We start from the raw sequence: 121,896 nt of genomic DNA, 5'->3' as shown, positions 1-121,896 counted from the left end.
AATGTTTAAGCCGCAGTCATACACGGTAAGAGAGAGAGAGCACACAACCGCTATTAGATATTATCTTGTCTGCGAGACAAACATGATCGTTGTAGAACATCTTTGATGAAATTATGTTATCTCTTTATAAATCTGAATCTGCATGTACACAAAGAAGGATAATTTCACTGCATCAGGATTAAATGGTTTCGAAATTACCTTTCTCAGGCTGTGCTAAAGGTTTGTGGTTCTAATGATTAAGTAAAAAGACACAGATTTCATGTTTGGTGTTTTATTTTGTGCCTTTAACTCTGAAGCATAACAAGGAAGTAAAAACCCATACAAACACATCATAGTGTGGTTTATATTCCCTATAAAGTTTCAAACAAGCAACACGATGGCACAGAAACATGAAGATATGCTGCTGGTGTTACGATCTCTAAACACAACAAGCTTCAATGATCGATCGTGTTATTCATGTATGGAGAATAAAAAGTCTCTCCACAGGTCACAGTCTGTGTTTCAGTTCAGTGTGGAAATATTAAAATACAAAACAGAGTCATGAACATTTCATTAACATATCATGAGAATAACCTCAGAGGCTTGAGTCCGTTTCTCGGAGTCTGATAGATACTCTATCAAATCAACTGAAATCCATTTACTCAACATTTAACTAGTCTCACCTGACTTAAAGAACCTCTCTGAAGTCCATGCTGCATTCAGGATCTCTAATGGCTTCTTGTGGTACATTTTAAAGTGTGATTGTCCATTTGATTGACAGGTGTGCAAACCAACAGGTCAGCAGTGGCAGCTTGCCCCTCCTCTCACGTGTCCTGATTTGAATAAATTTGACTTTTGATCCTTTAAAGGCACGATCACATCAGTCTGTTCAACAAAGTGATCCTGAACTCCTCCTGTAACATGTTGGTGAGGGTGATCACTGAATATCAAACTGTGAACAGGATGATATTCAAATTAGAATCCACACATTCAGTCCCAAACTTAGAACTCAGTAGGATTTAGTATGCTATAAAAACATGTATGTCGCAACACTTTTTCAAAATGCAGCCTGAAAAAAAAGAAATCTAGGATTTCTCAAACATGTGTTGTTTTCAGTTTGCAACAAACGTTCTCTTCATCAACAGAAACAGATTATAAACCTGTGGTATCACATATTCCCTCCTGGCCTACTTAGTGGGTTTGGCCTATCTTTTCTCTTTAATAACAAAAAATAGGAGAAAAGATAGGAGACCAAATTGTGTAGCACAAAAAACTCAGACTGGTTCATTTTCTCCTGATTTGTCTGAGAAATGCAAGCTGAGTGTAAGATTATTCTAAAGGGATGTACCTTGAATATACAGGGTCTGATATTTACTTTTGGTGACTTTGGGATGAAGTAATGTTTTAGCTTGTAGGCTGAGTGAGTGATTATACAGAATTAAGTGATGAAATAGTCTGAGAATAACGGTTTCATTCCCAACTGGCTGGATCAACAAAATGATTACTTTTTACTTTAGGTTCAATCCTGACAGCCCAACGAGGTCCTTTCATTTTGTTTCTGCTGCTGTGTGAGGTCACATGTCTGACCCTCACCCTCTGTACTAAGTTGATAACGACTTAAATACAGGGGTTTGAGGACAACTCCCAGTTCTACAGTAGCCAATTTACATAAAGCCAAACATGTTAAAAGTCAGAATGCACATGACAGAAAGTGCTGTACTCTCCTCTGTCAATGATAAACTGTTCCACTGAGTGCCTCCTGCAGGCCGGGGGCATTTCTGTTGTGATGATTGATGTTTGTGCAGTGTTTTTCTTCTGCTGTTTTCTGGATTTATGTTTTTGATTTTGCATAATTTATGTATTTGCAGCACATTTGCTGTGGATGCAGTGGTTTCAATTTCTGCAGGGCATGTCAGTGGTTGCATTTGTTCTGGACTCTAGCATTTTTTATTAAGTCTGCATTGTTGTATGTGCAGCACGTCTCTCCTTATGTTACTCACGTGGGCAGCTGCAGCTTTATTAACCCTGCTGTCTACTTCCCCTTTTTGCGTTATCTGTTTTATTTCGGCTGCATTAAGTATTAGTGGGGATTGTGGGGAATCTCATCCTCCTAAACTAAGCTTTAAAGATGCAAATTGCAAACAAAGTGGAGTGTGCTAAGGCTGCTTTACATTCTGTTGCTGCGAAACATGGATCATGTGCAGCTGGTGCAGGGAGAAAACAATCTTTGCAAACATTGCAAACTGTTAAACAAAAGGAGTCATTTTAGTGTTATATGAACGCAAAGGTGTGTTTGACCAGATGTTTGTAACATGCTTTTCAGAACCCCTTTTAAAGACAACATTACAACTTCCTGTATACAATGATTTCAGAGTGATTGTACAGTTTTTACCGCCTTGCATTAATTAACTAGATTTCAATAGTTTGTCCTTTCACCTTATCTCTTTTCCGCATGGCCAATACCTACACCAGGCCAATTTACAGGCAGTAAACATGCAATGGTCCTGCTCTGTCTGACATAGTTTGGAGTAGAGGAAGTGTGCATGGATTCATCTTCGATACAGGTGACTATTTAAAAGAGAGAGAGCGCTCAGACTTAATCTTCAAACAGTCCGCACAGTCTGACTAAAGCTGCAGGAGCTCCTGCTTCTAAATTCACTTTAGGATTAAATAACTTCAAACAGAACAAACATCAGGGGTAACTCTTAAATACATAAGTCTGTGTGGGAACAGTTCCCCGCTTACTGTAGTGTTTAAACAGGGTACTATGCAGAAACTATACCTCTGTAGAAGGCGCTCACACTACACTTCTTTTAATACCCTTTAACCTAACATTTAATGCACAGGGGGTTTATTTTGATAAAGCAGGGGTATACATTTTCAATATTTTACTCCTCTGTTGGTGATTCTACATATTATCATTTTAGCTGTTTATCTCATTGTTTGGAGTTGAATTTTGTTATTTCCTCTCCCTCAGACTGAACCAAAGGCAACAGGTGACTGACTGACTGACTCAGAGAGAAAAAGTCCAACAGAACAAGAAATACTAAACAAAACAGATCAAATCCTTAAATACTGCATAACATTGTCCTTGTCGAACATTCAGAACCCCTCGCCTGATTGCATCTGAAATAAACTCTCTAAAGTCCACATTCAGGTGACAACACGGATATAAACTGCAGATCAATAGTGTTGAACATAAAGTGACACAAGTACAACGTCAACCAGTCTGTAAGAAGTGTGCAATAAAACAGGAGAGTCCAGCTGCAGGACACCGTCTCTGGTGTGTGATGTCACACACCTGCAGCTCTCATACAGGTGTGACCCCCTGGACAGACAGCAGAGCCTCGGCATCTGTAGGAAGACACAAATATGTTACTGAAGGAGGGAAAAAAAAATAGTTTTCAGTGAGAAAGGGCATGAGTGGATTGAAAGTTAAGTTAGCATTAAGCTAATACTTGTTGAAAGATATCGGCCTATCTGAAAATAATTAGTCATTGACTGATCTCAGCAGGGGATTTAAAGGTCCCCTATAATGGTCTTTCTATTTTTTTTTTTTTGGGGGGGGGGGGACTTTTTTCCTTTATTGTATAGGACAGCTGAAGAGAGACAGGAAATGTGGGGAGCAGAGAGCAGGGGAACACATGCAGGAAATGGTCATGGCTGGGAGTCGAGCTGGCGTCCTTTGGGACGAGGACTATAGCCTCTGTATATGGGGCGCTTAGTCCGCTAGACCACCAGCGCCTCTATAATGGTATCTCTAATTGTGTACAACAAGTCATAGTTGTCTATTTAACAAGGTTTTGAATTCATGTGATGTCCTTTTGATTGATAATGAAGTTTAAAACTCTAATGGAAAATCATGCTTCATAATTTGGTCACAGGATCACAGTTCTTCCTCTCTGTGCTCCACAGATCATCATAATATTAAAGGCTAATGAGGGTGAACGAGGCACCATGATAATGTGCAGATGAAGCCTGACATTAAAATACAGTCAGGGTTCCCACTCTTTTCCAGAGATCATTTTCCGGGACATTTTCATTGATGATCAAGCTGGTATGACAGTCTAAATTTAGTTCCTAAATAGTCTAATATGCTCCTCTCAGTGGAAGTCTACATTGAAAGACATGTAGTCTATGGCTATCAATGAAATCATCTCTTACATACTTAAAAATTATGGCAAATTGATAATAGATTAATGCAACCACAGATGTACAGCACTTCACATTATTAGTGCAACCAAGTAACAATGATGGGCAACATCTCAGCTTTCTCTTTTCTAAAAAAATATGAAATGAGCTAAATAAAAAACAAAAGAGCCAGCAAAAGAATCAGGAAGCTGCCTTACTGAAATAATTAAATAATAATAATGATCAGAGGATCAGTGCATTAATGACCTAAATAGATCTGAATGACAAAAATGGCCACAAATGTTTCTCAACTCAACTCAAAATATACCTGCTTAATCATGATATTCATCCTGCTAAGTGGTCGATATAAAACAAAGCAAATGTCACGTTTTTTTTATTTGCGTTACCGGAAACTCTGAAAAAATCTCACCGCTGTAAAGACACACTCTGTATTTGAAGATCTCTCAGAGATTTAAAAAAAGTAAACTGTCTTCCTGCATGGCGATGTCTATTATGATCAGTGATGTCTACAACGTGGAGTTTCTGTGCAGCTGTGTCGCTCTTTTTGTTCCGTTTGTTTTCACTATCAGGAGTTTGCACTCCTGCTAACTAAAGCAGGGGTTCTGAAACTTTTTGGAGCCAGGGACCCCTTACAGGTGAGAAAATTGTCCATGGCCCCCTTATAATTGTAACACAGATTAAGCACATTAGTGATGTGTCATGATCAAAAGCTGCGGCTCTGAGAGACGATGCTTTATAGTGAATCAAAAGAGCCGGCTCGCATCGAGAGAGAGCCGACTCCCAGTTTTTTCCTTTCGCTGCTTAGCTCTCACAGTGCTCAGCCCCAGCTCTGCTCACAGCAGAACTTTGTTTTGATTGGTCAGCATGGTGGCCATGCGGCCAATCACGTGAGGATATAGGATGCAGGTGATGGAGGGGAGGCTGTGTATCGTGGCTACATCTGTTCCATCTGAGTCTTCTTGAAGACCGGGCAAATACTCACTGAGAGGAGAAATCTGATCAGCCCATCCAAGCTGAGGCATCAGATTTTTCTCAATGCCAACCTGAGGACATTAATAATGTTTGCTCGAGTTTGGTTCTGGTTCGGTTTGCTCGAGTTTGGTTCTGGTTAAGTTTACCTGAGTTGGTTCTGGTTCTGTTTGGTTGAGTTTGGTTCTGGTTTTGGTTCAGTTTGCTTGAGTTCGGTTCTGGTTCTGTTCTGGTTCTGTTCTGGTTCTGTTCTGGTATAGTTCTGTTCTGGTTCGATTCTGGTTCAAGTCTGGTTCGGTTCTGGTACTGTTCTGGTACGGTTCTGGTTCGGTTCTGGTTCGTTTCAGGTTCAAGTCTGGTTCGGTTCTGGTTAGGTTCTGGTTCATTTCTGGTATGGTTCGGTTCGGTTCTGGTTCGGTTCTGGTTCGTTTCAGGTTCAAGTCTGGTTCGGTTCTGGTTCGGTTCTGGTTTGTTTCTGGTATGGTTCTGGTTCAGTTCTGTTCTGGTTCGATTCTGGTTCAAGTCTGGTTCGGTTCTGGTACTGTTCTGGTACGGTTCTGGTACGGTTCGGTTCGGTTCTGGTTCGTTTCAGGTTCAAGTCTGGTTCGGTTCTGGTTAGTATATGGTATGGTTCTGGTGCGGTTTCGGTTCGGTTCTGGTTCAAGTCTGGTTCGGTTCTGGTACGGTTCGGTTGGGTTCTGGTTTGGTTACGGTTGGGTTCTGGTTCAAGTCTGGAACGGTTCGGATTGGTTCTGGTTTGGTTCTGGTTTGGTTCTGGTAGGGTTCTGGTTTGGTTCTGGTTTGGTTCTGGTTCGGTTCTGGTTCGGTTCTGGTTTAGTTTGATTCTGTTTCTGTTTGCATGAGTTTTGTTCTGGTTCTGTATGCTTAAGTTTAGTTCTGGTTCTAAACCTAACCCTAACCCTAATCATAACCCTATCCCAAATCACAACCCTAACCCTAACCCCAACCCTAACCCTAACCCCAACCCTAACCCTAACCCTAATCACAACCTTAACCCTAATCACAACCCTAACCCTAATCACAACCCTAACCCTAACCACAACCCTAACCCTAATCACAACCCTAACCCTAACCCCAACCCTAACCCTAATCACAACCCTAACCCTAACCCTAATCACAACCCTAACCCTAATCACAACCCTAACCCTAATCACAACCCTAAGCCTAACCACAACCCTAACCCTAACCACAACCCTAACCCTAATCACAACCCTAACCCTAACCCCAACCCTAACCCTAATCACAACCCTAACCCTAATCACAACCCTAACCCTAATCACAACCCTAATCACAACCCTAACCCCAACCGTAACCCTAACCCTAACTCTAATCACAACCCTAACCCTAACCCTAATCACAACCCTAACCCTAATCACAACCCTAACCCTCACCCTAATCACAACCCTAACCCTAACCCCAACCGTAACCCTAACCCTAACCCTAATCACAACCCTAACCCTAACCCTAATCACAACCCTAACCCTAACCCCAACCCCAACCCTAACCACAACCCTAACCCTAACCCCAACCCTAATCACAACCCTAACCCTAATCACACTAAATTAAGAGCCGTTCAGGAGTCAAAAGAGTCGGCTCTTCTTTGGGAGCCGAGTCAAAAGAGCCGGCTCTCTGAAAAGAGCCCAACTTCCCATCACTAAAGCACATGCTTACTACCATTTGCACTCTTAGTTTCCCTTGGAACTATTTGTATTGTAAAACCCTTCGAGCCACCAAATGGTATCATAACAATGGTATATATATGCTGTTTTTAATGACACAGCACAATTTTATGATTTACTAAATGTATTCAAATTATTTCGTGGACCCCCACGCTATGGTTCGCAGACCCCCAGGGGTCCCAGGACCCCACTTTGAGAACAACTGAGCTAGAGTACTGTAACCTTGGAAATCCAAGTGTAATGGTGTGAGATTCAGAAACGGAGAAAATTGCAGAGACTGAGCGTGGCTGTAAAATGTCAACCTACACGCCACGCTGCTGCGCTGGCATGAAGGTCGAGACAGACGCTGCCAGTGCCTGCTAATAGCAGCACCTCCTCTCAGTGCTGGTTAATGCGACTGCCACACAAACGGACCGTTAACAGGACAGGTGTCCCGAGGAGCGTTTACTTTGACGGTCTACTCCTGCTGCAGTTGTCTCAACTTAACCTTTCATCACGAATAATCGCCTAATAGATGCCAGCGATTATCCAATAGTATTTTGGCTTGAATTGCCCATCCCTTTTATGTAACTGTGACAGTGTGTGTTTAAAATGAAGCATATCTTATGTTGTATCAAATAGTGACAGAAAAGGTTCTCTGTGGACATTGAAATTACCCTGAAGTAGGCTAACATGTTCAAAACAATTTATGAAACTCTCATTTTTACTTTCGTTAACCGTTATTTCAACTAAACAACGCCACAGTTTAATTTAGCTGGCACCTGTATAAGCAAACGTACATCTGGAGAGAGTACAGCACAAACAGAGATGTAGATAAGAGGGAACATCACAAGTACACTGACTGCTTTAAGTCTAAGTGCTCACAGGTGCTGACACGCAGAGCTAGAGGCGACGCACAGTTGTACAAAAACAGGGTATGCTCTAACTAATGTGTGGGGTAATACTTATAAAAGAAAATGACTTTAAGAAGTGTAGATGGTTTACAAAACAATTCTCCTAAATGAATCCCTGAAAAACTGATTCAAATTGAAGGAGCAGGCTCCAATTCAAACATAGATTAATCACTTAAGACTAATGTGATGAGCCACTTCATCTTCTCTGTACATCCAAATTTAAGGTTAGAAATGTGTGTTAATGTTTTCTTTTGTGCTTCAGTGTCTCCTCTGTCCATCTACCATCTGAACAGAGCACACAGTGTAGGTTCATTTCTCTGTAACAGATCATGAAGCTGAAGCAGAGACTGGGACGCCTCGGGCTGATCAACTATCAGTGATGCTCTGTGTCAGAGGTTTCACACCAATCAGAGGAAGTCACAGTGAGTTTACTATGGTAACAGGGTCTAAATAGATTCAACACGGCTCAGTGTGTGTGTGTGTGTGTGTGTGTGTGTGTGTGTGTGTGCGTGTGCGCGTGTGCGTGTGTGTGTGTGTGTGTGTCAGGTCAGGTAATTCCTTCAACTTCAACTCTTTAATAAAATATATCCAAATGTAAACATACACTGAAGTTTCTCAGGATGTGTGACCACATGATAAAGCCATAGACTGTATAAATAATGGACGTAGTATCTGTGACGTCACCCACCTGGTTCTGAAGCGCTGTTTTGAACCCAATGATCAGCAGGTGCCATATTGGAAATGCTGAACTCAAATTAATGTCTGTCAAGCTAGTGTGAGGTAAAGAGGCAGGCTTTGAGCCTCCTCGCCAACAGCTACAGTGTTCCCGCCGGTCAGTCAAGTCAGTCATGTCCTTAAATGGGCAAAACTCATAATCTTAATATCTTCTGAAACGTCGCATTATAAAAAGTTCACCCCCCCCCGTACGAGAGAGAAATTAGCTCTTCAGACCTAGGCTGTTTTTGAACCAGGCTGTAAACATGTTTATTTCTGCTGTAGAGATCGTCTACTTCAGTTTATAACACTTACGCATGGGCTTCATATTTTGAGACCGGAGGTTGCCGCTTGGTTTAACTCTAACTTATTCACCTCTGACCTATCCATGTAAAGTCATAGTTTTCATATTAACCAAAATGAACAGAAACGTCTTCAATAACAAAGTTTAACATCAAGAGTACATGCTGAGGATAACTACTTACCACTTACAGACACCGAGGCTAAATAAAAACTGAAAATGGGATTTGGAATAAATCTCTCAGAGAAACATGAACCGCACTCACTAAATTCACACTGACTCATAAACTTTTAAAACCAAACTACCCATAACTACAAAATCCTCTCCTCTTGGTTTGTATGCTCCCTACAGCAGAGTGGAATAAGGGGTCAGGTCATATACCTGTGTAAAAATAGAAATACCACAGTATAAATAAGGACTCCAGAAAGAGCCTGCATTCAAACTACCTTCATTAAGAGGACACAGGTATTCAAAGTCCTTCTTGTTCTGAGGAAATGTGCTCTGTGAGTGACATGCTGTTGTGTCTTTTATTAAAGGATGATTATTGTTGATTAAGTAAACTGGGATGTGATTGGCAAAGGACAAAAAGCAGGAACATTTACCAGGCCAAGTAGAGTGTGACACACACCAATATTTTAACTGCACAAATAGACAACCTACAGGTTCTACTTTAGTGTAGCAACCCCTGCATCTGAGGCTCAGTCTGGTAAATGCTAATACCAGCTGTGTGAAATGTCAGGGGTCCACGTGTGAAAGGGGTCAATTACACACCACTGATTGTGCATTTCTATGTAGAAACCAGGGTATCACCTGAGCTATGGTGCAGCTTGAGCTGTCTGTGTGTCACTCGTCACCTACTCCTATAGATCAGCAGGTTTCTCAGCACAAGGTTATTCAGTTGGACTTTTTATTAAGAAGTCATAAAACATAAAAAATGAACCCAGCCCTTTTTTTGAAGTGCTAAAGGTAACCTCAACATGACACTGGAGGAGTTGTGGAGCTCACCTGAAGTCTAACTCGTCTTCACCTTGTCCTTCGCAGACACCAGCTTCTCTTTGTGTTCACTGTCTTTCATCTCATCAGCCTCCTTCTCTCCCTCTTCCTTTTCTTCTTCCTCCTCCTCTGTGTCGAGGAGGACACTCTGCTTCACACTCACAGAGATCACCAGGGCCTGGATGATCCCGTAGATCAGGGCAAACTGAGGGAGGTACTCCTGAACCAGCCAGAGTAATCCTGCCATCCCCACAGTGGAGACAAAGAACATTGCCATGCCGTGAAGCCACAGCCTCAGAGCTCCCTGGACTCCCAGCACCTCCAGGATCAGCTTGGTCGGGGGGGACACGGTCCACAGGAATCCGACCACGAACAGGTCAAACAGGTGGCGCAGGAAGTTGAAGCAGATGTCGTGGTGCTCTGGGAGGATTTCCAGCTTCAAGCCATTCACAAAGAGTCGGAAAGGAGATGTTATGTGAGCAGAAGGTGTAGGAGACGGAGGAGGTGTCCCATAGTCTGAAAAGTCTCCATCAACATCATCTCCACTCCGAGCATCGCGCTTCTTCCGCCTTCCACCGCTGGGTTCCATTATTCTTGGCCAGGGAAGGTAAGAGGTTGGGACATATTTACTCCACCATCTTGAAACCTGCTGTGCTTTTGAATCCTTCCCCTGCTTCGCTGCACCGAGAACCTCGACCTCCATGGGCTGCAGCTTCTCCTGAGCCTCCCAGAACTCCTCCACTGGAGTGCCGTGATCACTCTGTTGTCTCCATCCTCCCCAAATCCAAGACATCCACCCCCTGCTCCCCCGGCTGAACTGCTTCTGCTCCTCAGCTGTTACCGTGGGAGTATTCTCAGACACAGCTTTACTGCTGCTGCCGCCCCAGGAGCGAACCCACCCCCACGCCCAGCCCACCACAGCTGTCATCCTCCCTCACTGAGCCGCCTGGAGGTGAATCAAAATGAGTCTGCTGTTTGATTTAAGCTCCTCTTGCTTGAGTTGGCCCAGCAGCTATGTGAGCTCACTGTGAAAGCATGCACGCACTGCCAACTCAGCTGATAAGTGGTTGTTCTTGCTCACAAGGCCTGGGCAGAGTTATGTGCCATAGGAACACCTTTGGGTGTGTCTGAAGAGGTGAATGTCAAAACAGTGGTTGACTGTAACAAACTGGCAGCATTAAGAAGCTTCTGTCTACATGTCGTGGTTCCACCTGACACACTTTCGGACCGTCTGCAGGTTAAGTCAAACAGACTTCAGGCGTTTGGCTGAAACTTGTTTTTCAGTTTTTAGGAAGAAGCTGCTCCACTCCTCAAACCTGCAAACAAACAAACAACAACATTTAAAATCCTCCTTTAGACTCCACATCAACGTCATGTTACGTTAATGCAACACAGGTCCGACTATTTGATGACTAACCTTCACCGTTTTTAGAAAGCCGACCTGAACACACTGACAGGGTAATTATGAGACCACTGCCTCAGGCTCTCCTCAGGTGTTTCATGAAGAGGACTGTTTTCAAGGACAGCACTGGGTGAATTTATCGTTTCTAACCACAATTATGACATTACGCTGGTGTAGTGGCAGTGCCGTTTTGTAAATGACCCATTGCGCCTAAAAAGGTGCTGCCAACACTGCTGAGAAGAATAAAGGTGAAAGGTTTTCAGTGCAGATCTTAGACACTGCAGACTAGAGCTGGGCGATATTGAAAAAGATGTTATCACGATAAATGTTTCATATCAGTCGATAACGATAATTATCACGTTAAATACCAAATCATTATTTCATTTAAATTTAAATCAGATTTTTGGTCCTGAGTGAAAGTTGAAGACAGTTTGTTAGTTTGTATCTGGATTTAGTTTTCTGATAAAACATTTTGAATCCATCATTTCTGACGGTGCTAACAGGAAGCAGGTCTTTTATGTAAAAGGAGATTTTTGTGATTTTAGTTTGTAGATTCTTATTTTTATCAGGTTGAGATCATTTACATAATTTGATTTAAATTTACAACAAAGTAATATCATACTGTATTCTGTGTATCAGTTTAGTAGAGTATTGTTTTGATTAGTCCACTCCCCTGTAAGGTTACTAAGGGTTACAGGCAGAGTGATGTTGTTTCCCACAGTGCAGTGAATGCATCATGGTCATACGGTTTTCAGTTGTCCTATGGTCGCTGTGGACATTAAACGTGTTAGAAATGCACTGCAGAAGTTGTCTCTGTGCTCTTCCTTTACCCACATCCTGAAAATATGTTTAATGAAGTGTATTAAGTTAATAGTTAACACAGAGTCGACAGTGTCAGACTAACGACTCTGCTTTGAGCTGGTAGGTTTTGAGTTTTCTTCAGTGTCGCTGTCGCTCGTCTCAGCTGTGTTTACATTCTGCTCTGAACATCAAGCCCCGCCTACCTCTCGCCCTGCGATATGATTGGCTGTCCAATGCAGTCTTCTTCCTCTTTCTAACATTAGGTGGCAACTAGCCACACATTAGGGCCCCTCCCTTTCCAGTGGGACGGTGTAATTACAGGTTTGAATATATCATTTTAAATTTTATCGAACATTTTTTTTATTTATATTGAATAAAAACTATATCACGATAATTGTCATTATCAAATTATCGCCCAGCCCTACTGCAGACAAGGGCGTATTTTATAATGTGGTCTGAAAGTTTATCATTGAATGCATGTACAGCCTGTGGAGGGATCCTTAATATGAGACAGCCGTCACCGTTTGTCTCTACTAAATCCAGACTGTGCTGGAATTCATGAACTCTGATACATCTGGAAGTCATACACCGTAACACCAGGCCTCACCTCTGTCTCTCTGTGTGGAACCATCCTGCTGCCTTCAAGTGTTCTTAATATAAAAGGTGTGAAAAGCTCCTTCATGGAGTTATTTTAGAAGAATGCATGAATAATAAGTTCATAATTAAAACTGAAAGCACAAAACTCATGAAACCCTCCTGAACTGATCAGGGTGGGTGGTGTGGGTGAAGGAGAGAACAGCCAGATATGTACCATCTAAATAAAGGAATGATTTGTATTTCCTCTTTATAGAAATAGAGATAATATCATGACGAACAGGAGTGTCACCAATGCACCAGGAAGGCAGACAAAGTGCTCAGTGCTCCCTATCTGAGGTCATGACAGCTGACTGAACCAACCCCTCTAAGTTTGTCGTTACCCAGCACACCTGAACCTACCTGCATATTTACACTCACCTAACCTGTGTGTGATGAAGCTGCGCTGCTGTCTACTCCAGCTAACCTGTACATGTTCACTTCACGGTGAGCTGGTGGAATGGTTCACCCCTCTTCACTGATCTGAACCCTGTCAGAGTCTCTCCTGTGGTTAATCTGGTGAAATGGTTCACCCCTCTTCACTGATCGGAACCCTGTCAGAGTCTCTCCTGTGGTTAATCTGATGAAATGGTTCACCCCTCTTCACTGATCTGAACCCTGTCAGAGTTTATGCTGTGGTTAATCTGATGAAATCAACACTCACCTGCTGTGACGTTAGCCTGTTTGTGTCAGAGCTAAGTTAGCTCTCATTGTTAGCATCATGAAGTCGACGGACACGTCAACTTCTCAAACTTGTTGTCTGTGTGTTTTAAACACAGCAGGGTGTGTGTCCTCTCTGTGTGGATAATGAGGTCAGGGTAAGCTGACCACAGGTACCGGGTTCGGTACCGTCAGCCCGTTAAAAACACGGTCCAGGTCCTCCAGGTCGTTCTGGACCGTGTACCTGATTCTGGAACAAAGACGAAGAAGAGCTGCCCGTCCGGTCTGCACCTTCAAAATAAAACTTCACGCTTCACACTCTGTGTCTTTACCTCCACAAAAACATTGTACACTCAAAGATTAATGTTAATATGTGAAAAATACTGTCTCTGGTTTGAAGGTACTGTAATTCATCGAATGGACCTTAAAACGGGGTAACATATGAAGTATGGGGCATAAACTCTATATTTATGGCATGGGTGAAGTTTCAGGGTGTGGTCTTACAATGCTGTTTTCTTTATTGATTTAGATTGCACATACAGTTTAACTATATAACTCACATGACTCTGACATATTTAAAAAATACAAATAAAAAGGCACGGGTACAAAATCAGGACAGTAAGAACAATGAAATAAATTGAATTAAAACTTTAGAAAATGAATAATTAAAGCTGCTGTTGGTAGGAATGGTGTGAAAAACGTTACTTTTTTCTGCTGGGTTTGGAGAAAAGGCCATAATGCCCATCGGTACCAAGTGGCAACCTCCAGTCTAAAAATACAAGTCCAATGTGGAAGTGCTAAAAACTGCAGTTCATCGAAGATACGCTTGAGGCTGGCTCCGGAAGTACCGGAAACCACATACACACCAATTCATAAAAGACGATCTTTACAGCAGAAATAAAAATGTTTACAGCCTGGTACAAAAGATGAGTGTCGTCTGGATAGCTAATTTCTCGATCGGCACACACTGTACGGGGGTGAATTTTTTTCTAACGCGGGAATTTCGAAGATATTGAGATTACGAGTCTTCCAATGAGAGGCACAGCTGACTTGATTGACAGGCGGGAGCTGTAGGCTAGGAGGCTCAAAGCCCGCCTCTTTACTTCACAATCGCTCGACAGCAGCAATATGGCTGACGATTGGCCTCAAAACAGCGCTTTAGAAACAGATGAGTTACGTCACGGATACTACATCCATATTTTATACAGTCTATGGTCAGTACTCATAGGTAAGTAAAGTAATTTGAGACTATTGCAAAATCTCTGCATTTTCCAATGCCGTTGTATCAAGCAATGTTATTATTCCCCTCGTTCCCGTTATGACGGACCAATCATAGCTAATCTACAATCCTCTGTCCTGATTGGTTAAGGGGCTGCCCCTTCTACGTCCTCCGATTTGTTATGAGTCCGGCACTATCATGACTGCACACGCCGATCTGTGTTGGGGGGTTAAGAGGAAATCTGGTTGGGAGGGATAGTGTTGATATTTGGAGTCCCTCTCTCTGAACAGATGTTTACTCTGTCACTACCAACAGCAGCTTTAAAAAGAACAGTTCAGAGAACATAACCAGTAAAAAAAGTTTCAAGTTCACGCTGAGAATTTTTTCGCTTCCACAAAAAGGTTGCACAAAGAAAGATTACCAGAACTACTGACTGTATAAAAATATCTCCAGCCTTCAGGTGATTTACCTTCATGGTCTCATGACATGACCACAAGATGAACTATGTGGCATATACACTGTATTTTCACTGTGGGGATGTAGCTGTAGGGAGTGGTTTTAGAGTGTACAGATATAGCTCAGCCTTTTCAAACATGTAATCAGGTGGTTTAACTGTAGCTGGACACGTGTTAGAACTTTTACTGACAAACAAACCAAGAATAGGACACTCACTTTGATAAGAAGAATGCGATTTATTCCTGTAACTAATCATTGAGACAAAGATCTAGAGATCCAAGAGAAGTTTTTCAGTCAGACACTGAAACTTTTTAAACATCTGTTATTTACTCGTGATATCTTTGAGGCCTTTTTTTAAAATGTGGTGCTCCAGTGGAAGATAGAAAAGTGAAATAAAAAATAGAACCCTGATTTGTATGACCAAAGACATCCATAAATACAGATTGTTGAGAGTCAGACACTGATCTTAATCTTCATGGGGTTAACATGTTCAAACTAAGTAAGCCAAAACAAGCCTTAATTTGTCATTAGATCACAAAGTTTTTTTATCTATTGATTTTATTTTTATGCTTGTGTTGTGTTCATTTAATTTTACTAACTCATGCTCAGTCTGTAAATGTGCATTGTACACTGATGTAAACCGTGATGCCCTTTGATTGTAAAAAAAAAAAAAAAGCTGTAAGGAGAAACAACAAAGAGACTAATTTCTTTACTGTTTTTTTATTAGTATTAATCTGACCATGATCATTTTCTCTATGTGTAAATATGTGTTTGAAAGCTCTTCTATACCTTAAGTTTGTTATTATCACAGTGTGGAGGGGCAGATGATGTTCAGTCTCACGCTTATTTCATTTCACATCTGAGTGGTCCCTGTATCCACACTTCACATCAGAGCGAGCATCAAAGACATAGCTACGGTGGCCCTGAAGGGCAAAACACAACGACATGACAGAAAACACAACAACATTTCACAAAACCGAAAGGGGAGGGACAACACGTCTTGTTTCTGATTGGACAGAACCCAACAGCTCGACATCATTTCCTGTTTCTATTACTACTACTGCTGAGTCCCTTCACAAATTTTAAACTGAGTTGGAAGGAATGAAAGAGGAGATGGAAATAATAAAGGAATATTTCATTAAAGGATACACATGTAATGTAGCCTACATATTAGGACATCCTCAGGTCTCAGAGTCAGGTATCAGACTTCAGATGAAAAAGCATCAGATCTTTTTCACTTCGGGAGCAAAATTGTTCCCTTTTTTCCACGTTCTGATCACATGTAATTTGACTGCTCTTTGGAAAGTACTCTGATTACATGTAATCTGAATGCTTTAGGGACAGTAACAGGATGGTATTCTTTCTGATTAGTTTGTAAAATAACTTTGATCATTACAGGCATGTCCATTGTGCAGTGGTTAGCACAGACAACCTTCAACAAAATAATTCTTGCTTCACATCCTGGACTGAGGCTTTCCATGTGAGGATCAATTTTTTCACACTGTCTAACAAGTGCTTTTAAAGTATCCCAATCAAATTATTAAATGAAAACACCTAAATCTCAGTTAGATAAGCACTGCAGGCAGGCCTGTGGTGAAGTGGTTGGTACTGTGTTGTGTAAGGTGGTGCAAGGCATGATATAGTAAAGGGTTGGGATCCTGGACAGAGGCCTGTTTGGTGGTAAACATGAAATGTTTAAACACAAAGGAGACGAGTTGTGCTTTTGAAGTACCGTTAAGATAAAAATGAAAAAACCTAGATAAGCAAGCAGAGGCAAAATGGACAGGGCTGCTGCCTTTCAATGCAAGGGTCCTGGGTTTGAATCCTGGCGGGGACTGTCCATGGGGGATGGAACTGACTCACTTTCCTCACACTGGAGTCTGAACTGTGCTTTTGGACTACAATATCCAAATTGTGGAACAAAAAGACTTCCCAAAGAAACCCTGTGATGCTAAGGATAGGCAACATGTTGTGTTTTGTGAAATGATGTTGTGTTTTGCCCTTCAGGGCCACCGTACATATCCTCCTGTTACCAACCTGGGGTCAAGGCACCCCACTGGGGGGAACCAGAGATCTCAGTGGCACAGTTTGCTCTGGGTTAAATCAGATTTGCACATATGAACTAGGAACATGATAACACAGTTGAACAGTTTATACGGCTGTCTGCAGGTAAAACTGAAAAAAAATGCACTCCTTACTTCAGTACTCTCTCTCACTCTGTGTGTTTGTGTGTGCGTGTGTGTGGGCCTTCTGAGGGTGTGAATGAGTGACTTTTTGTGTGATCAGTCTTCTCTGCATTTGTTGCAGTTATCTGTGCAGTCTTTTGCTTTCCACTTGGTTGATTCTTATGCTAAAGCTGTACATTTATGCACTTGCAGTGTTAATAGTTTTATATTTTCTTTAAATGCTTCAAAGATTTTTATCCAATCAGAAACCACAATCCTTTTATGACAGAAAGTTATTCCATCTTTTCATGGGCTTCAAACCTCTCCTGCACATATTGTAAAACCATGTTTTTGTTGTTCGTGTTTCAACTAAATATGTAATGTGTGCATATACATTTTAAACTTAACACTTTAGCTGTTCGAGCTTAGAGAAACAGGTACATTTTTCTAGTCCTTGCATTCATACAAAGTGTGAAGCAAATATTAATAGCTGATCAGATTTGTTTGGAGAAATGTATTTTAATATCAAATGATTTTTCTGACATTATATATTTTGATCCAATCTTTTCATAAATCCAAAATCTTACCCAAAACTTTTCAGACCCCTTTGATTGTTTTGTGTCCTCACATTTCCTCTATAAAAAGCAAAACCCTCAGACCTTTAACTGTTCATGTTTAAGTTTAAATTCATACACCTCCTTGATCACAGCTATTAGTCATCTGTACACTTTTTATCCATCACACATCCATGTACTTTGAGCATACTTATTGCAATTAGATAAACTCAAATCAAGACCTTACACCAAATGAGGAAACTCCATGACTAATAAGCAACATTCAAACAAGGTTTCATGTAACACAGGGGAATGGGAGGTGCCAGTACAGCTCAGTTGGTAGAGCAGGTATTTTATGTGCAGTCTACAGTCATTACACTGGTTCAGGATTGATTACCACCAGGAGAGTGTTTGCTGCAAGTAGACTACCAAAGCAGTCCTTAAGGGATAAAGCCATCCAGTGCACTAGTGAGCTAATTAATGTAGACTTAAACAGAGTAAAGTCTGGAGAGTTAGATGTAGTTAAACTAAAGAAAAAAACCCAATGTAAATTAAAACCAAACTCTACTATACAGGACTTAATTTCAGAACAACTATTTTAAAGATTTATCCACGTGTAAAGGCTGCTCTGTATTTCTGTTCTCCCAAGCCAGAGGGCAAAATAAAACTCTAGTTTGTTTCAATTATTCTAAAATACTGGACAAGGTTTAATAAAATGCTTCATAAATGTCAAGGTAACTTGCAAAAACCCTTACCACCCCACCATTATGATGCAGGGTCTGAACTTTGTTACTGAAGAGAGTCTAAATAAGACTGAATCCAGGTGTGTTTTGTAACCGTTTATTTGATTCAATATCACCTGTAAGCCAAGACTGAGGACATTTTGCAGACAAATTAAATAACTTAGACATTTTAATCAACACTGAATGAACACAGACATTAATTTGATTTGACTTCCATCATGTAGCACGGACCATCTGAAGCAGTCCTGACTCACCCTTCAGCATCTGTTGAGACATTTAATGTCAGCCGTTATAACACAATACTTAACATTCATGTTAATGATGAGCTAATGTAACTCCACAAACACCGACCTCTTTATGCCCGTCCCAACACACTTCCTCTCAGGCTGCCACAGTCGGACCTGGAGAAACAGAAACACCAGGGAATTAAACGTCAGCTTTGACAGACTTTAAAAAAGTCTCCAGAGCTCTGACAGTCTGAGCGTCTCAGTGCGCTGCGAGAAAACATCAGTACAAATCAGTCGAACCGAAAAACTGAATCATCATCGACCAAACTCAGACAGCAGAGGAGCAGAGGAGGAGAACCTCAGTGATCTGACTACAACACTAAGTGTTGGCATTAGATTAAATACCTAAACACTCTGTTCTTTAAGAGCGTACATCAAAGATTATAATTTACTCTAACCAGACTCCATGTACAATTCCCCACAACACCAAAGTTATCCCACTCCTACAGAGAAGTTTGTACTTACATCTATGATCCGTCACAGCAACTCCTCTGTCTGCAGGTATGAGCTAAAAGACAAGAACAAACAAAGTGAACACCAAAGCATGCAGGCACAGACCAATTCAGGCCCAGACCACTGTGTTTGGATGTTTTAACCCCTTCACTGCATTCAGTTTAAAATGAAACCAGGCATTGCTTGTAGGACACACTACAGTGTTTGTATAACCACATTGAATTCAGACTTTAAGAGTAAAGTGGTTTTAGAGAAGAGTGAAAATGTAACCTTTAACACATCTGCTTATTTACAAACAGTCCAAAAGGGCGAAAGTTTTAATTCTCAATGAAATCTTTAAATCACCTTTAGTTTCTCATTTAGGCAGCATATATCAGACCAAATGTTCTAAACCCTCAGGCCATCATAACTTTATAGTCTGCATGTGTAGACTATAAAGTTTAGTCAATGAGTTACTTAACGGATCGTCGAGTGTTACTTCTGTCAGTCGCAGCATTGATATGTAAACTGTTTTTCCAGACAGGGTAAAGAATAAAAGCTGCTGTATTTGAGAGTCAATGCTCTGAAAAATGTCCTGCAGTGATGTTCACTCTGCATAAAAGAGCAGAAAATCAGGGTAATGACATCCAATCACAAGAGTGGTTTGTGGTCAGTGCACTGTGAAGACATCTTCATGGTGTTTCAGAGACTCTAGTCTAATGAATCATCATCCCACAATAATGATAGTGAGGCGGTCTCATGTCAGACTTACAGAGAGGAGACATCATCAGGCAGATCCAGCTCCAACACCTGAAGAGAAATTAAGACAAGATGTCAGAGACAGTTCTGCTCTATACGGTCTGTAACAATAAGTGATCTGCCAGATCAGTGCACTGTGAAGACATCTTCATGGTTTTATCAGAGACTCTAGTCTAGTGAATCATCATACAAGCATGTTCGTTTCTTCAGATTATAGTTAGTGGCTTCCTAAAACTTACCTCATCTCACAGCTGCAGACTCTACTCCTGTCAGAGGGAAGGATATCTGCATGCAGGAAAAGCTCTGCAGCATCCCCAATTCTGAAACAGCAAAAAGTCCCCTTCACTTAGTCATGCTTTCAGGATGTGGTTAAAAAAAAAAATTGATCTGCAAGTTAAAGCTCCAGTAGATTTTATCTGCCAACAAGGATCTAAAATGAATCCATGTGCTTTATGGGCATCAAAAACCAGAGGACTGATTAGTTCAATATAGTGTCAACACCATGAGAGTCATATTCAGAGATAAAAAGCACACTATAGAAATTAAACCATTTCCACTGAGCGATCGTTTAGATAAAAAAAAACAAAAAAAACAAGAGCATTGAAACCAAATCAAACTTAACTAAAAACAAAACTTAATTAAAACTAACTATATATATATATATATATATATATATATATATATATATATATATATATATATTTGGTCACTACGTCACAGCTCCTCGTGGTGGCGCTGGGCGACATTAATCCTGCAAGTTACCTTCCCGGGGTTTATTCAAGACTACTCAGTTAATCAGATATCTTGATGTTCCAAGTTACGATTGTCTTATTATATAGCCTTCTATTTATGGATCATGAATCATATCGATTTATATAGTATTCAATCCTGATTTACACTGTAGAGCAAACAAATAAGTGCATTTATTTCACCAGTAGTGATTTTTATCAAAATCTAAATGTAATGAAATGCATCATTCGCCCTCTCTTTAAGAGTCAGCAGCTCTTAAAATGAATCTTTGAGCAAAACATTTCAGACCATTATGTTTTATAACTCACCTCAGGGTGCCCACGTGGTCCTCCACGAGATCTGTTCGTGCTCATTTTTTCAACCAAACTACACTTTAGTGAGCTAAAACCTCATATCTTCAGGTTTCCAGGTTCCTATCGAAAACTGACCTCACATCCATACCACGTGCTAAACATGGAGGAGACATAGCACGCGCTGCTCATCGTCCCATCCCGCCCAGAAGTATTAACCAAGTATTTACTAAGTGAGCCTAAACTGTTCTTTGAAAGGAGAGTCAACATTCTTTAAATTAAGTTTTCGATGTTTTCTCAAAGTAAATGCACACAAAGCTCTGTCCTATCTAACACTGCACTACTGCTAGCTGCTGCGGAAGAAAGGACAAATGGCTAGTCAGCCCATGTTTTATATCTGCGGGTCCTTCAAACAATCACGTCATTTAGGTGTCCTGAATATTGCCTGTTCATACTGTCCACTAGAAAACGCTCTGTTATAAAACTCTTGGACTAAGGAATTTGGCCTGTGATGCCCCTAAAGGATAATACTCAAAGCTTTATGCTTTTAAAGTGTCTGGTCCAAGGTTGACCTTAAAAGATAATAAACATACAATGATGTCATTAAATTAATCATACAAGTCTTACTTATTGTCTTATAATACAAGACAGAGTGAACAGACATATCAATAATCTAAAATCATGAAACATCACCATGCATAAAGTTTTGAGACAGCACCAGTGAGGACTCTTGTTCTGGTCATGCAAAAGGAATTAAAGGTACCTTCTTTATGATCTACCACAGTAAACAAGACCCCCAGCGAGAAAATTCCTATTTTCTTTGTAATTATTTTTTATGCTTGTAAGTCCCATCCATAGGTCCTCCTACCCCTGCAGGGAGGTAGGAGTCTGACAAAGTGAGTCATCATGACAGGCAGCAGACACCGCCTTTGTTCATGTTTTACCTTGACTATTTACAGACGCAAGTTAAGATTGTTATAAATCAGTAATCAGACTGCCTGCTAATTTACAGGACAAGATCAGCAAGAAGAACACAAGTACAGCTTTGTCCACAGGGGATGCCTAAAATGAACACAAAACAAAAGTTCCTCAGGAGCTTTAAGGAATCACACCTGTTTCATTTCACAGAAAAGTAATATTACATTTTAATTTTAAAAATTACACAGACATTTTTCTGGCTTAATGTTTTTTTTTTTTTTTTTTTAAGAAATTACTCTCTTCTCGTCCTCTAAATCTACAAATTATCTCATTCATCCCCAAAAAGAATATTATTCTTGATATGTTTACAAAAACAGTATTCACAAATTGGTGTTTTAACAATAGCCACATCTGTGCATACATAAGAGTATACAAAACCTTATGCTTATTGTATTTTTGAGAAAAAGTCTCTGAAAAACAAAGGATCCTTCTTTTCTTAACTTTCACACTTTTCCTAATTACATTTAATCTATCCCTATCATCAGTTCTATTCCGCCAATTCACCATTTATTTTGTGCGTTGAAAATGTATCTATTAATATCAACATGTTATCTCTGGGTATATTTCATTCTGAGTTACAGGTCTAGTTGAAGATTTCATTTCATTCATTTATACATTGTCAAGCCCTCATGAATGAAGTGTTTATGGAGATTTCAGTTTTGAAAACGTGAAAAAAAGAAAAGCAAAGGCGTTCTTCTGGAAAACTAAAAAGTTTTTATTCAGTTTGTTATTGCAGTGTGGAAACCTTAAAGCATTTTAATGATGAAGTTGCAAGTTTAGTAAAGGCTTTTCCCCCACATCTTTTTTTCTTTTTCTGAGTTTCTGTGTTCCCCACTGAAAAGGTTTAACACTTTAAATCCCAGGCACTCCAAATGCTTGTTTTTTGCTTTAGAAAGATTTGTGTATGTTTGTTATTTACAGGATGTACAGTACCTTACTCTTTTTACATATGTATGACTGAAATTATGTGTGCTGTAAATATATTGTCTAGCTTGAATTTCTTGGTTTATATTGAAACTACAGTCTTTAAACAGTTTGCATATGAAAATTGTTTGAAGTGAAGGTCATAAAAACAACCGGCACCATCAGCTCAGCCAATGAGCTGCTCTTACTTTCAATCTTTAATTTTATATATTCATTCAATCACTAACTTCTTTAACAGAAAGGGAAACATACTTGACAGATTTGAAATATTTCAGCACTTAAAATCAAAAAGGAAATAAGAGTGGATTCTTTGAGCAGATTACAACTCAAACGTCACCAATGTGTTATCTAATTCACTTTGATTCTAATGTTTTTATTTATCCTAGCCAGTTAAAACAAATGCTTGCATAAACAGTTGTACGGTGGCCCTGAGGTCAACTGCATAAACAGTATATGGCCTGTCAAAAATATTTTGGTAAACAATACAAAATTTTTATTAACAAAAATATATAGAAATATTTTAACGTTTTGTGTTTTTTTTTTTAATTGCAATGTTTTTATTTTTGTGTTTCATGAAGATTTTTTTGTTTATTGACATTTTTTTTGGCGTTCCCTGAAATGTTTTTCGGGTTCATGAAATCTTTGTGGAGTTGACCTTCAGGGGCGCCATACTCTCATAGTCATGTGGTTTTTAAATTACTAACATAGACTTTTACATATCATATTCTATAATATCATGTCATATATTGTTAGCTTATTTGAAAAATATATAAATACGGAAATATGGATCAAGCTCATATTTATGTAATTTAAAGAAATGGCCAATTCTCTTCATTTTCAAAGCTTTCTTCCTGCTGTGATGAATGAACTAGTAAGTATTTGGTTTTCTTTTTATATGACTAATTGCAGTCACGGATGTACATTTTTCCTTCTTGCCTTTTACTTAAAAAAACCCCACTAACAATAAAAAATAACACCTATTTTCTGGAATTAAATGTTGTTCCCACATATCATATCAAAGGCATGTTCAATGTCGATACAGAAAGATTAAAACTAACTGCATTCATAAAATAAATGAAGATTTTCCATGGTTCATATTTCAGCATTGACTGATCCACACGTACCACCCATCGTCACGCCTTTCAGGGTTGCCATGTTCTCTCTGGTTTGTCGGGATGACTGGATTGTAAAAACTCCGCCTTCTTTGCTTACTAGAACTGAAACCTGGCAACCAACCCTGAACTCACTCTCGCTGCTGCTGTCGTCACTGAGGTCAGGTAGACGGAGCGAAGATGGCGACCGCCTACGAGAGATACAATTTGTAAGTACAAATACTAAAGTGAATGGATTCTTAGGACTGTTCTCATGTTTTTAACATGTCAAAAGACGGAGGCACAGCTAGTGACGGACAGAGGTTTAAAGCGGGGCTGTACTCGAGGATGTACCGGCGCTGCTGGCTCGTGTTGTCGGATGACACAGCGGCTGAAGTTCGCTGACAGGCTGAGCTGGTGGAGCAGGAAGCGGCCAAGTTTGTCTGCACGCTCATTCATTATCTAACATACGTGCTGGCACATTCATATAGACCAGACAGATCTGTATGCGGCTGCATCTGAACGTTGTAAGGAGGAGGATTGTTGGGTTTGAAGGATGTAGAAAGTAGAGCTAACGTTAGCTAGAGGCAGCAGCAGCAGCAGCAGGTTATTTAGCGTCATGGGTTTGTTTCACATCAGGGCCGGAACCAGAGGGGGGTCAGGATGGCACGGCCCCGTGCCTTAGTATCTGACCGGCCACATCATCTGTCGCCCCAAACTTCGGAAGTATAATTGGCCGATTGCCTTGTCAGAGGCGGGACTTGTGATGAAATTACCTTAAGCACTCTCCTTCTTTGTATTCAAATGTTGCTCATGTTAGTTTGTTAGTACTTGAAATTGTGGATTAATACTCCTCTAACTCCTTAATGAATCAGTGATCCAGAAAAGTCTGGACCCACCCCTGTTTCATATCATCATTGTCAGCTTGAATTATAGATGAGTATGTGACAGCTAAATAAAGGAAGCTTTAGTGAGTTATTCATCAAACTTCTTCAGCTGTGAACTCTGACATGTGGTGGCGGTTACCCTTCGCCGTGTCTGTGTGTACCTTTTCCTTAAGTTGACAGATCTCTGTGTACTTTTACAGACACACCCTTTATAAAGGCAAGTCACCCACCCTGTCCTACCTGTCTGTCCTAACTGTCACATCCACTGTCTGTATTTCACAGTGGAGTCATCAGTTTATGCACCTTACACATCCAAGTAAAAGCTTTCCAACAGAAATGTGCAGATGGATAAAAGTCACAGATAAATATTTTAATCATGAATCAGTTTTAAAAAATGTGCACCGTAATACTTTTACAGCAATTTTGGCTTCACCTCTGCTAAAACTACCCTGACAAAACCTGCAGAAAACCTGTTAGGTTTATACAACTTCAGTTGCATAAAAGTGAAATGCTGTACACAATGTTGATAAAAACAGAGTTTGATGGTTTGTAAATAATGTAAAGTCTATATTAGATTGAAAACAGTGCTAAGACAACATATCACATGTTGAAACTGAAAAATGTTATTGTTTTCTGAAAAATATGCTCATTTTATCTTTGATGTCAGCAACATGTTTCAAACAGTTTGTACAGGGACGTGTTACAGCTGTGTGACATCACTCAACTTTTAACATGTGTGCGCACATCAAGAAATGAGCTATCCAGACTACGCTCGTTTTTTGTACCAGGCTTTATACATGTTTATTTCTGCTGTAAATATCGTCTCTTTTGAATTGGTGTGTATGTGGTTTCTCACCAGCCTCAAGCGGACACTAGATGAACTGCAGTTTTTAACACTCCCACATTGGCTTCAATTTTTGCGGCCGGAGGTTGCTGCTTGACTTTTAACAACAATCTGTAAACGTGTGTGAACCAGGAGACCAGTTTCTGGAGTTTAAAGTGAAATGTTGTCACATTCTTTCCTGATAGAGGATTTCAGCTGCTCAACAATTCAGGGTCCTCTTTTTCGTATTTTTCGTTTCATCATAATCTGAATGTTTTCAATGTGTGACAAGTCAGGACTACAATCAGGTTAGTTAAGCACCTGGACTCTTCTACTACAGAGCCACGCTGTTGTAACACATGCAGAATGTGGTTTGGCGTTATCTTCAAAAAGTCATTTTCTGGATGGCAGCATGTGTTGCCCCTAAACCTGTACAGTTCAGCATTAATGGAGCCTTCACAGATGTGTAAGCAACCCATGCCATGGACTCTTATGATCCCCATACCATCAGGGATGCTGCTTTGAACTGAGCGCCGATAACGTGCTTGGTGGTCCCTCTCCCCTTTAGAGCGGAGGATGCAGTGCCCCTGATTTCCAAAAGAATGTCACATTTTGATTCATCAGACCACAGGACAGTTTTCCACTTCCCCTCAGTCCATTTTCAACAAGCTCAGTCCAGAGAAGTCTCCGGTGTTTATAGATCCTGTTTATGGTTTCCTGTTTGCATGGTTCAGTTTTAACCTGCATTAGTGGATGCAGTGATGAACTGTGTTTGCAGACAATGGTTTTAGATGTGATTTTGTGCTCATGCAGTGATTTCCACTACAGAGTTATGTCACAGCGATGTCTCCAGATCCTCTGAATCTTTTAATGATATTATGTACTGTAGATGATGAAATCCACTCATTCTTTGTCATGTTACTCTGAGGAACATTATTCTCAAACTATTTGCTCATGCAGTCTCTCACAGAGTGGTGAACCTCTTCCCATCTTTCCTTCTGACAGACTCAGCATCTCTGGAGTGTCCTTTTTAGACCCAGTCATGTGACTAACCTGTTGATCATTAACCTCATTGGTTGATGTTCCTCTAGCTGTTTTTTAACCATTACAGAACTTTTTCACTGACATGTCGTCTCTGTCCCGACTGTTTGAAACGTGTTGCTAGCATCAAATTTAAAATGAGCATTTTATACTTCATAAAACAGGAACATCTTTTAGTTCCAACATCTGATTTGTTGCTTTTGCACTAATATCAGTCAAATATAGACTTTAAATGATTTACAAACCACCAACCATTCTGCTTGTATGAACATTTGATCCCACGTCCGGACTGTTAAGGCGTTGAGGCTGTATTAGATGGATTAAGCACAAAGTTGCTGTAGTCCTCCTGAGTTAGTGTTACTTATTGTCTCCTCTGTTATGAAACATATTGCTGGTATGGCTCAGGAATGTTTAGTGGCTCTGGATTAAAGCAGGAACAATGAAGTGTTTGTGTTTGTGTGTCTGCTTCGCCCTGCACTGCAGACGTCACTGCGGCTCGACACGAGGTCATGTTTTCATTTAAGCTAGCAGTGTTACTCAAGCAGCTGCTGCAGAAACCTCCTCGCCCGAGGTGAACTGTGATTTGATGATGGTGGGCTTAGTGTGTTATACAACTGTTCCCACAAAAGGAAATGGTGGTCCGCACAGGGAGGTCGGAGGTCACGACAAAGGTTTCACATCCAGAGACAGTAAATATAAATCGTGCTCTCCTTTTCTTTTTCTAACGGTTCTCCTCGACCTGGATGGGGCTGATTTTCCCTCCAGGTTACTTTCCTCTGTGAGAGTCCTTCAGAATTTCTTCTCCCTCTGAAAAAAAACCTCAGCTTCTCCTGCTGTTATCCCGGCTTTAACAGATGCTTCTGTGCTCAAATCAATCCAAATGATCCAAAACAACAGAGGAGGCCTGTTCCTTCCTTTTTTATTATTATTAGAAAGGCCAGACTTGAAAACAGAGCGCTGCCACAAGGACAGACATTTACATTTCTATGTCAGGACTGAAAAGTCTGATTCTATCTGTGTTCATTATGCTACTTTTTTGACTATAAAAAGAGGAAGAATGTTTTTTTTGACACTGTGAAGTCGGTGGCAGATATCTGCGTGCATGAGGCAGATTAAAAAAACAATGGCTGCAGGCACAGCAGTCAGCCTGGTTTGTTAGCACTTTTCTATATCTGTTCAACATCTTGCACTCTGCTCAAAACATCCACAGGCACCATCATCTTTTCTAAATGAAGACGTTTTTCCCATCTGAAATTACTGCAGATCAAATCTGAAACAGTGACCGGCTGGTGTTTAATATGAAATCTGTTAGAGCTGGGTGATATTGAAAATTATGTTATCATGATAAAATATTTAATATCAGTAGATATCGATAATTATCACGATAAATATCAAATCATTATTCCATTTAAATTTAAAGCAGATTTTTGGTCCTGAGTGAAAGTTGAAGACAGTTTGTTAGTTTGTATCTGGATTTAGTTTTCTGACAAGCTTCTTGAATCCATCAATTATGATAGTGTTAACAGGAAGCAGGTCTTTAATGTAAGACGAGATTTTTGTGAAGTTTCAGTTTGTAGATTCTTATTTTTCTCAGGTTGAGCTTATTTGCATTTTTTATTTAAATTTATAACAAAGATATCAAATTGTTTACTGTGTATCAGTTTATAGAGTATTGTTTAGAGTTGTGCACTCCCCTGTAAGGTTACTAAGGGTTACAGGCAGAGTGATGTTGTTTCCCACAGTGCAGTGAATGCATCACGGTCATACGGTTATCAGTTGTACTACGGTCACGGTGGACATTTAACGTGTTAGAAATGCACAGCAGAAGTTGTCTCTGTGTTCTTCCTTTACCCTCATCCTGAAAGTATATTTGATGAAGAGTAATAGGTTTAAAGTTAACACAGAGTCGACACAGTGTCAGACTAACGACTCTGCTTTGAGCTGCTAGGTTTTGAGTTTTCTTCAGTGTCGCTGTCGCTCGTTTCAGCTGTGTTTACATCTCGCTCCAAACGTCTTGAAGCCCCGCCTACCTCTCACCCTGCGACATGATTGGCTGTTCAATGCCGTCTTCTTTTTCTTCTGTCTAGCATTAGGTGACAATTAGCGTCTAAGGCACATTAGCGCCCCCTCCCTTTCCAGTGGGCAGGTGTAATTACAGGTTTAAATATTTCAAATTTACTCAAACATTTGTTATATATCTGTCGAGAAAAATTCCATCATGATAATTAATGTTATCGAATTATGCATTCACTGCACTACAAACTAAAACTTCAGAAAAATCTCATCCGACACAAAAGACCTGCTTTCTGTTAACACTATCAAAAATGATGGATTCAAGAAGCTTATCAGAAAACTAAATCCAGATACAAACAAACAAACTGTCTGGTTTCTTCAAAGTTTACTCAGGACCAAAAATCTGACTTTAAATTTAAATGGAATAATGATTTCATATGTATCGTTATAATGATGATAACATCTTTTTCAATACCCTACGGCTCTAATCGTTATCTGGGTGTCTTATGATCAGTCAATTATTGCAGAATCCTTGTAACGGGATATTATCGCTATTGTGGTCCATGTGTTGTATCGTATCATAACTTACCGTGAGCTGGCCTGTGATTTCCACCTCTATGAAGAAAGAACTGGCCGAAACATCTTTCATTCAGACTGAGGGGCAAAAGAAAACCTGTGTTTGGTAAAAAAAGTAAAATCTTTTAAGTTGCTGCTGTGAAAGCCGGCTTGTGTATATCATTTCACAGTAGTTAAATCTGTTAAAGTAACATGTTTGATCCTGAAGCTCTTTCCAGTTGCATTTGGACTGCGTTTTTTTCACAGAGGTAAATGAATGTTTCAGCCTTCTCTGGTCCTGACGGTCCTGATGTCAGAGGAAACCTTTAGATGATGGTTTTTCTGAGATGTTGTGATATCTGTAGATATTCTTAACTCCCTCTGTCCACCTGTTTCCTGTAGATCTGCACGCTCACTGAAACATGCAGGAGTAATGTTTGTCTCAGGAAATGATCGGGGAGAGTAGGAAATAAGGACAGAGCAACATTTATGAGACAAGTGAAAGCAGTCAAACGTGTTACTGTGAACTGAAGCAGTAGGAGAGATGGAAAGTTCCTCTCTTGCCACAGCTTGATGTGTGACACTGAACTTTTTAAAGCTTTGATTGAACCTATTTAACTTTCTCCTTCTCCTCCTGCAGGCACACGACCCCAGAGAAGTTCTTCATCGAGGCCTGTGATGACGGGGCTGATGCTGTGCTGGCCATCGACCGGGTCTCTAATGAGATGACCCTCACAGGTAGAGAGTTACACCTACAGTAAATCTATATATATATGTTCATGGACCGAGGACACAAGAACAGTTTTGATGCTACAAATGTAGCTTTATCACACGTCAGGAGTATCGTCTAACCTCTCCTTCCCAAAAGCACTTTTAAACGAAGACTGCAGCCTCTCATTGTACTCATTGATCTGTTTCTGTGCAGCACTAAACCACTGTTTGTAGTCCTCTAGTTATTTGTGCAAAAGGTGATCTTTAAGCAGATTGTCATTTTACTGATGATCTATAACTTGCAGGACGTTTTTAATCCAGACGAAATGGAAAGTTTGAACATTTCTCTGTCTGGTGTTCTCACAGGTAAAAAAGATGTTCCTCCATCTGCGGTCACCAGGCCGATATGTGGCATCATGGGAACTATCCGGATGGTAGCAGGTAGGTACCGCTGTAACACAGCATCATGTGTGACGTGTGTACGATCAGACGTCTGTGACTGATGACCTCATCCTCTCAGGTATGTACCTGATCGTCATCACCAGGAAGAGGAACGTGGGCAGCCTGCTGGGTCACGCTGTGTGGAAAGCTGTGGACTTTGATGTGATCTCGTACAAGAAGACGGTGCTGCACCTGTCAGAGATACAGGTGAGTGAGAGGTCGAGGAGTTGTGCCCCCAATATACAGAGGCTGTGTTTGTTATTAACTCTCTGCTCTGAGCTGCATGTTGTTCCCTCTCTATGTCTCTCTACAGCCTCCTCTTTTTTTTTTTAGGTACAAATATCATCAAATAGTCTTAAACCCCTAAAAAAGAGATCCAGTCAGTAAGCCTTACCACCACGTGAGTTGTCATTTTGCAGCTCATGCAATTTTAAGTAAACAAATGTAGTCGACCATGTCTTCAAGCTCCTTATCTCCAACCACACATTTAGCATAGAGCTGCAGAGTCTCAGGGCAGGGGGACTGGATTTTAGTCTCAGTGGTGTCCTGGTTTCTGTTACACAGAAAAACAGTGCATGAAGAGGGCAAATAACGGAAACACATCAGTTATGATAAAATCCTATCCTGTCTTCGGTTGTATGACAATGGTTTAGCTTTAATTGATCTCTATTCACAAAGGCCTGCATGCAAGTGCAGCTAACTATCCGCTCTAAGGTGTCGTCTCTCATCTCCAACTTCCTTTCTCTCCTCTCGAGTTGCATCCAAAATGTAACTAGCCGTAGAATCGACGCGGACCGCAAGCCCCGTGATTGGTCCACTCAGCGGCATTGTATTTCCAGCACTTACAGCACTTCCGGGATCCCAGCTCATCAGCCGTGTATTTCATCTCCTCCTCTCTACTCTTCCCTGTAATCGTGTCTGTATGATAAACAGTAACATGTATCAGCTGTAGATTAACATATCACACTCTGAAGCGCTGTGGACAAGTAAACAGAGATCGTAGCAGGGCCGGAAGCAGGCGAATGGCTATCAGAGAGACAACACTGCCCTTGAGCGTTTCGGCGGAGTACTGCTGCGCGTCATGGACACATCGATGCACAAGTATGTGGGGCTCATGTCCAAGTCAGCCCCTGCTGCGTAGGGGAGATGCAGAAGTATAAATCAGCCTTTAGCCTTCAGCCTCAGAGGATATGTCATAGACAGTCTAAACTGAGTCTGTGATTAAACTACAATAAAAGCATCACTTGCAAACTTTGTATTCAACCTTTCATCTAAAGTAAAAGTCAGCTGATAAATCCCAAGAGCATCTTTTTGTTATGGCACATAAAGCAGTGATCACTGTGCTGTTAGCCTTTTACTGCAACTCTGCAACAGCGCTTGGACATCAGGTTCTGATGCTACACACCGCCGCCTTCTTCCCCGCCATTCTGCCTCTGTTACCACGTCAGAGGGAGGATCAGAGGTGGAACAACTTTGCTCCACCGTTACACCTCTGTGCGTTAAGGGACGTAAATATCCCGGCTCGAAATGGCAGTGTGTAAGAGCCCTTTGTATCACCTGCCTGTAAGCACACATGCAAAACATCTTCTGTCATACACCCCTTGTATACCGCCAGTTCACAACAGAACCATCAAACCCTTGTTGCATCTCGCTGTCGGTGTTGCTGTCACAGAGGCGTGATGGTGGAATGAGGTTGTTCTGCAGCTGAGCTGCCATCAGAGGTAGAAACAGAGCTATGTGCACGAAACAGGGCTGTGTGTGAAGCTCCAAATGTTAGTTCACACCTGGTGCGTCTCGTGTAAATCCCACTGGAACACCGCCGTTACTCCGTTGTAGATTCAGTTATACAGAACAGGTGTAATGAGGGCGGGGCTTTGTTACAGTGCTGCAGCAGAGTCTCAGTGTATGTCGCCTTGATGCTCAAGGAAGATGTTTAGATTTTGTATATTCCCATTTTCAACAACACCTCATCCTTCTGTTGGTTAAAAGTCAACAACACACACACACCTGCAGTATCCAGCTCTATGTGTACATTGTGTTGTTGTAAACATGAATGTGTTTGTTGCTTGAGTTTGAGAGTTTTACCTCCGTAGCTGTATCAGGATGCCTGTTTATCTTCAGCCACCCAGTTAAGCAAACATTTGAAGACCATTAGAAATAGAGGATTTAAAGTCAGATACTATAACACACATATCCACGTGTAAAGTTTAAACATTTCTTTTCTCCAAATGATCTCTCCTCCTGTTGTATTTCTGCTCGTCAGTATCTGGTCTCTCTTCTTGGTCGGGTTCAGTGGTTTGTATCAGGCGTTGGCAGTCTGAGAGAGTCCTCATGTTTCAATCTGGATCACTCTGTAGGATCTGATGTCAGTGAAGCAGGAGGTGCATTATTCATCATCAGCTGCTGGATCTGATCCTGTTGCACTTATACTAAATGAAGCTTTAAATGATGAGGGTCAACCAGGGTCAAACACTGTCTACAGAGTAGAAAGAGCAAAACAAATACACAAAATGTATGAAGAGAACAGAAGAAAAGTCTATTCAAGTAAAGTCAGGAAAGTCTGTCTGATAGAAGTTTATTTTAAGAATAGACTTAAAATAGATTAGTGACCTCCTGAACCTCCGTAATGAGCAGATAATACATGATTTTCTTATAAAGACAAGTGAAGACCTGCCGGACTGAGAGCATAGTGTGAGTGAACAGTGAAAAGATGAGGCTCCACTCTGCGTGCCAACTGGCTTAGCATCCTGATCCTATTAGAAGCTCAGAGAGCACAACACACCAGTCTGTATGCAGTTTATATGACTGAATGAACAGGTGGGAGGGCTCTGATCTTCACCTACAGCATGTTAAACATCAACACTTTGTAACTGGGATCTAAACTGATGCTCAATGAACCTCGTGGTCACTCTGTCTGCACCTCTCAGGCTTTACTTTTTGTGCAGCAGCACGTGTGCAGCTTTCAGTGATGACGTTGTCAGATTTAACATCTACATTCTTATTTTTTAAAGAACAGCACCTTGATTTAAAGCTGAGCTAAAGACTCGTGTCCTGCTATGCCTTTGCTGTTTGCTCCGTCTTGAGGTTTAATTCACAAAGAATATCGCCCTCATGGTATTCAAGTGTAAACGCTTGTAAAGTTCGGCAGCAGCGTGCAGTTTGTTCTTGTTTTGTTTCTAATGTGGAGCGGTCAGCATCTCTTCCTTTTGAGCTGGATGTGGAGGGGACACTTAGCATTTTATTGAGGAGCCCATTCATGACAGCTGTGACACAGATTTCCCTGTTTATATCTAGCTTACCTCCTGAAGCGAGCTAGCAAAGAGCAGCCTGTCCAGATTAGGATGTGTGTAATGGCACATGAGCAGGGGTTGAGCCTCAGACAGCTCCAGACTGATTTAACTCCTGATTATAATGTCAAAGAAATATTTACAGACTTCATGTACAGGGACTTAATTAGTAGTTCATCCAGATGTTGAAATATCGTCAGGTCAATATTTAGTATGCTTTTACTGCTTTAGTATCTAGTTCAAATTTTAGTCACTTGTTTAATTACAGCATCTCAGTTTCTTTTACCGGTTCAATATTTTAGTGTTTCATTATCTTAGTAATTTATTTTATTTTGGTGAGCTTAATTTCTTGAGTTAAGTTTTAACATCTTATTTTACCTCCAGTTTTTCCTCATTAATGTATCATGACAGCGTTTACTCAGTTCGTTCCTCAACTTCTTTTTTATTTTTCATTTATTTATTATTATTATTATTATTATTATTATTATTATTATTATTATTATTATTATTATTATTATTATTATTATTTATTTATTTATTTAGCATATATTATGTTCGTTACCTTAGGATTGTGGGATGGGTTTGGGGTCGGGCTGGAGTTGGGGTTAGGATGGGAGGGTCTTTTTTAAAAAATTTTAATTTTTTAATTTATATATAATAAGCCAGGGGTTGGCCTCCTGAAATTCTCTCTCTCTAACATTTAGCATCCCTCCTCCAGAAACATGTGCTGTCAGCTTTTGATCAATAAGAAAACTAAAGAAGCACTCCAGCTGTGAGAGAGAGGGCGCTTTTCTCCCGACATTTACTCACAACCAACATTTACTTGGTCCTGACAGTTTTCCCTCTCTTTCCATTAGGGATGCTAAAAATGAATAGAGTATCATTAAGAACATGACACTGACACCTGACACCTTCATATGTTTATTTTTCTCAATAAGAACGAGTAGACAGAAAACTGGACACTGAGTCTGAAATATGTTTCTGTTCAGCTCTCTTCCACGTGTTGTAGACTGAGCCTTTACTTTATATGACTGTGTCCACAGAGATTATGAGCCTGCTCCGCACGTTTATATTCAGTGTTTAACATTTTGTATGCCTCATTATGATTTATAGCTGTTTAATACTGTCAGTTATATACATTGTGCCGCTTAGGAAAATATGATTTAGGGGAAATAAGTGCATTTGGCATTATTTTTGACATGGAAATCATCGATGTTTATGTTTAATGATTCAGAGATAATTCATCGTTAATATTTCCAAATATCGTTTACGAAGAATACTTAAAATGTACATCCCTACTCTCCATCATTATTATACCAGCATATGTTGCATCTGGATCCTTTAGGCCCTCATAAAGTCAGAGAACTGTCTAATGTCCATCTTTTTGGTTGGCATCCATAAATAATCTCAGTATTGAGTCATCAAAATTTCCTATGTTGTTATGATCAAGCAGCAACCTCCGGCTGCGAGAATTGAAGCACATGTGGATGTGTTAAAAACTGCAGTTTCTTGAATGAAGGTTTTATATGCGAGTCAGGATAGATGGTATCCGGTCAGTCTGCAGTTTCCACACAGTCAGCAAAGTGCAACGTCAAACTCAAAGTGTGTTTTGTTTCAGTCTCAGGAGAACAAGACTTTCCTGTCCATGATCAACAACGTGCTGACCACAGACGGATTCTACTTCTGCACCGACTTTGACCTCACACACACCCTGCAAAGACTCGCCAACACCAGCCCCGACTTCCAGGAGATGAGTCTGCTGGAGAGGGTGAGATAGTACACATTGTGTGCTTTAATTATTCAAGGTGGTGAGGCGCTCACACCACATCGGCCATGTGCTCTCTGGTTTGTCAAGTACACCTGGCTAAAAGTGGAACATCAGCCTTTCCAGTAGATCCCCCATTCATGACAAGCACAAACACAATACAAACATGTATAACTCTGAATATCATAATCAGCTCATTATAATGAACAGTAACAGAGATGATAAAAGTCACTGGAACAGATTGAACATGATTCAGGGTGATTTTCAAGGTTTAGCTCAGTTGGTGAAGCAGGCACTTAACGTACAGAGGCTACAGTCCTCCTCACGCTGGTCCTGATATGAATGGGTGATGTCATCCAACACTCTCTCTCCCTACCTTTCCTGTCTCTCTCAAGCTGTCCCATCAAATAGGGGCTTAAAGCACATAAATAAATAAATAAATGAATAAATAAATAAATAAATAAATAAATAAATAGATAGATAGATAGATAGATAGATAGATAGATAGATAGATAGATAGATAGATAGATAGATAGATAGATAGATAGATAGATAGATAGATAGATAGATAGATAAATGAATAAATACATTAATTAATAGATATATATATTAATTAATTAATAAATGAAGATTGTGTAGTAAAAATATTTGCACATGACAGTAAACATGGTTATCTAAATGTTAAGTGTTAATGTCACTCAGCCAGTCGTGTTTCTTTGTTTTTTTTTTCAGGCGGATCAGAGGTTTGTGTGGAACGGAAACCTCCTGAGAGAGCTAGCTGCACAACCTGAGGTAACACACACACACACACACACACACACACACACACACACACACACACACACACACACACACACACACACACACACACTCACACTCACATGCACTTTGACTGTTTACTTACAGCATATGTTTTTTTTATATTATTGAATCACTAATTTGTTTTGTCCCTGCAGCTCCATAGGTTTGCTCTCCCTGTGGTCCATGGCTGTATCCTTTTCACTGAACTTTAAGATTATGATTTCTCCTCCTAAGCTTGGCTTGGCACACTGGCATTGACACAGTGACACACACTTCATCACCAACAAGGAGCAGTGTATTAAGAGAATCGTGATAAATTACCTTGGGATGAATATTACATTACAATCAGATATACTTTTAGATGAATGTGCAACATTTACAAATGTAAAACCTCATCACTTCATCTCTTTGTGTTTACTCTGATCCAACAATCTGCATGTCATCCCTCACTCTCCTCTCTTCAGCCGTCCTGTCAGTAGAAGCATAAATAACCCAACACAATATGATATTAAAGAGCTTTCCTTGACCCAGTGTGCCCAGTCATCGTCATGAAGCCGTGTCGTATAAATGGAAAGATCTTCGAGTGGATCCTGATCTCCAGGAGAAGCTGCTTCAGGGCCGGAGTCAGATACTATGTCAGAGGTAAAAACCCACCGACACAGGTCTAGACTTTACTCTTTGATATGTTATTGACAGAGACCCAACAATAATCCACCAGGAGCAAGAAACGCTTCCTTCAACAGGTAGAACCTTCCTACAGAAACAGACTCAGTGATGAGCACACATGAGCCTGGATGGACTGTTTGTTTAACTTTATCTGTAACCCAGAGTTTAAAGAGCATTCATCAGAAGTGCTTCATACCAAAACATTGACTTTGATACCTGTAAGAGATCTTTTCCTGACTGAAGCCGTTCTGTTCTGCTGTCTGCACAGGAATCGACTCTGAAGGCCACGCTGCGAACTTTGTGGAGACGGAGCAGATCGTTTTGTACGAGGGAGCAAAGGCTTCATTTGTACAGGTAGAGTAAGAGAGATTGTTTGTACCTGGCTGATGTAACATCACTCTCTGCAGGTTTCAGTCTACAGATATCAGAAATGATTTGTTATATAAACTCTGTCTTTCTGTCTGCAGACACGAGGCTCAATGCCTTTCTACTGGAGTCAGAGACCCAACCTGAAATACAAACCTAAACCTATAATCAGCAAAACAACCAACCACGTAAGAGCAGACGTCAAACCCTCTCTGTGTGCTTTTAGAAACAGTCAAACTCTGACCCTAACCTCTGAATCTTTGCACAGATGGATGGTTTCCAGAGACATTTTGACTCTCAGCTGCTCATCTATGGAAAACAAACCATTCTGAACCTGGTGAGGACTCGTATTCAAGCTCTGTATAACGTGTGTTTTTTTATGTGTTTGAAACATATTTTTCATTTCTTTTGTCTGCAGGTGAACCAGAAAGGCTCGGAGAAACCTTTAGAAGAGGCCTTTGCTAAGATGGTGTCTGGGATGAACAATGGGATGCTGAAGTAAGTTTCCTCCATGCTCTCTGTAGCTGTTTGTTCACCAGCTAGAGAGTCCTCGAGAAAATTACCCGCAGTTTATATTACCTTCACTAAGACGTGTTCTTGTTCGTCCTCAGCTACATCGCCTTCGACTTCCACAAAGAGTGCAGTAAGATGAGATGGGACCGCCTGCAGATCTTAGTGGACACAGTGGCAGAGACACAGGATGAATACAGGTAACTTCACCTGTGGGATGATATCTGCCCTGCAGTACTGTGAAGGAGCTTACAGTGCACTCACACTTTCTAACCTTTGTAGTTACTTCATGGTAAACTCCGAAGAGAAGACGATGGCCCAACAGAGAGGTGTGTTTCGCAGTAACTGCATGGACTGTTTGGACCGGACCAATGTGATCCAGAGTCTGCTGGCCCGGCGCTCCCTGCAGTCCCAGCTCCAGGTGCGTCTCATTCCACAAAGTTCAGCAGTATGAGAGAAGCAAAGACGTCCCTCGAAAAGAGCCATGGGCTGTTTGCAGTATGCAGTATGCAGTATGCAGTATGCAGTATGCAGTATGCAGTATGCAGTGCGTAGTGCGTTCTAGATTTCTAGGTAGTACTGACAGCCAGCCACCGCAAAGCCAGTGGACCTGAAAACATAGAGACAGACATACTCTAACAATTAAAACAGAACAATCAAGTTTATATCTGTTTGTTTTATGTGTGTATTTCATTATTGCATTCACGTGAATACTATCAATGCTTCATTATTGTCATCGTCTCGTTCATGCTGATAAAGCTCAGTGAGATCATGAGTGTGTTTCCCACAGAGGATGGGCGTCCTGAACGTGGGTCAGAGAATTGAGGAGCAGGCCGAGTTCGAAAAGATCTACAAAAACGGTAAAAAACTCACATGCTCCTCGTTAGCTGTTAGCATGTACCTGTGTCATTAACAGATATTTAACCTGTGTTTGTGTGTGTGTGTCTGTGTGTGTGTGTGTGACCTCTAACAGCATGGGCTGACAATGCTAATGCATGCGCTGTGCAGTATGCAGGAACTGGAGCCCTGAAAACAGACTTCACCAGGTACAGTACCGTGACATCACACACACCTGTAGAGTGTCTCAGATGAGTCCTTTAATCCGAGCTTTTTTCTCCATCAGGACGGGGAAGAGGACCAGGCTGGGGCTGCTGATGGACGGCTGGAACTCCATGATCAGATACTACAAAAACAACTTCTCTGATGGATTCAGACAGGTACTGTCAGCGCCATGATGACATCAGAAATGATAACTCGATGTAGGACATGACAGCTTGTGAGCATTAGCATCAGAGTTTAATATCCTTGCATTCGCATCATTGAAAGCTGGGTGAGAGTTTAGTTTCCCCCACGTGGATGCCCCGCCCCCGACTATGATGCAACACCAACTGTAACTCTACCTGACTTCAGAGCTCTGCAGTCCATTGCACTAAAAACACAGAAAGGAAACATCACCTCAGATATCTGCAAATTTAATGAATACCACCACAGACTGATTTCAAACTGCAGCAGAGTATTTTAATGAGATTGAGGTCAACTTTTGTCCGAAGGACACCGTAACGTAAATACCCTTGGTGAGCCTGCCTGTAAAACGACTCCAATAAGAGGATGATGTGATTTTCAGAGTGTTGCTCATCAGTCCAGGTCTTAATGGTTTTTAATGATTCCAGGACTCCATCGACTTGTTTCTGGGAAACTTTGCTGTTGATGAGTCCGACGGCCCAACTCCTCTACGAGTGCAGAAGGACTGGAAGTTCCTGACGGTCAGTTTATCAGAGTTTTCTCTGTTAGCAGCAGCAGCAGCTTAAATGAGACCGTCTGTCTGATTATTTTTATCCTATTGTCTCTACAGCTGCCAATCGTCATGCTGGTGGCCTTTTCTATGTGCATCGTCTGTCTCCTGATGGCTGGTGAGTGCTCCTCAGTGTACAGCTCTTTATGTCTGCACATTCAAAGTAACTGGACATCCAAAGTTAGGATCAAACAGGTCCGAACTGTCTTACTTTCATTTTTCTCCTTTACTTCATCTTCACAGTTTTCTGAAAAGATCTGAATGTAGTTTTTAAACTGTCATTTTTATGCAGCGCAGAAAAACAGAAGCACTGCTGCAGAACAAAACCAGGATGTCTCCTCACTTTTTGGGGAAATTTACCAAAAAAACTGAGATTGTGTAAAAGAACTGGTCTCAGCCGTAATACTTTTATACGTTACGTTTATACTTCTGGGTCGATGCATGCCGCAGCATACGCAGTAGATCCATGTAGCCCATGTACGTTGTCTGATGTGCACGTCCTCAAAATGTAACCACACGTGCAAACAACGCAGTCTTCAAGCCCTGTGATTGGTTCCCTGGGTAGCATGGCTTGATGTGAGTCTCCATGGTTTCCTGTGCACAGACAAGCAGAGAACATAGCAGAACAAGAAACTGGTGATATGACAAGCATAGAAATCAGACTGCTTACTTGTGTTAAGCCAGAGTACTGCAGTGCGATGCGGACACTCAATCACACTTGTATGTAGGACACTGCAGCGTAGCTACGGCGTAGACTCAACACAGGTGTATATACCAGGCTTTAAGGCTGGTTTATACTTCTGCGTCGCCCCTACACAGCAGGGACTGACGCGGACGTGAGCACCACATACTTGTGTGTCGATGTGTCGGTGTCAAGCAGCAATACTCTGCTGGAACGCTTGAGGGCAGTGGGGCCCCCATGACATTCGGGTCGCCTGTTTCCGTACACGCTACAATCTCTGTTTACTTTTCCTCAGCGTCCTAATGAAAGATGTCTTATTCAGTGTTAGGTTATACTACAGGACACTCTGAGAAGGGTACAGTTATTTATACATTAGGTACATGTATTTGAATCTGTTTTAGATTAAAATAAGTCTCCAGGTGAATGTAAACAAAGCCGCCTCATCAAAGTCACTTCCTGCTCCAGGAAACTAAATGGTGACTGACTTTTTGTTTCAGGTGACACCTGGACGGAGGCTCTGGCGTACGTGATGTTCTGGGGAGCAGCGAGTGCTATTACTGGAACCATCATCCTGTTCAACGGGCAGGACTTTGTGGACGCCCCAAAACTGGTTCACAAGGAGAAGATAGACTGAGAGTGTGTGTGAGGATCACATACCTCTACATCATCAACTTCATCGTCGTCTTCTTCCTCAGATCTGGACTCTTTGGACTGATCTGCTGCCCTCCAGACTCTCATCCAGACTCTGTCATGTTCTGCAGGCTCTCCTGGTGTGCTGCACTCACATCATTAGTCCTACATTTCCCTCACACGGTCTCTGGGTTGCTTTGTTGGGGATCTTTGACGGCACTTTGTTTCACACTACTGCTCTTTTCTTGTTTGTTTACCATCATTAGTATTTTATATCTGTAAACGTGTCAGGAGAGGCTCTTTTCTATCATGCTCTATTACACATCTTTAGGTCCAAGGTCATCACACAGGTGGTCAGTCACTCTGGTTAATTAGACCAAGTTATTTAAAGATATTAATGTTAGTGTTCCAGAGTTACATGTACAATAGAAACCTACAGCAGAGTGAGAGAGACACACAAGCAAAGGTCTCACCCAACATAAAACTAAACATCTGCGTGGACAGAGAACGTCTGTGAAGGGTTTTTTAAAGCTGCATTAATTTTTATTTCATTTTGACCCAAACTTATCTCACACATTCTACATCAAAAGATATTCAACCAGGGGGATGAACTGAACCAATAAATGATGGTGTTTATTCTGCAGACTGATCTGGAGGGATGGATTTCTCTTCTCTTTTGATCTGAACAGACGGTCACTGCCGATTGGACTGTAAACAATACAGCGTGCTGAAAAGAACATTAGCTTAAATTGCTATCTGCTATCTGCTCATTGAAGCAGGCATGTCCAGAAAGTTTAGTCACTCCAGAGAGAATACTTCATCACCTGATGATGTCCGGTCGGTTAATAGATTCAACATCAAGCTGAACCCATAACTCCCAGCTGAGAGAAGTCCAATTCTTTTCAGAGGCAGTGATTAATTCATGTTGGTTCGTCTAAAAAAAAAAACTCCTCTCTAATCAGCGTCATTCTGTTCATTATTGATATGAAAATAGGGATTATACTGCAGCTTTAAAGATCCTTTAAAGAATTGTGTCCTAATGAAATGCATTTATTTACCACCTCAGTTAACCCCAAACAGTCCCACTGAAGACTGCACATTGAAACATACATGATGGATCTCTTTGCAGTATTTATGTACGTGTTGAGTTTTGAATGTAAAAGCCTTACAAATCTAAATATCTGGCTGATCTGTGTGTAGCTGGGGTGAAAACGTCTTCCTCTTTAGCTCTTTTAATTACAGTGTGTCTGATGATTTTGCACTTTGCATAACATGTGATCTGTTTATATCAGGTGTCTGTTGTGGCTTCTGTTTTCTCAGCTTGGTTCCAAATTGCAGCGACTCTCTGCATCTTTACTTTGTTCAGAAATCCAAAAAGATCTGCCGCTCTTCTGATCTGTGTTTTTGAAACAGTGGAGAAATACGTTTCCAGTTAAGAGCTCTGTATGCCTGATTCAGGGTAAGGAATTCACTTTCACTCACCTGTGGGGAGCTACTTTCATCAACACAGGCTGATGTATTTTTGTTAGTCACATATTCTTCAGTCTACATTTATTTTTTCCCTTGTGAGATCATTTCTAGCCTGAGATCACTGTCCTGTTTTTCAGCCTTTAAGCTATTTGAGTATAATTTTACCAACCCAGCTTCTAGGAAACAAAGCAGCTGTTTTAGAATCTCTGAACCAAGTGCAGATGTATGCAGTTGCTCTGATGTTTGGAACGAGGCTTATTTATTATTTTCTAGAATAAGACTTTAACGGTGTTGACCTAAAATGTCTAAGTGTGGTTTGAAAGCTGCTCTGTGTCTAAACAGCTAAAAGCCTCTGTTGGATAACTTAACTATCACGTGTTGTGGTTTTTAATCAAGTAAACAGACACTCTGTTATTGACGTCCTTTAAGTGTAGGTTTAATTTCTATCATCTGAACATTTTTGAAATAAAGAGACGTCCCAGTTTGGAACTGAAACAGTTAAAATACTCACACATAATGTTTCTGTTGCTGCCATCGTCTGTTGTCTTCATCGTGTTTGTTGTTCAGTTTCTTGTAAAACCCGGTCTCAATGTTTCAGAAGCACATCAAAAACAATGTGTTTTACAGTTTCTAGAGAACAATAGATATGTTTGTCGTTTTCAACTCAAACTGATATTTTATATTCATTTCTCTTTTCTTTTTTTCTTTTAATTTTTTTTTTTACAGTGGTTAAACTTGGATCTCAGACCTAAAGACTAAGTGAAAAGTACATGGCTCCAAATCTTAAACTCTGTATCTTTTATTTTCTGGGATTAAAACACAAACAGAAATCTGTAATCTATGCGCTGGTTGTGGGAAAATAAATCTCATATCTTAAAATTTACCAGCATCCTAACGTTGACCTGTTTTGTTTGTTTGTTTTCACAGCTCTGCTCTCTTCTCTGCCTTTGTTTTCTTTGAACTAGAACAACTGAATTTATTCGACAGACATTATATGCGAACAAGATAACGAAAGCAAGATGATCATTTTTTTCAGCAAAGTAACAGAAGAAAAAAATATCCCTCTAGCAACATGAAAACTTGTGAAACAAGATTACCAGAGTAAGATGAAAAATGTAAGAACAGGGTTACTAAAGCAAAACGTTAATTTGTTTGAGGAATAATGAGGTGAAAATGTTTTCAAAAGAGCTCAATAAACACGTACTGTGTAGCAAGATAAAAAAACAATAATGTGGACAAGATATCTAGAGCAAGATGTTATTTTCAAACATGATAACGCAAGAAGAATTTTCTATTTTGAGACATGGAATCTTGTGCAAACAAGATTCCCAAAGCAAGATGACAAGAATGAAGAACAAGATAACAAAATAGAAATGTTAATTTGTATTCAAGATAACAAGTGCATGATCATTTTTAAACAGGACTAAAGCAACACAAATTGTTGAACATAATTTAAAAAACAATTAACTGGATTACTAGCAGGGTGGGTTATTATTTTAACTAGATGTTAACCTGTGAAAAAATATCACGTTAGCTACACGAATGCTTATACAATCAAGTTTACTAGAGCAAGATAAACAAAGCAACATTTTTAATTTGTTCACATGATAATTAATACGCTGATTGATCACTTTGAAAAAGGAACCAAAGCAACACAAATTGTTGAACAAGATTTTTAAAAAAGCGTGTTAACAACGTAACTAGAAGAAGTCATTTTTTTTTCAACAAGATGTTGACCTTTGAAGCAAACTCACTGAAGCAGAATGGAAAACCTTTTCAGACTAGATCACAAGGGCAAGATGAAAAAAATGTGTGAACAAGAAAACTTAAACATAACCTTCGTGAACAAGACAAGTGCATTATAATGTGTCAATAAGAACTAGAGCAACAAAGTGTTGAAGATAAGGTAAGATATAGATATAAACTCAAGATAATTCAAGAAACTAAAATCACTTTAGCAAAATGATAACTCGTTTATCAACATCATTAGAGCAAAATGAAGACATGCAAGAAAAAAATAAAGCAAATTTTAAATTTGTCGGAAAGATACACGTGTAAACCAGATATAGAAAACAACATATATTGTAGGATGATAATTATTGATCAAGGTGACGAGAGCATGGTGAAAACAACAAGATATCGACAGCAAGATGATAGCTTGTGTGTAAGCAATCACCCACCAATGCTAAAGTGCCCTCTTGGATTAGATAAAACATTACAGATTGCCTTCTCAGATGTCTTTTCATTGCAAAATGCATGGAAAAAGTGCCCTCTGGATACACCTATAATGTATAAAATATTTTAAAGTGTCCTCTGAATGACCCTCAAATGTATAAAACATAAAAAAGTGCCCTCTGGATACCCCTAAAATGTTTAAAACATAAAAAAGTGCCATCTTATGTTGAAAAAATTTGCTGGTAAACATAATGATGGAGTGACTGAGATGTTTATGAGATGTATGATGAGATGTGTGCCAATAACTGTACTAACCTACAACCACAAATTTAATTCATCTTTGAAATTCAGTAATATAATTATTTAAGCTTAAATAACAGTCCCAGCTAGCAATTTTTGTCCTGAAAACATCCTGTTAATGTTACAGAGAATGTTACTGTCATGTTTTCAGCGGAAAGTTTGCTTTGTGTTCACAGATTGTTCTTTAGTAACATTCTCTAAAAACATTAATAAAATGTTAAGTGACAACAACAATTGAATATTATGCCCTAATGTTCTTGAAACAATCTCAGCAGGAAGTTTTCTTTATGTTCACAAAATGTTCTCAGATAACATACTCTAAAAACATTCAATAGTCTGTGACACAAAGAATGTTATCAAAACATCCTTTGAATGTTAAAGATAAAACATTTTGTCTTTATTCTAATGAAATATCACCAGAATATTCTTAAACAAAACATTTTGTGACTTGAGGCGTCCGAAACATCCTGAAAACATTCTTTACATGTTGCTTTGAGAATGTTTCTTCTTTTTTATTAAGTAACATTATGGGAACATTTTATAGAAAATATTCAAAAATCTTTCTCCTAATTAATATTATCAAAACATCCTCTGAATGTTAAAGACAACTGTTCTTCTTTCATTAACACATTACAAAAAAGGAACATTATTTAAATCGATAAACATCCTTAAGATGTTCTTTGAATATTACACTCAAGACCTTGTCTGTTACCTGAAGAATATTATCAAAACATCATCTTAATGTTAAAGACAAAATGTTTTCTTTCGGGGCGCTGGTGGCCTAGCAGTCTAAGCGCCCCACATATAGAGGCTACAGTCCTCATCGTAGGGGTCGCCGGTTCGATTCCCGGCCGGTCGACCATTTCCTGCATGTCTTCCCCCTCTCTCTACTCCCCACATTTCCTGTCTCTCTCCACCTGTCCTATAAAATAAAGGCAAAAAGGCCAAAAATATAACTTTAAAAAAAGAAACAATGTTTTCTTTCATCAATAGTTAAAATGTCATTTATACCAGTTGCACAAAAGGCAACAATTAAATGATCATGTTTACCAACTTCGGCCACAGGCAGTCATAATGATGTTAGGATTGATATATTTACACGCTGGACATATGCCTAACTATCACCGTAGTGAACAAAGCAATTTGAAAAGTTTTGGATTGAAACTGAGAAAAATAGACAACTCTAATAGTGCAGACCGGCGATCTATCTGAATAAGAAGCAGATGAAAGTGACTCGCCGAGGAAAGTTTCAAATAAATATATATATATTTTCATAAATATATAGTATATCCTTAAACAATAAACACATCATTATCTAGATTGGGTATTTATCATAAAAGATGATACAATTTAGAATATGTCAGTCAAAATGACCTCTCGTGGCCTTTCTAGTAGAAATGGAATTCTGGCTCTTCTAGTGGGCCTTTAAACTAATAAATAATGCATTGGTTGGTTCAAAGTAATTTGATCATTTTTTGATTCTCATAAATCGTTTCTGTAACTTAAAGATGGAATCAGTGTTTGTTTGATAAGTATTACCACATAGCCATTCTTTAAAGAACAAAAACAGAGCAACTCCAGCTCACCATCAAAGTCAAAAGTACATTTACTGTCAATGTTTTGGTTCTAAAATGTTAAATAGTGTGCCAGAGTTTGCTTTATATTTCTGATGGACTGATTCCTCTCTGAGTCACCTGCCTTATGAAATAGATGTATGAAGTATTTTTCTACTTTTAAAAGTTCCAACAGAATAAAATATGTGACATTCAAATTTGAAGAAAAGCTACTGTCTGTCTGTTGGAACTGGGCTATGCAACAATTACTATGGCAATATGTTATCAGGAATTTCTAGCCAATACGTGCATCTATGCACCTGATACGGAGTTGATATGGTAGTAATTTCTGTGAGTGAAGTTTTGAAAGTGGTGCAGTATGATATAAAGCCACTAGGTTGCAGTCGAAGCCAAACCACATGATGAAAGTGATGATATGGGAGGATTTCACATGCTTGCCAACTCAGGAAGTCTTGCATATCAAGTTTTTTAACTTGAGTGCATTTTACTTATCCCGATCAGCATATTCCTTTTACCCACTACAAATAGTCCAGGTCTCATTTTAGCTTGTCTAAAATGAGACAATAACCTAATTCAGTGTTATTCAGTATCTGAACTTTACTCCAATAGAGCTGGTTTGTTATAAGAATGGAGGGTGGTGGGTTTTTTAAGATAAAAATGAAAAAACCTAGAGAAGCAACCAGAGGCAAAGTGGACAGGGCTGCTGTCTTTTAATGCAAGGGTCCTGGGTTTGAATACCAGCGGGGAAACACTTTCCTCACACTACAGTTTGACCTGTGCTTTAGACAAAAATCATGAAATGAAAAGACCTAAAAAAGTAAACTAATCCAAGCAGACCTGTGGTGTTGAGGACAGACCTACTACCTTTCAATCTGATGGTTCTGGGTTTAAAACCCAATAAGGGCTTCAAATGTGAGATGAAAACAAAAAAGTTTCCTTGCAAGAGCTGTGCTTTTAAACTACAACAAAAAAATGTGAAATTAAAACAGCCAAAGAGGCAAGCACTGCAAAGGTGCCCTGTAGTGTGGTGGACAGAGCTGCTGCCTTTCAATGTAAAAGGTCCTGGGTTTGAATCCTGGTGCGGAGTGTCCATGGGAGATGGAATTTATACACTTTCCTCACACTGGAGTTTGAACTTTGTTTTTGATGTACAATATCCAAATCGTGGAATGAAAAGACTTCAGAAAAAGCCCTGTGATGTTGAGGATAGGCAACTTGTGTTTTCTGAAATGTCATGTTTTCAGTAATGTTGAGTTTTGTGAAACTTTGTTGTGCTTTCTGAATTGTTGTGTTTTGCCCTTCAGGGCCACTGTACAACTTACTATCTTCACAACTTATTAATTGAATTGAACAAGAAAGCTTTCTTGTTTTGTCACGTTATCTTGTGTGAACCATTCATCATTGGAATAACTTATCCTGTCAAGTTGTCTTGTGCACCGGTGTAGCAGTGCTAATGATCCCACATGCAAGCATTAGTTATGATTCGCCAGAAAGTGAGTCATTTTGTTTTGTGTGAATATATGATAATAATAAATATAATAATAATATAAATCCCTATATATTAGAGGGCTAGAAAGCGTATACCCGGAAGTTCTGTTTCAGAGATGAAATGCCAAAACTCTCCAGTTGGCCTGACAGTTTTCAGCTTCTGTATCATAGCATGGTTCATAGCATCTTTGAGATCTGTAAATGTTAAAAGGGGGCTACTTATTTAACTACCAAACATGGTTACTATGTTTTATATCTGCATAGACAACATAATAAACAGGAAAGCTTAATGACCACATAGTTTCTCATTTATTTTCCACACACTCACACTAAAGTATTTTCAAAGCAGCAAGCTTACATCTGAACAGGGGTAGACAGATATACGGACAGTTTGATTTCACAATGCAGGGCAGTGTCTTAGATTGACACAATGGGTAACACAGAGGTATATCCGTGCTTCAGACCATCATTGAGAGTGCCGCTTTGAGTGTTACACGCCAATGTCACTGTGCCTGCTGAGTTTGAAGCTTCAAAGCTTTGAATTTTAATTGGCAGACAGGAAGAAAGCACTTTATTAGGCTCCATCCCCCCATCACTAGTAGATGTTTATATTATATTCCCATCAGCGTCACCCTGGGACTGATATTTTCAACATGAGCAATGTTGTTTTTTTATGTTTGAGGCAAACTCAGCATTTAATGTCAAACCCTTTGTGATGATATTGATTTGATCCATAGTCTCTGTGGTGAAGCACATAACTAGCTAAATGATTTATTTCTGTGTTATAGCGTTTTCTGGAGCTCATTATGACTTCAAACACGTCTGTCAGAGACCTAACAAGCTCAGCCTAAATTGAATGTTTATGCCCATTCAACACACAAAACAAGAGGCTGAGAACATGATCACTACATGAACAAAGTCTCATCTTCAGCACACACAGTGCTCTGAGTTTTTAAACCCACTTAGAACATTCAGGAAGTGACAATCAGAGATCATAACTCTGAACAGACCCTCATGTTCAGACGGATCTGCCCTGATTCAGGTTGATCTTCTTTTGCACTGGATGTTGGAACTAGCTATTAGCTGAGCATCTTTCTACTTGTTAAGCTCTGATTGGTTCAGAGGCTTTTTGGTTTGAGTTTTTGATCAAACTCTTTGGAGAAACGAACAGAGAGAGGGAGCCAGGCTGTGAAGGAAAACTTCTCATTCTTTTTATCTGTTGCATCCAGCAAGTTTGAAAAAAAAAAAGAAAAAAGCATAAACATTTTCTTGTTATTGAAGACTATTCATATTCAATTCATTGTACAAACTTTATACACTCTTAAAGATGTTCCAATGTGTCCATAAAAAAATAATCCATCTGGCCATTAATCCAGGAGACAGGAGCATGAGCACTCTGTGGAAGTGAAAGGTAAAGAGCTCAGTCTCAGCAGTAGAGGGGTTCTGGCAGGCTGGATGTCATAAAGTCCTGTTCTGCAGAGAACTCAGCAGGCTGCCAGTGACAGTCTATCATAGCATCATACAGTTCCTCACTGAGCTCCATGAACTTCCTGTTGGCTTCCACCACGTCCAGCTCCGGGCTGGGGTCTGAAACAGAGAGACAGAGGGTGGAAGAAATCTTATATTTATATTTCCATGTCACTAAGAGCCAAACGTGGGAAAAGAAGCCCGACTGTAAAAATAAAAGACTTCTCTCTATTCTATAAGTGTGTCAAAATCACCTGGTATAAAAAAAACACCAACCTTCAAGTCCATCATCCTGCACAGCTTCAGCTTCAGCCTCAGCTTCCTGTAAGCAGAGGTCATGTGATGAAGATTTAGGACCAATCACTGTTAACATGTTTCTGAACACTGACAGTTCTCACCTGAGGAGGGGGGTACTGAGTGTAGTCGTACGGCTGGTAGTTGTAGCCGTATCCTCCTCCGTTCTGGTCATAGCCCCAGGAGTTGTAGTAGCCAGGGTAGGCCTGCTGATTGTACTGGTTGTACTGGTTGTACTGGTCGTAGTTATATTGATGAGAAGAGTTGGACTGCCACGATCTGTTTTCAGACTGCTGCTGCTGACGGTTCCTTAAACTCAGGAGGAGCAGACACGGCGCTCAGTTACGACACATTGAGATGCGACATGAAAACAGTTTGATTAATACAGAGTGAAACGTTTAAAGACGGACTCACTTGTTGGCAGCCAGACTGAGTCTCAGAGGTTTACTCCCCAGTCCCACAGCACCCTGACACTCCTCCAACGCTCGCTTTTGCAGACGCTCATCTGGAAACTGAACAAACCCACAGCCCCTAAAGAGACACAGACAGGGTCAGATTACTGCCAACCATCTGATCCACACAGTCATCTGCTAATTCACAGAAATGTAGAGCTGGGATTTCTGTTTGGACTTAAAGACAGTTTGAACCTTACAAAGCAGATGGATTAGCCAGATTTCATGTCTGTCATTGGGTGGATCCATCCTACAAAGCTATAGCTGATTCGCTTGTTCCCAGTCAGAGAATGACCAAACCAATCAGCATCATTTGAGGTGAAAGAGACGATAGCTACAGGCGTGTTTAGTTGCGGGCAGTAAGAAGCGGCTGTAGCAGCAGTTTTATCAGAAGTGGTGAAATATGCTCTCTCCAGAGGTGTATCAAGAAAACTCGATGAGAATTGTTGTGGATGAGGTTCATGTAAAATAAAGATGGTAAGTGAAAAAAGGATACAGTTAGATATTTACAAATTGGACTATTGACAAACATTCAGGGCGAGTTCCTGTCGAGCTTGTGTTGTACATTTACTCCGTGGCATTGGTGCACGGCGCCTACTACATCATACGTTTTCTTGCACTGATAAGCCCGTAATGAATGAAGGACAGAGCATCCAATCACCTGCCAAGTTGTTTTTGAAGGTTCTGCTCCTCCCTAACACCATCTGTGGGGTGTTACCCAGATGGATGTGACGTATCCAGTACCACATACAATGGGTACGTGAAACAGTCTGACGTGTCAGGTTACGGTTCACTTAAGGAAAATAAAAACGAATCACTTTGATATAACACAGATTCTTTCCCCCATTTCAAATCAAAACACATCTGTTTAAAACCGCCTATTCCGTCTGACACCAATTGCACTGTCACTTTTTATTGTTTCTATCTTCTTACCAATTTGTCAGTTTATATTGTTTTCATTTTGAATTTTGATTTTGTTTCCTTTAATGCGTAAATTTGTGTATGTGTATGTGTATGTGTATGTGTATATATATATATATATATATATATATACACATATGTGCGGTGTCCGTGAGTGCAGAGAAAGGCGCCTATAAATAAAATGTATTATTATTATTATTATATTAAATAAAGGATAGTCTGGCTTTTATACATGTTTTTCTTGTTTTATAGACTGTAAATCATCTCCTTGTCTACAGTATTTCAGTTTATTAAGCGTATTAAATACATTGTGATGACATATCAGTAGATTATGGTTGATACACAACCACAGTTTGAAGGTGAGGTCTTAAACATCTGCTGTGAATCAAACTCAGGATTTATTTCAGGGACATGGTCTGAATAGCCAATTACTCGATTGGCACACACTATACGAAACAGTTCAGAAGCTATTAAGATTACCAGTTTTGCCCATTTAAGGACATGACTGACAAGACAGGCTGGAACACTGTAGCTGTTGGCTAGGAGGCTTAAACCCCGCCTCTTTACCTCACACTAGCTTGACAGACGTTTGGTTGAGTTCAACATTTCCAATATGGCACCCGCTGACGTTTGGCTTCAAAACAGTGCTTCAGAAACAGATGAGTGACGTCACAGATACTATGTCCATCATTTATACAGTCTATGGTTACCACTCACTTGGAGTTGCCCATGCTGTCCAGCACCACTTTGCCTCCTCGACAGGAAGGATAACGATTGTAGAAAAACTCATAGAGCATCCCATCGTCCACCTCTGGAGTCAGATCTCCGACGAACAGAGAGTACATCTGACTGGAAGGAAAGGAACAAACAGAGTCACATGACGTGTGTGTGTGTGAACATTTACAGTAACATCTATCCTGCTTCATCTTGACTCACCCGCTCTCCTGTTTTCCAAACGTGGCTCTGTTTAACTTGAAGCGTGTTGGCTGTGAGAGAGAAACTTAGGTTTAAACAGTCTTCTCTGTAATCTCTCAGAAATGTCTGCTGTGAAAGAAAAGCCTGTTCATACCGGGTTTGCTCCTGGTAAGGATTTCCCGTTGATTTTTCGTAGACACCTCTCGGCCGTGGCCTCGTCCGTCATCTCCACGAAGCAGTACCCCAGAGCCCCCCTGGGTGATGACACACTGTTTAACGTCAGAATGACAGGTCTCTCACACGGACACCTGTACCTGTGGATTTAACACTTACCCTGTCATCTTGTTCCGTATGATCCGCACGTTAACCACCGTCTCCCCCATGGTGGAGAACGCTCTGATGACAAACTTCTCGTCCATGTAGGCCTCCAGCTGCACACAGACACACACAGATCAGAGAGGACTCAAAACAGGTAAAACAGTCACAGTAAGATAGATTATAAAACAGGGCATAAGAAGATAGAATAATAGAGGTTGAGAGATGATTTAAAAGAAGCTATGGATGTGGACTGTCTTATTATTGATGGCAGAGTTCAGCAGTCTAGGGTCACTAACGTCAAGCTGGTCATCCAGTAGAGCAGCATCCACTGATCTGGGGTCAGAAGGTCTTTTTAATATTTTGGAGAAAGCTTAACATTTTAGAGATTTGCTTCAGATAGAACAGGATTCAACAGTATTTTGACATGAGTATCAAAACAGATATGAGTCGAATGACACTCATAGATTTGTGGCTTTCATTGTGATATTATTGTTCGGAGGTTTGTCATGGAGAAGGGTGGAGAATTGAAAATGACCACAAATCATCATCATATTAGATTTGTCAGGGTTCAAAACGTTTTGGGACATCCAGCTTTTAATGTGAGTGAGGCGATCGAGTAAATGATCTATACCATCTTTATGGATTAATGAATGAAAAGAGACATCATGTTTCTGAATGATGTGGCTTTCTCTTGTCATTCACATGCACGTGACACTCAGGGACACACTGATATACCAGAGAGCATGTGAATCAGCTGATGCTCCCTCTGTTGACAGACACAGGAGGCCTATCATGGACCTTGGGAATTGGCAGTATATAAATAAAGATGATTGCTTATTGATTGATCGAGCTTTAATCCAAGGAAGGACTCTTATCTTTATTCAGACTGACACGTGCTGCTTTTGTCTTTGTTCAAGATTCAAGATTCAAGTGAGCTCGCACACACAAGGAATTTGACGTGGTGAATGGAACACTGGTACTTAACAACAAGACAGTAAGGACACAAGACAGTAAGGACACAACAAGACAGTAAGGACACAACAAGACAGTAAGAGCACAACAAGACAGTAAGGACACAACAAGACAGTAAGGGCAATAATAAATAAACCTAAACACAAATCCAAAAATTCAACATAAAAATAAAAATACTATCTGTACAAAGAAAGGTATAGAGGCACTTTTAAAGATATGAAATAAGTTAACTTAGCCTTAGCCAGAGTGCACATGTAGTAGATGAATATAAAAAGATATGTTATGGGATAAATTACAATATTGTACATGGATATTGAGGTATTGCACCGGAAATCAAAGTATTGCATCTGTATTCAAGTATTGTTATCTGTCCGTTTCTCTTTATTGATGTCTTATTGTAGCTGCTGCAACTGTTTGTCTTTTTGATCAGTACTTCGATGTTGAATAATAAGAAATATGACCTTTTGAACCCCTCCTGAAGCAGATAACTTCACATCAGGTACAACACTGAGCAGAGCTGTTAGCATTACTCTAATAAAGAACACTGTTTCGTGTTGCATTGGGGGTTAACATTTAAAAAATAACCAGAATGATGAAAAATGTCCAAACAGGTCGATTTTAAAACCTCCCTTTGTAATCATGATCCATTCAAACAGCGTGTTAAGCTAACACCGAGCTAGCTAAGTTAGCAGTGATCCTGCGCTGACTAATGTGTCGCCGTCAAAAGTGAAAACAAACTCACGTTGCCCATCCATAGCGTGCTCATGGTGCCGCTGAAACAGTGTGATCAAATCAAATCTTGGTTAACACTGGTTATTATTTTAAACTAGGCTGAATCTTCCCTCACGCACATGCTAATTCACACACCACTGAAGGAAGAAGTACACTAACATTGCGTCATTACGTCATTCAAGTGGGAGCGTACGTTTAGCGTCACACGTTACATACGTACGTCTGAAGTGTCGACAAAATGTTCAGACTGCTTTTTTCCCACCAGTTCTTAATCATTTATCTCTGGTTTTTAATTTGTTTAGTATATTTATAAATGTTTTTTACTCTGCGTATTTTGTATATTAATTTGCCTCTTGTAGGGCTTTTATATTTACAATATAAAAAAACAGTATTCAGTATCATAAACCACGTAAAAACCACCCCAGCTAGATGGTAATGGTCTCACCAAGTGGCAACCTCTGGTCTAAAAATATGAGTCCAATGCGGAAGTGGTAAAAACTGCAGTTCATCCAGGATACGCTTGAGGCTGGCTCCGGAAGTACCAGAAACCACATACACACCAATTCAAAAAACAAGATTTTTACTGCAGAAATAAACATGTTTACAGCCTGGTACAAAAGACGAGGGTTAGTCTGGATAGCTCATTTCTCAGTCGGCACACACTGTAGGGCGGGTGAATTTTTTTCTAAGATATTGAGATTATGAGTCTTCCAATGAGAGGCACAGCTGACCTGATTGGCAGCCGGGGACACTGTAGCTGTTGGCTCGGAGGCTCAAAGCCCACCTGGTTACATCACAATCGCTCGACAGCAGCAATATGGCTGCCACCGACGATTGGCCTCAAAACAGCGCTTCAGAAACAGATGGGTGACATCACAGGTACTATGTCCATATTTTATACAGTCTATGGTTCTCACTATAGACTGTAAGAAAAATGGACGTCCGATCGCTTGGCTGGAAGTGAGGCTTCCACAAATACTGCTCCCCCTGGTGGCTGGCTGCAGTATAGGTTGAAAACTTTAAAAAATAAATACACATCGTACCAATGTTTCACACACCCGTATGCTGTGGTGATATGTAGTTATTATTTGACTGTTTTATGTTCAAGGCCTTTTTTTCTTAAAAGTCTATTTTTTGTTATTTATCAAAGGTTAAAAAACAGGGTTTTACTTTTGGGTTTGCTTTGATTGACAGCTGCCGTAGAGAGAAACTCTGTTGGACCTCGGGACGGTACGCTGAACGGTGGTGCTCGTTACCATGGATACACACAAATGTCCTACTGCGCTGACTCTGGCTGCAGAAAATGTACAAGATGTCAGCGTACTGGAACGGGATATTTTGGCTTCAAAACCGTACATTGGGAAAAGGCGGAGTGATACTGTCCATTTCATATACAGTCTATGGTTCTCACCACATTGGCATTCCCTATGAGTTCTGATTGTGTTTCAAGCAGTTTCAAGATAAGGTATTGAGTGCAATATTCAAAGAACATCTTAAGGATGTTCATCAATTTAAATAATGTTCCTTTTTTTGTTAAATACGTACACACTCAACTTTAGGAAAAGTCAGGAACCGTCAGTAATCTCTAATTTAACAAAACAGACCCCCCTTGGCCTTGGGGTTACATTTTACGATTTAGTGGAACATAAAACTGCACAGGTAATGTATAAAGCACAAAATAATGTACTTTCTAACTGTGTTCAGAGGTTGTTTGAAATCAGAGACTGGGTTGGCATACAACACAACAGTTTTGAAGGTGATTATCAACAGCACAAGGCAAATATGAAGGACATCTTTTAATGTTTTTTCAGTAACTTTAATAACTGTGATTTAAATACATTCATTTACAGTTAATCATGCCGTTCTGTGCTTTCCAAAAACAATGACACTGCAGAACAGGAAAACAGTGTGATCACATCTGACACAGGAAACTATCTGTGGCTTAGACTAAGTCCCAACTCTTCTGATCTGATGAAGAATGAGTGTTTACAAGGAACATGGAGAAAATATGTGGACTGTATTACTACAGTAGCATTACTCTGATATTTTCCATAGTGCTACAGTAGCTGCAGGTCCATAGGTTAGACTACACTTCACAAAGTAAAAATAACATGATTATGCCATAGAGAGGGGACTGTTTTAGTAATGAGATTAAAAAAATGCAGTCATGTCTAACACAGGAGAGGTTTCATTAAGATGCAAGCCTAGCTGCAAGTTTCATTAGCCTGTTGTCTAAAAAAAAATCATGTTTTATAAAATTAATATTCATTATTAGTTGATATTATCTTGCCGTATTGAGCTGATATTTTTTAACCACAACATTCAGTGGTTAACTCATTGCCTCCACGTTCAAATGGTTGATATATTGATTCATTTATTTCACTTTGATTGTCCAGATGATGGACTACATGCCCTCCTACCCCTCCTCATTCTGCAGAATCTTAGAGCACTGAGAAGCCCTTTCAGAAACCAATAGTTGACATAACTGAGACTGCATCCATGTTTTAGAAGCTGTGTCCAACTTCACTTGCTGCACCCCTCAGAGCACTCATTGTAACGCGGCATCACAGAGGCTTGACAAGGCTGTCTGATTCTGAAGGCTTCTTCAAATGCAGCTGATATGTCCTCCTTCTCCCATGACATGATGGATCCACTTGGTGAATACCTCATGGCCCAACCTATTCTCAGATTCAATGTGCACCAAGGTTGTAATGGTCATAAATGATGACAGTAAATATTTAATATTTACAATTTACAACCCATTCAGACACAATCATCATGTCTGATCGAATCACTTTGTTAACTTTTGTTTTACCAGGGGAATCAGCACACCTATGCTCTATGAGTAAGGCCCTTTAAGTTTCTTATCTTAAAATCACAGGTCTGAAATATTAGCAGCACCTGTCTGATAGTAGATCAGTTGCTTTAATACTTTGACATGGCCTTAAGATGAGTTTATAATATCATCAACTCAAAAAAGGTTCATTTTATTACCAGACAAGAACAATAAAGAGTATTTCAACAGTCAAATGTGTTTTAGGCAATACAGGATTAAGACATTAAAGGCTGAACAGCACCAGGTTACATGTTAAATCTGCCTTCTGTGAGAAGAGTACAAATAGTGCACACAGTATAAGTGACCTAAATATAACCTATATACTCTAATAGGGATAAACTACTTTCCTGTGGCTGTCTCAAAGCACTCTCTGTTAGCTTTATTTGTCTTTACATGATTTTAAAGTGAGATATACTGTAAATCAACATCTACAGTAACACTGTACCATATCATAACATCATCTTTATGTTCCATAAGTCAGGCTTCGTGTTCATGTCATGTCAGCAGAGTAAAAAAACAGATTTTTCATTTTGACCGTTTCGGGTTTTAGTTTTACCTCATATTGCTGCCATCACCTGGTTTTTCCCATCAATGATAAGCAGGAGGCTGACAGAACAACATATTCACACAGCAGCCACTCTGATGTTGCAGGAAAACTCAAATTTATTTCATGTTACAGTGAACACTGACAGATGGATGACCTGTTCTCACCTCCTGCTGATGTACAAAAGTAAGGCCAGATTACCCCCCCTGCTATTTGTAGTCAGAGCCTGTGTAGAAGTAACAGAATTGACATCCTGCCACTTCCTCTAACAAACCCACATCTACGTTGTTGCTAAAGTGCTGTTGCTCCCTCAGTTATGGAAAGTTTAATGACTCTTCTGTTAGCGTTTATTACATTTCCTCTCACCTTTCCTCCTCTACTCTGATAATCCGGTGCACACAGCGATGCAGGAGCCTCATTGGTTGACAGAGCTGTCAATCATGGTGTTATAGCCCTTTTTATAGCATCAAAGTAGGGCTTGGCGATATGGCCTGAAAATGAAAACATTGACTTTTTTCACACAAAATTTGACTAGTGTTTTTTTAGTTAAATTTTTTTCTTCTTAAAGGAAAATAAATTCAGAAGACTCAAACCCGTTTTTAACCTTTGGTGATTAGCTCATTTTTTGGGGTCATCAGGGAAGTAAGCTGTTTGGAGGCAGACATTTTCCAGAGCCTAATCGTCATTGATCAAACGCACGGTCAAACTCGTGTAAGGACTGATGCATGGTTGGACTGAGCCAGCCGTCTGTTGTAGTGGAATAAAAAACCACAGCCCATCCAGCTTTCAGTCATCTTTTTGTGTACAGGTGTACAGATGAGGCCGGGTAACTCAAGCAAATTACTTGAGTCTGGATAATTTAGATCTGGGGACAACAGCTAACATTAGTATTCAGTATAACTGGTTCATATTTACATTAGCAAGGAAGTGGTTAAGGCTAATATAACTTGGTGGTAGTGATATAGTGATAACAGCAGAGACCTAAATGCTTCGTTAGCATATTGTTAGAAAGTGACATGTCGGGTAGCTAACATAATGCTAGCAAGAACACGGTTTAATGCTGAAAATGGCGGCTGATAAAATACAGTGAATGTTGTCTGGATTTGCACTCTGATTGACATGACATGACTACAGAGAGCAGTATGTGTATGTGTGTGTGTGTGTGTGGTTCAAGGGTTTGTGTCTGCGTCTTCTATGGGCTCCACCTGTGGTTCAGTGGGCGGGGTTGAGATGTCCTCCACCTGGTCTGAGTCTGGTTCAGTCACAACCACTTCTACCTGCTGACAGAGAGGAGTAAGATGTCATCATAAGTCACAGAAAGGTTTGGTTTCATCAAACGACCTCTGCTGTGTTTAAAGGCTCAAGCTGCTGTAACTAATCGTCAAACACGTCAGATTAGTTCAATCCTTCTTAAAATTTCATTATATCTAAGAAAAAATCCTCACAGACATATTTTTGAGTGTTGCATAAATACTGTGCTGGATCAGAATTTAACATTTGACACAAAGAACAAAAGTACACTGTATATAAAGTAGACTAACAACTCCTGCATGGAGTCTGGATTATCTTGAATGCAGAGTAAACACTGCTCATGTTAAGAAATATCTCCATCTTTGACAATAATACAGAGGTAGAACTTTTTTGTAAAAACACAATAATATTATAATTTGTCCCAAAGCCACCAGACTGCAGCCATAAAGTAATTTTATGACAGCGGGAGTTTCTGGTCCACTTTGCTCGGATCTGTTCATTTATTTGTGTCACTGAGTTTTCCGTAAGTGTTATACTGGATCAGAGATTACAGTTTGAAACACAGTAAAACTAATAAAACCAATCATGGCAGGGATAGACCAGCAACTGCTGCGATCTGCAATTTAAAATTCCTGTTTTTTGTAAAAGTAGTCTGGTGTCTGAAGAAAATGATGTGAAAGCTGATTCCTCTTCAACAAAAAGGTCTATCTCTGTAATGTTGTCAGACACTTAAATACTTTATTATAATCATTCCTCATGACACTCTTTTAAAACCACTTGAGTCCGTTCACAAAAAAAGTCATTTTACATCTTAGAACTCAGGAGTTGCTGTTCTACCACTGTCTGGATCTGAACATTTATTTGTGTTACCCAGTTTGACATGGATCCTGTGCAGGATCAGAAATAGCCATTTCAAATGAAGTAAAACCTGAACAATCAAAGCAGCAGTAGACCAACAACTCCTTTATTCTGCAATTGAGACTAAGTTCTTATGAAAAGAGGTTTAGTGGCTTTGAAGGATGAGGTGTAACAGCTCTCCCTGGTTTTAAAATCATCTTCCTCTTTAATTAAAAGCTCTCTCTCTGTAGGGAGAGTATTCTTAATGTATCACACAAGATTTGACAGCAGGTCTGTCTTGATCATCTCACTTTGACAAACACTGGATTAGGATTAAAACAACTGAGGCTGGAAAAACTTCTCCAGAACAATAAATGATGAGTGTAGCTGTGGTACCTGAGATGGCTCGGCTGCAGCTGGAGCAACATACACCTCTGGGATGGCCTGAGCAAGTGGAGCAGGTGTGGCAGCTGGGGGGGCACTCTTTGGATAGGTAGGTCGCTGGCTTGGAGTCTGCAGGACACACACACACACACACACACACACACACACACACACACACACACACACACACACACACACACACACACACACACACACACACACACACACACACACACACACAATATCACAGAAAAGAATGAGCAAACTCTAAATAAATAAAATAAAATACATTTAAATCAAACATGTAAGCACAATATATAAGATGATAAGAGGGACCAGTGATAAGGTGTACTTTTCAGCAATATGAAACAGCAGCAAAACTGCAGTTCCTCAAGTGTTCGTCTGAGGCTGGCTCCAGAAGTACCAGAAACCACATACACACAAACTCAAAAAGAACTGATCTTTACAGCAGAAATAAACATGTTTACAGCCTGGTACAAAAGACGAGTGTAATCTGGGTAGCTAGTTTTCCATTATGAGAGGCGCAGCTGACTTGACTGACAGGCAGGAACGCTGTAGCTGTTGGCGAGGAGGCTCAAAGCCCGCCTCTTTACCTCACACTAGCTCAACAGAAGTTAGGTTAAGTTCAACATTTCCAATGCACCTGCCAACAATTGACTTCAAAACAGCGCTTCAGAAACAGATGGGTGACGCCACTGATACTAAGACCATTATTTATAGTGTGGGGATTAGCCACACCAAATATAATGTGATACATAAAGTATCAGTACACCAACACTTCATTACATGTGAGGAAATCAGATGCTAAATGTGTGTAAAGTGAATGGTTTTAAAAGATATGGGCTTCATTTAGATTGATTATAAACATACAGAAGAGACAATTAGCACAAACACTGAGGAAGAACTGGAAGACGCCAGATTCAACTAGTTTGAGTTAATGGTAGAATAATCGTATCTTTAATTTACTTAGAAAATAAATATATTCATGGCATTCGCAACACAACATAAAGTTTTAACCTTCCAATTTCACTGATTGAGTTTCTTTTTTACTTCTGGTATAGCTGTTCACTAAATCGTCTCAGCATCAGCTCATCCTATATATCACTCAGTGTTGTAGGCATAGACTGTATAAATAATAGACGTAGTATCCATGACGCCACCCATCTGTTCCTGAGCGCTGTTTTGAAGCCAATCTTCAGGTGAATTTAGAGTCTGGGATTGTTATGTTTGCTTGTGCTTTCGTGTGACTTTAATATTTGTATTGATTAGCTCAGAACTTACACATAATAACAGAAACAAACAGCAGTGGTAGACCAACACTTTCTGAAGCTGCTTCCGCAGTCTCATCCAGTCAGTGATTTGTGTTGTGATATTGTTTTGGATCCAAACTAACAATTTAAACACCAAAGTCACACAAAAACACAAACACAAAATAATCAAGGCACCTGTACACCAGCAACGCCTGTATCCTCTGAGGTTAAACTCTTGTTTCTATCAGTGTAGCTAAAACCTGATAACTGATGCTAAACACTCAATGTAAACAGGATTTTCCATTTCAGGTGACAGTATGAGAAAATGTGTGATTTAGTCCTGGTGCTCTCATGCCCTTTAGAGGTCACATGAGGCTTTCAGGTATCAGAGCTCACCCTGGTTCCCCCTGCAGCGAGGACACTCAGCCCAAACAGCATGACGGTGATACAGATCAGCAGCTCCAGGACCAGGAAGATCACCAGCGTCCCAAGGATCCCGTCGATCAACAGCTGAGCAGAGAAACCATCAAGAAAACAGGGTGAGAACTCAGGGGGAGGATTTAGAGTGAAACACAGGTGTGCTGATGTGACAGGGGTGATTTTACAAACAAATGAAACCTCTCTGACTGTGTAAATATTCTTAAAACAGTGTTCAGTCACTTACTTTACACTTTTGCTCGATCAGCCCGGTGCATTTCCTGAAACAATGTTGCTGCAGTGAACAGACAGAGAAACAATGGAGTCTGTTTCTTCATACCATCAATTTACAACTTTATTCATGATTCTGCCCTCAATTACAGCTGCACTAACGAGTCAGGCTATCAGCTAATCTAAGGAAATGAAACCCCAAATGTTTACAGAATCTATTCAAAGATTTCAGCTGTTTCATAACCCAAAAACATCAAACATTTTCTGGTTTCAGCTTGTTCAACTCAGGGGTTTTTACTGCTCTCTGTCTCTGGATGGAGGTAAATGAAGAGTATTTGAGTTTCAAACTGTTGGTTTGATAGAAGAGACATCTGAAGATGTTAAATTTGACCTCAGTTATATACTTGTAGATTTGACTATCGAATGATAATAAGTTAATGACTTCTGAAATGTGAACATGTTTCCCTCATAGATGTATCATTATATATGTGTGGGTCACCAATTAATTTCAACTTGTGTTGCAAGTTGAAATGTCAACATCTTCATTCCTGTCACATCTTTGTCATGTTTAAATCTTATCAGAGGGACTCCTCCTCTTAGTCATGTCTGAGATACGATTAATTCTGATCTATATCTTGTAAAGCAGGGTACAGGAGTGCAAATCGATAGGGCAATCACAGGAGGATTTAGTGGAAGGTAGTGGAGAGAATGTAGATTGCAATCAGGGCATTGTTCCCCCATTTAAAATAAATCTTTTATATGTAGCAAAATGTAGCATAATCCCCCTACAGAGCTTCTGAAATACTGCAAAGTGATCATTTTTATCTTGTGTACACAAGATTTACTTTTGGCTCCAACACAGCGATTGTCCTGTTAACAACACAAACTAATGAGATGGCATGAGGTGGATAGTGATGCTGATGGGACTGTTGCAAAATTACAGTATTAACAATAACCTTTCAAAAAATGTATATAGATGTTGTGTTAAAAATAAGCATACAGTGATAAGTGTAACTAATTAGTTCATAGTAGAGGTAGGTAGTGGTTCTCTACGCTGATTGCCACCCATCATAAAACAGGGAGGACAAAGAAGCAGCAGCAGAAGAAGAAGACTCAGTAACCAGCTTGCTAGCTAGCCTTTAATGCAGTGAGTGGCTTCTGCTGCAACGTGAATCATGCCAGAGGAGACGACAGATGACAGTCAGGTACTCCACCTCAACCCTCAAAGAGTCTCCTCACCAGTTTGAGAGTCTTTTGGAAAAAGACGGGGTGTGTGTGGACAACTCAGAAGAAGACAGCAAGTCTAGGTTTAATAAGAAGTTTCTGTCTCTGTGACGAGGATTACACTTAACTTTGAACAATATTAGAAACGGATGATGACATGTAAGTCAGTAAGTTGTGTTTGTCAGTAATGCTTCACTCTTGTCTTGCCTTTCTTCAATTTGACCGATAATTTTGTTTTTTCTAATTTTTCCATAAGTATCATGATGACATCGTTACTGTGACTTTTTGACAACAATTGCGGGGAGAAAATCTAATATTGTGACAGCCCTATTTGCTACACCTTACAGAATGATGATAAAGCCATGATCCAGCTAACAAAGCATTATGAGGTGAGCTGTTCATATAAATCCATACATTACCTAGGTCTTTGATTGGATCCAAACAAACCACATGGATAAATAGCTCCTCTACCAAGACAAACAGACTTAGTTTAATGTATGTAAGCTGAGCTTATTACATATGAACAAAACATGGGACGTTCCCCTCAACTCTGCCCAGCGGAGGGCGCTCATGTTACACAGAAAACACCTGTCTAAATGTCATAAAAATACATTATAAATAGTGTTATCATGATCATAGGGCAAATTACTGACAAATGATGGCATTTAATGATACATGGAGTGGAATTATTATCAGTGCTGCCTCACGCAGGTTAATATCTTGCATGCACAAGATAAAAAAGATCACCTCCTGGGACTACAGGGGCTCCGTATCCCTCCCTCCTGTGCTGACTGCATGGTACTAGTTCACTTAACCTCTCTAACTCTGGTGCACAGGAGACAACTGGGGGATTTTCTGTGTTGTTAGGTTTTACATAATTATTGTACCAAAAATATTAAGTATTAGGAGGGAAAAGACCAGCAACTCCTGTTGTGAAGAGACTGATGGCCTTAAAGAGAACACCTCAGGACTCCCTGAGCTGGTCTTGCTATTCTTTCTGCTGTGTGAAAAAATACATCGGACAAAAAGGGTTTTAAATGTTAAGAATTTCTAGTGTTATATAATCTGATGATAACAAAAACATAGAGGCTTTGAACCAACTTAAACCCCCTGCTGGAACATGCTTCTGGTTCATATTAAATGAAAGAGAGAGTACATGAGCTTCATTTTATTCTGTTTTGTTAATGAACACATTTCTGTCCTGCAAACATTGTTTCAGTCTTGCACCAGAAAAGACTCAGGTCTTCCAAATACAGACTGGTCATTTTGAGCTAGAAGCTTAATATAAATATATTAGGGCTGTCAATCCATTAATATGTTAAATCGAGATTAATCCATGTCTGCTCACAGTTAACTCGTGATTAATCGCAGAATAATCGCATGTTTTTGATCGGTTGTAAATGAACCTTGAAGGATTATTTTCTAGGTCTTTAATAATCTTATTGTGCTGATGGTCATAATCACAGAGCATCTTTTCGTTAATCATGCTTAAAAATGAAGTGGTGTTAAAAAGAATATGTCTGAACTCGTCATTATCGTGTTCACTTTGACAGCTCTAACATATTTATATAGTTACTGCAGTCACGTTGTGATCTTGTTGAGGCCAATCATTCTCAGATACAGTGACTGTCACTTTTAAGATGCACTTTGAAAATGTGCTTCTGATGTTAGTCCTCATCAGTGTCAGAGTTAATTTTCTATCCAGACAATGCTTAGTCAGCATTTTGACGCAGTTTTTTCCTCAGCTATAATTTAATATTAATGAATTAACTCTGATATTACATAATGAATAGGTTTTAGGGGCATTACCACGGCATGCAGCTCCAGCCTGCGGCAGTGTTCACAGTGGTACGAGTCCTGGCGGTAGGGCAGGTGTTTGGACATCAGACCCAGAGCGGCTGTGGCGAACGCAGCGCTGATGAGGTGAAGGATCAGGAGACATTTCACCTGTAGAAAAAGACAGGAGTGCTCAGGGTGCCAGAGAGTCATCACACCAAACATCACTGAGGGTTGAAGAGTGTTGTTTGGTGGCTTATTCCTTTAGATAAGGAACACATCTGTCTGTGTATATGATATATTTGAGATGATCCAGACAGGAACACACAGTTCTACTTTAATTCAGACTCACCCAGAACAGAGTTGGTCTCCTCCCAGCATGGATCAACACTGAGCCAGACAGAGTCACCTGCAGGGTAACACTAAAATTGACTCTGGCTTTGCATTTAGAGGGAATGACTTGCAGCGTTTACACTAAGCTTTGAATCAGGTGCTTAGATAATAAAGTATAAAAATCCACCTGTATGACCACGACGAGGAAGAGAGCGATGTCTCCTGTGAAGTGGACCTCATGGACCTGCAGCACAGACGCACTCAGACACAGAATCAGACCTCCGATGACCACCTGGATTGCCTTTCAGGTAAAAAGCAGGGAGAAGAAGTGATCAGCACATGGAGTCAAACAGATACATGAAATATATCAAAGACAGACGCATAGAGGATCTTACAGCAGCACAATGCACTGAGGTGTTTGCTGTTACCTGACTGAATACACAACTGATTAATTTTTCCTCTCATTTCAGTATCTCTCTGTTGGACTAGGAGAAGGCCTACTAGGGGTCTTGTGGGGGTTACTGTAGGAATATGGGGTTCTGGGGGTGTTACTGCGAGCTATCTGGTCCCTGTATGAACAAAATGAGAGCTGGGTCAGTGTAATCGGAACAAAGTTTGCATTGGCCTCTGTCAGGGTTGTTTCTGTTTGTGATCTTCGTGGACAGGTTCTTAAGGCACAGCTGGGAGGAAGAGGGTCTCCAGTTTGGGACCCTCAGAATATCAACTCTGCCTTTTGCAGATGTGATTCTGTTGGCTTCCTCTGGCTACAACCTCCAGCAGGCATCGGGGCAGTTTGCAGCTGAGTACATAGTGGCTGAGACGTGGATCAGCACCTCTAAAGTCCGGGACCATGGTTCTCTGCTGCAAAACCGTGGAGTGCTGGGGATGAGTCTCAGCCCCAAGTAAAGGAATTTAAGTATCTCAGGGACTGTGCGGCATCAGTTGTGCTGGACCATGATGGTAAAGAAGAAGCTGAGCCTGAAGGTGAAGCTTTCAACTTACTAAGGAGATCATGGATACAAGCAGCTCTAAATGAGGGTCAGGAGCTCTGGCATCAGGAGGGAGCTCAGAGCAGAGTTGATGATTTCCAGGTACGCTCAACTAGTGTCAAACCCCCAGGAAAGGCCCATGGCTCGTGGAGGGATTATATATCTGACCTGGTCTGGGAACACCTCAGGATCCCCCAGGAGGAGCTGGACAGTGTTACATGGAAGAGGGATGCCTGGGTCAACTTGCTTAGGCTGCTAACCGAGACTTGACACTGAATAATTGGAAGCTAATAGATGGATCGATGTGTTACACTCCTGGAATAACAGTGTCCTTGTTCCTAAAGTAACCGCCTGCTTTGCACGTATGCATAACTTCAGCACAGATTGACAGAGTGCATATTAAGCCCTGTTAACACACAGCTAGACTCTTGAAAACTTCCTGAAATGGCAGAATTTTTTCAAACTAAATTAATTAACATTTTCTGCAAGAAGTCAAGGTGAGCTGATGTGAGATCGCAGCGGGTAGAAGTCAGGTTAGTTCACTGTGAGTGAGTGGGCGGGTCAATGGCGTTTACATCATGTGCCCGGTGTGATCTTCTCTGCTCCCAGCATGTTACCTCCTATCATTCATTGATACTGTGAATACACGCAATCACAGGCAGCATTGATGAAGACACAAACACTGTCAGCACAGAGTCAGACTCTGGGCAGACTGCCCTGAAGTTTTCTAGAAGTTTCCAGGAGTCCATGTGTGTATAGGGCTTTAGACATGGTTTGCTTTACAGACTTACTCCCAGAGTCTTGGGCTCCATCTTGACCAGACTCTGCAGCTGTCTCGGGGAGAGATTCCCCGTGACAGGCATCGGGTCTTTGTCATCCTGAGACATCCTGCTGCGGATGGGGAAACAACAAAACATAATGGATTATTTTAAATTTGATTTCAAGTTGGTTCAAGTCCTTTTTATCAGATGAATCTGTTTGTACGTGTTCATAAAAAGTCCTCTAAGCACACCTAAGTCAGTCATGGAGTTCCACAAGAAACAGTAGTTGGACAAACTCTATTCAGTTCCATAATATCATCAGGAAAAACTCTTTAAATGTTTGTTGTTATGCAGATGATACTCAGTTTATAAGAAATGAAACGCTCACATTCAGAGTTCAGAGCCTGCTGAAGCTGAGGGGGTGTGTTCCAGGTCAACCAGCCTGATGAGGTTTCTGCATCAACAGAAAATAATGTTTTTAATGACATCAGCTCAGACAGATATTATGAAGCTCCGAACTTCACACCTAATAAAGAAAACAAATAAACACTAAACATTCCTCACGGCATGTATACTGATTAGCTCTGACATAAAAGCACACTCCAAAATCTCTAAACTTAGATGTTTTTTGTGATAAATATCTCATTAGACTCAATAAGCCACACTGACCTAATAAATCCAGATTAACATCTTATTTTAAGACATAACAAGCTAAAATGAGAGCTGGATTATTTGTAGTGAGTAAAAGGAATATCCTGATCGGGATAAGTAAAATGCACTCAAGTTAAGTTAAGTTGGCAAGCATGTGAAATCCTCCCATATCATCACTCTCATCATGTGGTTTGGCTTCTACTGCAACCTAGTGGCTTTATATCATACTGCACCACTTTCAAAACTTCACTCAGAAATTACTACCTTATCAACTCCGTATCAGGTGCATAGATGCACGTATTGGCTAGAAATTCATGATAACATATTGCCATAGTAATTGTTGCATAGCCCAGTTCCAACAGACAGACAGTAGCTTTTCTTCAAATTTGAATGTCACATATTTTATTCTGTTGGAACTTTTAAAAGTAGAAAAATACTTCACACATCTATTTCATAAGGCAGGTGACTCAGAGAGGAATCAGTCCATCAGAAATATAAAGCAAACTCTGGCACACTATTTAACATTTTAGAACCAAAACATTGACAGTAAATGTACTTTTGACTGTTTGATGGTGAGCTGGAGTTGCTCTGTTTTTGTTATTTAAAGAATGGCTATGTGGTAATACTTATCAAACAAACACTGATTCCATCTTTAAGTTACAGAAACGATTTATGAGAATCAAAAAATGATCAAATTACCTTGAACCAACCAATGCATTATTTATTAGTTTAAAGGCCCACTAGAAGGGCCAGAATTTCATTTCTACTAGAAAGGCCACGAGAGGTCATTTTGACTGCCAGATTCTAAATTGTATCATCTTTTATGATAAATACCCAATCTAGATAATGATGTGTTTATTGTTTAAGGATATACTATATATTTATGAAAATATACATATATTTATTTGAAACTTTCCTCGGCGAGTGACTTTCATCTGCTTCTTATTCAGATAGATCGCCGGTCTGCACAATTAGAGTTGTCTATTTTTCTCAGTTTCAATCCAAAACTTTTCAAATTGCTTTGTTCACTACGGTGATAGTTAGGCATATGTCCAGCGTGTAAATATATCAATCCTAACATCATTATGACTGCCTGTGGCCGAAGTTGGTAAACGTGATCATTTAATTGTTGCCTTTTGTGCAATTGGTATAAATGACATTTTAAATTCGTAAACACTCAACTTTAGGAAAAGTCAGGAACCGTCAGTAATCTCTAACTAAAGAAAGTTACACGACATATACATGTGAAAACAGAGGAGCAGGTTTTCATCAAGGATCTCTCTGTACATTGCTGCGTTCATCTTTCCCTTGATCCTGAATAGTCTCCCAGTTCCTGCCGCTGAAAAACATCCCTACAGCATGATGCTGTCACCACCATGCTTCACTGTAGGGATGGTATTGTCCAGGTGATGAGTGGTGCCTGGTTTCCTCCAGACATTCAGGCCAAAGAGTTCAATCTTGGTTTCATCAGACCAGAGAATGTTGTTTCCTTTAGGTCCCTATTGGTAAACTTTCATGTGCTTTGTACAGAGGAGTGGCTTCCATCTGTCCACTCTACCATAAAGGTCTGATCTGTGGAGTGCTCCAGAGATGGTTGATCTTCCTCCACAGAGGAACGCTGGAGCTCTGTCAGAGTGACTGTTGGGTTCTTGGTCACCTCCCTGACCAAGGCCTATTCTCCCCCGATCATTCATTTTGGCCAGGCGGCCAGCTCTAGGGAGAGTCCTGGTGGTTCCAAACTTCTTCTATTTACGTATGATGGACACCACTGTGCTCTTTGGGACCTTCAATGCAGCAGAATTTTTTCTGTACCCTTCCCCAGATCTGTGTCTCCATACAATCCTGTCTCGGAGGTCTACAGACCTTCAACTTTATGGCTTGGTTTGTGCTCTGACATGCACTGTCAACTGTATGATCTTATATAGACAGGTGTGTGCCTTTCCAAATCATGTCCAATCATTTGAATTTACCACAGGTGGACTCCAATCAAGTTGTAGAAACATTTCAAGAGTGGCAGTGGAAACAGGATGCATCTGAACTCTATTTTGAGTTTCAAAGCTAAGGGTCTGAATTTTTATGCACGTGCGATATTTGAGTGTTTTAATTTTAATTAATTTGCAAACAGTTTTACAAAACATTTTTCACTTTGTCATTACGGGGTATTGTGTGTAGATTGATGAGTGAAAAAAATAATTCAATCCATTTTGGAACATTTTCTTGGCTGCTGAATCCCTCAGTGATTATTTTGTTTTTGTTTTTATTTGTGATTTTTTACATGGCTTCAATGTTGTGGAGGGAATTGTTGATTGTTCATGCAGACCAAAATAAACTAAACTTAAACTAAAGAATCATACACAGGACTATAACATCTGTATTATACGTAAACATACAAGTAGATATGATAAGTGAAGACAGAGAGGGTAAATAAATGTTCAGTCATGTATGTGCACATACTTCATGTCACCACTACCTGAGTCTAGCTAGACTAAGGTATGAGGATACCTGAGCATCATTACATGCTGTGAGCCTGAATGATGAGCTAATAATAGAAGGAATGATCGGGCCCTGCTCTCAAAGACAGTGAGCCTGTGTTATGGACGCTTGCAGCATCACTCTCTCAGACTGCAGCTGTGATATAAACCTGCTGAGCACACAGGATGAATCTGAACCTTTTTTTAGGCCTCAGCCTGAAGGATATCTCTCAATTCAAATATGCAGCAGTGACACAGCAAAACGTGGATTTCTTCCTCTTCAACACAAATATATTACTAACTGAGTTTTACATATTAATGTGCTGACTTGCATACAATTCCAGATTTAACAGTTAACATTTATAAAATAGTCTGGAGCAGTCAAAGATAAAACAATGTTACTAACCATCCGTTTCTCTGTAAACTCTAGGACCATCACACTTAGAGTTTACATTAATCATGAACACATGTGTTTGCAGTATAATAAAACATCTCAGTGGTCTGCAGCAGGCCGGGGAGGCGCTGATGGACCGCAGTGAGATCTGACTCAGCTGCAGGCGCTCCAAAACAAAACTCAGGCCGAGCTGTGCAGGACTCACCCGGGCTGCGTTTTTGGAGTCACCCCCCTCAGCTCCGCCATGAGTTTAACAGTTTCCACATAGAAAGTCATCACGCTACAGAACCATCCGCGGGTCTGAATGACACCTCAATGTCAGCCCGTCCTGTCCCGGGTTACTTGTCCCGGCCTGTGCTGCGGGGCAAAATGCGGTAAAGGGATGATCTTACCTGCAGCTGTCCGTCTACTGTGATGTCCGCTCCGTGCAGGTGTGTATCAGACCTGTCTATATGTGTGTGCGTGTGAGTGAGGATGCTCTGCAGGCTGCAGCAGGGTGTGTTCATCACGCGCGACTCTCACTGCAGCACTCGGACTCGGACTTATTTCTGTTCACAGACTGCAGACAGCCCGCTGCGCACCGAGCTCATGTGACGTCATACGGTACCTTAAAAAAAGTGACATAGATGAACACAAATTATGTTTTTAAAATACTGTTTGATTTTTTAAAATGAAAAATAAATGCTTGTTTCAAATTTGACCACTTTGTGAGAGACTGCGTGAGCAAATAGTTCAACAGCTTCAGAATAATGTTCCTCAGAGTAACATGACAAAGAATGAGTGGATTTCATCATCTACAGTACATAATATCATTAAAAGATTCATCTGTACAAAAGGGACAAGGACCAAAACCAACATGCATGGACCTGATCTTCAGGCCCTCAGGCAGCACTGCATTGAAACCAGATATGACTCTGTAGTGGAAATCACTACATGGGCTCAAAATCACTTCCAAAAACCATTGTATGTGAACACAGTTCATCACTGCATCCACACATGCAGGTTAAAACTGAACCATGCAAACAGGAAACCAGAAACAGGATCCAGAAACATCGGAGACTTCTCTGGACCTGAGCTAATTTAAGATGGACTGACGTGAAGTGGTAAACTGCCCTGTGGTCTGATGAATCAAAATCGGACGTTCTTTTTGTATGTTCGGTGGTTTACACATCTGTGAAGGAGCATCATTTGATAAGTGGTGTTTCTTCGTATTATAATTGAAGGATTATCAGTTATCCTGCCTTTATAAGCCCTCAACTAACACGCTGTCATGTCTACAAACCTATTATTATTTATGTTGTGAAATCTTATTTCTTTATTGAATTTAGTTTGTTTTTATAGTAAAAGTGTTCATTTTATCTCATTCTCAGCTTTGAGTCAAATTATGTTTGTTTATTTTCTGATTTGTTTTTGTAAGTTTGATCAGTTTTTGTGCAAAAGCCTGATATTATTAAGAACTTGTAAAATATGTTAGATGGCATTTGTTTAAAAGTTTAAATTTAGCTTATTATTAAATTTGTGATGTTTTTTTTCCTTTGGCCACGAGGTGGCGCCGCAATGCAGCCAGGGATTCTCAGGCTGTGACAGTAAACACAATGAAAACTTGTGACCTATTACTAAGAATTCTAACAGAAACATTAGCTTTTTTTTTTTTTTTTTTAAAGTTCTGAGATATTAAATATTGGTTTATAACACAAAGATCCTCACAGTGGTTTCCTGCAGCTATATAGTCTCATAGATCAATGATAACTTACCTTAGTATTGATTTTATGAACATGTACTGCAAGCAGATTACATATGTTAAACTTGTGGTTCTCTCTTATTTATTAGAATATTTAATACCTAAGCATATGAAAAGTTGTATTACACTAAGTTTCACCTGCCTTAAATATTCAGTATCAGCAGGCAGAAACAAATATGGTGTTTTTGAGGGGTTTTATTTCACGTCATTGCATTCCTTTTATTGACAGACACGAACTCCCTGATTTCTCCCTCTCTCTCTCTCTTTGACCTGCAGCAGCAGGTCTCTCGTCCTGTTGTAACAGCTGTGTTCAGCTTCATGTTGTGAACTGTGGAAGCTCTTTAATTTTCTTTACAGTTCAGTCTTATGGAGGCTGCAGCTGCTAAATGATGCGTACTATATATAATGTCACATGCACCAAAGTCTTCAAAACACATCTCTGACCTCTTCAAAAAAATTCTCTGGGTTTACTTCTAATCATGTTTCAGGATTTGATCTCAGATTATTTAAAATACAGTCTCATACATGTGTGAGATTTTTTGGGAATCTTGGCAAATTATAACTTAATGAAAACAAAACAGGTTTACTATATTTTACTTCTCTATGATTTTGCTGATTTATGATTTTGTAAACTGACAATATTAAAGATATTCTCCTTTAAGTTTGTGAGGTTTGGTCTTGCAGAGACTTTAGAAACAGGGAGATCATTCAGGACCTGTTCCAGCTGGGCTTGTGAACAGGAATGAGATTTAAGTCCAATTATGAAAGAATAACATTTTAAACTCAATGTCAGACCTTTGTACCATATTCATTTTACCTGAAGCAAACAGTAAAACAAAGCGGTAAGAAGAGAGAGTGGATTCACACATTGAATGCATGGAGGTTCCCCTGATGCATTGCAAAAGGTTTGTGCTTCTATAACTGCAAAGCTGTGTGTGCTCTGCAGAGTTTTCAAAGTGCAGGTGAATTTCTTTGCAGTCATCACGCCTAACCATCTCCTCATGACGTCTCTGTCTCAAATAGAAACAAAGACTGTAAAGACATGGTCACATGTCGTGTCTCAGTTCAGGGTCTGTATTCTTTGATAGATGTGCTTAAAGGCAGACAGCGCCATAGCAATGTGTTAGAGAATGTCCCATTTTAAGGCACCTTCAAATGAGTCCTACTTCTCTGGGTCTGTGAAGGAAGCATAGGGTGCATCCTTCACAGACCAGCATATCCTGAGATTCATGGCATGTCAATTAAAAAAAAGATGTCTCTCAAACTGACAAACAGCTGCAGACAGAAATGTAAAAATAAAATAAAAGGAGGCTTGAAACTAAAAACTATCTTTAAAAAAGCAAAGATTTAAAATAGATGTCAGGTAAGTGAGCTGGTTCCAGTGCAGCTGTCCAGGCTGTGTAGTAATGAAGGAGTAAGGGTGTGAACACCTTGAGAGGTAGTCAAGAAATCCTCCGCAGTCCTAAGTTGGCTGTCTTTCGTAGGATGTAGCCATCCATTTGGACACAGCTTTTTCTTCTGAGGTATTTGAAGCAGATGGTGCTTGCTACATCAGAAATGTCGACTCCATCCAACTTACTACTGATAAACAGGTAGAGAGGTGGAGTTACTAACAGCTAAAACCCACCTACCTGTCCCCCAAAGAGGCCACACCCCTCATTCTACCACCCTTTAGTCTTTAATCTCCTGTAAACTGGTTGTATGTTAATTCAGCCCGTACAGTTGTCATGATTAGAGAAATGAGCTATAGAGACCCAAACTGTTTTTGTACCAGGCTGTAAACAGGTTTATTTCTGCTGTAAAGTTGGACATTTTAACATTGAGCTCTATCGGGACTGACTCAGTGCAGGAGACAGCCTCTTGTGGACACTGGAGAAACTGCATTCTTTTTACACTTCTGAGTTAAGGCTGATTTATACTTCTGCGTCTCCCCTACGCAGCAGGGGCTGACGCAGACATGAGCCCCACATACTTGTGCATCGATGTGTCTGTGTCGCGCAGCAATTCTCCGCCGAAATGCCTGAGGGCAGCGCTGTCTCTCTGATAGCCGGCCGCCTGCTTCCGGTCCCGCTACGATCTCTGTTTACTTTTACACAGAGTTTCAGAGCATGTTATGTTAATCTACAGCTGATACATGTTGCTGTTTATCATACAGACATGATTACATGAAGAATAGAGAGGAGGAGATGAAATACATGGCCGATGTGCGGCGGATGCCCGGGATCCCGGAAGTGTTGTAAATGCGGGAAAGACAAAGCCGCCGAGCGGACCAATCACAGAGCTTGCGGTCCACGTCGGCTCTACGGGGAGTTACATTTTGGAGGAGGTGCACGTCAGCTACGTGCGTAGGCCTCGGCGTAGGTACGGGAGCTACGTGGACCCCCGGCGTAGGGTACGCCGTTGATTCAACGCAGAAGTATAAATCAGCCTTTAGCTTCATTTTTCCACTGGTTGATGAAAACCTGCTACAAGCCCTAACCAGCGTGTTGATAAAGTTTTTACAAAATCTGTTTGGCAAACAACAAAAAAACATTTCATAGGAGTTTGGTGTGTCACACATATCTGAAAGGTTTGATAAAAAAATACCCTGACTCTTCCGAAGCAACAGAGGACATTTTAAAAATCTAACATATCTGTTCAAGTTTCTTTCACATGAGCTCTTAAAAATGTGATAATCCTGTAAAAAGAGACTTGTGACTGTAGCAGTCCCTGGCTTTAATTAAACCACAGACTGTATATAAAGATGGATGACAGGGCAGCTCTCTTTAAGTGAAGTCAAGACAATCATAAACCCTGTCTCCTCCATGTTAACAGATAGGACATGGGTCAAACTCTTAATACCAAAATAAAAGTCAAATAAATGTTTGTCAAACCTGGTTTCTGTCAAAGTAGGTTCTTATCATGCTGATTTATGTCAGTTATCGATTTTCTGACTAGTTTAGTTTGAATTAGCTATTTGATGCTCTAAAAAGAGGGGGTATGATGTCATGATTGACAGCTCTGTTGACTAATGAGGCTCCTGCAGCGCTGTGTGCACTGGATTATCATAGTAGAGGAGGAACGGTGAGAGGAAACAAACACTAACACAAGAGTCATTGAACTTTCCATAACTGTGAGTGTCTAATTCAAGCCCACACAAGAATCTGTTCTGCTGTGGACTGGACCCACCTGAGGGAGCGACAACACTTTGGCAACGTGGGTTTGTTAGAGGAAGAGGCATCACCTGCTGAATGTGTGTGTGCGTGTGAGTGAGGACTCTGAATCTATGGTAGAAGTATGTTGGCTTCACTTTTTGTACAATGAGAGCAGGTGTTGTTACACCGTCCATCTTTACATACAGTCAATGAATCAGACCCTGACTGTTTTATACAAACATTTAAAGTCAGCTGTACAGCAGCTCCATCCTTTTTGTTTCTTCTCACTGTGTTTAGGTGAAAAGAGAGGAAACATGCAGATCTTTAGAGAAGTCAAAACAAACAGAAGTACCTTCGTCACAGCGTGTTGTCTCTGTGTCAGTCTCACAGACTGTAATTCACTTTCACACACCTTAAACACCCTTATCCTCAGTTGTTGTACCGTCTCTGTGGCTGCTTAGACGGAACCCCTGCTGTGCTGACTGACTGCCACCATGGTAACAGGTTCCTCTCAGGTGTAACTGTGTGTGTGTGTGTGTGTGTGTGTGTGTGTGTGTGTGTGTGTGTGTGTGTAGTAGTCAGATGGGGGTGTTGGGTAAATGTCCATTAGACCCCGTCAGAGCCCCGTTACAGGCAAGCCCCCCCGCCTGTCCACTGTGGAGGGCCTTCCCGTTGCGTTTGCTCCCACAGTGGCCCCTGAGGGCCTCCTGCTCCACAGGGGTCCTCCTGTCTCTGGGGGGGGTCCCTGCCTGGATGGTTGTACGGCTGCGGCAGCGCTGTCTGAAGACATACATCAGCACAGTGATGAGCAGGCTGACACATAGAACCAACAACACTGACACCACTACCAGCTCCTTCAAGTAACAGGGGCCCCGCAACGACATCAGGGGCCTTTCCCTCCCAAAGTCAGACCCTCTGAGTCCTGACTCCTCTGTCCACAGGGGGGAGTCTCTGTCCTGCTCTGTGGTGGGAGTCTGAGGGTCTGTGCTGGATTGCGTGGGCTCAATCTGTCCTTCTCCTGGTTCTGGTTCAGATTCGGTTCTCTGGGACCCCTCAGAGGTCAGCAGTCTGGGCCCCGCCCGGCCCCCGGCCTGTGTGATAGGGTGTGAGCTGGGTGGGGGGTTGCTGCTCTTCTGTTTGACGTGGTAGATGGCCATGGTCTGCTGGAAGCCGTTCTCCGTGGACAGGCACAGGTAGTGACCCAGCGTGGTGGGCGTGGCTACGAAGCTCAAGCTGCCGTCCTCCAGGTGCAGGTACAGGTCCGGGGACAGGCGGCTGTTTGGGCGCTCCCACTGCTGCTGGGACAGACGGGAGGACGGGGGACACTGCAGCCGGACAACTTCGTTCAGAGAGACGGAGACCAGCTCACCTGCAGGACACAAAGCTGACATACAGATTACATCATCACCAACACCTCCAAAACACCAAGACCCCCTCCTAAAAGCCCCCCAGAGACACAGATCATTCTAAGCCGCACATATGAACTCTGCAGAAATCTAAACTGACATTGTATCTATGAGTTCACAGTAAGAACACGTGAAGCAGTATCCTCGCTCTAAACGAGCAGCAGGAAGCAAACAGAGCGAGCGGGGAGGGGAAGCTGCTGTGATGATTAAAAACAGTCCGCTGCAGCAGAACAAGTGTTCAGATTCTCCTGAGGTTAGCTCCAGGGTGTTTCAGAGCAGATGAACATGTTTCAGTCAGCTGTTAGAGACATTAGAGATGTTGTAGTCAACTTAAAAAGATTCACAATGCAGGGTTAAGGATGGTAAGTAGCCCTGCAGGCTTGTCTGCATGATTTCATAAAGACTACTTTGTACACTGCGTTAAAGTTCTAAAGTCATGTTTCTCATGTGTGACCAGCAGTAGCAGCAGGAAGAGGTGCATCTTACCTGCATTATGTTTGTTGGGGCTGAATCTGGCTCTATGTGTGAGAGACACACTGCTGCACGCCTCCTCCACGTTCCCTCTGTCTATGTCCTGAACTCTAAGAAGGAAACACACAGCCAGTCAGAGAACTTCAGAGCAGATTTACTCATGATCCCTGGACCTGATGACACACGATCAACTACAGAAACATAGAAAACATCATTTGAAAAGTAGTATGCTGATAATGTCAGACAGCCATACTCACAGAGTGCTCTTTGAGGTTTTGACCTCCACACAGGACCTGCTGTTTGGGTCCCAGCCACAGAACGGGTCTCGAGCCAGAACACACTGAGGACAGGTCCAATACACAGAACAGTTCACCGTGGGGACCCTCACCACCCCCTCTGATGTGCCCACATAGATCACAGCCTGCAGAGACGGGAAAAAGAGACAGATCAGTGAGGTGGTTCACTTTGATGAGTCTCTGAGCTCTCTGTTAATGAACAGAGGGAATCACAGGTGAAACCTGAGTGATTCCATTCAGACATTGAGACCACAGAGCTTTGAAACATGCCCTGACATCTAAGTGTCTGTCACTAATTAGTGTCAGTGCGTGACATGTTACATTTTTACACGAAACAGTGCACTGATAATTCAAAGTTACTTTTTGTCTCCGTGCTCTGACAAACAGGAAACTCTCAAGTTCAAATAAGTTCCTCATACAAATACTTCAGACATCTCATCTTCAGTGTTTGATTTTCTACAAATGACAAACCAGGAATTACCACCCATCTAAGTTCTACTGTTTAAGAAACACTGAGTTTGACTTTCTCAATCTTCACCATCTCCATTTCTGGAACCAGAGGCAACCACATTAGAACAACAGCTTGCAGCTGTAGAGGAGCATAGGGTAAGTAAATGCTAAGTTATCAGCCAACGCTAGCACTTCCTTGGTTAACAAGGTTAACACATAACTCAAAAGAGCTGTGATATTAATTGGGATGCTGATTTCAGCAAGCAGGATTTATGTGAAACGTGGCATTGTTACTCACAACAAAACTGAAAGTAGACTCCTCTGAGTGTCTTTCAGAAACACAGAACTCTAACGGGGCGTTCACATCAGACGCAAATAAAATCATTCTGTATAACATGTAAAGTCAAAGTAAAGACATGAGTGGACATGTGTTCTTGTTCTGTGGCGCGAGCTACGTGGTTTGGGCAGGGCGATAGCACGATTCACGTGAATGAACTGAATTATACGCACAAATGAAATCACAAGAATTAAAAAATCTGAACACTAATCATTAACACCACGATAGTCAATCAGAGTGCAGATCTTCTGATGGTGCGTGATGTGAAAAACGGACCAGCGGAGATTCATTCATCGAGAATATATCGGACAAATCAAAATATTTCTGCTTCCCCGAAATTTGTGACACTACTTACTTTTTATGGAAACAGGAATAATCAGGAGCTTTCTTACAGGAAAGTGAGAGAGGAGGTCGGATCATCTGGTATATTGTGAAAACCTTTGTCTGTCACTTGTGTCCAGCTATCAGTTGTATTAGCAATTTAGCCCCCTTTAGTATAACCAGCTTCACCCTCAATGTAGTCGAGCTCAACCTTGTTTAATGATTAGAGAGTGGCGTTTAAAGGGAACATCTCCTCTCTCTAGAAAATTTGTGTCTTGGGCACCAGCATACACGTGATCTTGATGCGGGAATTGAGCGAGTGCACAAAACATTCTCGCCTTCGTATTTGCAGAAATATACTGATCATTTGCGTTTGGTGTGAAAGCAGAATAGGGAGACATTCTTAAGTCCTAGTTTGAATATTTATGTCTCAAAAAGCTAAAATAACTTCCGTTCATCCAAGTTCCACATTTCAGAGTCACTGAACAAAACCAGGTTAAATTAAGTTCACAGCAGCAGGAAGGCAAAGAGACAGACTTCCTTTGACTAACAGACAGTTTCATACTTCTCTGTTTCTCAAAAAAACCCAACATTTTTAAGGGAAGTGAAACTATCTGTGCCATCTTTCTGTTGCCACCAAGTCTGAGAACAGGATGTTACCCAGCAGCAGACAAGACCAAACATATGACAGTGAGAAAGCTGATTCTGGGTTTGTCATGGTTCAAGTGATACTAATACTTTTTTTGCAGGTGAATCCACTCACCTGTACATTTATGCTCATAAATGCTGATTCCTTTTCAGTATCAAATCATTACTGCTATGTTTTCTTCAGAGGCCAAATATATCTGGTAACTCAAAATGCCTCCCTTTAACAATAATAATTCAACACTTCACTTCACTGTCAGCTTGTTGTTTCCCTGACTTCACTTCTTCTGAACGTTTTGGAATACAGGATAAAGTTGTGCAGTGTGTTAACATGTTACACTTCTATATTTTAGATTTGAGGCCTTTACATCTGGTCAGACTCTGCAGCTGTACCTGAGGGATGGAGAGCTTCAGACTCTTGACGGGCTGCGGCTGCTCAAACACCTGAACCTCCTCTATGATGTGAGCCCCGCTCTGCAGCAGCACCGCTTTGTGCAGGTACCCAGACTCTGAAACACAGACAGCAACACAACACTGTGAAAAATAACTTTGCTCGCACACTCATATACATCTTACACTGCTGCTTTCATGCTGCCGGCAATCTGGCCGGGATATTGTGTCAAAAACTGAGCGATGTGCAAACAAATGTAAGGAGTTTAATGCAAGTTTTCGTCAGCTGAAAAGGTATGACATCAGTCCCGTGGCTCTACCAGCCTGATCACTTCTGTGCATGCCTTGGTCCAGCAGTTCAACATGTCAGCACTTCTGAAGCTGCTTTTTTGGCTTCACATCTTATCACAGGTGGAGATGAAGTCACGTCGTGCTCAGTTTTCTTTGTCTCTCTGAGTGTTTTCTAACTTTTAGACTGGTGAGCTAGTCTGAATTTGAATTTTCTGGTTAAACAATGAGGAAATGAGCCGCTACAGAACACGCCTCTCATTAACATGTCGGATATGCTCGACCAGTTAAGCATAGAACCTGCTGGCTGCAGGACACAACCTCTGATGACCTCAGGGCTCTGATTTAACAGATAAAAAAGCTGCTGCACACTTGGTGTTATAAGCAGGTTGTGATCTGCTTGGATATGTCTTTTTGAAGCCATGGAGTGTTTCAGTGAGACAGTCTCATACAGAGCAGGTGAGTTGGATTGTGTCAAACAGGGAGGGATTTATGCAGAATGAAGCTTAAGTGTGTGAATACTGAAAGTATGATACACCCGCTCACCTGTGAGTAGAAACAGCACAGTGTAGTCTCTGTGGTTCACAGCCTGAACTCTCTGCACACTCAGGTGACTGTATTTGTGCTCGGCTGAAACCATCGTCAGTCTCCTCCCCACCGGCCGCACACTGTCGTCTGCCAGGAAGTTCTCTTTTACGAAACGGAGGGCGTTATCTGACGCGTTGTGAAGACCACACTACAGAGAGGAAGATTGACAGTCAAACAAACATAGGTTCACAACTTTGTTTCTCGCATTAGAGATAAATCCTGAATGTTAGGATGTTAAGCCACACTGATCCACAAGGAAAAACGCAGGAAGGTAAATACAAACATATTCAAGTTTCCGATTATTAAACAGAGCAGATCTGTTGCAGCTTCATTCAAATCATTAAACACACCCATGCAACAAAATATAAACATCCTTAAAACCTGCAGGAAATACAACAACGAGCAATCAGCTCTTCAACCATTTGCACATAAGTTAGTATTCTTCAGAATAAGCACAAACACAAAGAACTCTATGGTACACCTGGTGCGTGGGGTCTTGCCGTGCAGCTTAAGTGTTGTTATTGTTTTCCACCCGACAAGTTTTATAAATAGCAAGTGAACTTGCACCCACATTAGCGCTCATGGGTGTGTTAGTGTTGAAATGAGGTGTGGTCCAGGTGGCCTGTTGCTTTCTTGGGGACATGGAAAGTGATTGTAACCTGGTCCAACCAAAACCTGGTCTAAAGTCTTAAGTCAATGTGTACTTGGTATTTAAAGGTCACAGTAGTGAGACAGTTAGATGTACACAAGAGTTCTGCTTTTTACACACAAACAGACGTGCACAGTGGCGCTCATACTCCTCACAAACTATCAGTGTTTGTGATGATAACTAGAGTTTTATTGGGACAGAGTGCTCGGAGATGCCAGTATTTCCAACTCTCATGTCCTTACATCATGATACTTCTTTTGGCATGGGGTTGATATAGCAGTGCCAGAAGACAGAGGACCCAGCCACCGCCAATCATCTCTCATCACATACCTGCTTCACCTCAGCCCTGCACGGGCCTGAAACCACAGCCTAACACATCACCAGGCTCCCCATCATGCAGGCTCTCTCAAATACTTGTAAAAACAGACACACAATTACACACTGACGCACAACTAAGGGGTAATTCTTTCACAATCCTCCACATAACTCTGTGTACCACCGACCATGGTTCCCACAGATATTAATAAAGACTTAACTGTATCCATCCAAGCACGTAGTACAGATTACAGTCAGCCAAAAAAGTGAATTCAGTTTTACAGCCAACCTTTCTAAAATGAAAATTTTACCGGATGCTAGTTGTCTTTGGATCCTGTCTGATACAGACCATGAGTCCTGAGTTGTAAATAATTACTGAAGTCAAGCTGCTGTGCCTCGTGTGTAACACTTCTGTTAATTCGGAAAGTCCCTTGTTGTCTCTGTTGTTCAGAGGGATTCTTTCAGTGGATATAACATCAATCCATGTATTGATGTCACTCACATGTGGTCTCTGTGTCTTTAGATGTACAATGAAAGGAAAGACATGAAACATGTAAGCTTGAGTCCGGTCCTGCCAGCAGGATCACCTGATTCTAATAGAGAATGAGAGCGGCTCTCTGATTGGTTAGATTCATCTTACGCCCTGAAGACACTTCCGAATAATAAAGGGACCTATTTGAACCTTGTTGCACCCTGCGCCTCACTCAGCACCCAGACTGTGAGCTACTTGACTAGAAAATTCATTGTGCACCATGCACTATAGATTGTTTAAATAGGGTCCATGGTGTCAAAGCAGGAAGTGGGTTTGAACCTAAACTAAACTATTTGCGTCACAATTCTCTAGTGTTGTTTTTTTAATATCTCCCTGTGAGCCTGAGTTTGAGCTCCTCTCCCCCTGAGTTTCTGTTTTTATGGAAAAAGTATAAAAAACAGCCTGAGATATAACAAGCTGCCAGTTTGAGTTAACTCTTAAAAACTGGAACATGAACTCAGCTTGTTAGAGTTTAAAAGTCTTTACTACATATTATCTTCTGTTTGCCAGCCCTGTGTTCTCCTTCAATCATTCAGAGTGGATTATTACCTCTCCTGGGTTGGCGACCTTCTCCTGAACCCGGGTGCTCCACTGTAACGTGTCCCGATTCAGGACTTTGTAGTTTCCAGAGAAAACTGATTTGATGTCACTGAGGCGGAACGAACACACGGCCGAGCGTCCCGAGTTTACAGACCTGGTTCATGGAAAAAAAAGAAAAAAAACAGGCATTAAAAGAATGAAAACTAAATCCACAAGATGAGACGGGACCCATGTACTCTGATCTGAAGATGAGAAAGGATCTATTGATTAACCAGCACGTCACCTGAGCAGGTGGTCCTCATGCTCTCATCCTGTTTTTGTTTCCCATGTTTCTAATGCTTCAACAAAATGTGTTTAAAAAATTGTTTTAGTGAATTTTTGTGGGTGGGTATGATTAAGAAACACTCTTGTATCCTTGCATTTTAAAAAAACATCCACATGTTGATGAATTTTTTTAGCATACACCCGCCAGCACATGAACTACATCAGGTCCTTAGAATAACAACCTGAGCCCTTCTGACGTTACAGCCTGTTTCCCTGCTGCAGGATCAACTCATCGATTGCAGGCAAACATTCTGCACCACTGCGTCATGTAGCTAAAGCACAGGTTTGATAAATCTCTTGTAACTGCTGCTGTATGGATGGATGGTGTATTAGCCGTGTAGCTCACTGACCACTGGGAGGTGAAGATGCCGTAGAAAAGCGTGTCGTCTGCAGGAGTGCCCTCTGCTGGTGGGAGGGTGTCGATGTCCTGGATGACGTTGTATGGCAGCTCGTTGTCAGCCTGACACAGCAGCTGAGCTTTGGCAAATGTGGTCCAGCGTCTCTGCAGAGTCCGCTGACCCCCGACATCACTCTGAAGCATGAGAGGAGGAGAAAACATCAGAGTGGCTGCTTCATCAGCGTGCCGTAACAACTCTGTGAACGACTGACTCAGGTTTTTGTAGTCCTGCCAGCCTAACATTTATCTTATCAAAGCTCTCCTCCTACTCTTCATTAACTCTCCTGGGAAAGATTTACAACCCTTCAGACCCAGCTACAAATGCACGATGAAACAGTGTTATTATTTATTCTGTTCAGTACACAACTCGCTCTCCTGAGATGTTTATCTGGAGTTTGTCTGAGTTTTGAGCTGAGTCAGATACATCTTTTTAAGCTGCAGACAGTTTCCACTCTGAGCTGCAGTGACAGAGAGAAATGTCCTGGAAGTTTTCCATCTGAGTCAGACACATCAAGTGGATTAGTCTGCCCTTTAACACACGTTCACCTTCGACAATCATCTGAGATGGTTAAAAGTATAAACCACCTTTCCTTTACCTGATCATATACATACAGTACGAGTATAATAAACTGCTCTGAATGCTTGATTATCTTTATGTTACAAGCTGAACACTGTAATGATCATTTTAACACAAATCTGCCTTGTGTTAATCTAGTGAATCCATGACTCACAGTATCACATCAGAATGAGTCTGTGAAGGACTCAGTGTGATGTTTACATGATGGAGGATGAAGCAGCAGAGACTGACAGTATGAAGACAGTTCTTACATGTGCAGACATCTCCACTGTTCTCATGTTTAAACTGTTCTCATTCTTCAGCCTCATGTTTTTAAAAGCTGTGTTACATGTCGCTCATCTTCATCGCCTTGCAGATCGTTCAAAGTAAATCTTCCTGATATTTCTTGTTGCTTTCTCACATCAACTCACCCTGACTTATTGGGGACATTTTCCAAGGGGTTGGCAGGAAAAAGTCGAGTGAAGTTGGGGGTAAGAATTTGGATTGTTTGCGTTCACACACGCTCAAACGTTTCTGTAAGTTTTCAGGAGTTTCTTGCAAACTGCTCGAAGCGTACTCTCACCATGCAGATCTGAGAGACTCGAGAGACGATGAATTTGTCGATGAAGTCGTACTCTCGTCCCACTTCACTGAAGAAGAAGTAGATCTTCTCCTCATCAGGAATAAACGTGGAGCTGATGAAGGTCGGGTCTAAAGTGAACATATGGAGAAGATATCAGAGATGTTACTTTGTGGAAATGAGTGTGAGGGATCCAAAAACAGCACCATGAAAAACAGACTGAGATTAAAATCATATGTTGTGTTCTCACTGTGTCTGAGTCTGTGGTCGCTCATTTTGTAAGAAGGAATAACAGGAGAACACTCTGAAGGGGCACAGGGGGCACATATACTGTGTGTTGATCTGACTGAGCCGAGGAACTCCACACTCACCCTCGAGCCATCCCAACGTGTCGTCCAGCTTCAGGTCGACTCGTTGGCCCTCGCTCAGGTGTCTGGAGATCACAGGTCTGTTTCCTCTGTAGTCTGCGACCGTCCCTGTGTACAGCTCTCCGTCTGATGGAGGAGAGAAGAGTACAAATGTGTTTGCCTTAACTCCTTATTAAGGTCTTAACTTTGACAGCCCCAGGAAAAGGTTTCAGCATCACATCCTCACCCACGATGATGGCGGTGTTTCGCTGGTATGGGTCGTACGGGCAGCGACCTCTGCCTTCATCAGGCTTCAGGCTCATCGCTAACGTCTCTGAGTTCTGCACGGTTTGAGAAGACAAATGTCAGATTCATATCAAACTAAACTAAGCCAAAAGGAGAAATCTGCTGTCAACAACCTCTAAAAGCAAACATGTCACAGTCATGAATCAGTCTACACGTGGGTGCAAACAAACTTACGATGTAGGTGCAGCGTGGACTGAAGGCAAACGTCCCACAGGCGTAGATGTGGCTGCTGTTCAAGAACTGCAGGACTCGGATAAAGTTTGGACAGTCGGACTATGAAAAGAAGGAAAGGGTTATGTAACTTTAGAGAAATTGAAAGTTCAGCTAACAGTGTCTGCAGCAGGACCTTCAGACTCAACACTAATATTTGCACATCAGACTCACACGAACAAAAGAGCATGAGGGACTCCTCTCAGAGTTCTACATCAATCTTTCAAATACAAGAGGAGGAGTTTCTCTTTGCTTTTCTCTCCTCATTAAAACAGAGGTAGACTAGTTTAACAGAGTTATGCAATTTCACGAGAAGCACACTTTCCACAGAAACTGAAGTTACACAAACAACACCCAGTGATAAAGCAGACACAGATCCTTCCTCAGCTCTTACTGTTTTTTGAACATCAGCGTAGCATCATATGTACACTGTCCGTATCTCACTGGATCCAGTGAAAGCTAATGTCTTGTAGGAAGGTATGCTGTAAACATTTGTTTACTTATTTTGATCGGCTGAGCTAGCTGCATTTGACAGGGTTCCCACTCTTTTCCAGAGATCATTTTCCGGGACATTTTCATTGAGGATCAAGCTGGTATGACAGTCTAAATTTAGTTCCTAATTTAGTTCCTAAATAGTCTAATATGTTCCTCTCAGTGGAAGTCTACATTGAAAGACATGTAGTCTATGGCTATCAATGAAATCATCTCTTACATACTTAAAAATTATGGCAAATTGATAATAGAATAATGCAACCACAGATGTACAGCACTTCACTTTATTAGTGCAACCAAGTAACAATGATGGCAACATCTCAGCTTTCTCTTTTCTCAAAAAATATAAAATGAGCTAAGAAAAAAACAAAAGAGCCTGCAAAAGAATCAGGAAGCTGCCTTACTGAAATAATTAAATAATAATAATGATCAGAGGATCAGTGCATTAATGACCTAAATAGAACTGAATGACAAAAATGGCCACAAATGTTTCTCAACTCAACTCAAACTCAAAATATACCTGCTTAATCCTGATATTCATCCTGCTAAGTGGTCGATATAAAACAAAGCAAATGTCACGTTTTTTTATTTGAGTTACCGGAAACTCTGAAAAAATCTCACCGGTGTAAAGACGCACTCTGTACTTGAAGATCTCTCAGAGATTTAAAAAAGTGTAAACTGTCTTCCTGCATGGCGATGTCTATTATGATCAGCGATGTCTACAGGACATCGGGAGTTTGCACTCCTGCTAGCTAGAGCAGGGGTTCTCAAACTTTTTGCAGCCAGGGACCCCTTACAGGTGAGAAAATTGTCCAAGGCCCCCTTATAATTGTAACACAGATTAAGCACATTAGTGTTGTGTCATGATCAAAAGCTGCGGCTCTGAGAGACGATGCTTTATAGTGAATCAGAAGAGCCGGCTCGCATCGAGAGAGAGCCGACTCCCAGTTTTTTCCTTTCGCTGCTTAGCTCTCTCAGTGTTCAGCCCCAGCTCTGCTAACAGCAAAACTTTGTTTTGATTGGTCAGCATGTCAGCATGGCGGCCAATCACATGTGAGGATATAGGATTCAGGTGATGGAGGGGAGGCTGTGTGTCCTGGCTACGTCTGTTCCTTCAGACAGAGTCTTCTTGAAGACCGGGCAAATACTCACTGAAAGGAGAAATTGGATCAACCCAACCAAGCTGAGGACATTAATAATGTTTGCTTGAGTTGGTTCTGGTTCTGTTTGCTTGAGTTTGGTTCTGATTCTGTTTGCTTGAGTTTGGTTCTGGTTCTGTTTGCTTGAGTTTGGTTCTGGATCTGTTTGCTTGAGTTCGGTTCTGGTTCGGTTCTGGTATAGTTCTGGTATGGTTCTGGTATGGTTCTGGTTCGGTTTGGTTCTGGTTTGGTTCTGGTTCGGTTTTGGTTCGGTTCTGGTACGGTTTTGGTTCGGTTCGGTTCTGGTTCAGTTCTGGTACGGTTCCGGTTCGGGTCTGGTTTGGTTCTGGTTGGGTTTGCTTGAGTTTGGTTCGGTTCTGGTTCAGTTCTGGTACGGTTCTGGTACGGGTCTGGTATGGTTCTGGTTCGGTTCTGGTTCGGTTTTGGTTCGGTTCGGGTACAGTTTTGGTTCGGTTCTGGTTCAGTTCTGGTACGGTTCTGGTTCGGTTCTGGTTCGGGTCTGCTTCGGGTTCGGTTCTGGTTCGGTTTGCTTGAGTTTGGTTCGGTTCTGGTTCAGTTCTGGTACGGTTCTGGTTCGGGTCTGGTATGGTTCCGATTCTGTTCGGTTCTGGTTCTGTTTTGGTAAGGTTCTGGTTCGGTTCTGGTTCAGATCTGGTAAGGTTCTGATTCGGTTCGGTTCTGGTTCAGTTCTGGTACGGTTCTGGTCTGGTTCGGGTCTGGTTCGGGACTGGTTCGGTTCTGGTTGGGTTTGCTTGAGTTTGGTTCCGGTTCTGTTTGCTTAAATTTAGTTCTGGTTCTAACCCTAACCCTAACCCTAACCCGAACCCTGTCCCTAACCCTAACCCTAATCCTAATCATAACCCTAACCCTAATCCTAATCCTAATCCTAACCCTAATCCTAATCATAACCCTAACCCTAATCCTAATCATAACCCTAACCCTAATCCTAACCCTAATCATAACCCTAACCCTAATCATAACCCTAACCCTAATCATAACCCTAACCATAATCCTAACCCTAATCATAACCCTAACCCTAATCATAACCCTAACCCTAATCATAACCCTAACCATAATCCTAACCCTAATCATAACCCTAACCCTAATCATAACCCTAACCCTAATCCTAACCCTAATCATAACCCTCACCCTAACCCTAATCCTAACCCTAATCATAACCCTAATCATAACACTAACCCTAATCATAACCCTAACCCTAATCCTAATCCTGATCGTAACCCTAATCCTAATCATAACCCTAATCCTAACCCGAACCCTAATCCTAACCCTAATCCTAACCATAACCCTAATCCTAACCCTAATCCTGACCCTAACCCTAATCCTAAACCTAATCATAACCCTAATACTAATCATAACCCTCACCCTAACCCTAATCCTAACCCTAATCCTAATCCTGACCCTAACCATAACCCTAAACCTAATCATAACCCTAACCCTAATCCTAATCCTAACCCTAATCCTAATCCTAATCATAACCCTAATCCTAACCCTAACCCTAACCCTAACCCTAATCATAATCCTAACCCTAATCATAACCCTAACCCTAATCCTAACCCTAATCCTAATCCTAATCATAACCCTAATCCTAACCCTAACCCTAACCCTAATCATAACCCTAATCCTAACCCTAACCCTAACCCTAACCCTAATCATAACCCTAACCCTAACCCTAACCCTAACCCTAATCATAACCCTAACCCTAATCCTAACCCTAATCCTGACCCTAACCCTAATCCTAAACCTAATCATAACCCTAACCCTAATCCTAATCATAACCCTAATCCTAACCCTAACCCTAATCCTGACCCTAACCCTAATCATAACCCTAATCATAACCCTAACCCTAGGATCAGGGTGAGAATGGTGTTGTAACAGAATAAATGCACAGAATTGGGCAATTATAAATCTTCTCATAAAAAACACAGTATGTAAAAGGGTTTTCAACACAAACCATTAGTTTTTGCAAAGTTAAGGTAAAATATACGGCTACAAAAGATCCGAAATAAATTATTTGGGAGTCAAGTTAAAAGAGCCGGCTCTCTGAAAAGAGCCAAACTTCCCATCACTAAAGCACATGCTTACTACCATTTGCACTCTTAGTTTCCCTTGGAACTATTTGTATTGTAAAACATATCAATGTAAATACTTCAGACCTGTACCATAGTGATAAACAGATAACACTTCAATTTGAATCAAGTAAATACCACTTGTATACTTTAAAACAGAGGGTCATTTCATTCCTTGTGGACTCAACATGACAGCATTTATACTTTTCAAGTAATTGATCTTAAACGCTTTCAGAAAATTAACAGTAGCAAGACTTGCGTATCCCTTCGAGCCACCAAATGGTATCAATGGTAACAATGGTGTATGTTGTTTTGTAATGACAGCACAATTTTATAATTTATTAGAAATGTATTCAAATTATTTCACGGACCCCCACGCTATGGTTCACGGACCCCACTATAACTTAAATATAAGACTCTTTGAATCAAAAGAGCACTCTACAAGGTTCATGTACCATAAAACATAAACAATATACCCCCGTTTTCTGTGAATGCATGATTATGAAGTGAAGGAGAAAAGATTTGAAAAAAGTTGTGCAGTGTTGCTGTCTTTTCCAGCACAGCGTGCACTCAACATTCAATGAATGGGGATGTGTTTTGTTAATCGGGTCAGGTCGCACGCAGCCATGTTGGAATAAATTTCCAGGACTATATGTGATTTTCCAGGACATTTTACTTTTTCTCCCATTTTCCAGGTGTTTTCCAGTACTGGAAAACTGGTCAACTGTTTTCCAGGTTTTCCAGGACGCGTGGGAACCCTGATTTGAGAGTGTGTGTCTCTTTCTGAGCACACAGTGGAGAGCTTAGTGTGCGAGGGACCTAATGTGGATCCCTGAGGTACACCACATCAAATTCGGTTTCTTTTGGCTCATGATGTTAACATCAACATGTTTCTGAACATTTTGACAGAGCCAGGCATAAAATGAACTTAAAAGCAATGTAAATATTTTTTTTAAGTATATTGTATGCTCAACTGGGTCAAACTGTTAAAAGATCTTAAAATATAAGGTGCTTTTCGACCAGAAGAAGCAAGAATTTCCAGGATCTTCTCTTCAAGGAACTAAATGGTTCCTGTGGCCTATTGTTGTCAGTGTTTTCACTGCAGCCTGAAGTCCCTCAGGGATCCACATTAGGACCAATAATGTTTGACTTATATGAATACATTTCTTCAGTTAGGACACTGAAATGTATCTGCTTTGAGGCGCTCCATATACAGAGGCTATAGCCCTCGAGGTCTCAGGTTCGATTCCAGCATCGTGTCACTTCGGTGTAATGTTTATGCAGCCTAGAAAAAAAGTAGTATTTGCTGCATGTCCTCCCCCACACTCTGCTCCTCACATTTCCTGTATGTGAGTATGTGCTTCCTGCAGACCTCACCAATCTTTGTCTCAGAATGAGACTCAAGGGCTCTTTTAAAGGCTTAATATTGTTTTAAATAAAGACGTCATCTCTTTATAAAGTAAAATAACTTTTGCTTGTTTTGGTGATTTCTTGTTAGTATTACTCCATAAATATCTTTTTAAGTGTGGTACTTATAAAAGTCATTTACAGGTTTCTATCACATCCACACATGCACACTTTACAATCTTTGATTGGGTGGAGCAGAGAAACTAAACTCAAACGAAGCTAAATACTCAGCTGGGTGACGTGAGAGAGGCTGGAGGAGAGTAAATCTGGGATTAGCTTTAGGATTCTGCAGAATGAGTTACATAGTGAAAATTTGGGGTCTGGAAATGATACAAATATAGATTCTTACATGATATTTCTTTAAACTTAGAGTACATGGTGCTTATATGTTGCTGTAATCCTTGTTAATAAAACATAGCTCCACTTTCCTGGTTTCCTGAATTTCATGATATCACAGTATTTAAAAATCTCTACAAACTAACTACTCACCAGTTTCTTCCCCTTCATGGAGCATTGTTCCAGGTCTTTATCTGACGGACTCCAGTCCAGCTGAAAGAGAAGAAGGCAGACAAGGTGTGGTTTGTTCAGGTTAAAGCATCAGCAACATGAAGCAGTGTTGATTTTGTTAATTTTTTGTACTTCAGCTGCTGATTTTTGAGCGTTTTAAAGTGTTTATGAGGTTATTTAAGAATACTGCATGATAGGTCAACCCACCTTGCTCCTCAGTGTGATAGCATCCTCATTGCTAACATCCAAAGCTAACACAGCGTCGCGGGCTCCCACATACAGCACGTCTCCGTCATGGCTGAGCAGCAGGGTGGTGGTGTTACTGACGTCGAGGCTGCTGAAGCGGGTGAGGAGTCTGCCGGGACTGCCTGTTAGTTCACACATCAGAAAACACTCAAGTCAGGATTTCTGTTTCATTAGCACCAACAATAATTAACACCCTGAGCCCTCAGATAATACATCGCAGGAAAACAACAATGTGCAAAAACACAACGCAGAAATGACTACATCTGTACGTGCAATAACTGGTTTGTATCTTTTCATTTGACTGGACACTTCCTGAGTATTTTTTTTATTATATTTGTGCTGATTTTGTTGCTCCTCTATCTTCAACACTCTATAGAGATGACTGTTAGAGAAACAACACAGACTGCTGACTCAGTTTAACCTTCAGTAACAAGATGAATCACAACAGGTGTGATCTCTGCTCACCCAGACTGAAGGAGACTCTGGGGGTCGGTCCGGCCTCAGATGGACTCAGGAAGTTCAGCAGGACCAGAGAGAGGCTCAGCAGGCTGAGGAACCCCATCACTGCAGACCTCAGTTACATTTAGGGTCAGAGGTCAGAGGTCAGGGGGGGGTCACTGAGTCTGATGTTTGGCCACAGTGTCAGAGACGTGAAGGGAGGAGGGGAGGGATCGTAGCTGGAGCCACATGATCTGGAGCCTACGGCCGACCATCACTGGATCTGAGACACACACACACAAGAGAAAAAAAGCAGCATTAATAATCGGTGAGTCTGAACCAAGCAACAGACTCCGTCTCAAAATATGAAGCCCATGCGGAAGAGTTATAAACTGCAGTTCATGGAGAATTCGCTTGAGGCTGGCTGCAGAAACACCGGAAACCACATACACACCCATTCAAAGAAGACGATCTTTGCAGCAGAAATAAACATGTTTACAGCCTGGTTCAAAAAAACGGTTTAGGTCTGAATAACTAATTTATCTCTCGGCACACACTGTACAGGGGGTCAACTTTTTTTATAACGCGACAGTTCAGAAGATATTAAGATTACGAGTTTTGCCCATTTAAGGACATGACTGACTTGATTGACAGGTGGGAACACTGTAGCTGTTGGTGAGGAGGCTCAAAGGCCGCCTCTTTATCTCACACTCGCTCGACAGCACTTTGGTTGAGTTCAGTATTTCCAATATAGCTCCCACCGACTATTGGCCTCAAAACAACACTCAGGGACAGATGAGTGATGTCATGGATACTACGTCCATTAATTATACAGTCTATGGTCTGAACTATGGACTGTATAAAGTGGGACTCAGGCAGCAGCATGGTTTGGTCTGAAACCTCCATCATGCTCACACAAAGAGGAAATCTGAGGCTCTACTTATCATGTGAACTTCCTCCTAAGTGCTGCATGTGCAGCTGAAAATGCAAAGCTACCTTCAGCAATGTCCCTGTGTATGTGCTGTTTGTTTGTTTTTCAGCAAGATGATAAAATACTGAACAGATCCGGCCAAGAAGGAGCCCATTAAATTCTGGATCAGGTTCAGCATACCGAGAAGAAAAAATGACCTCTGGGGAAACAGGATTTAGTGAGATGTTTTTAAAGAGAAGCTGCATGTTCACGATGTTTAGTATGTACGGGGAGAAGTAACACTGATACAGCAATGTTTCAATCACACGTCACAACCTGAGCAGGAAACACAGAGAGTAAAACTTTACATTTTAGCCTCGAGATCATACTTCACTGACAAACAAACTCAAACAGAAAACAACCACTCACAGGATAAACTGTTGGATTCAGCTGATCCTTTGGGAGAGGTCCAAAGTCTGTGCATGACAGTGAAGGAGCATGAATGTTTTCTGCTCTTCACAAATGTCTGTGAAGTATGTGAAATATTTCCAGTTTAGAATAACAAATGCACCGCTGAGATGCTGAAGCTTCAGCAAAGAAGACGCACATTTCAACTTCATCTTCTGATGATATATTATTTACACATACATAAATATTATATCAACAGATTAGCTTCATATACCACAGAGCAATCATTCCTGTTGGAGGTCCGAGCTCTCTGTTACTCCTTTTCCACCAACGCAAACCGGGTTCTGGTTCTGGGCTGGCGCTGGCGCTGGTTCAGAGCTGGTTCAACTCGCGAACCAACACGGCTACTGGCTTACTCACTACTCAACATATGGCTTCTAGGCCAGCATTGTATAAGTTGAGTTCTCATTTTGTTGTTTACAGAGTTGTCTGCAATCGAGGATGCTGAGGTGGACGTGACGCTGCTTTGACCGAGAGCTCACCCTCAAGCTGAAACGCTTGAGGGCAGTGCGGTCTCTCTGAAAGCCGGTCGCCTGCTTCCGCCCCGCTCCGATCTCTGTTTGCTTTTCCTCAGCGATTCAGAGCGTGTTATGTTAATCTACAGCTGATACATGTTGCTGTTTATCATACAGACATGATTACATGAAGAATAGAGAGGAGGAGATGAAATACACGGCCAATGTCCGGGATACCGGAAGTGATATAAATGCGGGAAACACAATGTCGCAGAGCGGACTAATCACAGGGCTTGCGGTCCGCTTCGATTCTACGACTAGTTACCGTCTATGGTAGTTACATTTTGGAGGAGCTGGACTGAGCTGGACGAGTTCATGGAGCAGCTTTGGTAGGCTTTAGATATCAAGCAGCATGAGACCAACAACACACAGAGGTCCATCGTACACCTGACCCTTCAAGCCAACTCAGGGCCCTCCCTTCCCAGAGAGGAGACTTGCTAAACAGCTGCTGCTCTGTGGGTTTTTCTCCAGGTAGCTCCGGTTTTATCCCACACAAAAAAATCTAATAAATTTGTGAAAAAATATATGAAAAATATATGTTCTATCTTATGTTTGGATTTCTGTATTTGTCACACTGTTGTCTGCATAGAGAGTCTGATGTGTTATAGAATCAAATGTGTTTGCAGAGTGTGTTTGAACATGGTCTCTGAGGCCTCAACATCTCTCTCGAGTGGCATTGATATTGTTGCATGTTTCCTCACAAGGAAGGAGGAAATGTTTGCACGCATGACTAGTGCAGTGCAATCAAACACAGCAACAAGGACAAAAAGACAAAACTGTCCTTTCATTTCATTGCAGAATAAAAAGATGATTATGCTTTTGTGGTTTCAGACCCACCCTCAGGAATCAACTCCCACAATCCATCAGATCTGCCTTCAGAAACTTTGGAGTGGTTCAAGCAACACCTAAAAGCTCATCAGTACAGAAGATAAATCATGTAACTCTCATGTGAATCCTATATTTTCCCTGTTTCTAATTTATGTGTGTACTTTTCCTCCTGATTTTGTTTTTTAAATTGTGAAGCGCTCTGTAACTGAGAGTTTGATTCACCGAAGGTTTAAGCAGCTTCAGCACCCGATAAATTTGTGCAAATGAGTCAAAAAGACACCTTCTAATTCACAAAGAACACACAGAGGGTTACATGCACCACATCACAAACTGTACTGTAGAACAAACCGTTTTTGAGGTATCTAAATGAACAATTTCGCTTTCTTTTGGGACATAGGCACCTTCTATGCTAATATCTTCTAATTCACCCACACTGACGCCATCAGACGCACACAGTTAGAGGGATTTTTTTACCTTCTGGTGAGAGTTGAACAAATCTGCGCTACAGCATTTCATTAAGGATGTTACACCAAAACATTTCCATCTTTGGATGGCCTAAAAATAATATATCTGTACATTAACTCTGTTAATGTTACTGTGACATTACTTGTACTACTATAATCAAGGGTTTAAGCAGTTTGGGGCAATTATGTGCACATTTTTCCAGTAGTGCAGAGATGCTCTATAGCTGTGGTACACAACAAGCAGCTCTTGAAGACCTGCTCGGGGAGGAAGCTCAGTTATAAACTGTGAGGGTTGCATTAACTTTCATGAAATAACGTCTCAATAAACCGATGAAGTGTCCCATCCTTATTCAACTCATCTGTTTGTGAACAGATTTTAATTCCAACAGATGAGAGCTCACAGCTGTGTGCAGCAGAAGGTGGAGATGCTGACAGCTCATCTCCACAATCAGATGCATAACAAGAGTAAAGTGCACAGAGCTGCAAAAAGTTGCAGGAGTTTTTGTGCTTGACTATCAATACTCAAGCATACATTGATCAAACTGCTTTGAAAACTGGACCTCGAGACTGTGCAGACAGCGGGAGAAAGTGATCCTCTTCTGCTACATGTTACAGCCTCAACTATATAAACACGTCTGTGCAGAAGAATAGACTTTTGCTAGAACAAATACATCCATTCAAAAAAACAGACAGACTAAAAATCAGGTTATTATCTCATTTATTAAAATATAAATATAAATGATTTGTAACTTTATTTGTATCAGCTCAGAGGAAATCATCCAGCGTCCTTTTATTTACTCAGATTGAACTGCAGGATATTAGCATGTAGCTCTCCTGCTGGGGCAACAACACATGCATCCTGCACACGCTGCATGCCTGACACATACAAACAGGTAACTCTTCTGACACACTTCTGTGATGCATTATGAAAGTTGAAACACATTTCATTCTAATGCAGTCCAGATCAGCATCCTCAGCACGCAGACTCACTCCAACATGTGTCTGTGCTCTCCTGATTAGCTTCTTTGTGTCTATTTGTACTTCACTTTTAAGCTCTGTGTGCACGTTACAGCAGACCTGCGCAGTGGAACATTATCTGAGCTGTTTGTTCAGTTTGAAAAGTCAAATCTGATGAAACACGTGGTGTCCAAAGTTCAGCGCTCATCCTGCAGCTAACACCAGAAAAACACACTTAAACACTCCATTGTAACACGTTAGAGCCCGTTGTTTCAGCTGCACTGTGCACTCTATCACCAACACACCGAGCTGACCTGCTGCATGTTTCAGGAGGAGACATTTTCTGGTTGTGCAACAGGACAAACATCGAGCCGTCATTTCATCACTGTGAGACTAACAGACTTGTAGCTGCTGTTAACAATGAGAAACAGATAAAGTGATCTTACATGTATGCAGATTGTCTCTTCCCTGTGCTCCTGCTGGACTTACTCCGCTGTTTTCCGCCCTTCTCTCTCCGCTCCGGACTAACTCTCCTCTGAGAAGAGAAACGTGACCCGGTGAAGAGAAACCGCTGACCGAGGTTCAGCCTTTACTATCATAACAAAGCCTCAGGCCCCCCTCCTCCTTCTCTCCCCTTCCCCCTCCCTCTCCTCCCATCAGGAGGTGCAGCAGGCTGCAGGTTCCCCCTGCAGGCTGTCAGACACATTACAGCCAGCAGACCTCAATCTGTTCATCCCTCCTCCGGGGTTGGAAGTCACGTGAAAGCTTCCCTCCAAACATCTGCTGCCGCACGGTTTCTGTTCAGATGTCCATAATCTATGGTGTGCATGAAAGCATTAACACAGCGTGTGCACTGACCATGCTTTAGTGTGCAAACTATGACCATCTGCCTGGAAAGATCTGCCACCTGTGGATCCCTGACGGGCAGGGGGTACTGCTCAAATACTCAAATACCAAAGAGGTGAAACACATCTGGTGGTAAAAGGTAAAAACACTGAATAAAAAGGTTCATGCATGAAAGAAGGTCCGAGTGTCTGTGCAGAAGGCTGCATGCAAAAGTCCAGCTAACACGAGAACAGCTGTTTTGATGTCAGGATTATTTTAGAGTTCATGGTTCACAGTTTCTACCTGGAGCTGAATCATCTCAGTGCTCTTTGGCTGTCCAAAACAAATAGAGCCTGAGTTTCAAATCAAATTGCGAGTGTGTGTCTTATTTGGAATAACATGAACTCACAGTTGATTGAACAGTCATCATTTGTTAGATATATATATATATTTATAGGCTGATAAGAATTTGTCACCATGGAAGTGTTAGCAACCATAAAATCAGAGGGACCTATTTTTCTTTTTCAGCTGCCTCAATGGTTAACCATTTTTAAGGTGGGTTGTATGAACAATTAGTATAAGAGTTCAATTGGCGCCTATTTGGAGAATCTTGCCAAAGTTCAAACAGTGAAGCTTGCTGCAGGTGGGATCAGGAGAAATACAAACTTTAGCCACTGAAAAACGTCCTTCATGTAAAAGGAAAATTCAGCTTCGTTGCACAAGACTTTTGAGACTTTTCACAGATTCACTTGATGTTAGACATCCCTTTACTTTAGGGAACAAACTGACATCTTCTAAAGAGCAACAATCAGAACACTACAACTGTATGACCTGTGATGTGTTCAATGTCCGACAAACTGCAGGAGTCAAAGTGTAAATAAATGCTCACATGACACCCAGATCAGGAAACTCTGGAGTAGATTTGAGTTTAGTCTTTAATTAAAATATAAATAATGATTAAGTAAAACTACATTACTGGGCCTTTATTTCAACTTTGATTAAACACCAGCAGAATCAGACATTGTGCTGTGATTAAAAAAAGTTGTAGACTGAAGCTTAAGCTTATAGTGTCTCCTCTTAATCCTTATCAAAGCATTACACTGACTGCACCAGAATAGCAGGGACACAAAACAAAACAAAACAAAGCAAATATAAAAAAGAAACATATAATAAATAAATAAATGTATTTATTTTCCATTAGTTGGTCAAGTTGTTTATATTAAATGTAATGTTTATGACATTTTTTTTCTATACATTAATTTCACAGTTTTCTTTTACGTTTCTTTTGCACACTTTTTTCTCCACATATGATTTGATCCAGATTATAAACCTGCTCCTCCTGACTGAAGAGCAGGTTAAGAAACATAAGAGATGTGTTTCTGTTGCTGTAATACGATTTTGTAAAGGTTTACATTCTGTAAGGTCTAAATGACAATAATGTCATGATCCTGTACACCCACTCTCAAGTGTTAGATTAATAGCACTCAGTGTGACAGTATATTATATATTGCATGTAAAGATCAGAGCTGTGAGAACAAACTGGGGGAATAAAGAATTATCTTGTGGAGCAGGTAGCAACTTCTGGTGTTGAAGAAATGAAGCCAGTGCAGAAATGCCAAAATCTGCAGTTCCCTGAGTGTCCACTAGAATCTGTCTCCTGCAGTGAGTCAGTCCCCATAGCGCCTCATGTTAAAACTTTACAGCAGAAATAAACATGCTTCCAGCCTGGTACAAAAACAGTTTGGGTCTCTATAGCTCATTTCTCTATTCATGATAACTGTACGGGCTGAATTTATACACAACTCCCTTGGTTACATTAGATTAAGGATGAGAGTTTTGCATATATTTGCATATTTAAGAGTGTGGTGAGTTGACATACAGACGGGTGTGTTGGCCTCAGCTTCACCTCTCTGCCCATGGTTAAGTCTTTGGAAAGGTATTGGAGTCAAAATTTCCAAAATGGTGACCACATCTCTTCAGAAACCGGTGGATGACGTCACTGAGACTACGTACATGTTTAATGCACTGTTTGATTTTAACATGGGGCTCTATGAAGATTGACTCCCTTCGAGACAGCCACAGTGGACACTTGAGGAACTGCAGTTTTAGGGACTCAGAAGTGTCCTCTTTCCTGGTCTCCTTGGCTCCTTTTGATGCACTGAATGGATTGAGAGATTCTCCATGATGGTAGAGAGTTGTGATTGGGTCAGAGGAGATGGTAGGACACGAGGAAGTATAAATTAGCGTGATTAAAAGCATCCTGTGTTTTTAGAGCTTGACCCATACAAGAGACTTAACGTCAGGACACCCTATTTCCCCTGTACCACTTCTGTTGTAAGATCAGCAACTGTAGGGAAGTGAAATACTAAATTACAAGATGTAAGTCCATCTTTGGTTCTGCATCCATCAGTACTGTTTAATAAAACAAAATAACACCAAACAGTGCTCTGTTACGTGGAGCTGTTTATCATGTACACACACAGAGATCAGATGTCAAGAGATGTCCTACCAAACCCTGGGCTGGATTTGACCTTTCATCAACCTCAAGCAGGCCTTAAAACAATGAATACATATAAAAACACTACGTATGAAGAAAATCTATGAAAATCTATTTAAAATCTGTATGAACAGATGTTATGGCAAAGGTTGTTCATGCATAGCAAACATCAGCTCATTCGTCAGTGCAGCGTGCATGTGAAGCACAGACATGCATATTTAACTCAGAAGTCTGAACCCAGGCTGTTCAAGGAGAGGCTATATAATCATTTAGTTTAATAATTATAAACGCAAATATGTGACTGTACGAATTGTAACAGATGCAAGTGCAGTTTTGTGTTTAATCAGATAACAAACTAACTCAAGGGTACATTTTTGATTCACTTAAAATTCTGGGTTTGCAAGTAAAACATTTAAAATGTAGCATTTTCAGGACCCATTCCTTTCTTTAATCTTGGTCCTTCTGACTGATTCATCTGGTCTGCAGGGAGTAATCTGTGTGTGTACCTGTTGGGTGTGTCCATCTTTATATGTAGCTGCAAGATCTTCTTCTGATGTTTGACTCCTCCGGGTTATCTCTGCTGCGTCTCCTCGTCATACAGTCGAATCCTGCTGCAGAAACGATCCAAACATCCAGACTTTATGCACAAAGAGTTCATGCACACTGAGGCCTTTTCTCCTGCAGATGATCCATCCTTAAATCCACCTGCATTCATTCTTCACTCACTTCCATGTTGGAGTCTTTTTGTTGAAGGAAACGTTTTTTTGCTCCATCATGTCACACACTTACAGATTAGAATGGAGCAGTAACTCCGGCAGCAAACTATGTCGTGTAAAATTAGACTCCAGCAGCTTTAGAGTAGACGGGCTTGGTTGTGAGTGCAGTGGGGAAAGGAGTGGGTAAGATGGCTAATGAGGAGAAAAGAAGATTGGAGCGGATTAGCAGTGACCTGGAAAGAGCCATGTGGTAACAGGCTGAACGCCTCTAGCATCAAACACAAAGCTGCTGCCTCACAGGTGGAGCAGCGAGCAGGAGACAGGTGTGATGCTGACTGTCAGCTGCTGCATGCAGGCTATAACTAACCATCAGGGCATGCCAGGAGGGACATCACTGATGCTGCAGCAGCGTGGATTAACTTTTAAACCAGATTTAAGTTTGGTCTAACTTTTAATTATGATGCTCAAAACTTTAAAAGTGGATTTAAATTAAGAGAGGGGGGAAATCAAACTCACCTCAAACCTAGGATGGAATATACTGACAATATTTTGCATCACAATGTTAAAGAGAAAGATGTGTGTGGTTGTATGAGGCTCTTGTCAACAGTAAATGTATTACCCACAGGGGATCCCGGTCAGCTCGGTTCATTCTAACAGAAGCTAGGCTATCAAGCTCTGCAGACAGGGCTTTTTTCAGCTCTTAACTTTGCCTTCAGAAAGACACTTTGTTTAAACCCTTTTCACAAACCGGACTCATTCTGTTCCTCCGTCTGCAGGGCAATCAGCTGTTCGGGTCTTTGATGCATGATGAGTCAAATTGACTTTTGCACAGTACGCTGATATACTGTGAATTTTGATATGTTTGCATCTCAGTTCAAAATCATTTGAAGCATCAAAGTCTGAACAGGATGGTGCCAACACAGTGATCATTTCAGCTCAGTCCTCCCTTTCCACTTCAACTAGTGCAAAAAGAAAGTGTTTTATGATGGCAGAGTAAAGCCCTGAAGAGTGTCCAAATAGTGTATACAGTGGTGTAGGTTGTAGTTTGTTTAAGTTATCTAAATGGCATGGTAGAGCTGCCGTGTCTGTCATTTTGATATTTAGTGTAATTTTACAACAGAGCTACACCTATTCAGAGTTGTTATAAGACATTCAATCAAACAACAGACGCTGAAAATGAAAAGAAAAGGGGGACAGAAGCAGATGTGCATCAGAATGAAAGACGGTCTGCAGTTTAGTAATGTTTAACTAATAATGTGTGCAGTCATAAACGTTATTTTCTCATTTTCATCTTTATCTAACCAAATGTGCAGACAGATAATGACCTGAAGCTCTTCTGCTCTGCTGCATTCTCCTCTGTCTTCACTCCAGCTGCTACAGAAATGCTCAGAGCCATGCAGACACTCTGTGGATTTCATCTTTTAATTGTTGTTCAGCTGTCTCTGGCAGCAGGAAGCAGTGCAGGTAAGATTATTACACTTTTAATCTAGTTTTGTTCCTGAATCAGGATCTACAGATTTAATGTTTCTCCTCTATATGTGGTCTTCTGGTTTAACATCCTCACCTTAAAAGCTCTAAAATTTCAGAACAGTATAAATGCTGTAACAACTTTTCCTTTAAATCCTTCTCAATGAATAAACAAAATGTATGAAGTTCATATTCATACTCAGTGTAGAGTTGTAAGCATACAAAGTCTGTTTTGACCTGCGATGAATAAGCGACTGAACAAGTGATAATCCCAAAACATCAGCTGAGCAGCATTTTACATGAAAACCAGCTGAGGACCAGCCTTTGACTTTAACACACATATCTCTGTTTTTTGTAATCGCAGACTGGAAGCCTCTCAGGACTTCAGTCAGCACTAATACTGGAAACAGGTGAGACAACAGGTGATGCAAATCCTGCAAAGCCTGACACGATAACTCAGGTGGTGTTTGACTGTAAAAGACTATGTTTCATGGATCAGATATGACACATTGCATCAACTTGTTCCTTTCTGTAAAGTCAGCTGTTACTCAGGTGTTTCTACCTGCAAAGCTTTGATGAACAGCAAAGCAAGAAGTGCAGCCATGACTCATTAACCCTCTGCTTTAGTTTTCTTGGCTGCATCTGTGTAAGAGCAGGCTAAACATCAATCAATCAATCAATCAATCAATCAATCAATCAATCAATCAATCAATCAATCAATCAATCAATCAATCAATCAATCAATCAATCAATCAATCAATCAATCAATCAATCAATCAACCTCCAGCAGACCCAGACTCATGTTAGATACACATCTGCCTCGGCTGAGTTGGGGTTGGAAAGAGGGACAGTGGAGATGAAAAGAGAGAGAAAGATGATAGTGATGAGACGGATAGTAGTAATTTCACACCACAGAAAATCTGGCAAGATGATCTGCAAAAGATCTGAAAATCAGGACACTGCTGACTCTTGTCTGGCCCCAAATCGTGTTGTGTGTACCCCACTTTGGTGAAGTCACACCCAGCACCCAACACCCAGCACCCAGCACCCAGCAGCTTATAATAAAAGCTTAGATGGCTGCAGTAGTTCAGGAAAGGCCGTGTTTTTGATGATCCGGCCTCACTGAGTGGTGTTCAAAATCACAACTTTAAGACTATTTTGGTGAAACAGGATCGTAAGTTTGATGTTCTTTGTTGATGGTGGGCTGTGGTTCAGCGGTACAGTTGGTAGTCCTCAAAATAGTTAAATGTTGGTGTGATCCCCAGCTCCTGTAGTCCACATGTCAAAGTGTCCAGGGCAAAAATCCCAAACTGCTCTTAAAGGCATAGTCATATTTTTGTGATTGGATTGGTGATGGGCAGATTGACACTCTAGCTCCCTCTGCCATCCGTGTGCACTTATATAGGTTAGTGTGATATAAAGAGCTTTTGGAGTTGGGATGATTTCACATGTGCTAAATGAGAGCTGCTCATTTACAATCTAAACTAGTGCCATAAGCATGTTAGCCCGGTCAGTCTGACAGCTGGCTGTCCTTAACTGATTGTCTCGTCAGGGGATTCAAAGGCACTGGGGGGCGTTGGTGTTTATCCTCACATCCCAGTAATGGAGGTTTTGACAGCCTGGGGTGCATATGTCAGAGTGTTGGCAGAGTTCATAGTAAAATCGTTAGATTTATGCCAAATGTTATTATTCTTAAGTTACTGTTGACGTTTTCTGAACCTATGTAAAGTAGTATCTGCAGTAAGTAAGTTGTTTAAGTGTTCATGATATGATTGTCTGGAGGATTTAGTCTAAAGTGGATGATAGACTCACAGATCACAAAAAGGAAGGGATGGACACATGAAAACATCAGCGTTCTTGACGGGATCAGTAGCTTGATTTTTAAAACATGACTACATTTCTCTGCAATCACTGTAAATCACTGAGAGCAGATCTGCATCATAACTGCTCTCCATCTGCATGTATAAAAGTCAATTTTCACCAGCAAGAGAAAAACAGTGAAAATTAAGTTAGATCATTATTATGAGATTTAGGATCAAAGTCATGAGGAGTTAAGTCGAGAAAGAGATTAATGTTGAAATAAAAAGTTAAAGGGACAAAAGTCAAAATTATGAGAAAAAATTAAAATCAAGTCAGAAAAAGTCATTATTTCTACAATAACAGATACAATTCTGAGACATTCAGTCAAATTTAAGAGTCAAAAGATCAAAATAAAGACAACGTTATGGATTAATGTCATAAAGATCAAGTTTTTAGTCAAATATTACAGTCATATTTAATAGACAAAAAAAATTGTATAAAAGTTGAACATATGAGACAAAAATTATGTGACAGTAAGTCATATAATGAGGTAAAAGTCAAAATTATGAGCTATAGATTTTAACTTTAGGAGATAGAGGTAAAAAAGGCAAGGTAAAAAATTCTAAATCATGAGTAAAAGTTTAATTTGAATAAAGATGAGGAGCAAAGTTTAAAATTTATGAGATAAAAAGATGAAATTATATATTAATACAAAAAAAGTCAAATTTAGGAAATTTATAAATATGATTAAAAACTTTTGAGAAAGTCAAACCAAGAGATTAAAGTAAAAATTATGAAAAAAGTCAAAATTATGAGGAAAAAGTTAATATTATGTCATGAAGTTCATTACCCTGAGATATACAGTCTTCAATATGAAATAATGATTGATTCTGATATGATTGGACGGGATAGCTGATATGTTGAAAAAGAAAGAGAAAATTTTCACACGGCAGAGGGAAAATCTGTTCAGCTGAAACTGTACTGCCAACAAAGAGAGGAACATGGCATGACAATGCTCAAATCCTCTCATTCTCACTGTAAAAGGTGATAAAAGTGACTCCAGAGCATATTTCATTCATGCTTCATTACTCCTTTGGTAGTGTTCATTCAGTCAGAGTCAGTATTACATCTAGGCTCATTATTCACCTCATACAGATCTACTGTATTTCCAGGGCATATCTTCAGACGACTCCACCAAGGCCTGACCCTCTCCTCTCTGGTCCTGGGGCTTCTGGAAAGTCTGATCCTTACAGCAAACCGGAATCAAAACAACCAAGTGAAACCAACAGCAGTGTGGGTATGTGGTTTAAGGAAACTCTGACGTCAAAGACAACTTGGAAGACCTCTGAAAGCTTTAGGCTCTGCACTAAAGACGCAGTTGGGACAGAAGTTTGGTCCGACCAGGACTTGATGAACTCTCAAAATGTGCACACTAAAAGCAGGCATCAGTTCATAGTTATTATGGAGGAGGAGCCTGCAGTGATCGAGTCGGCCACTCACCTGTTTCAGAGGCATCCCACTGAATCCACCCTGTTGAGCTACCAGAGGGGGGCGCTGCAGACTCTCAGTGGGAGCTGTTTAGTCTCATCTGGTAATGATGATGTCATACTGGTTGGTCACAGCAGCACTGGATCCAATGGCACAGTCCTTTCGGGTTATGGTCCAGAAGAACTCGCCAGAGTTGTGTCAGCTTTAAAATCTCAGAGTGTCTTTGGTCCTCTTGACACCATGAGCATCATCAGCTGCAACCTCGGAAACGACCGAAACTTTATGTTAGAGCTGCTCCAAGTCCTCCAGTCTCTTGGTGTGGAAACAAAACTGAACCTGTATGACGCCTTCCTGTCTGTCAGCACTGATGGAAAGATCCTGACCAGGACTGAGGGGGTCTGGAGGTCCCATGACCACGGAAGAAGAGTCACTGCTGAAGTGGACCAAACAGGAAACCTGTGCACAAGAGCAGAACTTGGCTGTGCCGGCCCAGTGTTTCCAGATTATAGAGGAAATGTTTTGTATCTTCAGACACTCGATTGGCCAAGACACCCTCAAATGTTTGTTCCAAGAGAGCTTCGCAAAAAGTACTCCTCTATTGACTGCCTGGAGGGGCTGACATGGAGCTTGTTCTATGAGACTGAAAGACGGCGTGCTTCTGATTATGTCCCACAGGGCGCACACGAACAGAAGAAAGTGGTTTGGCTTACAGAGCCAGGACCAGAGGGAGACATCGTCATCAAGCACATCAATGACATCCAAGATCTAGTTGTGGAGATACGATACAATGCCAGAGAGGAGGTTACATCAGACCTTTACTACGTTCTGAATGAGTGCATATACAGGGTACACGGGAGGAATCTCAGTGTCACATTGGAGGGGAAGTTCATGAGCTCTGACAATCCTGCAGAAATTGAAAACTTCCGTCAACATTTCAACGAGCCACAGGGAGAGCCATCCCTGCAGGATCTGAGACAGGGTCTCAAACCCTCCAAATTCAATGACTTCTGTCGGCAGACTTTCCAGTACCAGCAGTGCAGCTACAACTGTGAGAGGTGGGGTCGATACTTCATGTCAGCCGTGTTTTCAGCATCAGTGCTCAACTTCAGAACATTCTCGCTCTTCCTCATGAGCGTCATAGGTTGTGAGGTTGGTCGAACACGGGGAACGGACAGCGCCCTGTGCACAGCATTTGTTGGATCTGACCACCCCATGGAGACGGAAAACCCCCGGCCTGAAGGTCTGCGTAGAGGATTCTATGGCTGCTCCATTGAGAACTACGAGATGGCTGCTCAGGAGAAGCAGATTTGGTTGGATCAGGTTGTGGCGAAGGAGAATTCCCTGTACATGAAATCGAAGCAGATGATGAACACGGTCGACCACGATGAGCAAACAGAGCTTGAAATCTTTGGGAAGGTGAAAGTCATGAATAAGTATGTGTTCTCATCTTATCTGGAGTTTTTCAGAGGAACACCTGAAGGGAAGAAACTGAAGAGAGGATGTGCTCCTTCTTTCAGTAATAATTATAAACCATAAAGCTGATATAGTGTGATTATTGTTTTATTACTTTTTGCAATATGGGTTAGAGTATTCCTTTACGCTTGAATTTCTTTAACATAGACTGTATATGAGAGATGGTGTAGCTTGCCAAGCCAATGCAGTGCACAATTGGCTGTCATCTGATATATACCTCTTGGAACGATGAACAGTTTGTTTGTATTTCCGGTGTAGACAGACTTCCTTTTCTCTGCATTTCATTGTTTATAGTCCAATCAGAAACTTCAGAAGCGATGGTGTGTTCAGATCAATGAGAAAAGAAATTCTCCCCTCCAGATACAGTGGGGCAAAAAAATATTTAGTCAGCCACTGATTTTGCAAGTTCTCCCACTTAGAAAGATGAGAGAGGTCTGTAATTTTCATCAGAGGTACACTTCAACTGTGAGAGACAAAATGAGAAAAGAAATCCAGGAAATCACATTGTAGGATTTTTAAAGAATTTATTTGTAAATTATGGTGGAAAATAAGTATTTGGTCACCCACAAACAAGCAAGATTTCTGTCTCTCACAGACCTGTAACTTCTTCTTTAAGAAGCTCTTCTGTCCCCCACTCGTTACCTGTATTAATGGCACCTGTTTGAACTTGTTATCTGTATAAAAGACACCTGTCCACAGCCTCAAACAGTCTGACTCCAAACTCAACCATGGCCAAGACCAAAGGGAAGAGTGAATCTACAATAGGCAAGCAGGTTGGTGTGAATAAATCAACTGTGGGAGCAATTGTAAGAAAATGGAAGACATACAAGACCATTGATAATCTCCCTCGATCTGGGTCCCCACGCAAGATCTCATCCCGTGGGGTCAAAATGATCATGAGAACGGTGAGCAAAAATCCCAGAACTACACGGAGGGACCTGATGAATGACCTGCAGAGAGCTGGGACCAAAGTAACAAAGGCTACCATCAGTAACACACTACGCCGAGAGGGACTCAAATCCTGCAGTGCCAGGCGAGTCCCCCTGCTTAAGCCAGTACATGTTCAGGCCCGTCTGAAGTTTGCCAGAGAGCATATGGATGATCCAGAAGAGGATTGGGAGAATATCATGTGGTCAGATGAAACCAAAATAGAACTTTTTGGTAAAAACTCAACTTGTCATGTTTGGAGGAAGAATGCTGAGTTGCATCCCAAGAACACCATACCTACTGTGAAGCATGGGGGTGGAAACCTCATGCTTTGGGGCTGTTTTTCTGTAAAGGGGACAGGATGACTGATCCGTGTTAAGGGAAGAATGAACAGGGCCATGTATTGTGAGATTTTAAGCCAAAACCTCCTTCCATCAGTGAGAGCATTGAAGATGGAAGGTGGCTGGGTCTTCCAGCATGACAATGATCCCAAACACACCGCTCGGGCAACGAAGGAGTGGCTCCGTAAAAAGCATTTCAAGGTCCTGGAGTGGCCTAGCCAGTCTCCAGACCTCAACCCCATAGAAAATTTGTGGAGGGAGTTGAAAGTCTGTGTTGCCCAGCGACAGCCCCAAAACATCACTGCTCTAGAGTAGATCTGCATGGAGGAATGGGCCAAAATACCAGCTACAGTGTGTGCAAACCTGGTGAAGACTTACAGGAAACGTTTGACCTCTGTCATTGCCAACAAAGCTTATGTTATAAAGTATTGAGTTGAACTTTTGTTATTGACCAAATACTTATTTTCCACCATAATTTACAAATAAATTCTTTAAAAATCCTACAATGTGATTTCCTGGATTTTTTACAGACCTCTCTCATCTTTCTAAGTAGGAGAACTTGCTAAAAATCAGTGGTTGACTAAATATTTTTTTGCCCCACTGTATGTCTGCAAAATAATAATATCTGTCATTCCTTGGTTCATTCCATTCCCCAGATGGAATGAACCAAGGATTTATAACCAAAGGTATTTGTGGTGAGTCTCAGTTTCACTGTAAACCATAAGTTCCACAGAAGCTTCACCCGGCTCACTTCAGCGGTATGAACCTAAAAAAGAAACTGATTTTCTTGTGATTTTCTTTTATTCAACGGGTCTTAAGTTTACTGAAATAACATCATGATGCAGATTAGTCAAAAGACAAAAGTCAAGCTTTGTCAGGTCTGTACTCAAGAGAAGAAAACTACTTTTACAGTGTTTGTTTGTTAAATGAAGGCGGGATCCATCATTTCTGATTTATTCCAGGAAGTCGGGAAATCTAAACACATCAATGTTTCTCAGTGTAAATGTTTGATCTACAACAGATTGTTAGCTACTCTTCATGAAGATATCTGTTTATTTAAAGATGGAAATAAATAATCCTCAGATTACCAACGATGCAAGCCGAGATGTCTTTATGCTGGATTGTGTTTCTCCTGATTTTACTCTCCATACAGACTGTTTTTCCTGCTGACAGTGACACCAAAGCCTGCTGACACCCGATAGGTTTACACTACTCGGACTACAAACAGAAACCAGAACACTGCTCAGACTTAAATCCACAGTTCAGAATCTATATTTTTATGTAGAATCTGTGAATAGAGATGATTTTCAATACAGCATTGTCCTCATTTTGTAAATTATTGGCCCATTTTAAGACAGATTAACAATAAAGTAGGGGCTATCTGTGATTGACAAATAGACAAGTCACATAGACCCAAAGGCTTCATTCAGTAGTAAAAAGGGCCATTACGATATCAGGTTTTCGCCTCAGGATTGTTGTGGCCAACAAAATTCATGATATTATCACAACATTTATGGAAAATCGTAAAAACAAACAATGCTATCTATAAACTTAAAGAAAGGCAAGATGAGGGTGAAGTGACAGGTTACCTTATAAACTTTATTCATAAACACAACTGACTCACTGACATGCCATTATCCATTTATAAAGATGTTGAAAGTCATGTTTATCTGCGTCACAGCCCTATGATGGAAACACACAATCTGACATGGATTTTTTTCAGCTGTGGGTATAATACCTCGCTGTCATGTTCTCTGACGTGATTTAAGCTGCAGTGAAAGCCACACACTTCCGTAAAGGCTAGCTAGCTGAGTCTTCTTCTTCTGCTACTGCTACTGCTGCGTCTTTTCTGTCTTCCCTTGGTTTTACGGCAGTTGGCAACCATCATTGGGAATCACAAGCACCCACTTTTATGAACCAATTTGTTATATGGCATTGTCTTTATGCAAATGTTCAGCAAAATATCACAAATTCATTTAAAGAAATAATACGGTTCCAGTAAACTGCCTCAGTAAAGATGAGTCAAGCCACTCTTTGTAATTGGCCGCTAATTTTTTCAAGATCAGGATTTTTTCTTTTTGAACCAATATTAGCCAGCCAAAATTAGCACCAAGCTAATGTAAGTTGAGGCTGCACTGTTTTAATCAAACTAGCAATAGCTCCATCCTCTCCTCCAAAGATGGTCCCTTTTGCCCCCTTTCCTTCTCCCAAAATAGAAAGGGTGGGGATCTCCCAAATATTAAAGTTGAAGTATTTAAGACAGTGATCTGCAACCAATGTGTGCTTTCTGTGTGGCTATGTCTACTTATACAGTCTGTGCGTTAACACGCATTTTATTGAGCCTCACACTGATTAATACACTGTATACTCCTACTACTTCCGCTTTCTACACATTTCGATTTCATTGCAAGAAGAGTCAAAATACTTCATGTTCGGATAACAGTTTTATTTCGTGGACAAATTTACTTCTCAACCAATAAAAGAACAATTACAAATGCAGATCTGGTGATTTTTTTTTTTATTGAAATCATTTTTCTTAAGGCATCACACAGGTCAGAACACAGGGAAGTATAAAACATAAATACATAGGAACTGCAGGATCACAGAAAGTAAAGCGTTACCAGTTTAAAGGGACATTACGCCACATTTGAGATGTTTCTCCTGATGATTGCAAAGTAAAATATACTGATGTAAAGGAAGAATCCAAACACAAGAGTTTTGATTCTGACAAACAGAAGGTGGGCTTGAGATGACTGTGTTGTATACGTTAAGACTGAGATAAGGTTTAACTCTCAAGAGTTTAAGCAAACACTAAAACAGAAACTCATGAGTCCTCTGATGGTCCTGGTGAGTTTTGATTACACTACAATGCTGATTATTAACTCTATGCTTGTAATTAAAGTGGTTAAATATGGAGACGACAGCAGCTGGAAAAAGTGAGGAAAAATGGACAGCAAAGACCTCGCTCTTGTTCCCTTTCTAAGTGGCGAAGGATGGTCAATCATCTTTATTCTGATGCTTCTATTTGAGGGAAAACACCACTTTTCCATAGGCAGTTCATCCTTGTGTAAATGAAGATAACACAACCAATTTAAAGGCACAATGAGTCACTATTATACAAGGAAGAAAAATAAAGACAAATGGAGTGAAAGAGGGAAAGTGAGCATGTTAGTGAGGGTGAAAATGCTCCCTGCTTTTTGCACCAGTTAAAATCAGATTCAGCATTGGGGACTCCAACAATTAAAGCCCTTGTTAGATCATTTGAAAGTGTCTGAATGCTTCAATTTGTGTGATTATAACACACAAATGTAAACCAACAACTGCTCTTTTTTCACATTAGGCACTCACACACTGTCAGAGGAGCCAACAAGCTGCTTGAAGCAGATGAGGGCCATTTACGTATATTTAAAAGTAAGCCTTTCGATTGTTGCTCAGTTAAAGCTAACACATGATTAGTTTGGTGCTGGAGCTGGCGCCATGGTTTTGTTACACTCCTCCTCTCCTACAAATCCTCCTCTCGTAAAGGTTCAACATTTATCATGAATCAGTCTAAAATGAGAGGGGGAATACTTACATGCGGGGTTGAAAACGAGAAAACAGTTTGTTGAACTAATTCTTCTACAATCTCCTCCAAGTCATCACCCCACTCCAATTTCAATTACGTGAAGCTTATAAATATGGCTCCTTGCTGAAATGACCCACCTCATAATCACACTTCAGTGTTTCTTTATACTTAGCATGAGGGGGATTAGATTATTTGTTTGCATGTTATTTGAAAATGTATGTGGCGATGTATGGACTTTTTTCCAAATGTGGATTTAAACTGGTGCAAAGGATGCTGGGTAACAAACTGGCAGAAGTGTAATGTTAGTGTTTAGAGTGTTTGGTCCTAATGCTTGGAAGAGCTTTCCATGCAGACTGGACTCTGAATCTTGGCACTCTGTCTGACACTGATGAGGAGACTGATGAACATTGTGTTACTGTGTTTAGTTAAACTCCAGGCTGCTGGTGTGTCGGTCTTAGCGCGTCTCTTCACAGGAGGATGCAACTGCAGCCAGCCTTCTGCGCAGCTGCAAGGATGCTATGCTGGTTGGTGGCTACATTCTGGATTAAGGACCAGAAGTTCTTGAAAGAGATTCCCTCTCCGTCTGCTACACCCATCTTCCTCATGATCTCACCCAGGCCCTGCTCTGTGGCAATACCCTGAGGGAACACAGAGGGACAACAAACATGAGTCAGGTTAAGTTTTAACATCAGGAGCAAAGCACAAATAAAAACTGCGAATGTGAAAAAAGCTGGCCTTTAACCAGAACTTACTACAAATGTTGAGGTTTATTTCCATAAATTAAGAAATGTTTGTTTTTGATTTACTTTTCTTTTTAATGATATCATTATATCCCTAGAATTTAATATAGCGCAGTATCGTCGTTTTCATGAACAAGAGTCTTTGGATATCGCTGAGGACCTGTGATGGCATGAAGTGATGGGTCTTATGCCTCAGATGTAGTTCAGCTAAAATGGCACCAGTGTTAGTAGCGAGGAATAGCTTGATTTTAAAACTATGGATGCTCCAGCAGCTTTTAAATCTGACGCGTGGGAGCACTTCTGTGTCCTCGTGTCAAGGTGTGTTGTGTCTTGATCCTACACAACAAATCAAGTCAAGTCAATCTGCAGGGAGGAGTTTGCAGATTTCACCTCTGCCTGTTAACACTGTGGTAAAAATCCATTACCATCCTAAGTCAGTAAGCAACATGGAGGCTATTTTTAACATTACTCTCAATTTATTTGGTGGTGAATGTCTGAAAGGTCACCAGCAGAGAGAGGAAGAGAGGAGTGCAGAGTGAGATTAACATTGACGTAACTGAAGAAAAGAGGCACAAAGCAAACACAAAACACTTCACAATGTGGGCTTTAGGGGTTAAACAAACTTCAAAAAGACTTATATGAAGATCTAAATGCAGTGTCAGAGTAATTTCATCAGGAATGTAAATTTAGTAAGAAACATCTAATTAATTTCTTTCATTTAAATATTCTTTTGATTTTTCAACAGAAAGCCAAAAATTGTTGCTTGTTTTCTGTTACCAGTCAGGAGAAGTGCAGTGTTATCACTACAAACTCTCATCTAAAAGAAAAGTTTTAACAAATATGAATTCAATCATTTATATCATCTTATTTTCCATGATAAAAAACTGAGAAAAACAACAAATCCTCATACTTAAGAATACCAACAATGTTGGTTTGAGAAGCATATTTCTCCTTGTGTGTTTTTGAGAAGCTGTGATTAGAACAAACTCAAACAGACTGCAGAGTCCTTCAGAGGATCTGTTGCTGACGGGAACATCTGGTCTACACAAAGAGTTAAAGCCTCACACAAAACATAAGTCAAGGCAGTAAGATACTACGAGCATCGACTGCACATAAGACAGTTGCTTTGTGTTTCTCATGTGTGAATAGATTGCAACAGGAAAATAAAAATGAGTACCCTCCCCGTCTTTCCCTTTCCTTAATGCCTGTGGACTGATTTCTCTGCAAAGGACAAACTTTTTCCAGGAAATTTAAAGGGTGTTGTATTTATTAGCATTCGAGGTGTCACACTCAGGATTGTCTTTTCTCTCTCCTCAAATCCTCTAACATGTGAATAGTTAGCTTAGAAAAAGTCTGCCAACAATGACACGGACTAAACAAAAAGAAAAGAAAAAAAGAGCCAACTGGGGGGGGGGCATGGTTCTTTGAGGGTTTTGTAAACTAATGTAAGCTTGTTATTTTTAGCATGCACATTTTGAAAGCTACAGACGACAAATTTGATAAATTAACTCGCTAGCTTTCTCTTTCCCAGTCATTTCAAAAGCAAATGTTTGAAGCAACCAACCATCCAGCCATGTTTTTGATCTAAGTAGTTCAGCTAAGTAGCAGCTAACTGGCTAGCATAAACTTGCTTTTCTGCTGCGGCAAGATCCTTGCCGATGCGTAGTTGTAACTAGCCAAATGCTAACTCATGTATAATGACGAGCAATGATGCTTCAAGCAAACAGAAAACAATTTAGCTAACAGAAGATAGCAAAGGTAAATAACCAAACTCACACAAATCAGTCGTAGGACCTATGTGATGTCACTGTAGTGGTTGATGCCAAGAATGCTAACTGACACCTACAGAGTGAGATTATCACCATGCTAACTGCAGTTCACTGAACAACCACTGGCAGCGTCAAGAGGGCTCACCTGTACAGGTTTTAGCTTTTAATACAGGCAAACATTCCTTTGCTCCGACAGCACGATAAGAGGAGCTGATATGTCAGATATTAGCCTACCCAGGATAAATATGTCACTGTTCTTAACGCTCTGAAAAATGAACTTCTTCCCCTGAAGTTTTAAATATGTAATCTTTCTTTGCTTACAGTATTACAAAATATCACTTTATACTGAATGATATCCCCTGTGCTTTTTAGCTTTTTGACAGTGACTAAAATGAGATTCATTCGAGCTTCAAGTCAAAAGACATGTCAGGAAGTGTGACAATCTAATAAAAGATCCCCTCCCCCACACACACACACTGACTGTAAGCTGAATCACCGCTTCATTAATGCATTTTCCCAACAGTTGGCTAAGCCTGGTTCTTATATCTGTGTGTACACGTCTTTGTAGAGTGACTGTGCTGTCGAGCATGTTTCTAACTGTCTGTGTGTGCAGTGAGTAAAGTGCTGCCACACCCAGCTGCAGAAAATACACACACACACACACACACACACACACACACACACACACACACACACACACACACACACACGTAGAGCCTAACGAGTGTATTACCTTGACCATGTTGGGCATCTGGCTCGACAGAAGGTTCTTGAACTCATCAGTTTTCAGCGTTCCACTGCCGTTGCTTGAAGCAGAGTGGAACTGGTTGACCAGTGTGCTGATAGCCTGCTCCAGGTCTGAACTCTGAGCGAGGAAACAAACAATAAACAATAAATAACACATCTTCATACTTTCATATTGGTCTCTGCTCTGACAACAAAAGGAGAACAGATGCAACAAAAAACAAACTCATCTTTAAGACAGAAACCAAGAAAGCATTCTCTGTCCTGCTGCCTCTCAAGTTAAAGGTTAGGTTAAACTGAAAGTACTCATTTCAAGCAGCTATAACAGATATTTCTGTATGAATTATTACTTTTTATGAATTTATTTGATTTATCTGTAAAGGGACCATGTAAAATATTAAACATAAATGTTACCATTTGATGCATTGTACCAAAGTTAGCTTATAGCTAATTTACATGCAGACCCTTGGCAGGTCACAATTAAGGGAAAGTGTGAAAACAGAGCAACAATAAAAAGGTGACGAATCTCCAATGAGTTATCAGCTGGATCTGCATTTTCTTGGCAGGCTGCGTTCAGGTGTTTCCGTCAAAAACAAACAGACAAAAAGAGCTGCTTTTCTGCATTAAAGCAACTAAAGGAAAACAGAGATCCAAAGATGGAAGGCGATTAAGGTCATCATATCAATTCCTGTGTGCTGAATCATCTCCTCCTGCTCTGTCACAAGGTCAGCAAGAAGGAAACGGGCAGAATCTAGATGTTTTTCAGTAACTGTATATGTTAACAGACGCTTTTAAAGCACTCTTAAAAGTTTGAAAGATTTGAGACTTCTTATTTTTCATTCCTCAGCTCTCACTCTCTGCCTGTATTTAGACAACAAAGCTTAAATAGCTGCAGAGCTCTTAAACAAATACCTCTGTTTGAATAAGGCCAAGTATGTGAGCAACATTTCTTTACCTGTTTAAAGAAGCAGAGTCACATTTCTATCAGTCTACGTGCGATGCTGCAGGAAGCTTTTTCTCTAAACCCTCTTTACTCTGCAGCAGAACCAAGCTCGTTATCATGCTTTTTATTTTTGATTACTTCAAACTGGATTATGCAAACAATGATCTGCTGCAGGTGGTTCACGGACACTCACAGGAGATACATTTTCAGAAGCGTGGCCAGGGATGAAACTGAGTCGCTGTCTTTCATTGAATATATGTTTCTACTGTTAGTCTCTTCATTTGGTGGTTCAACTCTGAAAGAAACCGTGAGGAGTTTTCATATTGTGTTGACTTTGGCGCCCCCTCTAGATGAACTCAGTAATGCATTTCTGAGATGAGGAATGCATTACATGTGAGCACCATCACCTTCTGTGGTAAAGATGTGTCTCATTTGTTGCTGAAGAAAATAAATTAATACAGATCTTCTTTTTAATCCTACTTTTTTTTGTTTGGACAACTTTTATCAGGATGCAGAGTGATGAGGTCATGTATTGATTTGTAGCTACGTCAAATTATGAATTGTAACATAACACAACTAAACTTTGCAAACTCTGATTTATTACCATTAGTTAGCTTACAAAAGGTGAGCTGACATACCGGTTTAGCGTTACCCATCACAGCCCCGGTGTAATGATGTGAGCTCTGGTGTCACAATAAATGTCGGAATAACGTAATTATACACACGGTTTAACTCTTTAGTCCTCAGAGAGCAGTGAAGCATTCACACACCAGCATAAACATTAAATTCTGTTTAAAGCCATTTAGCTCTTTTAGCTAGCAAAGCCTTGGTTTCAGAGTTTCTCTGTCTGAAACAATACTTCAACAGAAAACGCAAAGAAATAAGGAAAGAAATAATCTGATTACTGATAATTTTATGTTACTTGTTAGGATAAGAGTGAGACTTTCAACATCAGTTAAAAACTCCTCACAGCGACTTTAATAAAAGCAATCAGTATTTGTTCATGTTGGCCTTTGGCACAAACTCAACATAATATCACCTTATATATAAATAAACATCTTCGCAAACATTAACACCCAGCTATTCAGAAACCATTAGTATTTATTTGGAGACTTGTTTGCTTCTATCTAATAAATACAAGTCAATATGATATTTTAGCTCTGTTTTTGGTCTCCACCACCTCCTCAGGAAACTGTGCTTGTACCATAACACCTATGGTACATGTTTTGTATTGTATTGTATTTTTATCACATTGTATTGATTCTTCGAGACAGAAGGTGCTGTTTATTACCTTTTTTAATTCTGTCTGTGTCCATGATTTTGTGTTTTCACCAACAACGCAACACATTTCTTAAACAGGTAAACCTATGTGGCAATAAACCGGACTCTGATCTTTGGCTAATGAATACTCAAATATGTTCATTCGCAAGAGTAAGTAACAAGGACTGTAACGCTTTTTAAAACCAGAAACAGCTTTCACATTGCTCTCTTCCCAGCCACCGAACTCAACTGATAAAAATGAGAACTTCACATCACAGAACTTAGGAGTTGCTGGTTTACTTATGCCCAAGTTGGGTTGTTTACTTTCTCTTTGTGTGTTTCTCAAATTTCTTGTTGAATTTAAATTCATCAAAGTATCACAAAAACACAACTAATTCAACTTTGAAGGTAGAGGTAAATCAACAACTCCTGTGCTCTGCAAAAATAGCTGTTTTTGTCAATGAGGTCTAGTGGCTTTGAAGAGAGTGATGGAAGAGCTGTTACTGGTTCAAAATGTCATGTTCCTCTTAAACACAAAGGTCCATCTCTTCAAAGACACACATAAATCAAAAGTAAATTTATCTACCCAAACTTAAAGGTTGCTGGTCTGCCACTGACTTGATCATGAAGGTTGTCGATGTTGATGTAATATTTTGGTGATCTGAATGTTTGTGGAACATAACACAAGAAACAAGCTAATCTAGTGTTACAGAAGTAGACCAGCAACTCCTGTGCTCTGTGAGGTGTTCTGGTTTAAAATCATCTTCCTTTTGAACTAAAAGCTATCTCTCTTTAGGGATCCTTTCTAGGGTATTCTAAGGGTTGTCACACCCTTAGAATAACAATCTGAGCCTATGAGGGGCAAAACAAGAACTTTTAGTGGACACACTTTGATCCATCAAGGATTTAAGGTTTCTCTGCTGCAGTCTGAAGACATTTTTGAGCTATTTCAAAACTGTGTGTACCTGTTAGTAACTTAGACATCAAAATATGCTTTAACAGGGGATTGAAAATGCCGTAATGCCCCTTTAATGTAACACCAGGTAACCTGACGTAGTTTTCATGCTGCAATAGAAATACCAAAAATATTCCTCCTTTAAATAACAACAACTCCCTTATAATTTGGATGGAGCTGTATCAAAGATGGCCGTCTCTTGTACAACAGGCTGCAGTCTGGCAACAGTTACCCGTTGCATGTGGGCCGACAGCTTTGTGAAAACCACACCCTTTGTGACTGATGCACCACAAGCTGCTGCAAGCCCTCTTCACCTCAACAGAAAGGATCCCACAGAGAGAGCCAGTATCCTGACTGTACACAAGAAACAGCGTTCACTACTGCACAACATTTCAACACCTCATTATAATTTACACTTATGATACGACATAGTCTCTGAAACATAAGCTGAAGACTGCAGAGGCTTCTGTTTACAGTCGGTTGTTTCTATGTTAGATCGTAGAAATAGTCTTTCAGTGGACCATTTATGGAAAGTACAGTCATGGATTAGCTTTTTGTGGTTCAGTTTTTAAAGACCATGTTTCAGATAAGTTGCCTGTTTGTATCAGCCACACCCAAACCACTGTTAATCTGAAACTCAACACACTGCTGAACATCCACAGTGAGGTGAGGGAGGCTTGTTTTGGGACTCTGTACTGAAATTTGCAAATGTATCCTGAACTGTGAGTGAGTTCTACAACAGCCTCTCCCACCACAGGCTGCAGAGGAGCATTGTTTGTTCTCCAGAAATGTCAGCTGTCAGCTGTTTCTAATCATTTATTGCAAACAATGTAACTGAGTCTGCTGGAATTTAAAGGGGAATTCTTCAATTTTCTCAATAGGCACTGGTTTTACATTTAGAGGTCTAATTTAACAAGAAGTATGACATTTGTTGGTCCTTTTTCATCAATACTCTTCTTTTTGTCTTAAATAAGTGTTGGATTTGCATAAACAAACTAACAAACACAGGCAGCAGTAGACCAGTAACTCATGTCTTCTTCTAGAGAAAAGTAGTGCTTTTCTCAATAGACCCTAAAGGTGATTCTGAGGAAGTGCATGTCAGGCTACATGTAGGCTTGTCCATAGTTACAGGGCTAGACAAACATACAGTGTATGTGACAATGTGGATTCGACTCAGAAATATAAATCAGGCTTTAGAACCACAGTCTGAGTCTGTCAGTGACGAAGAAAGAACTCTTAGCGGACGCACTTAGATCTGGAGTGTTTCCCACAGAGGGTTAGGTTGTTTAAGTGTGAGGCTCTTACAGGAAGGATCTCTATGACACATCTTTTTTATCTAACAGTATGATAACTTTTTCAAACTAGAAACTGCTGTTATGTCACTCTCACACCAGACACCACTGACAGAAACAGTCATTTTAGGACCTGGGAGTTGCTGGTTCAACTCTGCTTTGATCTGTGTCCTGTTTTTGCTGTTATAGGTCCTGTGAGGAGTGTAAAGGAAAGGCAGAACAAAAACACCCCAAAGAGTTTCTCCCTCTCTCCATAATGGATTGGTAACATATTAATATATACTGGAGTACAATAAAAAACGGAAGCCATTCTGCATTGCACAATCATTCTCTACATGTGGATGAGCCCCACCTTGGCCTTACATTCAAACTGAGACACGCCCCTGATTCAGTTACTGTATCAATAACACAATAGCTACACACATATTCTCCTTCATGCAACTTCTTTGACTTAATTTGAACCAAATCTCCTCATTTAATCCTGATCTGTTACAATATGAGTCGCAAAGTTTCTCTAAAGGTGTAACAGGACTCTTCAGGGAGGGGCAGCTGGCAGCTGTCTGAACAGCGTCTCAGTTGAAGAACAGTTAAAAGTTCAGAAACTGAATCCAGCTGGTCTGTAAGTTTCGAGGTGTTGGTCGCAGAGTATGTGAAGTGACTGTGCAGTCTCAAAGAGTTAAACTATTCGTGTCCGGTGAAAGCTGCTCCACAGACGCATTTTTTCCGCCTGCGTGAGATGGCGCGTCTTCAGCAGGAAACCGTCCCAGAAAGACTTTTCAGGCTCTGAACGCGTCGCTCACTTTAAGAGACGTTTTTATTATTTGATACACTTTATAATCTAGCATTAAACGAACTCAGCTGGACACATTTTTCCTACGTTGACATTAGAGCTGCCCCGAATGTAAAGTTTCAAAAGTTGCCAAACTTAGCGCAGCTGTCCTCAGGTGTGTTTCCCTCACTCTCAGAATGTTAATCTGATAACTTTTTCTTACCTGAGCCATGTCTGCGGTGAGTTTCTGTCTTTTCTTCCTGCGTCTCTTGCTGTTGACTGTGTGTGTGTATGTGTGTGTCTGTGTGTGTGTCAGTGGATCATTGCTTCTGTCACCAGCTGGCAGCCGTCCTGGATCCTCCCTCAGCCGGGGGGAGGAGGAGGAGGAGGAGGAGGAGGGGGGAGCTGCGCCCCGAGAGGCGATACCTCCAACCTACAGTCCACCTTTACTCACACACAGGAGTGTCCAAAGTTAATCTTTGGACCTTATTCTTGTTCATAAATGAGACTGTATGAAGTGAAATGTCCACCACAGAGCCGCAGGTCTCATCAGCTCTCAGCTCAATCCACATCTGGAAACTTTTAAGGAAACTTGGACTGCGATGTTTTGCGCAATAGCTGCCTGCATGTCGAGGCTGGCTCTCTCCTATTCCTCCACACTGACACTGTTAACCGCTTCATTACCAGTCATTAAAGGGCCATTCCGACGCTGTAAATGCTCATTGAGGATTGAAGTGTCCTGATGAAAACCATTAAAAGCATCACTCTTATCAAAGATAGTCATTTTTACCCTGATGACTCCCTCAGCGTCTACCTAACCCAAACACTGTTGACATTGTTTGTGTTTATGCGTGACTTTATATTCTAATTTTGACAGACTTAAGATCATATGAAAGAAGAAAAACAACACAAGACTACAAGAAAAAAAATCATAAAATCACCAGATTAGTTCTAGTCTTACAACAATAAAGTTGTAATAATACATGAATAAGTAATACATTTACAAGAATTAAATCACAATATTACAATAATAAAGTTGGGATACTACCTAGGAACCAAGAACAAAGTTGCAATATCATATTAAAGCTCCTGTAAGTAAACTTGGTTTGTGTCAGCTTTGTTTCCAAAGCAGTTATCTCTTTGCTAACTTTGTACTGTACATGGGACAGTGGATTTATTTTTGACAAAAATCTCACTCTGCTCTCTTGAAATAATTAAATATATCACCACTGAAGGATGTTTGATGTGAAAAATGAAAAGTCTGTTTTTGTCAGCGTGCCAATAATTTTGTCTGACACCTACCCCCTGCGGCTTTTGCCAGCATTTAAAACTAACCATAAAGTAACATCAGTCTTTATACTGATGGTCTGGTTTGCTTTATTTGGTAATTCAGATGCATTAGTATTAATTTCAGTCTGTTTCATAAACAGCTAAAACCCTCTTCAGGAGCTTAAATTTGACATTAACAAGGATAAAAGAGTAATATAAGAGGAATAAAGTCGTCATTTTAGTCTATGCTGCACCTGTACGTTATTTTGAAGAGGGATATTCAAAGAGAAGCTTGCCGCCTGCACTGAAACGAGGAACATTGAGCACTTTGTTGAATTATACTTCAGTTTACGTCTCAAAAATAACTGCGTTTATGTTATGTTATGGGCTTATGAGCTCAAAGATTGTTAGCAATAAATACGTATTTATTTAACCTTCATTAATTTTAGGACTTTATTCTTGTAAATGTATGTCTTTTTTTCCTCTTACAGCTTTGTTTGTATAACATCATGACTCGTAATGTTTTAATATTACGACTTTAATCTGAAATCTCATTGTTTTTCAGCCTTAATGTGGCTACTCTGCCATTATTCTTCCTTATTTTTCTGCCATAGTCCTCTGCCATAAAAAATATGTATCCTCCATTGGCAATTTTTTTTATGAAGTTTAAGTCAGACTTGGTATTCTTCAAACATAGATTCTATTGACCTTAGTGGTTCCCTGGAGTACTGCATGGAGTACTTGGAATTGAATTTACATTGTTCATTAAACAAGTATCAATCATGGGTTGTTGACAAAAGTTTACTTAAGGTTCAGTTAAACTGTAATTGAAAGGTTGACGAACCAAATGTAAAAGCTCCAGTCAGCAGTCATGACAATTGCAATAATTTTTATTTGTGACGTTGTTTACAGTAGGCTTGTGAAATCTATGTTTGAGCCAGCTCAGAATCAGACAGGTGAAACAAATGAAAATGTCAAAACTGGTCTTTATTTTGAACCACAGCTGCAATTCATCTAAAAAACCAAGAGGCGACCTCAGGTGTTGAAATATGAAGCCATTGTGGAAGTTCTAAAAACTGCAGTACCTTGAGCGTCCACTTGAGGCTGGCTGCAGAAACACTGGAAGCCACATTCACACCCATTCAAAAAGCTGATCTTTACAGCCTGGTGCAGAATATGTTTTTGGTTTGTATAGCTCATTTCTCCATCGACACACACTGTCCGGGGTTTTTATAACTAATTTGTTTTGAAGATATTAAGGCTACTAGTTTTGCCTAATTAGAGGCACAGCTGACTGGACTGATGGATGGGCACACAGCTAGGAGGCTAACGGCCCGCCTCAACTCCACCTTTTTGCCTCTTGCTAGGTCAACCCAAAGATAGGTTGAGTCAGCATTTCAATATGGCAACCACTAATGATAGGCTTCCAAAGTCTGCTTCAGAAACAAATGGGTGATGTCACTGAGACTATGTCCATGTTCCAAAAACACA

The 121,896-nt window shown here is 40.6% G+C and overlaps 7 protein-coding genes, 1 long non-coding RNA gene and 1 other non-coding gene across 20 annotated transcripts; 2 read left to right on the top strand and 7 right to left on the bottom strand.

Annotated features, from left to right (window-relative positions):
• Positions 1–255: 255 nt before the first annotated feature.
• On the bottom strand, positions 256–13,499 carry c16h6orf47 (chromosome 16 C6orf47 homolog). Of its 2 annotated transcripts, XM_034704776.1 has the most exons (4): positions 13,202–13,499; positions 12,919–13,117; positions 9,714–11,017; positions 256–3,333 (listed from the first exon to the last, which is right to left on the bottom strand). In XM_034704776.1, exon 3 carries the CDS (start codon positions 10,627–10,629, stop codon positions 9,721–9,723), a length of 909 nt encoding a protein of 302 aa, XP_034560667.1. In that variant the 5' UTR covers positions 10,630–11,017; positions 12,919–13,117; positions 13,202–13,499; the 3' UTR covers positions 256–3,333; positions 9,714–9,720. The 2 variants fall into 2 exon arrangements, with proteins under 2 accessions (XP_034560667.1, XP_034560666.1); XM_034704775.1 differs by lacking the exon at positions 12,919–13,117 and having other exon boundaries at positions 13,202–13,497.
• A 4,916-nt stretch (positions 13,500–18,415) lies between these two features.
• Positions 18,416–21,239, bottom strand: LOC117827993. The gene is made up of 6 exons (XR_004634310.1): positions 20,871–21,239; positions 20,052–20,132; positions 19,826–19,863; positions 19,087–19,129; positions 18,686–18,735; positions 18,416–18,598 (listed from the first exon to the last, which is right to left on the bottom strand). It is a non-coding gene; the product is annotated as an uncharacterized LOC117827993 (long non-coding RNA).
• On the bottom strand, positions 19,721–19,788 carry LOC117828574. Its single transcript, XR_004634437.1, has one exon. It is a non-coding gene; the product is annotated as a small nucleolar RNA SNORD52 (small nucleolar RNA).
• A 2,728-nt stretch (positions 21,240–23,967) lies between the features above and the next one.
• sacm1la (SAC1 like phosphatidylinositide phosphatase a) lies at positions 23,968–43,168 on the top strand. The gene is made up of 20 exons (XM_034704811.1): positions 23,968–24,075; positions 29,805–29,902; positions 30,242–30,316; positions 30,396–30,523; positions 35,222–35,371; positions 36,101–36,160; positions 36,325–36,358; positions 36,710–36,811; positions 37,104–37,189; positions 37,303–37,389; positions 37,470–37,538; positions 37,620–37,699; positions 37,813–37,911; positions 37,994–38,132; positions 38,502–38,571; positions 38,685–38,757; positions 38,835–38,928; positions 39,382–39,474; positions 39,564–39,621; positions 40,683–43,168. The coding sequence occupies exons 1-20, from the start codon at positions 24,047–24,049 to the stop codon at positions 40,817–40,819; spliced, it is 1,761 nt and encodes a 586-aa protein (XP_034560702.1). The 5' UTR covers positions 23,968–24,046; the 3' UTR covers positions 40,820–43,168.
• Positions 43,169–48,108: 4,940 nt separating this feature from the next.
• Positions 48,109–54,079, bottom strand: LOC117828115 (tRNA selenocysteine 1-associated protein 1-like). Of its 4 annotated transcripts, none has more exons than XM_034705114.1 (9): positions 53,904–54,079; positions 52,205–52,302; positions 52,026–52,140; positions 51,893–51,942; positions 51,674–51,805; positions 49,998–50,114; positions 49,688–49,892; positions 49,566–49,611; positions 48,109–49,409 (listed from the first exon to the last, which is right to left on the bottom strand). In XM_034705114.1, exons 1-9 carry the CDS (start codon positions 53,925–53,927, stop codon positions 49,249–49,251), a joined length of 948 nt encoding a protein of 315 aa, XP_034561005.1. In that variant the 5' UTR covers positions 53,928–54,079; the 3' UTR covers positions 48,109–49,248. The 4 variants fall into 4 exon arrangements, with proteins under 4 accessions (XP_034561005.1, XP_034561006.1, XP_034561007.1 ...); XM_034705115.1 differs by having other exon boundaries at positions 49,688–49,898; positions 52,026–52,125; XM_034705116.1 differs by having other exon boundaries at positions 52,026–52,125.
• A 1,614-nt stretch (positions 54,080–55,693) lies between these two features.
• si:dkey-81h8.1 (uncharacterized protein LOC100034657 homolog) lies at positions 55,694–70,868 on the bottom strand. 6 transcript variants are annotated; one of them, XM_034704245.1, is made up of 10 exons: positions 70,656–70,868; positions 67,136–67,201; positions 66,778–66,877; positions 65,185–65,298; positions 65,017–65,073; positions 64,698–64,835; positions 61,681–61,728; positions 61,413–61,526; positions 59,758–59,874; positions 55,694–58,553 (listed from the first exon to the last, which is right to left on the bottom strand). In XM_034704245.1, the coding sequence occupies exons 3-10, from the start codon at positions 66,871–66,873 to the stop codon at positions 58,443–58,445; spliced, it is 795 nt and encodes a 264-aa protein (XP_034560136.1). In that variant the 5' UTR covers positions 66,874–66,877; positions 67,136–67,201; positions 70,656–70,868; the 3' UTR covers positions 55,694–58,442. The 6 variants fall into 6 exon arrangements, with proteins under 6 accessions (XP_034560136.1, XP_034560135.1, XP_034560138.1 ...); XM_034704244.1 differs by having other exon boundaries at positions 66,778–66,874; positions 70,656–70,767; XM_034704247.1 differs by lacking the exon at positions 61,681–61,728.
• Positions 70,869–73,764: 2,896 nt separating this feature from the next.
• On the bottom strand, positions 73,765–96,208 carry sema4ab (sema domain, immunoglobulin domain (Ig), transmembrane domain (TM) and short cytoplasmic domain, (semaphorin) 4Ab). 2 transcript variants are annotated; one of them, XM_034705192.1, is made up of 15 exons: positions 96,012–96,208; positions 91,451–91,706; positions 90,947–91,107; positions 90,722–90,781; positions 85,051–85,149; positions 84,818–84,911; positions 84,595–84,717; positions 84,227–84,354; positions 83,041–83,222; positions 82,376–82,520; positions 80,289–80,478; positions 79,458–79,573; positions 77,273–77,436; positions 77,031–77,125; positions 73,765–76,507 (listed from the first exon to the last, which is right to left on the bottom strand). In XM_034705192.1, the coding sequence occupies exons 2-15, from the start codon at positions 91,545–91,547 to the stop codon at positions 75,717–75,719; spliced, it is 2,445 nt and encodes an 814-aa protein (XP_034561083.1). In that variant the 5' UTR covers positions 91,548–91,706; positions 96,012–96,208; the 3' UTR covers positions 73,765–75,716. The 2 variants fall into 2 exon arrangements, with proteins under 2 accessions (XP_034561083.1, XP_034561082.1); XM_034705191.1 differs by having other exon boundaries at positions 73,765–76,522; positions 96,012–96,196.
• Positions 96,209–100,983: 4,775 nt separating this feature from the next.
• LOC117828204 lies at positions 100,984–105,956 on the top strand. Of its 2 annotated transcripts, XM_034705223.1 has the most exons (3): positions 100,984–101,067; positions 101,435–101,480; positions 104,043–105,956. In XM_034705223.1, the coding sequence occupies exons 1-3, from the start codon at positions 100,986–100,988 to the stop codon at positions 105,892–105,894; spliced, it is 1,980 nt and encodes a 659-aa protein (XP_034561114.1). In that variant the 5' UTR covers positions 100,984–100,985; the 3' UTR covers positions 105,895–105,956. The 2 variants fall into 2 exon arrangements, with proteins under 2 accessions (XP_034561114.1, XP_034561115.1); XM_034705224.1 differs by lacking the exon at positions 100,984–101,067 and having other exon boundaries at positions 101,442–101,480; positions 104,026–105,956.
• A 3,574-nt stretch (positions 105,957–109,530) lies between these two features.
• Positions 109,531–119,689, bottom strand: s100v2 (S100 calcium binding protein V2). Its single transcript, XM_034704996.1, has 3 exons — positions 119,360–119,689; positions 113,907–114,038; positions 109,531–111,302 (listed from the first exon to the last, which is right to left on the bottom strand). Exons 1-3 carry the CDS (start codon positions 119,366–119,368, stop codon positions 111,132–111,134), a joined length of 312 nt encoding a protein of 103 aa, XP_034560887.1. The 5' UTR covers positions 119,369–119,689; the 3' UTR covers positions 109,531–111,131.
• Between the last annotated feature and the right edge of the window lie 2,207 nt (positions 119,690–121,896).

This window comes from Notolabrus celidotus, chromosome 16 (genome assembly GCF_009762535.1).
Source record: "Notolabrus celidotus isolate fNotCel1 chromosome 16, fNotCel1.pri, whole genome shotgun sequence".
Taxonomy (NCBI): Eukaryota; Metazoa; Chordata; class Actinopteri; order Labriformes; family Labridae; genus Notolabrus; species Notolabrus celidotus.
Note: the sequence above shows the minus strand (reverse complement) of the source record. Positions and strands in the feature narration are given on the sequence as shown.

Bases quoted from the DNA above. Each gene is read 5' to 3' on its own strand.
- c16h6orf47 (XM_034704776.1), bottom strand. From the start codon at position 10,629: ATGACAGCTGTGGTGGGCTGGGCGTGGGGGTGGGTTCGCTCCTGGGGC.
- sacm1la (XM_034704811.1), top strand. From the start codon at position 24,047: ATGGCGACCGCCTACGAGAGATACAATTT. The intron at 36,161-36,324 runs GTAACACACACA...TTGTCCCTGCAG, and splicing joins AGCTAGCTGCACAACCTGAG to CTCCATAGGTTTGCTCTCCC. The intron at 37,539-37,619 runs GTGAGGACTCGT...TTTTGTCTGCAG, and splicing joins AACAAACCATTCTGAACCTG to GTGAACCAGAAAGGCTCGGA.
- LOC117828115 (XM_034705113.1), bottom strand. From the start codon at position 53,927: ATGAGCACGCTATGGATGGGCAAC. The intron at 49,899-49,997 runs GTGAGTCCGTCT...GCTCCTCCTGAG, and splicing joins CTCAGTCTGGCTGCCAACAA to TTTAAGGAACCGTCAGCAGC. The intron at 49,410-49,565 runs GTTGGTGTTTTT...TCTCTGTTTCAG, and splicing joins GCAGGATGATGGACTTGAAG to ACCCCAGCCCGGAGCTGGAC.
- si:dkey-81h8.1 (XM_034704242.1), bottom strand. From the start codon at position 70,769: ATGAACACACCCTGCTGCAGCCTGCAGAGCATCCTCACTCACACGCAC. The intron at 65,299-70,655 runs GTAAGATCATCC...TTTACCTGAAAG, and splicing joins CAGTAGACGGACAGCTGCAG to GCAATCCAGGTGGTCATCGG. The intron at 61,729-64,697 runs GTAATGCCCCTA...TGTTCACTGCAG, and splicing joins GGCTGGAGCTGCATGCCGTG to CAACATTGTTTCAGGAAATG.
- sema4ab (XM_034705191.1), bottom strand. From the start codon at position 91,547: ATGGGGTTCCTCAGCCTGCTGAGCCTCTCTCTGGTCCTGCTGAACTTC. The intron at 80,479-82,375 runs GTAATAATCCAC...TCCTCTCTGTAG, and splicing joins AGGTCGCCAACCCAGGAGAG to TGTGGTCTTCACAACGCGTC. The intron at 76,523-77,030 runs GTAAGATGCACC...TCTGTATGTCAG, and splicing joins CCCCAACAAACATAATGCAG to CTTTGTGTCCTGCAGGTGAG.
- LOC117828204 (XM_034705223.1), top strand. From the start codon at position 100,986: ATGCTCAGAGCCATGCAGACACTCTGTGGATTTCATCTTTTAATTGTT. The intron at 101,068-101,434 runs GTAAGATTATTA...TTGTAATCGCAG, and splicing joins GGCAGCAGGAAGCAGTGCAG to ACTGGAAGCCTCTCAGGACT. The intron at 101,481-104,042 runs GTGAGACAACAG...CTGTATTTCCAG, and splicing joins AGCACTAATACTGGAAACAG to GGCATATCTTCAGACGACTC.
- s100v2 (XM_034704996.1), bottom strand. The intron at 111,303-113,906 runs GTAATACACTCG...GTGTTCCCTCAG, and splicing joins AGATGCCCAACATGGTCAAG to GGTATTGCCACAGAGCAGGG.